Source organism: Manis javanica, chromosome X (genome assembly GCF_040802235.1).
Source record: "Manis javanica isolate MJ-LG chromosome X, MJ_LKY, whole genome shotgun sequence".
In the NCBI taxonomy this organism is placed as follows: Eukaryota; Metazoa; Chordata; class Mammalia; order Pholidota; family Manidae; genus Manis; species Manis javanica.
This window is the reverse complement of record NC_133174.1, coordinates 126,391,457-126,535,635: the sequence shown is the minus strand read 5'-3', so window position 1 is coordinate 126,535,635 and position 144,179 is coordinate 126,391,457. Positions and strand designations below refer to the sequence as shown.

General features: G+C 40.5%; 2 protein-coding genes, 1 long non-coding RNA gene, 1 other non-coding gene and 1 pseudogene across 4 annotated transcripts; 3 read left to right on the top strand and 2 right to left on the bottom strand.

Annotated features, from left to right (window-relative positions):
• Window positions 1–26,812: 26,812 nt before the first annotated feature.
• GPR101 (G protein-coupled receptor 101) lies at window positions 26,813–35,887 on the top strand. The gene is made up of 2 exons (XM_017677412.3): window positions 26,813–27,063; window positions 28,958–35,887. The coding sequence occupies exon 2, from the start codon at window positions 29,045–29,047 to the stop codon at window positions 30,596–30,598; it is 1,554 nt and encodes a 517-aa protein (XP_017532901.3). The 5' UTR covers window positions 26,813–27,063; window positions 28,958–29,044; the 3' UTR covers window positions 30,599–35,887.
• LOC108407809 (transmembrane 9 superfamily member 2-like) lies at window positions 35,112–110,270 on the bottom strand (annotated as a pseudogene).
• Window positions 110,271–120,119: 9,849 nt separating this feature from the next.
• Window positions 120,120–126,543, bottom strand: LOC118972134 (uncharacterized). Its single transcript, XR_005060964.2, has 3 exons — window positions 126,373–126,543; window positions 125,879–125,968; window positions 120,120–121,748 (listed from the first exon to the last, which is right to left on the bottom strand). It is a non-coding gene; the product is annotated as an uncharacterized lncRNA (long non-coding RNA).
• Window positions 126,544–127,391: 848 nt separating this feature from the next.
• On the top strand, window positions 127,392–135,802 carry RBMX (RNA binding motif protein X-linked). Its single transcript, XM_017642825.3, has 11 exons — window positions 127,392–127,569; window positions 128,657–128,785; window positions 128,981–129,087; window positions 129,625–129,796; window positions 130,289–130,441; window positions 130,713–130,827; window positions 130,922–131,047; window positions 131,145–131,227; window positions 131,872–133,072; window positions 133,957–134,036; window positions 134,575–135,802. Exons 2-9 carry the CDS (start codon window positions 128,677–128,679, stop codon window positions 132,180–132,182), a joined length of 1,176 nt encoding a protein of 391 aa, XP_017498314.1. The 5' UTR covers window positions 127,392–127,569; window positions 128,657–128,676; the 3' UTR covers window positions 132,183–133,072; window positions 133,957–134,036; window positions 134,575–135,802.
• Window positions 128,834–128,906, top strand: LOC118972164 (small nucleolar RNA SNORD61). The gene has a single exon (XR_005060994.1). It is a non-coding gene; the product is annotated as a small nucleolar RNA SNORD61 (small nucleolar RNA).
• Window positions 135,803–144,179: the final 8,377 nt, after the last annotated feature.

The following is a 144,179-nucleotide window of genomic DNA, read 5'->3' as shown; positions in this document are numbered from 1 at the left end:
TGGATGGAACTAGAGGATATTATACTCAGTGAAATAAGCCACGTGGAGAAAGACAAGTACCGAACGATTTCACTCATCTGTGGAGTATAAGAACAAAGCAAAAACTGAAGGAACAAAACAGCAGCAGACTCACAGAACCCAAGAATGGACTGACAGTTACCATAAGGGAAAGGGACTGGGGAGGATGGGTGGGAAGGGAAGGATAAGGGGGAAAAAGGGGCATTACGATTAGCAGACATAATGTAGTGGGGGGGGCATGGGGAAGGCAGTATAACACAGAGAACACATGTAGTGATTCTATAGCATCTTACTACGCTGATGGACAGTGACTGTAATTGGTATGTGGTGGGGACTTGATAATAGGGGGAGTCTAGTAATCATAATGTTGCTCATGTAATTGTACATTAATGATACCAAAAAAACAAACTGAAGGAACAAAATAGCAGCAGACTCACAGACTCCAAAAAGGGACTAGTGGTTATCAAAGGGGAGTGGTGGGGGAGTATGGGTGGGGAGGGAGGGAGAAGGGGATTGTGGGGTATCATGATTGGTGCACATGGTGTGTGTGGGGTCATAGGGAAGACAGTGTAGCACAGAGAAGACAAGTAGTGACTCTGTGGCATCTTACTACACTGATGGACAGTGACTGCAGGGGGGACTCAATAATACAGGTGAATGTAGTAACCACATTGTTTTTCTTGTGAAAACTTCATAAGAGTGTACATCAATGATACCTTAATAAAAAAAGAAAAAAAGAAAAGTCACTAACCCTTATGATACTGACTTGGATCTCTCTGGAGGAAGAAATTTAGAAACATGACCAGGGTAGAGAGGGTACCCCTGACATGAGGTATATCCGGTAACCACCAAAACAAAAAAGGAAACAAACAAAAAACTGAATAAAGGGGGAGCAAAGAGAAACTGAAACAGAGGTCTGCAATTAGACCAAACTGTATATCCAAATTTTACAGAAATAATTTATGCATCAGAAAGATAAAAGGGTGCTGTTTGGCTCTTATACTTTGAAAACATAGGTTGTAAATTCACTTTAACATGTGCCAAAATGCACCTATTGGCAAGTTTTCACAGCCTGAATTGATACTAGGGCTCAAATTACCATTATACCTGACCAGGGGTTGGAGGTGGTGGTAGTCTCACTAAATTTAAACAAGATATCCTCTATACTTCTGGGGGACTTACCAAGCATAAAATAGAGGACAAACAGGTATATCTCCCCTTAACCATTAGAACTACTTTGTCAGCTAAATTTTCCATGGTCACAGGGCCTATGGTCATCCATGTCCTAAGATGTCCCACAGTGGGCACAGATGCTTTGACCCAGTGAGTAAGAAACTGAAATAGGGAAGAAATGCATGGGGCATGCTGGGCAAATTGCAAATGTGGAGCTTCCAGTTGTCCTGTCTCCATGGAATCACGGAAAGCATTACTTTCTTGGCATTGATATGTGACAATACACATGGAGTACTGCCAACCAAGGAAAGCTCACCTGAGCCTTGAGTCAGACTCTTTATATCTTAACCAGACATAAACCTTGTTGGCCATGCATGTGGCTGATCTCAGTCTCCACCCCCTCCAAATGTGATCTACCCTGTAACACAAAGCCCCCACCCTAAATCACATTGTTCATGTGGCCCAAGGCCCCAAGACAAAAACATTCCTATCAGGCATGACATTTCAAGGGCTGAGGTATTACCTCCAAGAAGCGAAGGACAAAGGTTAGACTTGTCTTTGGGCAAGGTTAAATTCTTTCCTATGCAGCTCCCATACCCAATATTATTGAAATAACTGACTCCAAAGAATCCAATCAACAACTGGAAAATGTTTTGCTATTTTAGATTTGATGAATATGCTCTATTCAGTGCCAATTTCAATAGTCTCTCAGCTGAAATTTGCCCTCATCTTCAAAGACATAATCCACCTTTACCCAGCTGCACATGGAGTATCTCAACAGCCCTGCCATTGCACAAAATCTTCACAGGCAAGATCTCAACTGCATGCAACTTTCCCTAAAAGTACAGGTATGATATCACACTGATGACATCTTCCTCCGAGGGGGTGCATTGGACGCACTCAGTCAGGACATACAAACACTCACAAATGGGCTCACAAAAGTGGATGAGCTATATAATATGTCAACTACAGTTCAGTAAAAAATAAAATATAAAGCAGAAGGGGATGAGCCATTGCCCCACATGGAGTTCCACCTCTTTGTTAAATTCCTGGGAATCATTTGGTCCGTCAAGGGCCATTCCATCCTTGATACTGTCAAAAAACAACTATTGATCCTCTCAGCACCCACATAATTAAAACAAGCCAAACATATTTTAGACATTTTTGAGTTCTGGAGGCAACATATTCCTTGTTTACAAATTTTACTCAAGTGTACTTATGCTGTTACTTGCAAATCAGCCCAACTTGAATGCGGCTCTCTCCAAGAAAAGGCTCTGGAAACTATCCAAACTACAGGTCAACAGGCATTCCCAGTAGTGTCCTCTGGAGATTCCTTCACTGCAGAGGCTTTAGCAGCTTCCTTTCTAGAGCCTCTGGACCACCTATGATGGCCAGAGTTGTCTATTAAAAAGAACTGTTTTTTTCCTGGTGCAAAAAAACTATTCTCCTCAGCTGCACACTACATGCCATTAGAGCAACAATTGCTGGCTGCATAATGGGCCCTTCTGAAGATGGAGATTCATACTCGTGACTGTATGCAGTTGCCCACTATTCTTTTGATCATAGAGGCAGCACCCCCCCCCTTTATTGAAATGAAAATGATATGTACATAATGGAGCCAAAACTGAGCCCTCTGGCATATCCCACCTCCAGGAAGGGAGGCCTCCCTTGCCCTCAGCCTCTTGACAGATCCAGTAGTGCTGAAGGAGCTTACCCCTATCCAGACTCAATGACCACCTGCGGGACCCCTTGGGATTGGAAAAGGTAGCCTGTCTACTTTACAGACAGCAGCATTGTCTAACCTGGATGTCTGCAATCAAGGACAGGACCCAAGTGACAGCAAAATTGGCCAAACTTCAGGTAATCATCTTAGAGGATACCTTGGCCAAGAATCAGTCCCACATGCATATTTTTACAGACTCTTGAGCCATTGCAAATGGTCTGGCTGTCTGGCCCAACCTATGACAACAATTCCTTATCCAAGGTTGCCCCCTTTAGGGTAAAGAACTTCAGGAATGTATTGCCTCACAGATGCCCAAAATATAAATCAAGGTCACACATGTCTCTGCATGTATTTAATGTTAAAATACAAGGTCTCAGCAAGACACTCCTTATCCTCTTCAGAGTTCCAGAAATCACTGATAGTAAACAAGGCCTTTATTTCACTTCTCAGAATATGTAATGCTGGGTTCTTGAACAAGGTCTGCAATGGAATGTTCGCTTCCCTTACTGTTCTTGGACTGTAGACCTCATTAGAGCACCGTAATAGCTTACTTAAACAAGTTCAAATTCAATTAAATGAAACATGGAACAGTTCAGTCATCAGTGAAACATCAGAAGTGAATTGTGATAAAGAGTCTGACTATTTTTTTATGTTTGATTGCTAACAGCTTTCAAGCCCCACTCCCCCTTGCCCTTTTACCCCACATTTGAGCAAGCCTGTAAGAAAGCCCAGGTGATCCCTCCTTGGTGCCAGTGGGTTAAGTTCAAACCATCAAAATCTCAGCCTGTGCATGGGGATGCTCACTCCTACCCTGCACCCTAACCACAATAAAACCAAAGCCACTAGCCCCTTCCTTCATTCAGGATAAATGGACCTGCTTGGGAACCTGTCCTGTTCTCCCCAGAAAGCCTCATGATGTTAACACAGCTTTTTCATACCGTTTTGGTGCATGTATGGCATCATCAACCTCGACTTCAAAACCAATATGGGACAAAGAGTTGATCCCACCTTCCGCAGAGCAGCCATGAAATTCTATCAATTAATAACTAATATAAAATGCACCATCACATTTCTAATGACAGCTACCAACCTCCAGAAGAACTGATTTTTAGTCACAAAGGGGGATTTTTGCAATTGTATCCATGAGGGAAGAAGACATTTTAGAAGCTTACATAACGTGTCACATACCTCCCCCACTTCCAGTCAGCTACAGATTAATTTCCCCTTAAATATATTTGCAAAAGCTTACTTTTTTAGCCAGGTAAAAAAAGATGCATTCAAAGCCGTCATCTGTGCAGAAATTCTGATAAAGAGTTTTAAAAAACTGCAATGTCACAACTACCCTGGTATTGTTAATTTTTGAAAAGGGGAGTTGGTGCTGCCCAAGAAAGCTTTGTTAATACTATAACCATCACACATTTGACCACCACCAACAACAAAAATAGCAACCGTAGGATTGAAATCCTGAGTAGGTTTTTTAGAAATGAAGGTTCTGGAAGAGGTTATACACTGAAATTATATTGACAAATGCCATAGCAACCAAAACTGCTGGTCGTCTTGTGAAAATTAAAATCTTCTGGATGATCAGGCATTTGGTGTGTGGCTGTTAAATGAGTGTTTGAATAAAAAGCTCTCCTCAGAACAAAATGCATTCCAGGGCTGCTAATACTGTTCAGGAAAAGAGGAACTTTGATTCTGGAAATCTCTTCTTTTTAAGTCTAAATCTATACAGAAGATAACCAATTTTGGTTTCCAGTGAAAACAGAAAGGAGAGGTCTGTATTTATGTGAGAATGTGAAGCAGAAAGGCACCTCCAAAGGCACCCACTTCACCACCTGCCCATCAACAGGGCTGTGCCGCCAGGCAGGCCTCTGCAGAAACACTGTATTTCCACAGCATGAGATTTGCGTTTCTCCCTTTGCCAAACACTTGCTCACAGCCCTCGCTCTCGGAGTTCTTTCTGGGTCAAGCTTCCATTCTTCTTGCCCTGGTTGCAGCGCTCCTAGGAGTCACTGTGCTTTGCTATTCCATGTGAAAGGGATTCTAATGGAAGGCTTCTTTCTCCCTCCACCCTCTCCCCTTCCAGACACACATGCTCATGTGCGTGCACACACACACACAACTTGTCAGGGTTCCCAATCTCAATAAAACAGAAAGAACAAGAACTTCAACTCCTCCTATGAGCTGCCCATTTGATGAACGCTTCTGATCCCCACTCAGCTCTACAGATTGCAGTTCTCCTTTTCCACGTGTGGAAACTGAGGCTCAGAATTCAAGGGGAAACACTCACAGTACCAGCACTTGGCAGAACTGAGATTCCAAGCTTTAACTCCTATATGCCTGCAGTGCCCCAGTGGCTCAGGCTGGCCCAGATTCCTACCATCAGGCCTAGAGATCAAGAGCCAGGAGATCAAGGGCCAGGACACAAGGAGGCCAGGACACTCCCTTTATTCCTCCCACTCTGAAAATTGCTAGTAACACCATGAAAATACCCAATGGCCCTTTCTGGGAGTCCAGCCTGAGGTCCACCAACTAACCCTCTCTTCCAAGAAGACCAAGTCTACTAAACAAACCAACCAACAAAGCAGAGTTCTGCCCCTTGGGCAATCCGCCTACTTGTCTCAGGGGTCCTGCCCACTTCCCTCTAAGCCAAAGGTAGAAGGGCCCCTGCCAAGTCCTGAGCAGTGGGAATTGGCTTTGGAAATTAGCCTGGTATCCCCTCCCAGTTTTCCCCTTGCGAGGAAGTTGCACAGTTACAGAGGAAAAACAAGCATTTGAACAGAAGAAATCAAGTTTGAATTTTGAACTTTGCACACGTGCATCGGTAAAATTAAAAGTGTAAAGAATATGTAAGAAAAAATAAAAAATGCATTTAAGAAGACCCACACAATGGGAGTGCCTCTATAAGCTTTGGATTTTCTTCAAGGTGACATGCAATTGTTTCTTGCAATTGTATTCTCTTATTTTCTCTCTCCAACCTCTTACAGATCTGCCTTTCACAGGAAACACATTTGGTGATGGGTACTGAATTGGAACAGTCCACTTGGGCTAAACCTGTCCTGCAGAGTTTATATAAAAGGAGAAGGGCGGGGGGGGGGGGGGCGGTCTCAAGTAAGGGAAGATAATCCCATAACTGAGACAATAATATTCTTCTTCTTACTTTTGCAGTTAAAAACACTGTAACATCCCAAGGGATAAATACATATCCTCCTAGTCTCTGCTGTTCAATAATACAACTCATTAGGAAGGAACAGAGAGAAATCTTGGTGGCATTAAGAACACCGAGCAAGGGGAAAATGAAGGCCACTGTTACAAGCCCCACGGCCAAATTCAGAAACGAATAATAATTAGATTGCCATTCAAAATGCACAGACTATCTAGACACGTATTTTGAATCCCATCCACATTTACAGAAGGAAGAGGTAGACGACTCCTGGTATGATGCCTCTCAAAAGTATCCATGATGCTCTATAAATTTCGTCCAAGTATTAACAATAATTCAGTCCTCATTAAGGGCCGGTACTGATAGCAACCCACATTTCGACACAGCAGGCCCTCGCGAATTTATTTTCCCTTTGTTGAATCCAGTTTACTTTAATAGTTTGCCGAACAATAGACAGAAGCTGAGCGGCGGTGGAAATCAATTTCTTCTGCTGATCAAATACCGGGTTTTCTAAACCGCAGCGGCCACGCTGCACCAACACGCATCTTCCGGCTTCTGAAGCGACCAGGCGATACCCGGGGCTGCAGATTACATTTAGTCACGAATGGGCTGCCAGAGAAATAAGCCCCCCTTTCTCCTTCAAGTGCTTCCCTAAACGACCCCGGTGGCGAGGGTGGTAGGTGGCGCCCGCTAGGGAGCTGCGAGAGGGGCGCTGCCAGTGGCCCTGTGTAACACGACCGTCACCCGAGTGTCCGCTGGGCGTGGACCTGTACTGCAGGCGCTGCTACCCCGAGGGGATGGCGCCCTCGGGGATAAAGCACGGCAAAGCCCAGCGCCCGGGGAGCACCCCTTTTTAGGCACAGTTCTGCTAAAGAAATCAAGAACACGAAGCGCCCCCCGGGTCTACGTCCTGAGGGCCCAGGGAGACCTAGGACACCCAGGAGTAGAGGTGGAGGCGCGGGGCATTGCCCGAGGTCATCGCAGTCACCCTTGGGGGGTCGCAGCCGGCTGGGGGCGCGGGCAACTGCGCAGTGACAGCTCTGGGGCACCAGAGGGCGCCGTGCGCACAGCTTGTTTGCTGCGAGTCGGGCGAGGGAGTGGAGTTGGGGGCCTCCCGGAAGGTGGGGACAGCAGCCAGTCAACTAGCCCGCCCAGACCCTGCTCGCCGCCCGCACCGCCCCCGGGCCTCCCGTGCAGCCCACAGGGAGGGGCCTGAGCTTCTCGGGAACATCCGATCAGACAGTATCTGATGACAACCCAGCAAAACGCAAATGAAGGAGGGGGAAGCATCCATAACGCCTACAGGAGCTCAACCAAATGTCATTTTTAAACTGCTGAGGATGAGCAATTGCCATCAGACCCTATCCTGCGGCGCCTCATAATCTATGTCCTGAGGTACACCCCGCCTCAGAGATGCAAAAACGCCACTCACCAAGGGGGGGCTTCCTGTACAGGCCGGCACAGAACTGCACCATAATCTTCAAAATAGCACCTACTACCTGCCGTCCCTGCTCTGAGTACTTTCACATCAATCACGATTAATCACCAAAACAATTCCAGGAGGTATTCCTGGCCCCCCTTTACAGCTGGGAAAACTTCAGTTCATAGGGGTTACAGAAACTGTCCAAGTCCACACAGAAGCCATGTTCTTGTCACTGTCCCTACTGCCTCCTGGAAGGGGATCACAGCTGTCCAAATGGCTGCTAACACACTTCAAGCCAGCAGGAAATATTGGAGCTAAAAGTATGCAAATGAGTTCATAAAAACATCTTGGGCTTTAATCCCTTTTCACTTTGGGAATAACCTCAAAACCTTCCCCTGGTGCCCTTTGAATGATGAACCCTAGACCGGTTGAAGAAAACCTTCCCCACTTGAGTTAGGAAGTGATCGCACAAAACAGGAGCCACAGTGGCCCCGGACACCCAGGGCCTTTTCTTTCAGACTCTCAAGCATGATTTCTTGCCAGAATTTGTAAGATCTGCTTTCTGTGCACACAGGAATGGAAAAGTGTCCAGTTGCCCAGAGACATCACCCAGCACACTGGTGTGAGCTGCTGATGCCAGGGTCTTACCTCCTTCCGGAAGCCTGTGCCAGCTCATGCAGGCCGCATTAGCTTCTCCTGCCTCTGACCTCCCCCCCAGCACTTAATGTAAGAGCCATCCTGTAGCAACTTGCTTGTTTCCATCTCCCCTCCTCTGATTCTCTCCTGTGCATCTATCTACCCAGTGAGCTGGTAAGAACTGTGAGAGCACAAGCCATGTCAGCACTGGGCATGCCGCCGCTCTCAGGGACTTGTGAAATTGAATTATGGCTGCATCCCTGCTTACAACATCTATCAATTTCCACCAATTACACAAGGTGGCCCTATTTGCTTTTTCTTCTGGTTTTCAGGTTTGTTTATTTGAAACAGTAAGGCCTGCTGACATGAATATTTTAATGAAAAGATCACGGTAATTGTAAACATGTGAATAATTTCCTTTGCACAAAGCAATGTTCACTGCATTCTCTCTTCCCATTTGGATCCCGGTTTCATCTCTCTTTCGCACCTGTATTTTGAAAACAGGTACTCATCTGTGCTATAAAAAGCCAAATACGGATTAATACTCATAGGAAACACTGCCGTCCAGCAAATCTCCAACATCCCCGTTGCTAGAGTGCTTAGAGTGTTGTGTAGCAATCAGATATGCTAGGCTGGATGTCTCTCCCACTCCACTATAATGCAGTACCCAAACTGGCTATTGCTGGCAAGAAACACAAAGATGGACAGCGAGAGGGAGGAAACAAGGATTGATGAGGACGCATCATGGAAAAGGCAGAATGGGGGGATGTTAGAAATCAGGAAAGCAACAAGGCACTATGGATGCTACAGAACCCAATAACTTGAGAGATGGAATGCCATGGACGGAAAGTTTGTGTTCCCTCAGAATTTATATGTTAAAATCCTAACCCCCAATGTGATGGCATTTGGAGGTGGGGCCTTTGGGAGATGATTAGGTCATGAAGCTGGAGCCCTCATGGGGTTCATGCCCTTATAAAAGAGACCCCAGAGAGCTCTCTCACCCCTTCTGCCATGTGAGGACACAGTGAGAAGACAGCAGTCTATGAGCCAGGAAGTGGGCCCTCACCAGACCCAGAATCTGGTAGTGCCCTGATCTTGGACTTCCCAGCCTCCAGAACTGTGAGAAATAAATCTCTGTTGCCAAATTTCTGTTTTTTTTATAGCAGTCCAAACTAAGACACAGAGGAAGGCCTAAAGAGTTGGAACTTTTTGCTAGACCATGTACGCCGCCCAAATGACTCCATCCAAAACACACAAGCAGATGCCTCACAGTGTCCAGATCCACCCCATCGTGCTGAGCTTCTGCCTCAGCTTCCACATGAGTTCCTTAGGCTAACTAGGTGCTTTGGGTTGAAAAGGAGAGAGGAAGTCTCATTCAGGCTCTGAGAAAAGAGGCCACCTCATACTGAATTTAGCTGATGCTCCCCAGTGGCTGCTAACATCACAAAGAGAAAGACAACCAGACGTTATGCATCTCCTGATGGAATCACATAGCACCATCTATGAAGGAGTCTTGCGAAAAGGCAAACATGGATTTAATCAAGCATCAATCCAATTACCAATTTATAGGAAATACAAAGGAAAGAGGAATATGTTAAAAGACACACAGAGATGTAATTGGCAAGATCCAAAATCTGGGAAGCTCCAAAGAACAAATTATCTCATTTAACATATAAATTGGAGAGAGAGGATATGGTGGAATCTGTAGATCAAAAAGGCTTAACACATAACAAGCAATCACAATTAATGACCTTATTTACACCCTGATTCTAACAAACTATAACTAAAAAAATTCCTACGGCATACAACAGATAACTGGAAATTTTAATACTCACTGGGTAGCATATACTAAAGAATTATTGTTATTTATCTTACATATGAGAATGATGTGTTTATGGGGTTTTTCTTAGAGGCTCCTGTACTTAATTTCTTAGAGGCTTATGTACTTAATACATACTGAAGAATTTACAGATGAAATGATGATACAGAGGTTTGCTTCAAAATGTTCTAGGGGTGATTATTTACAGCATTATTCATAGTAGCCAAAAAGTGGAAACAACCCAAATGTCCATCAACTGGTGAATGCATAAACAAAAATGGTATATCCATACAATGGAATACTATTTAGCAGTAAAAAAGATGTATGAACTACTGATACATACTACAGCCTCAAAAACATCATGTTAAGTGTAAGAAACTGGTTGTAAAATCTGCATATTGTATGATTCCATTGATATAAAATGTTCAGAAAAAGCAAATCTATAAGACAGACAGCAGTGGTTGCAGGGGGCTCAGGGTGGAAAGGAAAGTCCAGAGAAATGAGCATAAGGAATCTCTTTGGAGTGATAAAAAAAAAAGTCTAACATTGAATGTGGTGATATTTGTACAAGTTGTAAATTTACTAAAAGCCATTGAGTTTTAAATAAGACATACAGATGGCCAACAGACACATGAAAAGATGTTCCACATCACTAATCATCAGGGAAATAAAATCAAAACCACAATGAGGTATCACCTCACACCTGTTAGAATGGGCACTATCCAAAAGACAAGAAATAACAAGTGTTTGCAAAGATGAGGAGAAAAGGGAACCCTCTTATACTTATGGTGGGAATGCCAACTGGTACAGCCACTGTGGAAAGCAGTATGGTGGTTCCTGAAAAAAATAAAAGTAGACGTACCATGCAACCCAGTAATTCCACTTCAAGGAATTTACCCAAAGAAAACAAAATCCTGATTCCAAAAGATATATGCACCCCTATGTTTATTGCCACATTAGTTACACAATAGCTGAGATATGGAAGCAACCTAAGTGTCCATCAGTAGATGAATGGATAAAGAAGATGTGGTACATATGCACAATGGAATATTATTCGGCCATAAGAAAGAAAGCAATTCTGCCATTTGTGACAAAATGGATGGACTTAGAAGGTAGTATGCTAAGTGAAATAAACCAGGTAGAGAAAGACAAATGCCATATGATTTCACTTACATATGGAATCTAAAAACAAAACGAAATGAACAAAGCAGTGGTAGACTCATAGACACTGAGAAGTGACTAGTGGTTACCATGGGACAGGAGTTGGCATGGGTGGGTGAAAAGGTGAGGGGGATAAAGAGGCACAAAATCTCAATCACAATATAAATTAGTCATGGGGATAAAAAGTACAGCATAGAGAATATAGTCAATAGTTCTGTAACATCTTTCTATGTTAACGGATAGTAACTACACTAGTTGGGGTGAACATCTAGTAAATGTAGGTAACTGTTGAATCACTATATTGTATACTTAAAACCAATATAAAACTGTATATCAACTATACTTCAACTTAAAAAATCAAATAAATAAATAAAAGCCACTGAATTTAACACTTAAAATGGGTAAATGTTATGGTTCATAAATTATGCCTAAATAAAGTTGTTTTGCTTTTAGTGTTCCAGGGGATGGGAGGAAGGATCAGGTGGGAATTAAATGAAACAACATTGGCCAGGATAATTGCTTAAGCTGAGTGATAGGAGTATGGGTTTATTAAGTGATTGTCTTTAATTTTGCTTCTATTTGGGAACTTTCACAATAAAAAATAATTAAAAAGTGAAAGGAGGAGCTTGGAAGTTGAAAGCCATCAGGAACTAGGGCTTCTCTGGGGGCCTGTCCCTCTCACCATTTCTGTCTCTCATGTGTCACATTCTTTCTCATGGTGTCTCTACTCTCTTGCCCGTGCCTCTCTATTAACCAGCTGACCAAGTCTCTTGACGTTCTGTAGTCCATATACCAGACGGTATTGTCTGCATGGCCTGGCTAATTGCCAAGGCAGCCCTCAGGAAAAGCCTTTGGTATCAGCCTACATAGGGACCACTTTTGGGTCAGGTGTCCATTTCTAGTCCAAATAGCCCACATCAAAAAAAGAAGAAACAAACAAAAACAAACACACGCACACCCTATGATATGAGCCTAGTTCCCTGAGAAATAGCCATGGAATAATCTAGAAATGAATGCTGAGTACAGCAAACACTGGCATATCTCATAGAGCCCCTATTATTACTGCCCACAGAACTTAACACAAGCTATTGCATTTCTGGAAAGGCCTCTGTTGGATGTCGCTCCAGCAGTTGAGTCTGAGACCCAGGGGTATGGCCTGCCAAACAAGAATCACAGAAGTGATGGAGTATACCCCACGGGACAGCAAACATTAAAGAACAAGTCAAACTCTTCTGAAGGCCCCATGGCCCTAAGTGTGGACTAAAGAAACTCAAGGAGCTCCCAGAAACCTAGAAAGTTCACTAATTCATCAGGCCTGGCACCCCTCCTCAGCACCTTTATGCTGGTGACCCACTCTTAAAGTGTTCTCTCTAAAGTCCTTGGCCATAAATAATTAGAGGGGTATGGGCAACACAGCAGAGACACCTCAAAAGAGAATGTTACACAGTAAGAGGGGTCTAAGAAGAAAGACGGAAAAAAAAACTTCTGGACAGCCAAACGTGCCTCTGCCCATTTACAGTGCGGCAAGTAAGTGATGGCGAGTGCTTCCTCAGCAGTAGTTCACCCCTGCCGCCTCTGAAGTGGTTGGTTATAAACATTTCCCTGGTTATTACCCCATGAAAGCACTTACAACCACCCACAGAAATGGTATGTTGCCTTAGGCAGGAATAGTGCTACATTTGAGCAAAGAAAGCTATTCAGCCTCCAAGCTCCACTGGCTTGTCCCACTCGAATACACCACAGGAAAAGTAAGACTGCCTCAACTACCCTCCAGCTGCCACTCCAGCTCTCTGGCTGGATCCATGCCAAGGGTAAATTCAGATGCCAAAGGCTGACACAATTAATCCCAATTATCTGTCCCCTTTTTCCTCTGCCTGTTTGGTCCAAAAGAGCTTTTCTCTGACAGTGCCAATCTAGCCAAAGCTCTTGCACAGCTCTGTGTTTTAGAGAGTTGCTCTCCATAATTGTTCACCATGGCAGGTGTGTAGAGCCAGCAACAACCCAGCTCAGCCTCCAAAAAGAATATTCTGCTCCAAAATGGACCAAACCCCCTAAGGACAGAGCTGCATACAACAGGCAGCACCTTCAGTGCCCTTTGCCCATCTCCTTCTAATCTCCACTCTGGATGCCAACATCCCCCTCACACTTCCCCACAGCTCCATGGCACAGGTGAGCAAGCCCTCCCAAATGAAATCATGACACCTCCATCAAGTAATAAAATATCAGGGTGAGAGAGGTTCTCTCAAAGACCATTCCCCCTCGTCCACCATTTACTTTTCCTTAGGCTCCTTTTTTTTTTTTAGGCCACTGGCTTTCATGTCTATTCATTTAACCCATTAGTCCTTCACCCTCATTCAAACCACGGCTTTGTACCCAAGCATGTTCCCTGTCAATTGAGCCTTTACCTTAGCCTTCACTTGCTGTTTTTTCGTACATTTTGGCTGGTATAACAGAAACCATGGATTTTTCTCCCCACATCCCAACCACAGAAGCACTTCCCAGCCATTCCACATCCTCCAGCAAGCCTCCCACCAGAGAAAGCTCCTTACGCTGAGATGCTGTGAGAATCTGCCTCACTGGCCCTCATTTGCTCTCCTTTTTATTGTTGCCAGGGTTTAGCACAACTTCTCAGCTATAGAATTACTTCCAAGGGGAAATGGCTCCTTCCAGATAAAATCAAGGCTCTGGATCCATTCTGGTGCTTTGTTCATCACCCATAACAGTCCTGGTCCATGAAGTGAGAGGATAACCAAGATGCAAGGGTGGACACTGAGTTCAGTGCAGATCAGGAGCCATCTTGAGAACAGGGCTTATTAACCAGGGATCACTACACTCCAGACTTTATGGATTGCCTTCATAGGTCATTAACCCCTTACAATTGCATTCAGATTGGTGGGGAGAAGGATACATGCAATTTTTTCATGGACAGGCTCTCCAGCTTTCATCAGCTTCTCAAAGGAGCCCCTGATCCAAAAAGAAAAAGAAAAAGAAAAATAAGTTAAGAATCACTGTTCTCCAAAAAGGAATCCAATAAAGGAAAATATATTCATAAATGACTTATCCAATAAGGGGTTAACATGCAAAATATATAAAGAACTCATATGCTCTACTCTCAAAAAACAAATAACCCAACTAAAAAATGGGCAGAGGATCTGAACAGACAGTTGTCCAAAGAAGAAATTCAGATGGCCAACAGGCACATGAAAAGATGCTCCACATCACTAATCATCAGGGAAATGCAAATTAAAACCACAATGAGATATCACCTCACACCAGTTAGGATGGCCAAGATCCAATAGACAAGAAACAACAAATGTTGGTGAGGATGTGGAGAAAGGAGAACCCTCCTACACTGCTGGTGGGAATATAAATTCATTCAACCATTGTGGAAAGCAGTATGGAGGTTCTTCAAAAAACTAAAAATAGAAATACCATTTGACCCAGGAATTCCACTCCTAGGAATTTACCCAAAGGAAGCAAGATCCCAGATTCAAAAAGACATATGCACCCCTATGTTTATCGCAGCACTACTTATAATAGCCAAGAAATGGAAGCAACCTACTAAGTGTCCATCAGTAGATGAACTGATAAAGAAGATGTGATACATATACACAATGGAATATTATTCAGCCATAAGAAGAAAACAAATCCTACCATTTGCAACAACATGGATGGAACTAAAGGGTATTATGCTCAGTTAAATAAGCTAAGCGGAGAAAAACAAGTACCAAATGATTTCACTCAACCATGGAATATAAGAACAAAGCAAAAACTGAAGGAACAAAACAGTAGCAGACTCACAGAACCCAAAAATGGACTAACAGTTACCAAAGGGAAAGGGACTGGGGAGGATGGGTGGGAAGGGATGGATAAGGGGGAAAAGGGGCATTATGATTAGCACACATAATGTAGGGGGGGACACGGGAAAGGCAGTATAGCACAGAGAAGACAAGTAGTGACTCTATAGCATCTTATTATGCTGATGGACAGTGACTGTAATGGGGTATGTGGTGGGGACTTGATAATGGGGGGAATCTAGTAACTACAATGTTACTCATGTGATTGTATATTAATGATACCATAAAAAAAATAGAAATACCGTTTGACCCAGGAATTCCAGTCCTAGGAATTTACCCTAAGAAAACAGGATTACAGATTCAAAAAGACATATGCACCCCTATGTTTACTGCAGCACTATTTACAATAGCCAAGAAATGGAAGCAACCTAAGTGTCCATCAGTACATGAATGGATAAAGAAGAGGTGGTACATATACACAATGGAATATTTTGCAGCCATAAGAAAAAAACAGATCCTACCATTTGCAACAACATGGATGGAGCTAGAGGATATGGTATGCTCAGTGAAATAAGCCAGGTGGAGAAAGACAAGTATCAAATGATTTCCCTCTTTTGTGGAGTGTAACAACGAAGCAAAACTGAAGGAACGAAATAGCAGCAGACTCACAAGACTCCAAGACAGGACTAGCAGTTACCAAAGGGGAGGGTTGGGGGAGGAGGGAGGGAGAAGGGGATTGAAGGGAAATATGATTGGCACACATGGTGTGGGGGGGGGTCACAGGGAAGACAGTGTAGCACAGAGAAGACAAGTAGTGACTCTGTGGCATCTTACTATGCTGATGGACAGTGAGTGCAGTGGGGAGATGGTAAGGACTTGATAATATGGGTGAATGTTGAAACCACAATGTTGTTCATGTGAAACCTTCCTAAGATTGTATATCAATGAGACTTTAATTTACAAAATAAGCAGAATCACTGTTCTCAAAGAAACAGTAGGCTTGGTAACTAGTGCTACCCAAACCATTGTGGAAAAGATTAGAGAGCCGGAGTAGAGGGCAGGGCCTGATGGAACTGAGAATGGTATTTCAGGACCCTTTTCTCCAGAGCCAGAGATCCCAGTCTTAGCCACCAATCCAGATCTAAATCCTGGCCCCAGAGTTCAGATAGTGGAATGATACAGAAATGTTGCCTAAGGCTCAATCTGAATCTGACACTTTATGCATGGACAAGGGTGCACGCCAAAAAGGGGGTGATGCAAACTAAGTCACCAGGACCATGTCTATATATCCTTGTCCTTCTGTGGGTCAATCCCCTCATTAAAAGGAAGAAACAGCGCCAAGAAGGGAAATGGCCTACCAACTATCATACAGGGAATTTGTGACTGGGACAGGCTACAAGCCAATTCTCTGTCACCACAGATTACCATACAGCACCCATTGCTTTGATCCATCCTCTCCATGCACCCTAACCCCCTATGGAAGATGGAGGCCTATTATATAATAGATACTGATCAGGTCATTGTGAGTGAAGCCCTCTAAAATGTAGATCCCAAAATAATCAGGGCCAGCACCCCAGTGGGAGAGCGAAAGCCAAAGAAACCCACCATTCACTTATTTACCTCATTCTAGCAAAGGGAACCCTAACCACATATGAGCATCAGTTAGGAAAGAATTTGAAAAAATTAAATAATTCAATAACCACAAGAGGCCTGTAGAACATTTGGAAAATATCTGATTTAAAATCCATGGTGGTATGTGCCAAGAATCCAAAATATCATAAACTTGGAAAGAACTGTCTTTGATCAACTAAGTAGCCAAGTAAGAGAGAGATGAGCAGTGTGAAAAAGCTCTCCTCCAAATGGAAAGGTAGCTCAAACAAAGGGAAAAAAGACACTCCCCAAAATGGACAGGGCAGAGGCAAACTAAAAATCAGGGGGGACCAAGGGAACTGGAGAGGAACCAGGCAAAATACCTAAAAGCCAAAGCCAAGAGCCAAGAGCCTCTTGAGCTATAGTCTGGGAAGAATGCTAGCAAGATGATTGGTGGAGACAATTGACAGATGGGATAACAGCCATGCCTGAGAGACTGAGCAGCGAATAGATACAAAACAGGATATCACTGGGATGTCGTTCCTCAGCTCTCACTGGAAGTGTCCAAGTCGCTAGACCAGACAGTGGCAAATGCTGTGAATGTCCAAGGCTTACGGAATAGCCAAAACATGCAGCCTTTGCTAGACTCAGGGGTAAGGTGTTCCCATGAAACTAAGCCAGATGGTGCAGCCTGTCCCTTCCAAGGGCCCCCATCACAAAGGCTGGCACATTACAGATATGAGTTCCAGTCATAAGGCATGGTCTAAAGAGACCAAGGGGCACAGGCTGGGAAACACATAATTTTTATGACAAAGGATGAGCTAAATGACTATTTAGACAACAGTGTATACAAGAGGAAGTCTTGCCTGACCAAACTATTGGCAACCTTTAAGTAGTTAAAAACACACACGGATAAAAAAGCAACGTGGAAACATAGTGCCAAATCACTATGGGATTGGGAATATGGTTGTATGATGGCTAAGCATTGGGTATAGGGACAGGAAACAGGCATAGCCTGTCTTTCTCTGAGAGAAGTACAGGCACTATGGCCTCCCCCTAAAGACTGGTGGAGACGTCTATCTTATTTAATCTACTCAAAATTATGTGGAAGAAAGTCAGCCTAGTAAAAACTTCAGGTTTCCAGGCAACACCCAACCCTTCTGGGTAGTAATGTCTTAAGCTTTTAGATTAAACTGCAGAAAGATGCTGAGAGGCTGTGAGTGGGCTGAAAAGTAGCAGGTGAGCATCAGTGTAGGCAAGTGCAACCTAATGCACTGAGAAGAAGAATCCCATTAACCACTCAAAATAACATGCCGAGCAATCAAGCCTCCTTTGTAGAAACCTTCAGGACATCTGCATCCAAAATGAAAGGGCCAATCCTGCTATTAGACCAAGGGAGTGACTCAGAGGTCATTCAGTTCAAACTTCTCCTTGGAGAGATGAGGATATGGAGGCCTGGGACAGAGCCAGGACTAGAACCCAGGCCAGAGTGCTTCACCAGGACCACCTCCACTGGACAAGAGTATTAGCTTATAAGCATCAGCTGACAGATCAAGAGTCTTGTCAACAGTGTGGTTTAATGGAGGGACATGGGTTTTCAAGCGAGATACATTCAAATCCCAGCTCCATTTTTAGCTGTACACAAATTAAGCAAGTTGCTCAAACTTTTCGAGTCTTGGTTACCTCAGCTGTAAGATGGGAATCATGACATAAACTTTGCAAGGTTGTTATGAGGATTTGAGATATTTTAAAAGTACTCTACAGAAGGAGCTGAATAGACTTTTCCCCAAGGAAGCTATACAAATGGCATTATACACATGAATAGATGCTCAACATCATTAGCCACTAGGAAAAAGCAAGTCAAACCACAGTGAGATGCCATTTCACCTCCACTAGGATGGCTATAATACAAAAATGGAAAACAGCGAGTATTGAAGATATGCAGAAACTGGAACCCCAATGCACTGCAAGTGGGCATATAAAATCGTGCAGCTGTCATGGGAAATGATTTAGCAGATCCCCCACAAGTTAAACAGAACCACCATATGACCTAGTGATTCCAGTCCTAGGCCTGTACCCAAAAGAACTGGAATCAGGTGTTGAAACAAAACCTTGTACAACAATGTTCACAGCAGCACTATTCACAATAGTCAAAAGGCAGAAACAGCTCAAATGTTTATCAACTGAGGAATTGATAAGCGAAAGGTGGTATATCCATACAATGAAATACTTGGTCATAGAAAGGAATGAAGTACTGATACATAGCACAACATGGATGAGCTTTAAAAATGCTATGCTCAGTGAAAGGAAGCCAGTCACAAAAGACCACATATTATATGACTCCATTCATATGAAAGAAGAAGTAAATATGCAGACACAAAACAGATTAGGCAAAGGGTGTAAGGCAGGGAAATAAAGAGCTGCTTAGCTGAAGGGTTCGAGGTTTCTTTGGAGGTCGTGAAATGTTCTAAAATTGATTGTGGTGATGGTTGCACCCATCTGTGAATGTACTAAAATTAGTTGTACATTTTAAATGGGTGTATGACATGTGGATTATATCTCAATAAAGCTGTATGAAAAATAAAAATGAGATACTCTATAGACAATTAAATGTTAGCAATTGTTTAACATCTGGCTCTCAGAGAAAAAAAGTCCTGCCTCATAGTGTTTGATGATTTCCGAGGTGAAAAATACTCAGCTGGCCAATTTCAAGTGACCAGTATGATGTTGGTGAATGCAGAGCTGGGAAAAGATGTATGACAGCACACCATTATAAAGTATTTGCACCATGCAGAAACAATGGCCACAAATAACCACAAGATCACAGATAATAGTAAAAAGTGATAAAATAATTAGGAAGTGATGTGTTTTGAGTGTTTGTTATCTGTGTTTTGAATGTAATTCATTTAACTATAGTTTTTATGTTAACTTTTCATGAGCACTTGCAAAACTCCTGAAAACTTAAAAATTAGCTCTCAGAAACTGGTACAGACTGTCTCCAGGTACTATAGTGTAAACACAGAGTACTCTTTTTGAAGAAATTTACATATGCATCTTCTAGAAAAGTGCCACTCTTTAACTTCCTCTGGGCAAAACATTAAAAACTTAAATGGCCATTAGAGTTTGGCTTGAAGAGATTGATTTTACCTCCTCTAATATCTGAGCATGACAGAAATATTTTCCTAAAGGTGGAAACATAACCCTATTTTTTGTTTACTTCATTTTGAGGCATTTTGCCAACATCTCTACAGCCAACAAGCAACACTAATTGTTCAAGGCAGGCACGTGAGCACACTTGACTCGCCTTTCTCTGGCCAACCCCACTGGCTTCAGGGCTCTCCTCTGATTCTTAACTGTCATCAAGCTCAGTGTTTGCACTGTTTTATGAAATCAAATCCCAAACATCTTAATTCCATGACAAACAACATATAAATGAGCCCTTGAAAATTCTGCAGGCCCTGATATTGAACACAGTGCCGTGAGAGGTTTGAAGTGTCTGGTACTTTGAATAGTCAATACTAATTAACGATACATTGGTTCTAACCACTCAAGCCCTCCACTCAAAGAATCTGTGTTGTAGAAAGGGGGAGGCTGTCCCAGTGGTCCTGGCTCCTGGTACCACACCAGAATCACACTGTGAAACTCGTGCACCTATGGACAAGCTGATTCTCTCATCTTTGGAAGAAGAATAAGCAGGGTTCCAAAGATGAGAGACTTCAGGTCTTTCCTCCCCGGGGGATGACACTGAGCAAAGCAGTTACGGAAAGCAGGCTCTGAAGTTCTCCACATGCTACTGAGCCTGTTTTCTCATCTATAAAATCAGGAATTTAACTATACTCACCTCACAAGATTGCTGGAGAATTAGGTGAGACAAGGTGTATAAAGTTCCTCACACATCAGTGATATGTTAAAAAAAATTTACTTAGGGCAGGGAAGCAAAATAGCATAGCCGCTAAGCATTCTGGCTGTAAAGTCAGAGTCAGACCTAAATTCAAATTCTAGCTCTGCCTGTCCCTGAGTAACTCTGAGTAAGTCATGGCTCCTTTCTAAACCTTAGTTTCCCATCTGTAAAATGAGGTTGCTGATGGCACCTAGCTTACGGAATTCATTAAATGAGCTAGGAAAGGTCAAGTACGAGGTACACCATAAGTCCTCAGTAAATGGAAGCTGTTAGCCTGCCGCGAGGAGATGGACACCATTCTGCAAGCATTTGGGAAGAGCTCACATTTTGTTCCCATCACAGGGGAAAGGCGGGGCAAGGACGTTGATTGCTAGAACACAAGGGTCGACTGATGAGAGCCAAGCCAGGGGGGCTAGGAGGCTTGATGTTTGCCTCCGAGGAAGACCAGCGTTTTGATGCTGGAGGTGGGATCCTGGACACGCAAACCGTTGGCTTGAGGTTTTTTTTTCTGGGGCGTTCATTTTTTTTGTAGTGTTATTTGGGTACAATGCATGCAGATTAAACTGCATGAATCTGAAGTGCAAACACTGTGTAAACAATTTGATGAGTTTTGACATAGGTATATACCCACAAAGCCATCACCACCGTCAAGGTAATGAACATTTGCATCACCTCCAAAAGATTCTTCATAGCCCTTTTTAACTCATTCCCCATCCCTCTCTTCCCCCCATCCCAAGGCAACCACCGATTTGCTTTAAGTCACTTTAGTTTGCATTTCTGAAATGTTATGTAAATGGAATCATACATACGTACTCGTATTTTTTCATTTTTTATTATTGAGGCACATACAATAAGATGCACAAATCTTAGTATGTACTCTTTTTGTGTGGTTTCTTTCATTCAGCATTAGTCTGAGATTCATCCATGTTGTCATGCATATCAACAATTTGTTTTTTTTAGCTGAGCAGTATTCCAGCATGTAAATATACCACTTACCTGTTGAGAGACATTAGAGTTGTTTCCAGTTTTTATCTTTTACAAGTAAAGGTGTTCAAAACACTCATGTACAACTTTGCATGGACAAATGTTTTCATTTCTTTAAGGAGTGGAAAAGCTGGGTCGTATGGTAGGTGTATATTTAACATCTTTTAAACCAGCCAAACTGTTTTCCAATGTGGTTGCCCTATTTTACATTCCAAGAGCAGTGTATGAGAATTACAGTGGCTCCGAATCTTTGCCAACTATATGGCAAGGATTTATGGAGAAGCAATAAGCATTATGATGTGGCATGGTATGGTTTCCTTCATGTTTCTTGTGCTTGAGTTTTGTTGAGGTCCTTAGATCTGTGGGCTTCTAGTTTTTATTATATTTGGAAAAGTTTCAGCCATTATTTCTTCAAATAATATTTCTGTCTCCCTCACTCCTTTTGGGACTCTAATTTACACCTATATTAGGCCACTTGAAGTTGTCCCACAGCTCACTGTTGCTCTGCTCATTTTTTTCTCCTTTTTCTATTTCATTCTGGATGGTTTCTATTGCTACATCTTCAAGTTCACCAAATTTTTCTTCTGCAGGGTCTAACACGCTAATAACATCACCCATTATATTTTTATCTCAGACATTATATTCTTTATGTCTTGAAGATTTGACTCTGTTTTCTACCTTCTGTCTCCCCACAACATGCCCATGCTTCCCTTCACCTTGAACATATGAAGTGTACTTTTAAAAATGCCGTTTCTATGTCTTTGTCTACCAATTCTATCATCTCCATCTGTTCCTATTTAAGGATTTTTCTTCTTCTCATTATGGGTCATATTTTCCTGTTTTGCATTCCTCGTAACATTTTACTGGATTTCAGACTTTGCAAATTTTACCTCATTGGGTGCTAGATATTTTTGTACTCCCTTAAATATTTTTGAGCCTTCCTCTGAGTTGCAGTAAAGATACTTGGGAACAGTTTGATCCTTTCAAAACTTGTGCTTGCTTTGTTATGGTGGGACCAGAACAAACTTTGGACTAAGGTTTATGGCTCTGCTACTAAGGCAATCTTCTGAGCACTCACACTGATGATATATCCCACAATTTATAGGGGTATATTATAAAGTTTCTTCTCTCTGGATATTGGGAAACTGAACTATTCCCAACGCTGTGTGAGCTCTAGAAATCACCCCACCTACTCTTTTTGATTCATTCTTTCCCCAGCCATGGTTAGTTTCCTCACATGCACATGCTGATCAGAATTCAGTCAAAGATTTGAGGGGTACCTTTTACAAAACTCTGGAACACTCTCTGGGAAGCTCCTCTCTGGGACATTACCTTAAAAATTCTAGACACCCTCACCTTCCCCTGAATTCTGAACTCTGTATCTCAATTTACATAGGCTTTAAGGCTCTGCCTGGGTTCCCATCCTGAAAACTCTCCCTAGGCAGTACACTGGGGTAATTGCAGGGCTCACTCCATTTGTTTCTCTTTTTTTGAGGATAACTGTCCTGTACTTCCTGTTTTCCAATGTGCAACAACCATTATTTCATACATTTTGTCCACTGTTTTAGTTGTTTAAGGTGGAAGAGTAAATCCAATCCCTGTTACTCTTTCATGGCGAGAAGCAGAAGTCCAGCTCTCAGTTTTTAAATATTTGGGTTGGATTCATTTGGAGGATTTTTAATAACACCCAGATAGAAAATAGATGGACTAAAAAATCATAAACTGATGGTATTCTTACAGATTACCTAACACTCCCCCACCTCACTTGGAGGATTAATAGAACCAAGATCAGAGAGGGGTGTGGCTCTTCCCAAACTCAAACAGCAAGTTAGCCACAGAATTAGGCCTAGAAACCAGGTCTCCTACTCCTCGTTTTTAATCCAGCCACTTATTTTCTGCTGATTTTTTTCTCCCAAACCATTTTATTTGGGTAGACATAGCTTTGAAATCCAGACCTTCTGTCCTGTCCATACCCACAGAGTGGGCAATATTAGCTCACACCCAAATGGTACTTACTTTCATTTGAACTTTGCTAACACAACCCTTAGGATTGGCCAAAAGTGAATATTAGAGCAGCTCGTAACACCGAAAAACTTAAAATACCCCCATGGGTAGGCACTCCAACACAAAACCGTATATTTTTCCTTATTGACTTATTACAAACTTGCTAAGCAGGAAGGAGTGTGACTTAGAATTCAGATTGACTAATTTAGTCATCTCACCACCAATGGGAACCATGTATCCTACAAAAAGAAGCCATTTGTCTTCCCACAATCCTAGCAATTCACCTGGATTCAAAAATTTTTTCTGGACTGGGTTTCCAGGAACCCTTCTGTTTTGCCTCTTGACCCTTCCAGGAAGCAGGCTAAGAAATGCCCCTGAGTTGAAGTTAAACAGAAGAGATTTTACCTCTCAGCTCCAACACTTAACTTGTTGTATGACCTTGAATGAGTAAATTAACCTCTCTGTAAGGTCACGGACGGTACTATCATATATTGATTCTAAAGCACATGTTTTGGAGTTTTTTTTCTCCACATTTTAGTATCTTTGAAATCAAGATGCATTTTGCTACCAGTGGTATGATAGTTAAACTTGCAGGTTTCCTTCTTCCTTAATGGTATATGATGTCTTGGATTCTAAAAATACTGTATTAGTCTCTAACTTTCAGAGTTTCGTCAAGGATTAAATAGGATAAAGGAAGCATAGGGCTTGGCACATGGTAAACCCTAAACGACTCTTGCACCACCATTTGTTACTAGAATTAACACCTGGCTGGCTCATGGCCTCTGACTTCCCTCACCTGGCAGTTGGTAAATCCATGACAAGTTGGTACAGTCTAACAAGGTGAAAAAGTCTGGGAAGACCAAGCTGGCATGCTGTGACCAGTGTTGCAGCTTACTATTCTCATCAGGACCTAGAGCCCTTTCTAGTAACTTCTTGCCCTCCAGCCCTGCCCTATTAGTATCATGAGCCCAATCTTACCTCCACTGCTACAGAATTACAAAGGTCAGGAAATGGACTGGATGACTTCTTGTGCCATCACCCTGAACTCTCTCTGTTTCATCCCAGAGGACCTCTCCAGAATCTAATGAGGCTTCTCAGTTGAAGGGCTCTTGCAAGGCCATCAGAATCAGAGTCCGCAGGGCCCGAAGCCAAATCCACATTCCCCAGGCCCCACACATACCTCCAGTTGGGATGCTGATACTTGCGTGCCTTTGAAATCCAAGGACACCGACTCTGCTCATGCCTGGAGGGGAAAAGAGGAAACAGACACCTGAGGATTAACAGCCCTCAAACATATCCCTGTGAGGGAAGTTTCTTTCCCAGGGCTTGCTTGATTTCTTGCTGTCTCCTGCAGGCAGATCAGCCTCAGATGCAGAGGTCACATCCCACTCAGCCTCGTCCACATCTCCTTATCCCACTTACTGCCCAGGGTGCAGACTTCATGAGCCTGCCTCTCTGAAGCACCCACCATGTACCTAGGGGTTTTTGTCTCTGTCCCCTGCTGGATTCCAGCAGCCCAGGGAACTCTCAGACCCACAATGAAAAGGAGGGAAGGGCAGGACGGACTGAACTGGCCTTTGTCCTCGGCCACTGCTCGCAACTTGACTGCCTCCCAAGTAATTCTAAAATACCGGGTCTGAATGAACTTCCACTTTGGAGTGCATGCCACCCAGGATTCTGCACCATGGCCAGGGTGAAGCTAGTAATTAATAACTGTGGGCGATTATCATGGAAACTGTCTCCAGAAAAAATGGCCAGGTTTATACCATTCAACCTTGGGAAGATAAAATCAGGCCTACCAGAAAAAAGACAAATGATCTACAGCAAATGTAGGACTTGAATTCCAAAGAGCATCCCTGGGCCTGATTACACACCTGCCTTGTCTCCCTCCCTGTCCAGAAGGCATGGGGTACAGTGGAAAGTGGGTACATCTCAGTACAGCCCATCAACCAACTCAGAGACTTATTCTCCTTCTAGATGCTCCCAACACCTCCTTGCCCTTCTTCTTCTCCACTGTCAATGTTGCTTCTCTGTGGGTCTCTGCTCAGCCCCCTCTGTGTGACCGGTTGAGACCCTTTTCATCCCCTGCCACAGTCTCCTTTCTGCCCTCTCTCCATTCAACACCTCACCCACACCACCTCAGCCCTGCTTCTAGGAAACCCTGGAGAAACAGAAATCATCACATAACCCTGCATAAAAACCATCAATGAACAATAATGGCATGGTATTTATCACTGTTATGGTTGGATGGTGGGAACCTGGATGTTTATTTTATTATTCTCATCACACTTAATATGTGTGAAATTGTTCATAATAAAACAAATTCTCAACAGTCCTCCAAGGATGTCAGGATAAAGTCCTAAGTTCCTCAGACTGGAATTCAAGACCCATCAGGATCAGCCTCTACCCCATTTTTCCAGCTCACCTCCTGGCACTCACCTCACACTGCTGCAGCCTCTCTTGTTACCCAGCTCTCTTCTGCAGCCTTATCTTAGCAATGAATCTTCTTGCAGAACATGCTGCAAAAAAAAATCTTCAGTCCTGCCTGGGAAACACTTGCCCATCTCTTGGAAACCTGATGCAAATGACTCCTGGTCTGGGACAGCTCCTCAAAACCCCACCCTCCCCTTTGGAGGGGAGCACCTTATGCCCTGGTGTCTGCCCAGGCGTGATACAGAGCAAACACCCGCTATATGGGAGAGACCAGAAAATCTTTGTTGTTAGAACAGGTGCAACATTTACTTCAACTTGGGCAAGTAGGGCAATCTCTATTGGCCCCTGCTTCTGTCTCTATAAAATGAAGATAATAGCAGTACTTATTTCACAAGGCTAGAGTAAGGATTAGGCCGTATTCTTCATGTAAACAGCTTAACACTGTACCTGGTCAGGGGTGGGGGTGGGCTGATTTACAGACAGACAGACTTCAATCAAATAATACAGTGGATAGTTAAGCGGCTTGTCTTAAATGAAATGCTCCCAAAAATTATGGGAAAGGAACTGCAGTTTAGCTCTTGCTGGGAGCTAGAGAAAATTGTAGAACACCGGTGACACAAAGTCACAATTCCTCTCTAGGGCCCGGGGCGGGTCATACTTTAGGGGGTTGTGGGTGGCGGTGGGGGGCCCTCAAAGGTCGAGGCTGGGGCCCATGTTGCTGCTTCTGTTTGGAAGAACTGAGCAGCTCTGTGGTCTGGACCTGGCCTGAAATCCAGAGGCTAGGAAGGCACAGAGTTTGCGGGAAAATCAGCCCTGGTGACAACCCCCAGCGGGTGAGGTCTCAGCGAGCTTGGACCTCCTGGGGTGCGGACACGGAGTGAGCAAATCTGAGTGGGGTCCGCTGCAGCGGCCCCCTCCCGCCAGCCCCGCTCCCCCAGGCGCCCGCGGCCTCCTGCGTCACCAGCGCGGGCGGGGGCTGAGGGGAGGGGGGCGCCGCAAGGTGAGGGCACCGCGCTGCCTTAAGACGCCACGCGCCCCCGCCGCCGCTTAGAGCTCGCTGCAAGGCGCGCCGGCCGGACGTGTGCGGGCACCGCCGCCCAGCTCCCGCCGCGTGCCGCGCCCGCCACCTGGGCTGAGCCCGCAGCATCCGGCGCCTCGAGAAGCAACCCGGACCAGCGCGGCGAGCCCCGAGGGACAGGCACGCAGCTCCCGCGGCGCGACGCCTCTGGCAGCAACAGGTAAGCAGCCCGGCGCTGCTCCGGGCTCTCGACTGGACGCCGCGCTCGGGCCGCCCCGTCAGCCGCGGCCCGACGGCAGCCGCGCTGCGCGCGCAGAGCCCCTACTAGCATCCCCGTCAGCCCCAGGCCGCGCGTCCCCCTCGCACTTTCGCGCGCCCTCCCTCCCCGCCCAAGTCCCGCATTCTTTCCTCCTGGCTCTCCTCTGCTTCTCATCCGCTCTTATCCCAGTTTTTTCCGATTGTTGTGGCTCCATCACTCCATCTGTCTCTGTCATTCTCCCACTCTCCCTCTCTCATTTGCTCTTTCAGTGTCTCTATATCTCTTACTCTATCATTTTCTCTCTGTCTCTGGGTGGCTCGCGTTCTGTCTCTGTCTCATTCTCTTCCTTTCTCTGCCTCTCCGTCTCCCTCGCTCGGTCTCCCTCTGGCTCTCCGCGGCCCGCTGCCTGCCCTGGCGCCCTCCCCGAGCTCATGCAGCCCCGGCCCCGCCGCCCATCCCGGGGTCCGCAGCTGGCATCCTCCCTGCCTCCGGCCGTGGCTGCGCTGCTGGGAAACGATGAGGTTTACCCGCCAGAGCCGCGGTGGCCAAAGCGGCAGCTGGTTTCTATGGCGAAATAAAGACGACAGGTAGAGATCAAAGACAGAAATACCCAGCTAGAGAAAAACCGAGGTGAGGGCTGATCGGAGACACAGAAGGACAGAGGTGCACACACACTGAAACATACAAAGAAAGTGTTTGGCGAGAGTCCCAGGGAGAGAGGGACAGAGAAACCGGCAGAGAGGGAGAGGAGCCGACTTTCTGAAGGGGACGCGCTAGGCGAGAGAGCCTGGGAACGGTGAACTAGAGACAATCAGGGGGACAAGCGGTAGGTGTTCAGGGACGGCAGACAGCGACAAGGAGACAGAACCCGCAGAGGGAGACAGGAGAGGCGCCGATATGAGAGGATCCGAGAAAGAGCGAGCGCAGCGAGACAGAAGGAGAAGCGTCGAGAGACAACCCGAGGGAGACAGGGAGACAAGGGTGGGAGAGACACGGAAACTGCCAGAGACACATCGGGCGAGCGACACTGGACAGCTGCCCTAGGGCCCACAGAGATTGTCAGGGAAATAGACTGGGAGACCTGGAGAGGCGAGACAGCCGAGGGGAAGACGGAGAAGAGCATGTTGTCGTGAGCGCCATAGACAGTGTCCCGCAGAGACGCGGCGAGACAGGAGCGCGTCGGATAGAGACGGGAAGGGAGAGGCGGGGACAGGACCGGGAGAAAGACCGAGAGCAGAGAACGCGCACACAGCTAGAGAAAGCACACTAGCGAGAGACTGAGACAGAAGAACGCACGGAGAGTGGGAGGGAGAGGCGCGAGTAACGGAAAGGGAAGAGAACGACAGACGGACGGAGACCCACAGACAGCGCGCACGTGGTAGCGCGAAGCTGAGAAATAGGCGACCGAGAGGGATGAGAGACGTGGAAAACGGTGAGACTCATACACCCCAAGAGATACACAAAAAGTGCGCTAGCGAGAGACACTGGAGAGGAAGAGACAAATGACAAACGTCAGGAGGCCGGGCGGAGCGCGCGCGCGCATGCGCTAGCGAGAGAGCGCGCTGGAGAGAGCGCTGCAGAGACCGCAACTCGGGGACCCAGAGGCAGGGTGACCCACACGCGGCGAGAGCGCGTGCGCCGGCTGGAGAGACAGATGCGCGGGACCCAGAGGCCTGGAGAGCGAGAAGCAGGGAGCTCCAGGAGTTAGGGAGGGATTCAGAGGAACTCCCCGGACGCGCGCTGGGGCCGCGCGGGGCTTGGGGAGGGTGCCTGCAGCGCCACTGCCCCGCGCGGAGGCGGCCCCCCTCGGCCAGTGGCTAACCGCGCCCGTGTGTTTCTTTCCTCCCCATCACAGGCAGTGAGTGCGGTCCGTGCACCCTGTCGCCGTCCGCCAGTGCCCACTCCGAGCCTGCACCTGGTCTTGCGCCTGCCCGCTTTCGCTATGACGTCCACCTGCACCAACAACACGCGCGAAAGCAACAGCAGCCACACGTGCATGCCGCTCTCCAAAATGCCCATCAGTCTGGCTCACGGCATCATCCGCTCGAGCGTGCTGCTCATCTTCCTCACCGCCTCATTCGTCGGCAACATAGTGCTGGCACTCGTGTTGCAGCGCAAGCCGCAGCTGCTGCAGGTGACCAACCGCTTCATCTTTAACCTCCTCGTCACTGACCTACTGCAGATTTCTCTTGTGGCCCCCTGGGTGGTGGCCACCTCTATGCCTCTCTTCTGGCCTCTCAACAGCCACTTCTGTACCGCCCTGGTTAGCCTCACTCACCTGTTCGCCTTTGCCAGTGTCAACACCATCGTTGTGGTGTCTGTGGATCGCTACCTGTCCATCATCCATCCTCTCTCCTACCCCTCTAAGATGACCCCACGCCGGGGTTACATGCTTCTCTATGGCACCTGGATTGTGGCCATCCTGCAGAGCACACCCCCACTCTATGGCTGGGGCCAGGCTGCCTTTGACGAGCGCAATGCTCTCTGCTCCATGATCTGGGGGGCCAGCCCCAGCTACACCATTCTCAGCGTGGTGTCCTTCATCATCATTCCACTGGTTGTCATGATTGCCTGCTACTCCGTGGTGTTCAGTGCAGCCCGGCGGCAGCATGCTCTGCTGTACAACATCAGGAGCCACAGCTTAAAGGTTCGAGCCAAGGACCGTGTGGAGAATGAGAACGAAGAGGGAGAAGAGAAGAAGGATGAGCTCCAGGGTGAGAGTTCATTCCACAGCCAGGATGAAGGTGAGGTCAAAGCCAAGGAAGACAACATGGAGGCCAAAGAGGGCAGCATGGAAGCCAAGGATAGCGGCACGAAGGGCAAGGCAGGGAGAGTGGAGATCAGCAAGGGGAGCACAGAGGCCAAGGGCAGCAAGGTCAGAAAAAGCAGCGCGGCAGCCAGTGAAGGCAGCATGAAGGCTAAGGAAGGGGGCACAGGAATTGAGAGCAGCATGAAGGCAGAGAAGGGCCGCATGGAAGTCAACCAGTGCAGCATTGACTTGGGTGATGAGGATATTGACTTTGGTGAGGATGACATCAATTTCAGTGAGGATGACATTGAGGCAGTGAACATCCCTGAGAGTCTCCCACCCAGTCATCGAAACAGCAACAGCGACCCTCCTCTGCCCAGATGCTACCAGTGCAAAGCTGCTAAAGTGATCTTCATCATCATTTTCTCCTACGTGCTATCCCTGGGGCCCTACTGCTTTCTAGCGGTCCTGGCTGTGTGGGTGGATGTCCAAACCAAGGTACCACAGTGGGTGATCACCATAATAATCTGGCTTTTCTTCCTGCAGTGCTGCATCCACCCCTACATCTATGGCTACATGCACAAGACCATCAAGAAGGAAATCCAGGATATGCTGAAGAAGTTCTTTTGCAAGGAAAAGCCCCCAAAAGAAGACAGCCACCCAGACCTGCCTGGAACCGAAGCCGGCACAGAGGGTGGAACTGAAGGCAAGATCGTCCCTTCTCATGATTCTGCCACTTCGCCTTGAAGTTAGTTCTAAGGCAAACCTTGAACTGTCCACAATGCAGTAAACAAGAGCAGCTTTCTTTTAAACGGACCACCCACAGTCCCATTAATGCTAACCCATACCATATCATTCTAGGCAAAGGTGTTGCACACATGCTTCTCACCACAAGGCAGATAGGTACGTGGAAGAGGTAGGAACTAGAGCTTTCCTTTAAAAGTGTGTCCCTCAAAGCACAGACTGGAGGATTCTGACTGAAATTTCCACCTCCCCCGACCACCACCAAAATGTATTAGGCTCTAACTTTCTTAAAGCAACAAGGGCTATCCATTTTGGACCTGTACGTGGTATTCTGTCTCCCTGAGCTACAACATGTCAGCTTTCCCTTTGAGAGAAAAGGAAGATGATGCCTGTGAACTTAAGGACTTTTAAGTACCCAGGTCAAGAGCTCAGGGGCAAAGGCCACAGCCTGTTTTCACCTGAAAGAAAAGCAATGGACCAAATCATTCATGGAGCCCAAAGAAGCAGAGCCTGACTGACTGATGAACACATGAGCCAAATTCTAAAGTGATGAGCCCCACAATCTGGTGCAAAGACTATTATGGAAACTAACACAAAAGGCATCGTGCAGTTAAATACAGATTTTAAGTACAGGGATCGAGAAAAGTGGAAGAGGATAATAGGGCATGTTTGAAATGGGAAGCTAGTCCAAGGGAGACAATAGAAAAAATAATACATCTGTGGAGCTAAGCAGTTAATGTTTTTCCATAAAGCCCTGGGTTGGTGAATGGGTTGGGACCAAGGTCATTCCATGTAAATGGAAAATTGTCAATCGACAGGAAACTGTTTTTTGGTCTCCTATCTAAATAATAGTGGGACAGAAACCATGCCACTATTTTACAATTTTCCCTTTGTGATTGAATTGGGGTACAAGAATCCTTCAAATCTCCTCTGCCAGTCACTTGCGTGTGTGTGTGCGTGTGCGTGTTCCAAATAGAGCTTTTTAGTCAAACAGCATTTCCAGACAAAAGAATTCAACTGCAAGTGGCCAAAGTCCTATGACAACTCAGATTGCCAATCAAGAATAATGTGCCCATTAGAAATCTCTTTTGCACCCATGAGATCATCAACAAGAAATGTGATCTCCACAGGAGAAACAAGTAAGGCAGGATAAATATTTTCCTTCCACAGGCGCACCCATGTGTCGTTTTCACCTGTGGCTCTCAATAAAGCCTTTAAGCTCTCTACAGATGTGGGAGAGAAATATGAGAGTCAGAAATAACAGACAGGATGGTTTCTCAATATCTGGCAAGCATCTGACCTATTCCAAACAATTCTAAAATCAAAGCCTTCAGGTCAGACATATCCTAATTACTGTGATTGAACTATATCACTTTGGGAAAACTTTACAATACCTAAATTATTCCCAGAGTCAATACCGAGAAAGAGTTTTCAAATCCCAAACCCTGAAATCATTTTAGGTAGGGATAAACCTGTGTGTTTCTGAGGGCACAGTCATATCCACACAGCCAAGTAATATGGAACCAAGAACTGGTCAAGACAATGTTTTTAATACTCCTGAAAATCACATTAAAGCAGCACTAGGGCCAGTCAACTGTTCATGCGGAAATCCAATGTATATGGGTGGAGGGACTATTTGTTTGAAAAATGGTTAATCAGGTGGTTGTATATAAGCATGGCCATATTCAAAGTTTAGCTTCATTCTTGTATGATTACCATGTCTATATTAGAACTCAAATTTCATTCACATAAATGCTCAGCTCAATGATATTTTCTTTATCTCTTCCTCCTCACAGATTGTAACATGAAATTCTCCAGGGGGAGAGGTAAACAGCAGTGTATTTGGGCTATGAATAAGTCTGCATGGGAATTTAGGATGGCCATGTTCAGAATTTCAGAAGGGAGTGGGGATAGACCCAAATAATACTGAGCTGACCTGTCAACTCAAAACACACATGAAAATCTTATTGATTGCAACCCCATTAATTTGAAACTTATGATAATTCAGATAAGACATGGGGGCTGAAGCTTATTTGCAACATCATTTATTTTTCTACCAAAATGTGTAAAGTGAATTAATAGTCATAAATTTATTACACAAATGTATTGCCAAACTCTTGAATTGACCTGTCCTCAAAGGATGCCTAGGTGAAGAAATGGCCTATCTATTTTCTTGGGGTGGGGAGGGTATTATCTTGAAGATCTGTCATGGTGGAAGGAGGTCAAAGTAGCTGTAGCCTACCTACCCTTTGGGTAGAAATGCTTACCTGGCTAGGAAACAGGATTTCAAACATTAAGTATCTCCAAGTATTTTGTTGAAAATGAACTTTTTGTTTTATTTTTAAAGCTCAACCCCTTCAGAGTGTATCAGAGAAAATTGTTTGCCAAAATCCCAAATCAAAATGGAAGCAGAACCTGTATGATTGTGGTAAGTTTATTTAACAACCCACACACATTCTCCAGTACACCAAGACTCACCAATTCCCTCTTTATTTAAAGTTCTTCTTTTTCCTATTTTAGTAATGACTCAAATCAGATTTTTCAAAGGTGAAAACCTTTTGAAAATAGGAGACTGGAGAAGAGGACCTTTGAATTAAGAGCATTCTGCTTTGCTGACATTTTCTTAATGAACCGTAGGGCCTCTAGTGAGCTTGGAGATAGCGACTGCTTCAAATTTCGTGCTATTTTGAATAAAACACTACCAATTTAATGAGGTTTTTACTGCACAAACTGTTTTGTCATTTGAAAATCTAAAAGCACACAAAAAAGTCATTAGCCTCACAGATCCTCATTGCAATAGCTATCCCTCAATGTTTTTAAAGTATGTACTCTTTTGCCGAGGCTACTTCATATGTGCAGTAAAAATCCCATTAGAGTACAGGGGCCAGACAACCCAGACTTTGAAATGAGGTGATTTCCAATTTAATGATTTCCTTATTTAAAATAATAGAGTATCTAGTTTGCCAAGGAGTGGCAGGTGCTTTGACTAACACACCAATTTCAACAAGCTTGGGAAGGCAGTAATAAGGAGCAAGCCCGAGGCTTCCATGACTTCTATGATGCCAGGGTGCATCATCTCTAAGGCACCATGCACGCCAGCTGCTGGGAAGTCCTCTGCACTTCTGGGTGGCTCCCTACCTCTTGCCCTCATGCCCACTGCCTTCTCCTGCCTCACTCCCCCTCCTCCTGCTGGGCTGACCCTTGCGCTTGAAGTTCTGTGTGCTGGCTCACCCCCACTCATCCCCTCCAAACCCAGAGCTGACAGAGTCACAGGGACCCAGGGGCCCATGGAAGCAGGGAAGGAGAGGACTGAAGAATGGGAGTGACCAGCAATGAAAGGCATTTTTCTGTCTCCTTCCCAACTCCAATCCAATTTAGAGATGATGGGATACCTACTTCAAATTCAACAGGTAAGGAAAGTGCCATTTTTAATTTAGGAGGAGGTAGGCACCTCATTTCTTACCAAAGCACCCAATACCACACATCTTTAGGGCACACTCAATCCTTTAGATACCATCCAATTATTTCAGAAAAAAAATCACTAAAAAAATCTTCTACCTATAAAATTATAAGGTGCCTGACATTGCCTTATTTTATACATAATTAGCCAATTAAGCTAGGTAAAGTTATTTCAAATGATTTTTTCATACTACCTGAAGAATCATTTACAAGGCTAAACTAGGCTTTCTTTATTAGACTTTGCCAAAATGGTCTTAAAAATGTCTGAAATACACCATTTGGAAGAGAAAAATTATGCATCATCTGGTAATTGGAGCTCTCCAAGAGAAAACCCTCAGAGGTGGTTGGGATAAAACAGAGAGCAACAATTTAAATTACTGGACTGGTTTTTTTTTCTCTCATAACTGCCCTCCCCCACAGTTTAAGAAAAAAAATCAAAATAAGTGTTTTCCCCTCAAATGTCTTCTTTGTTGCATTCCTCTTTAAGACAGACCCCATGTTGCCAAGAGAGGCTTCTCTAAACTGAGTCTTTTCCTTCTAGAGCAGACAAAAGATTTCAGAATGATTGGCTTTAAGCCAGTCACCAAGATAAGGAGAGAAAATCTGGTCAGTCCTGGCTTTTAACCCTTTCCTTCCTAATCTTTGTCTGTCTCATTTTCTATGGGCCGGCCAGGTGCTCTTGGCCCCCTCAAAGCCCATCCAGGAGGAGACAGAAGCAAGGAGCTACAAAGAGCGGACAATAGCCGAAAACTCAGCAAGAAAAAGAAACCCTTGTCATCAATTCTTTCCAGTTACTTACAATTGATCCCTTCCTCTATGGCAAATGCCCAGCTTGCCTACAGCAGTCTTCTGCTAAAAGCAACAAGACTGGCTGAAGGAAGGAAAGAGGAGAGCTAAAATCCACAGAACTTGGCCACTGATTGCCAGGTCACTGGCAAGTTCACTAGTAAGTAGAACAAGAATCCTTAAGGTAAATGAAGGTTGCCAGTAGGAGTCAAACATTCCCATCATTGCCTCCCAAAGCTCTCATATCTCAAAGTACACACACCAAAGGGAGACTGCAGTTAACTCATACACACACGAGAAGTTTGCTGTGTCTGAGGATTCAGGACTGGACCTCTCTTGTTCTAAAATATAGACAAAAACAGGATTGGCTTTAGTTTGGTGCTTCAAAATTGAGTGGATTCCACCACAACCCCACCTTGCCACTCCCCACCCCTGCTACATCTGTGTTACAACTTTAATGTTAAAAGTTCGGTATTTTTGTCAGTATCAGTGGTGTATTTCTTTCTGTAATAATTCTAAATGTAAGCTGTAACTATATAAAATGTAACTGTTCTTGGAGATAAGGTGCTAGATAGTAGATTGTATGTGTTTATAGATAATGTCAACCTCAAAAATGGGTAGTACGTACATGTATAGTAATAAAATGCATGCAGAATTCTATGTGTGACCCACACCTTGTTTAGTTTCTGAAGTAGAACACAGTACATTTGTTTTTAAATTTTTATTTCAAAGTGTATACTACAAGATGTATAAGCTGGCTCCAAGGTGGGATGGCGGGAAGTGGTGCCTTTCATTCCTTAAATCCCTGGTACAATATATGACAGGTGAGAATAATGACTTATTCTGGTACAGTTGATCATTAATGTGAACTAATCATTTTGGCTGAAGTCCTCACTGGCAGTTCTCCACACATTGGGCACTGGTACGCCCGTTTTCCATTAACTGAATGCATAGCATACAAAATCAAAAAGACAGTCCTTCCCCCCTCAAATAGCAAAGAGCCCAAGATACTCTCTTGGAGTCCCATTAGCAGGGTGAAAAACATACGGTACTCTCAAGACCCAACTAGTATCGGACTGTGAAGTGACAGGATTTGCGCTTAGCAGATCTATATTGTGCCCATCCCTGCCCTCCTCTAGCAGTACCAAACCCAGAAAAACGCTGCTCTGCTTTTTCTCTTTGACTGGTTGCCCAAAAGATAAGATAGAGCACGGATGGATAAATAGATAAAGGGATAGTGGGACCCCTCTGGGGGTCACAGCTAAGGTGTTTGACAATTACAATCCTATATCAAGGGCATTTGCATCAGACAAGAAAAAAAGAGAACTATAAGATAAGTGCATTGTATTTCAAGAATAAAAATATTGAATCTATAGATGTTATATATAAACCCTTATGAATAATTTCTAAAATTGCCTTTAATACCAAATTTATGTGCTGCCTTGAGACTGAAAATAGAAAAATGCATTCAGTCAATAAACGGTTTAATATTTTAAATTTCAAATTTCAAATTTTCCTTTTCCTTTTAAGAATGCATTTGTAATTTAAAAGTGCCTTTTGAAAGGATTGCCAAACGACAATCCTGGGGCCAAGTTCCCATTGGCACAACTTACCTTCAGGTGCACAAGAGGGGTGGGGCTTTATCCTCCTCCCCCAGCAAGAACAGAAAGTCATTCACACCCCAATCAAATTCATAAACCAAAATTGTCACAAGGGCCAGAAGTCTTGGAGACTCTGCCCAAGACAAGGTTTTGTGTATTGATTGGCTTTAATTGGATCCTTTCTAAAATAATTCTGCCTTTTTTTTTTTTTTGCTGGACAGAAATAACGGACTCCTGCTTGGGGAATGCAGAGAGATTGATGTTTGTGGTTTAACTAAATATTATTAAGTAATGTTTGTGTTTCTTAAATAGGTGCTGTTAATCTGTCCTTGGTATATTCTTCTTAAATGTGCTAAATAAAGTCTAATTTTAATGTGTGTATCTGGTTATTATGCCAAACTCTGTGGGAAAACAGTGAGGGAGACACAAAACTAGGTCTCCATCCCTTGTCTTTGGCTTGAACGGAGGAGACGGGATCAACTAACTGTATTACACAGTAGGATGAAATAAATGGGCTTCACTATTTCGCATTGCATAATTCCAGTGGGATGGGGAGTCATCCTGATGGGCTTGCTGGAAGAGGGGTATTTGCCTAGTCATTTATGAATGAAAGGATTTCAAGAGTTGGCAAAGTGTAAAAACAAGGCCAATGCCAGTCTTTTTCTCAAGACAACGAGGTTTGAGCAGGGGGAGGGGAGCAGGCAGCCTTTGTTTAGGAAACAGTACTGCCCAGCACAGGGTCATCCCCACTGGGCTCCTGGCCCTGCTGAACTGGGACAGCTCCCTCAGCACGATTCAGCCATGCTTACACCCACCCCAGTTGGGCCCCAACTCCCCAGGGTTTAGAGGCCAGGAGGGCAGAAGCATGCTCCCTTAAGCCCCAGTTTCAGAAAATAGTTATACCCCTCCCACCAACCATGACATACGAAAACACAGGACACAGATGAGCTAGGTAAATATGTCTAAAACTTAGGAGCCCACCAGTTCCTTCGGAGCTGACATGCTTGACCCGCAAGCAGCCCTTGCCGTAATCTCAGCAGTGCTTTAAGGAACTGCACGCCTCGTCCTTGCAAGTGGCATTCCTGGTCCCGTACTCAGAGGCTCAGGGAACTATTCATCTCCGTTTCAAAATTAAGTGCTCCTCTCCATTTTTCACTCAACATTAATCTAGATACTGACTTATACACTGCATTTCAACATGTTCAACGATGGCTGCCAAGAGCACAGGGTGCGGCTGCCTTCACCTTAATCTATGAATGCCATCCAGGCTGGGACTTTCTCCTACTGCAGAAATCAGTTTGCCTTTCCAGCAAACCACTACCATCAATGCAAGTAAGAGGGCTTGTGAGCTCAGATAAAACTACCAGGCAGCAAACCTGGTGGGAAAAGAGTCCCCTGAAGCCCTTTATGACACTGCTTAGTCCGGAGTATTGAGAGGAGAATGTAATTAGTTCCACTGAATCTCCTAACAGCAGTTCCTCTTCACTGGCAGGGTTTAGGGCTCAGCCTTGGATTATGAGACTGAATAGGAGAGGGTTGGGAGGATCTGAAAATTCCACTGTCAATAGACACCCTGACCCTCTGTAGCCACTCCCTCTCCCAGCAGCCTGATCCAGGCCCCAGGCCTACTTGCCACCAGTCCGAGCCCCGGTGCTTCCAATTTAGACAAAGGCATACTACTGACTAGTGAATTATTTTTGTCTTCCATGAGGTAACTAGTCAGCTGCTACTCTTCTTCCCACTCTCTTTCAGAATGCAACTCTAACCCTGTCCCTCCTCATCCCAATCTCCCCTTCAAGGGCACCACAACCTCTTTGATCCCCACCCACATAAACAAGTACTCAGTCAGCTTAAGGACACTGAGTGTTCATGAATTGAAGGGTATGTGTGGATAGTTTTTAAATGTTTTCCTCAATAAGACCAATATTTATCAATAAACAGAAAATGTATGATTTTCATGACTGCTTCCCCAAAACTGCAAGCTCAAAGAATATTTGCAATACAAATTCCCAGTGTTTTGGGAGTTGTGACACGTAACTATTGTTTAGTTGAAGCAAATAAATCCAAGAAAATCAACTCCAAAGATCTGTACAAACTTGAACATTTTCAGCCTCCAAAGGACAGCAAACAAAAAAGAACGAACGAAATGAAATGTGCAGATATAACTGAGGAATAAGACAACAGTATCTAGTATTCATAAACTCCATGTGCTAGACCAATGTACATTTTTAAAAAGTGATCACCCAGAAAGGTGTCAATATACTTTGTACAATGAAAAATTCACATTTTACCTAAGATTTATTTGCCAATAGTCCTGCTGCTCTAAACAAAATGAAGGAAAAGGGAAAAGAAGAAAAAAATATAACATTTCATCTAGACAACCAGTGTACTCAACTTTAATCCTTTAAAGGTATGGGCCTCCCTTGCTCTAATTGCTTTAAATTAAACCCTTTTATGGTGCCTTTTCAGGAAAATATGAAAAATAAACCTGATCCCCAACCTGTTTTTTCCATACAATCAGTATTTTATGTCATATAAACTTAGGCCAGATAATAAGATTTTAAATCGATACATTGTAAAAACATCATTGGAAGTCTGTGTGTGTGTGTGTGTGTGTGTGTGTGTGTGTATATATACATATATATATATATATATATGTATGTGTGTATCTCAATAGATGTTCAGAAGCAAGGGTCATGTGCCTGGAAACCTTTGAGGACATTCCTTAATTGACATTCACCACACTGTGGTTTTTAATAATAAACCAGACACGGAAAAAAATCCAGCTCCCCCTGGAACAAAATGGAAAAGACCTTTGCTAACCAGGCACTATAGTAAATCAAATCAAAATAGCTTTCTCAAAAATGCAAAAAGTGTTAGTTTTGAGGTGGAGTACTGATGCTGAATCTCAAGACTTCAATCTTATCAAAGTAAAATCACTAGGTTCTCTTGCTGAGCAGAGGATGCACAGCAGGGCTGGAGAGAGTCACCTGCAAAAGGGTGTGAGAAGCTGTTTCCGGGAACACTGCAGGTCTCTAACCAAAGCAAAAGAAATAAAAAGTAACTTAAGTTCTCTGTTTCAAAAAGGAAACATACAAAGAGGTCCAAGGCCAGTTTCTAATAAAATAAACTTCATATAACTTGCTTCAATTTGGCAAATATAAATAACCATTATCATTTTACATAACAAAAGCAGGAATAATCTATTATTTTCTCGCATACTCAGAGCATATATTAGTTTTCTACATCAAAGTCTCGTATTATTAAACTTGAGAAGCATTCCATTTCTGGGGATTTATCCTAAAGAAGTGACCCTAGAGAAGTAAAAATAACTACATGCAAAAAGGTGTTTATAATACTATCACTTATAATATTGAAAAATTACAAACAAACCAAATGCCCCCAAATAGGTGGCCAGCTAAACGATGGACCAAGTGCTGAATGAAATAATATAGTCATAAAAAACGAGGACTGTAAAGACTGCATATAGCTGCATAGGGCAATCTTTATAATACAGTGTTAGGTGAGAAAAGCCAGACCTTAAACAACTCCCAGGCATCACACCAACATCACTGCATAAGCTTAAACCCATAGACTAGATACATCAGAGCACGAACAAAAGAAGATACCTTTATTTTGGGGGGGGGGGTAATTATGGGTAAATTTTCTTTAACATAGGACTTCATTGGTGTTTATATTATAAAAACAATTTTCAGGTAATACTACAGCCCAACTACTTAATCAAAGAAAATTCTAATAGGATTTCCAGATCCTATAGTCTAATGGGCCACCCCAAGTTAATTCAATCACCTAGGAAAACACCTTAATAACAAGGTCTCACAGAAAGCTTTAGACAGGGTTTGGTATCTTTTTCTTTGCCAGTTTTCAAACCTGGAATAATTTCCCATCCAGTATACCATCAAACCACTTTCCTCCCACCCTTCAAAGCTCCTTGTTAGGAGTCATTATGGTATAGTGATTAAGACCATGGACTCCAATGAAACAAATCTACTCTGTTGGTTACTCAACTCTCTCATCTTGGGCAAAAGACAATCTTGCCAAGCCTGTTTTGTTACCTGAAAAATACGGATACTATTCCTACTTTAGGCTTCCTTTTCTGAACCCAACAACTTCAAAGGTTCAGATGACAGGCATGTAGCTAACACACTATCTCTGAATCTAAAACATTCGTGATTTCAATTTGCTGCATATTACCCCCATAAACTATTGAAGTGTCTATGAATTGTCAGCTTTCTAATGGCCTACACCTAGAATACCCAAGTTGTCTCCTGTCCCAAACATGAAAATCCATCAACCTTCCTATTATTCTGATAATCAGCTGAACTCAGGAATCTGGACTTTGGAGTCAGGCAGACACTTAGCTATATGATGTAGAGTAAGCTACCTATCTCCTCTGTTCCTCATAAGTGAAAAAGAATTATACCTACACCCAAATAACAGGCTTGACCTGAGAGAAAAAGAGTAAGATGCATTAGAGTGCCTGTCAGAGGAGGCACTCAAGAAATAATAGCTGTCATGGACATTCTGATTTGGGGCTTGAAAAATATGGTCAAGTGGGGTTTATTTGACTAGTGTAGTAGTCCTCAACACTGCCTGTCCATCTGAATCTCCTGGGGAGATTTAATGACTGCTACTGCCTGGATCATACCCAGATATTCTTACCTAATTGAGCTGGGATGCATTCTGAGCATCAAGATTTTTCAAATCTCCCCAGGTGATACTAGCATGTGACCAGGGTTCAGAACTTCTAGCTTATCCTTTTCTTCTTTCTTTCCTTCTTCCTTCCTTCCTTCTTTTCTTTCTTTCTCTCTCCCTTTTTTATATGTAAACAAATGTAAGTATGAATAGAAGGGGGGAAATTTCTCTTCTAAGGGCCATTGAACCACACAAGTTAAAAGCAACTTAAAGGATCTGGAGAAATTAAAATATTTTTTTCTACAAGCTCAATTGCTTGTACTACAACCTGAGGATAGAAAATGGGGTCTGGATGACAAGGGAGAGAATTACCACTTTGGTTTCTTTGCCTGCTTTTGCCTCAGATCAGAGTAAGTACTAAACCAATAGTAGAAATGTCCTGGTTTCTTTCTAGGCTTCATTATCATTAGGTCAGCTGATGCACAGTACAAAGACAATCCAAGCACAGGATCTTGAAGGAGGCAGTCCAAGGCAAGCAGAGAAGCCCATTTTTCCCCTTTCTGCTGAGTGCAATTCTATAATCAAAAGAATTCACAGCCTGTTTCTAGGGCTGGTAATCAATACATATTTCTCCTAATGCTTTCCCAAAGTAGTCACTATATATACACACTTGAAAAAGAAGAAATAACTAGCTGAATAAAACATTTTGACAGTCTACCAATCACTTCTTGGGATTTTAGCTAAAATCAAGTGTAGAAAAAAAAAGGAAGAAAGAAAGTCTACCATATTCTACTCAACATAAACGAATCTTAAAGAGTCTTTCCACAGCCACTGTGGGGGCTGAATTCCAATACACACTAATTTCAGAGTTTGCAGCAGCAAAGACCCACAGAAGAGATATTTTCCTAAAGTTGGAAATAAGGTCACTGCACAAAGGAATAAAGAGAAAGCTTGTTTGGAAAAAAGGGTCTTTGGAACCTTAACTGTCCTCAGCGACATTTGGTTGAGAATTCATTAGGCACCTTCTCTGGGTCTGGTACTTACCAGGTAAGGTAAAGGATCAAAAGGGGATCATCCAGGGAGCAATCTCAGTTGGTGGCTATCCTACATACCACTGTCTATGGAGATGTCACAGTCAGGGAGCTGGACAGGACCTTGAGTTCCTCCCTCTTTTGTATCCACAGCTTCTCAGTCACGAAGCCCTGCAAATTCCAACTACTTGAGAGCTTTTGCATCCATCCCTTCCATCTATTTGTCCATCTCCACAGCCACTGGGTCTTAAGTCACATGCTCTTCACCTCTCATCTAGAAAACTGTCTCTTAGCTTCTCTCTACCTCCGTTCTCCCTCTCAGATCCATTCTCCTCTCTGTGAGAGTGACCCTGGTATTTCCCAAACAAAAAGCTGGTTGTCATGCCCCTCCTTACAAACCTTCAATAGCTCCCATAGCAAAAGGACTCAGACTCTGGGCAGCAGCAGAAACCTCTCAAGCTGTTAAAAATACAGATCAGCAAGGATTCTCATTCAATCAGATGGGCCCTGAGATTCCAGTTCTTTGGTTTTAGTTGGTTTTAAGTAATTTCCACAGGTTAATGTGATGCACACCCAAGTTTGAAAATAACTACTATATATGATAAATATTCCAATTCCTTAGTGTTGCCATACAAGGCCCTCCAGGATGGGGCCCTGTCCTACTTCTCTAGGCCTTGTTCCTGCCACTCTGTACCTTAAATTTCAAACCTAGCACCTTCAAATTACCTACAGACCTCTAGATCCCATGCCTTGCGCAGCTAGTCAATTCTGCCTTCTAATTTTAAGATTCAGTCTTCCCTCAAGATTTAGTTCTATCACTTTCTCCAGAAAAACTTTCCCTGACTTCTTTCCCCCTGCCAATGACTGGGCTAGGTGCCGCTCTTCAATGCTTTCACAAAACCCTGGGCTTCGCCCTATTAGGTTCCTTACCACAATGCATGGATATGATCTGTTTAGAGGTCTTCTCCCTCTAGACTACAATCTCGAGGCTAGCGGTTAAGTCTCACTTAATTTTGTACCCCCAGTGCTCACCTCAGTGTTGAGCACATTGTAGATGGACAACAAATGCTTGTTAAATTGAGCTGTTTAAATTAACTGCTTAGCATTGTAAGCTCCATGAGGATAAGAATTTTTATCCCTTTACATAAAGTTTTGTTCCCTGCTAAAGCCCCAGCCTCCGGAGCAGTGCCTGACACACAGAAGGTATTCAATATAACAATTTGAATGAATGAATGACAGGAATGTGGAGACAGTATCATAGAGAAGGTGCGCTAAAGCTGGATGCAGAGGCATCTGTGGATGAGAGACAGCTATTCCAGACAGAAGGGAAAGTACCCATAAAGGCCTGACAATTCAAACCCTGGCAGTTTTAAGGATCAGTGAGAACCATGGCAGCCGGGTTGGAACATCAGGGGTGTGTGATCAGAAAATTAAGGAAGCATTAAAGAGACCATATAGGAGAAAAGACTGCAGAAGCAGGTAGGAGCCAGGTAAAGGGTGCCACATTAAGAAGCTTGGGTTTGACCAAAAAAAGATACTACAGAAAAAGAAAATTGTAGACCAATATCCCTCATGAACACAGATGCAAAAATCCTCAACAAAATATTAGCAAACTGAATTTAAAAAAAGGATCATCCATCACGACCAAGTGGCATTTATTCCAGGGATGCAAAGATGGTACAATATTTATAAATCAATGTGATACACCACATTAACAAAAGGAAGGATAAAAACCATATGATCATCCATTCATGATAAAAACTCTCAACAAAATGGGCATAGAGGGCAAGTACCTCAACATAATAATGGTCATATATGACAAACCCAGAGCCAACATTGTACTCAATAGTGAAAAGCTGACAGCTTTTTCTCTAAGATCAGGAACAAGACAAGGATATCCACTCTCACCACTTTTATTCAACACAGTACTGGAGGTCCTAGCCACAGCAATCAGAAAACACAAAGAAATAAAAGGCATCCAGATTGGTAAAGAAGAAGTTAAACTGTCACTGTTTGCAGATGACATGATATTGTACATAAAAAACCCCAAAGAATCCACCACAAAACTACCAGAACTGATAACTGAATTCAGCAAAGTTGCAGGATACAAAGTTAATACACAGAAATCTGTTGCATTCCTATATATTAATGATGAACCAGCAGAAAGAGAAATCAGGAAAACAAATCAATTTACAATTGCATCAAAAAGAATAAAATACCTAGGAATAAACCTAACCAAGGAGGTGAAAAACCTTTACTCTAAAAACTATAAGACACTCCAGAGAAATTGATGAACACACCAATAAATGGAAATCTATCCTGTGCTCATGGATAGGAAGAATTAATATTGTCAAAATGGCCATCCTGCCCAAAGCAATTTACAGATTCAATGCAATCCCTATCAGAACACTGACAGCATTTTTCAATGAACTAGAGCAAATGATCTTAAAATTCATATGAGACCACAAAAGACCCCAAATAGTCAAAACAATCCTGAGAAAGAAGAACAAAAATGGGGCTATCATGATTCCTGACTTCAAGCTATACTACAAAGCTACAGTAATCAAAACAGTATGGTACAGTCAATTAATATAGGATAAAGGAGCCATGAATATACAGTGGAGAAAAGACATTCTCTTCAATAACTGGTGTTGGGAAAACTGGACAACTACATGCAAGAGAATGAAACTGGATTACTGTCTAACTGCATACATAAAAGTAAACTTGAAATGGCTCAAAGGCCTGAATGTTAAGACATAAAACTATAATACTCTTAGAAGAAAATATAGGCAAAAATATCTTGAACCTAAGTATGAGAAATTGTTCCTGGACACATCTCCTTGGGCAATGGAAACAAAATAAAAAATGAACAAGTATGACTACATCAAACTAAAAATCATCTGTATAGCAAAGGACACAAGCAACAAACCAAAAAGGCAACTGATAGTATGGGAGAATATATTGATAATTAATTAATCCAATAAGGGGCTAACATGCAAAATATATAAAGAACTCATATACCTCAACACCAAAAAACCAAATAACCCAATTAAAAAATGGGCAGAGGATCTGAGCAGATATTTCTCCAAAGAAGAAATACAGATGGCCAACAGGCACATGAAAAGATGTTCCACATCACTAATCATCAGGGAAATGCAAATCAAAAACGCAATGAGATATCACCTCACACCAGTTAGAATGGCCACTATCCAAAACACAAGAAATAACAAATGTTGGCAAGGATGTGGAGGAAACGGAACCCTCCTACACTGTTGGTGAGAACATAAATTGGAACAGGCACTGTGGAAAGCAGTATGGAGGTTCCTCAAAAAACAAAAATAGAAATACCATATGACCCAGTAATTCCACTTCTAGGAATTTACCTGAAGAAAACAAAACCTCCGATTTGAAAAGATAAGTGCATCCGTATGTTTATTTTTGCATTAGTTACAATAGCCAAGACACTTAGGAAGCAACCTAAGCCACCAAAGAAGATGTACTACATACATACACAATGGAATATTATTCAGACATAAAAAAGAAACAAATCCCACCTTGTGCATCAACACAGATGGGCCTAGAAGGTACTGTACTATGTGAAATAAGCCAGGTGGAGAGAGACAAATACCATATGATTTCACTTATTTGTGGAATCTAAAAACAAAACAGAATGAACAAAGCATCAGTAGACTCATAGACACTGAGAAGTGACTGGTGGTTACCATAGGGGAGGGGTTGGGGTGCATAGGTGGGTGGGAGGCAGGGGTGGATAAAGGGGCCTAAAACTTCTCAATCCTAATATAAGTTGGTCACAGGGATGGCGGTACATCACAGAGAAGACAAGTAAGGAGTCTATAACATCTTCCTATGTGGACAGATAGTAACTGCAATAGTTGGGGTGAGGATTTAATAATGTGCATAACTGTTGAATCCCTGTGTTTTATACTTGAAACCAATATAATATTGTGTACAAACTATACTTCAATTAAAAAAAATTAGTTTGGGTTATATCATGTAGGCAACTAGGAGCCAGAAAAGATACATAAGCTAAAGAATGAGTTGACCAAATTTGCATTTCCTGACCATGCAATGATGATGATGATGATAGCTGTTTACTAAGCATTTACTATATGCTCTGGGTTGAGTGCGTCACAAGTGTGATCACATCATGTTGAATTCTCTGAGGGACATACTATGATTTTCCCCATTCTAGAAGGAAACAGAGGCTTGGAGAGTTAAAAAGCTTTATGTTACAACACACAACCAATATATACAACACACAACTCAAAGCCAAGTCCGCTCCAATTGTTCTAGGATGAAGGTATCAGTAGGGGCTGAGGTGACCAGAAACTGCTTTGTGCAGAAAGACCTGAAAAAACAAGCAGCGGTTAGACAGGAAAAGCTTGGTGAAGGGCAGAAATAAACCCAGATATGAGATGCCAGAGAATGCCATAGACTGCAGCTTCTGCTTATCTCTGGGGAAAAGGAATGCTTCCTTCCTTTGAATTTTCTTTTAGTATGACACAGAACTAAAGGAATACTGGCTTCCACCTAGAACTTTGGTCAATAAATAGAAATCGAAATCAAAACAAGCTGGAATTGAAGAGATAATGGAATTATTCCAGAGCTTACACTAGCCTTAACTCCCTCTATCCCAGAATAATGTGGAAAAACTGGAAGGATGTGCTTGTATTTTTTTTTTAAAGAAGGGTTGAAAGGGCATGGAAAAGATGAGATATTGTTTTCATTTATATTCCTGAGAGTGGTATTTCATTGTCTTACACACATCAATTTTAGTTCTCCCAGTTAAGAGCAGTCCACCCAACCAAACAGGATATTGAGCAGATTCCACAGGCATCCTTTGGTTGTTGGTTTGGCCCCAGCTCAAGGGAAGTACCTCTTTCTTGAAGAGGACAGAGAGAGTTTTAAGAGAGTGAACTATGGAGTCAGTTCCATAACCAAGCTGGGTTTGAATGTATCATACTTTAAACGCTTACCAGCTGGATGACCTTGAGCAAATCAACCTCTCTGGGCCTCAGTTTTCTCATCCATGCAATGGGAGTAATATGAAACACACCTCATAATGGTGAGAATGAAATTAGATAAATGTATGCAAATAGTATGCAGCCAACTCAATAAAAAACAAATAGTTTTACATCTTATGTTTCCATATTCCCTATTAGCACATTGTCAAGCCCACAGAAGGAGCTTAATAAAGTGGTTGGTTAGCAATTAGCATTAATACATCTTTATCCCTTTTTGATCTTTTGGCCTTTAGAATTGAAAATTTTAATAAGGCAAAGACAACTCAGTATAATAAAATACAAAAGGCCCACTACAGTTAACATTTGTGTGTTAAGATAATTGGACTTTTCCTTCAGTATATTATATTTCATCTTGAACTGTGTGAGAACATTCTTTAATTTAGTGATAAAATATTATACAGTAGATACTCTCAAAATATACTGAGCTTCATTAGCTTCTTTTAATGAATAAAAATATATTCAAAGCACAGCCTCTCAGTGAGAAAGCCAACAGCAAAGCACTCTGCACTTGGCTAATACTTTTTCTGGGTTTTGAAACCTCTTTGTATCACACTGGCTTCAATCACTGCACAGTGACTGGTGGTGCAGTCTCAGATTCTAAACATGATCTCTTGAGACTTTCAAAACTGTATTTTGAAAATAACATTAACTCCCACGCAAAAGTGAGGTTCAAAAATAGTTCACTCTAGACCAGGGTTTCTCTCTTTTTATTAAGGTATCATTGACATACAATCTTATGAAGGTTTCACATGAGCAACATTGTGGTTTCAACATTCACCCATATTATCAAGTCCCCCACACAGTGATTGCAGTCACTGTCCATCAGCATAGTAAGATACTATAGAGTCACTACCAGTAGACGGGATTTCTTAAAAGTCCCACTATTGCCATCTGGGGCAGATAATTGTTGTGGAGGGCTGTTCTTTACATTGGATGATGTTTACCCACTAGACATATTTAGCACCCTCCCAGTCATGATAATCAAAACTGTCTCTAGATATTACTAACTGTTCTTTAGAAGGCAAATTCACCCCTGGCTGAGAACCACTGCTGTAGAATAATAGACTGTGGCTAAATGCAAACACGTCTCATTGCTTGCCTAAAACATACATCATCATATGAAATATTTAATACCCAATAGCAATGACAGCCAAGTTTATATTAGGCTATAAACACCATTATTATAATACAACACAGCATTTTAGACTTTAGGAGAAGGAATCCTAGGGGTTAGATCTTAATTGGTTATGGTGGTTTTACATCCATTCTATCAAAATAGAAATACATTATTTCAATTAATTTTAAGACTTTAACTCATTTGTTGATACATAAGAAAACTTGATGCGAATAAAAAGATCACTAATCCTCCAGTCATGACCAAGTATCTGTAAGCATACCATCCATGCGTGCCCCTTAGAGATCTCAGTAAAGTGATCAGATAAAGAGATCATAGCCTACTTAGTCATGAACAGACTCAGTTTCTTTTTTAATTAGTTTAACCAGCTGTTAAACTAGTTATATTAGTACTAGCTAGGATTGGGGGCAAGTCACCCAACCTTAACTGAAATTTATTTGTCTTTGTCTATACAATATCAAGTTTCCCTCCTGGTGCCCTTCAATGACATTTTGGTACATTGTGGTTGATCCTCCCTCTCTCTGGCCCTTGAGTCCTATTTTGACATGCCATTTTACACGTCTGTAAGAGTGCTACCAACTGAAAATTGGGTAGAGGAACACCAGCCCTTTGGCTTAAAAAATGAGAGAAAAGTAACAGTGGGGTACCATTTTAGACATACTGTGTTAGAAAAAATAAAATCACTTTTTGCTGTTTTGTTTTGTTTTTCAAATAATATTCAATCCCAGCTAAGGCTAGAGGGAAGCTGATATACTCTGCTGATGGCAGAAAAGCATGCAGAGCCCCCCAAAATTCATGATTTTTGACCCTGCCATCCCATTCCACAGACTACCTTAAGAAAATAATCCAAAGTAGGGAAAAAATTAGTTCAATAGTAAAGAAATAGCTAAGTAAAGTAATCTGCTCAATGGATTCAGCAACTATAAAAATGATAAATATAAGGGATATGTAGCAACATGGAAATATTCTTCATATATACACAGTGTCTTCCTACAGTCATAATACTCAGTATTAAAAGATGACAGCTGAGAAGTCCTGTATTTCCGCTGCTGAGCCATGGTTGAATGCAAGTACCAAAGAGGAATGTGGTGACTACAAGGAAGAGCTCTGGATGAATGCATGATTTTTCTAAGTATGAAACTCCTCAAAATTTCTTGACATTAGGGGACATTGCTAATTTTGAAGTTGTCATTTTAAAAAATCACTCAGAGAAGAGAGAACAAAGCTGGGGGTATTACACTCCTTAACTTCAAGCTCTACTACAAAGTCACAGTAATCAAGACAATTTGGTACTGGCACAAGAACAGACCCATAGACCAATGGAACAGAATAGAGAGTCCAGATATTAGCCCAAGCATACATGGTCAATTAATATATGATAAAGGAGTCATGGATATACAACGGGGAAATGACAGCCTCTTCAACAGCTGGTGTTTGGAAAACTGGACAGCTTACATGTAAGAGAATGAAACTGGATTACTGCCTAACTTCACAAACAAAAGTAAACTCAAAATGGATCAAAGACCTGAATGTAAATCATGAAACCATTAAACTCCTAGAAGAAAACATAGGCAAAACTCTCTTGAATATAAACATGAGCAACTTTTTCCTGAATGCATCTCCTCAGGCAAGGGAAACAAAATAAGAAATGAACAAGTGGGACTACATCAAACTAAAAAGCTTCTGTACAGCAAAGGACACCACCAGCAGAACAAAAAGGCAATCTACAGTATGGGAGAATATATTCATAAATGACATGTCTGATAAGGGGCTGACATCCAAAATACATACAGAGTTCACAGACCTCAACAAACAAAAAGCAAATAACCCGATTAAAAAATGGGCAGAGGATCTGAACAGACACTTCTCCAAAGAAGAAATTCAGATTTCCAACAGGCACATGAAAAGATGCTCCACATCGCTAATTATCAGGGAAATGCAAATTAAAACCACAATGAGATATCGCCTCACACCAGTTAGGATGGCCACCATCCAAAAGACAAACAACAACAAATGCTGGCGAGGATGTGGAGAAGGGGAACCCTCCTACACTGTTGGTGGGAATGTAAATTAGTTCAACCATTGTGGAAAGCAGTATGGAGGTTCCTCAAAAAACTAAAAGTAGAAATACCATTTGACCCAGGAATTCCACTCCTAGGAATTTACTCAAAGAAAACAAAATCCCTGATTTGAAAAGATGTATGCACCCCTATGTTTATTGCCACACTCTTTACAATAGCCAAGATATGGAAGTAACCTAAGTGTCCATCAGTAGATGAATGGATAAAGAAGAGGTGGTACATATACACAATGGAATATTATTCAGCCATAAGAAATAAACAAATCCTACCATTTGCAACAACATGGATGGAGCTGGAGGGTATTATGCTCAGTAAAATAAGCGAGGCAGAGAAAGACAATTACCAAACAAAATTTCCCTCATTTGTGGAGTATAACAACAAAGCAAAACTGAAGGAACAAAATAGCAGCAGACTCACAGACTCCAAGAACCGACTAGCAGTTATCAAAGGGGAGGGTTGGGATAGGGGATTGAGGGGTATTATGATTAGTACCCATGGTGTGGGGGGATCATGGGGAAGACAGTGTAGCACAGAGAAGACAAGTAGTGACTCTGTGGCATCTTACCACACTGATGGACAGTGACTGCAGTGGGGTTGGGGGGGACTTGATAATATGGGTGAATGTAGTAACCACAATGGTTTTCATGTGAAACCTTCATAAGAGTGTATATCAATGAAAACCTTAATAAAAATAAAAATATAGAATTCCTGAAAAATAAGCTAAGGAGACCAGAAACCAGAGATGATAGTCAAAAAGAGGAAGAAATGAAGATGAGTCCGTTTTGGGGAAAGGAAGTGCTAAATTCATTTTCGGGGGCATGCTGAGCTGGCAGTAGGAATGGAACATTGAAACATTCAGAACATAACTGGATAGACATTGCGGCTAGAGAAGAGATTTGAGAGTTGTTGGCATTGAGTTGATAAGTGAAGCCATAAGCTTGAAAAGGGAGAATGTGGAAAGAAAGGGCTGGAATGCTGAAGACTGAACCTTGGATAAAGACTACAGTTAGGTGGCAGGAAGAGGAAGGGAAACAAAGAAGGCACCGCATGGACAAGGACAATAACGCAAATCGTCTGGAGAGATTTTCACAGAATAGGTGTTGAGTAGTGTTAAATAAAGAAGCCAAGGAGCATGAAGACTAGGGAAAGGCCATTCAATTTGGCAAGAGATGGCTGTGAACCTCTGCGAGTCAGTGCCCAGAATAGTGTGCTGACAGAAGCAACCCAAGTGGTGGAACCACCAATGGGAAAAGGTGACCATTCAGGGTTACAACTAACTTTTGAAAGAGGCTGTTACGAGGTAAGACTCCCAGAAGAAAGCAACCTGAGTCAAAATGTTAGGTGATGAAGAAAAAACAGCCTGAAATTACTGTGCTCAGACTGCACATTACACAAGTGTAAAAGCCAGTAACTAACTCGCTGTGGGGAAAACCCGGACTGAACGCCATGAGGGGCCCAGACCGCCTACACACGGTGGTGTGGGTGATGCTTGCAAACAGTACTGAGGGAATGAAACCAGCCACAAAAGAAACCAGACATAAAAGAGGGCATCCTGTGGGAATCCAGTTATACACATTTCCAAAAAAAAGTCAAAATAGTGGTGGTCTCTGAGGAAGGTGAGTGGAAAGAGACCCAACGGTGGCTTCAAGGGGATGACCTTGTACTGCTTATGGACAGGTGCTAATCACCACATGTGCTCACTTTGTGGTAACGCATCCAGCTGTACACTCATGATGAGTATTTCAACAAACAGTTAAAAAAAAACTAAAAAACCAACATGGGGAGCCCGGTTAGACTAGGATGGTATGATGCTTCCACACCTTCAGTTTTCAATGAACTTCTGGTGGCTGAGAGGTAAGAGGTGGTCTGCACGGTCTTCCCTCTATTGAGGGGTTGAGACCGGCAGTACACAGGTAATACTGCATCACAAAGCAGCCACCGCCAAGAAGCCTGGTTTCTCAGAGAACGTTTACATTTGTCTTAAGGCTTTGGTTTCTGACCAATTTCCAATGTGAATTTTTACTTATCTGTTGAACCTGAGAGTTACACTCAAAGAAAATACCTGAAATGTTCCAAATGGACATGTCCTAAATGACTGATGTGACCTGAGCCAAAGCCAGAACTTAAACGTGAGGCAGGTAGAGGTGGAACGCTGCCTCACTTGTGTTGCAAAGGGCTTCAAGCTCTCCAACTTCATTATTTCCCCAACTGGGCCATTTTATGTCATCTGCTCTTTCACCTGCTTCAAGCTTTAATCTAAACAAAAATTCGCTTCACATCTAGACCCAAATAACCACTCCAAATGAGTAATCCTGAGAAGTATACATCTTATCTATCACATGTAATTGCTTGTATGACCATATATTTAAGTAATCTAATTTGACTAATTTAAAAGCTATTCCAGTCAGTATTTTTATGCTTGGAGGCTATCCAAAACTGATTGCACATAACCCTTTCTGTGCTTTGGAACACATCCTTACTGTTTAAAAACATTTGCAAGGGATACTTTGTACTTAGTATAGAAGGTCCCTCCAGTTCCCTAGGCTCTGCATTCTTTTATCCTCAAAGCATAAAAATGAACATGATGACTTTGTTCCTATTCCTTCCAATAATTGTTAATTGATGTTTATTACATTATGGCTCTATCCACATCTCTTTACAGCATCTGAAATACACAAAGTAATTCTGTGGTTACCTGTGAAAAGGAAGAAAATCAAGACTATGATCATCGTGTACCCAAAGTACAAAATGGTGCTTGCAATGTCCATGATGTGAAGTTTGGTAAAGAAGCAATGAACTGCACACATAAAAAAGGTAAACAGCTAAGAAACTTCTGGTGAAAAAGCCTCCACCACCAATGACAGTCCTGCAAAAAGAAGCAGAGAAATATGACTTTTTAGATGAAATTCTAACTATAAATGGGTTAGCAATTATTGTAACAACAAACATAAAATAGGCTCGGTAAGATTAAAGATTAAAAGAAATAAAAGAGGAACTTTTATAAGAAATGTAATGTAATATATAGTGTCTGACTAATGTATGTTCTGCTTGGGGTGCCCCAACAATTATAAGCTCTGTTTCCAGGGGTCCCATATGAGTCTTTGGGGATTGTACGTCTAACGTGGTGTGCATCCTTTCCATTACGACGCTGCCTCAGCCCTGGGAGACTTTCAGGTCAGCTTCAATTTACTGGCCTGAGTTGTGCTGGGCCTGATTGATGCTTCAGACCAGGTAAAAAAGTTCAGCATAGAAACTGAAGCTAGGCTTTTGTAGTTAATGGGATTTGCTTTAATGAGCTAAATTCGGGATCCATGGAGGCATGACTAAGGTTGATCTGCTGGTTAGTCTCACCCTGCCCCAGGGGCTCCTACTGATCATAATTTTACTGTAAAGGCACTGTGGTCAAAGGCCAAGGGGATAGACAGTGCAGGAAAGAGTTTAGTGTAGCAGGTCTGAGGTTGCTGTCCTTAGAAGGGCCTACTTGCAAGGTTGGCCCTTGGCTTACATCCGGGAATTTGACATTTAATCATTCCCTGACTGGTAAGACTGGCTTGCTATATACCTAGACTATACAAACAATGTGACATGATCAACACTTGCTTTCGTTTTGGGAGTCTGGAATCTTTGCACTTGCTAGGCAGAAGGTGCCTGTGTGACTAGCTCCCGATAAAACTCCTTGGATGCTGAGTCTCTAATGGGCTTCCCAGGGCAGAAACATTGCACATATGCTGCTGTACCTTTCACTGCTAGAGAAAGGAGCACACTTGCTGTGTCCCATCATGGGAGAGAGAAAGCACAGGAAGACTCTACATGGATTTCTCCAGGCTCCACCTACGTTTTTTTCCCTTGCTGATCCTGGTATATATCCTTTAGCTGTAAGAACCCCTAGCCATAAATATATCTCTACGCTGAGTCCCATGAGTCCTTCTAGTGAATCACCAAACATGTGGATGATCTTGGGGGACCCCAAAACATTTTCTAAGAAATAAAAGTACACACATCATATATCTATTCCTGTATATTTCATTAATGTTTATTGCTGATTTTCTATGAAAAATGTACCATATAATTAATGAATGGCTAAGTATAATATACATATACAATTGCATTTTTTTACTTTTATACCTATAGCTCAATTAAAAAATGCTTTTAGACATTATGTATATAATAATCGTTCCTTTATGCCACCTTTAGAGATTCACATTTAATTACCAAAATAAGAGGGATTTAAGAAAGCAATGCTCACTACCACTTCATCCAGAATGTCAGGAAAAAAATGGAGGTAGAATGGAGTAAAAAGAATTGTTTATGTCCATGGTAACCAAAAGGCAATGAAAGGCACAAAATACAATCCTGGCCTAAGCTGCAAGAAAATTTTAATTGTTAAAAAACAAAACCCCATACCAGATTTACATGTCTAAATATCAGATCAGTTCCCCATATTTTTCTATGTTAACTGAATATTATGCAGCAATTATAGTAACTAGCCTGAGAGAAATTGCTTTCTGGTGAAATTTTCCATCACAGTAGCATTAACTTGATAGCTGCATTAAAATCAAAATGTGTCATTAGGAAAACACAATATAAAACTGATCCCAAGTTGTAGAAACCATGCAGTTACCATTTATTTCAGTTCCTTTCTCAATACAGACTTCTAATTCCGATAATTCAAATTTAGAAAGCTTCAGATGCCTTAGTTTCTTGTATCTTTACCTCAGCACATAAATGAAGATAATACAGCAAAACCATAGCTTCTGAACAGGTAATCAGGAGAATTGTAAAGACTAAGAATAGGAAACCAGAAATGAAGTACATCTGATGAGACCAGAAAATAAAAATGACTGCTTTAAAATAAACTTTAACAATACACACAGAAAGATCAGCCCTTATCTACACAAAAGACTGTCACACACACTTCTCTCGCTTCTAACTCTTCATTCCAAACCTTCATCTATCCATCTAGTATCAAAAAATATATATTCCCTTACCTATACAGCTTCAGAATTTGGCTGTATGTTCTCTAGTCAGAATCTGTTGCTACTTACCCATATCTCTCTGCTCATATAATTTAGTTTTCACTACAGACCCATGAATATGTCTATAATTTTCTGTATACACACTTAAAAACATGCTTTCTCTTTAGAAATGGAAGGTTGTAAATGGATAAATACTAGCAGTTACATTATACAACAGAAACCCATAAAATCAAACACCACTTTGCCTGTGAAGGTCTACTGACAGACAGCCTCTCCAAAGAGGGCTTTAAAGCAGGGCACCATAATTCTATTAAATATACTTTCAAACATGCATCTTTTAAAAGATCTGTCTATGGATTACATTTAGGTCAAACTTTAAAGGAATGAAGTCATTTCTTGCATTATGATAGAGCTGAGCTGACTAAATTGGGGTAAAGCAACATACATTTTTGAAAGCCTTCTGCAGATACCAAACTGATGAACCGATCGATACCCCATTTTAAAATGTCATGTAAAATATATACCCGGGTGCAAGGATGAAGGATGGGGGTGGGGAGAGTCATCTCTGCAAATAGTACATATATACAAATTTGTATGCAACAAGCACAGTCTTTTTCATTGAAACAAAAATTAATTTGTCTGAAGAGTATTTCAGCTCTCACTTTAAAATTACTTTCCCATCAAAAAAATATGGTCTCCCATCTGAAAAATGTGGTTACTACCATCTATTTTGCAGCATGTCAAATATTTAGTTGCTGACAAGGTAACAGATTTTATTGCTTATTTGTCAAACAAATTTTGCACAATACTGTTTAAAAAGTAAGCAATTAATGTACATGATTAAGCCTAATTTTTGAGGACTTAAAAGTTTTCCCTGAAAGACACTGCCTTGGGACAAAGGTGTTACAAACACACAGAGTGGGCTCCTGCATTTTATTTTATGGGGACTTGCCCTATTTTCAAAAATCCTTTCCCAGCAACACCCAACTTGGTCAGCTCCCAACACCAGAATGCAGTTCCAGAATCAGGAAGTTCAGAAAAAAAAGACTCAGAGCAACTGATATCGCTGTCACGAAGCTAGGGCACCAAAGCTGCTGTACTTTAATCAGAGAGCATGGGTTCTTCCTTACATGCATTTCTAACCATCTTGGTTATTAGAATCCTTAAAGCACAACACAATAAAGGTAGCAAATTGAAAAGAGGAAAGGAACAGGCATCGTGACACCAGAACTAACAGTTGACAGGAAAGCAGAAAAACATTACTTACAGCTCAGTACGAATGAAGACTCCAAGCCGGTGGTCTTCAAATTACTCCTCGCAGAGGAACGCTAACGGAACTCTTGCAGTGTGGAAAGCCAGTATGGAAAACAGATGCAAATCAGAGCTGCCCCCTCCCATCTTTAGACCCCTCCCTCCAAGGGACACCCCTTCCCCACCCCCTGCAAGGGCTCAGAGTAGAGTTTGAGACCAACTTTTGTAAGTCATCTAGAAGGTCTTAAACATATGTTATTACTTTTAAAAATCTGCATAGAAATTTCCATCCAAAAGTGGCTTTAAAAATTTGTGACTTAAGTCTTTGTATCCTAGGGCACCCCCACCACCCACCCACCCCGCCGCTGCCACCAGGGTCAGATGGTCATTTCCTGTATAAAGCAGGAACAAATGAAGTCTCACCATATTAGAATTTAACTTCCTTGAAATATAGGGAAATTAATTTATTAACAAGATGTCTGAGATTATCAAGACAGAGTACTCACCAAATATTGTTTAGAATGAAAAAGAGATGAGTAAAAATACAGCCAAAAGGTAAAATGCCACTGATAATGATGCCAAGAAGTGGTTTCATGGAAGAAGTCTGTTGAGGAATCTGATGGGGAATCTGGTTTGTGTGAAACTGGACACCTAAACTCCTTGAAAATAAATCAGGTGAAAATCAGAATGACAGGAAATTAAAGTAAATGTATACAAATATAATCTCAGTGCAAAACCTTGAATCTGAAAAGGACATAGACCCTTTCCAAGAACAGTCATGTGTACAGAGAGGCTAGACCAATGCTGTGCATTAGAAATATAAGGCAAGCCACATACCCCATTTAAATTTTTTAGAAGCGGGATTTAAGAAAGGAAAAGGAAACAGGTGAAATTAATTTATTAATATATTTTATTTGATGTAACATGCCCAAATGTTATCATTTAAATTTGTGATCAATATAAGAAGTATTAACCAGCTATTTTAAATACTTTCTTGCTGGTGGTGGTGGTCTAAATGTTTGAAATCCACTTACAGCATATCTCAATTCAGACTAGCCACGTTTCAAGCACTCAAAAGCTGTGGCCGGCGGCCTCCATACTAAGTAGCACAGAGTTAGACAATAAGGATGTTTACTCTTATAAATTTCAAGGGAGAGATTGGACAAGACTCACCAGTGACTATTACAATATGAAGTATGTCAAAAAGTTCTCTCTTACAATTTGCCTAACTTTGTCTCTTAAAAATTTGTTAGTAGTTTACAGAAAGTTTTCTTTTTTTCTGCTCTCTCTGGGACTCCACCTCCTGTTTTGTCTTGTTTGATTTCTACCCCCTCTGCCCTCCACAAACTCATGCTATGTCTTTATACAATCCATTTGCAGTGTGGCCTCATTTAGGCTTTTCAGTGTCCTGCTCCTTTTCCCTATACATGGAATACGCTAACTTCAAATCTGTAAACTGAACAGCCCCATTTCTTGAACTATGTCTTGCCTTTCTTCCCCCACTGTCTAATCTTATTACTTTTCTGACTTTTTTCAGGTCAGCCTTCCTACCCTCTTGGATTGCTCTCGGAAATGTTCTATGCCCTGTTCGGAGACAAGCCTTCCTTTTAATTTTGCCCATCAGAGATAGAAGAAAATATAAACAACTTAAAAAGTGGAAAGTACATTAAGTAATGTCTTTTAAAGTGTTACCATCTTTCCTTTAAACTGTTTAAAAATCCTTTATTCCAAAATGATTATCCTTTGTAGTTTTCTCCAATGCTACATTTTGCATTCCAAGCATAGTATGTACACATTGAGGTATTACTTCATACCTCACTCAATGAGCAAAAGCAGTATTTTAAAAGTTTACCTTTTTCAAGCTTCCAAAGTTATGCACCCAAAAATGTTAGTGGTACTGAAATTCCAAACCACACTGCAAGGATACCAGTCAAAAGTACCAAAGGAAATGGCAGCTGATGATCCTTCCAGCCAAAGAATTAGATTCATAATGAAGAGATCCACAAAGATGACACTAGGGAGGGACAGTCATCAGAAAACAATATGCTTTCAGGAAAATGTTATAAACATATTTGATGCAAATGTCAGAATATTCTTTCAGTTAGAAGGATATAATAAATTACAAGGTCACACCCTAGGAGAATATTAAAACACAACATGCAGACTCAGTTACTGACCTGGGACTTAAACCATGTAATACCATATAAGAAGGTAGCAGTTTATTATAGGACATAATTTCCATATCCTACTCACCTTTGCACCTCCAGAGTCTAGCAGAAAATAAGTCATGGAGAAATATACTATGGAAAAACCCAGTAGGCAATATAGTGAACACAAGCAAGAAAATGCATATATTAAAAACAGAGTTTAGAATCTTATACTGAAATGGGCTGCAAGAAGGCTCAATCAGACAAGTACTCATTTAAAACAAAGAGTTTTAAATTAGTCACTCAACTAGAGGGTATTATGTTCAGTGAAATAAGCCAGGCAGAGAAAGACAAGTACCAAATGATTTCACTCATTTGTACAGTATAACAACAAAGCAAAACTGAAAGAACAAAACAGCAGCAGACTCACAGACTCCGAGAAGAGCCTAGCGGTTACCAAAGGGGTGGGGCTGGGGAGGGTGAGTGAGGAGGGAGGGAGAAGGGGATTAAGCGGGACTATAATTAACACACACAGTATAGTTAGGTCATGGGGAAGGCAGTACAGCACAGAGAAGACAACTAATGAGTTTATAACATCTTACCATGCTGATAGACAGGGACCACAATAGAGGGGGTGCAGACCTGATAATATGGGTGAATGTGGAAACCACAATGTTGCTCATGTGAAACCTTCATAAGATTGTGTGTCAATGGTACCTTAACTTAAAAATAAATAAATAAATAATTTAAAAAGTTTCTAGTGCTGCCTTTGTAACTGCCATCTCCTTCCTTATTTAGGGTCATTGTTCGCAATGCTTCCGCAGCTCTCACTGTGCATGCTTTGGTCTTTTCTATACTAACATCAGTCATTTGTTCTTTCATTTTACTATTTCTACTTCCCCCTTCCCCCTTGTGTTTATGACCTCCTCTTCTGTCTAATAAAACTTATGTCATCCATTCTGCTTTGTAAAGGCTCACACTTTACTCCTGTTGGAAATGGAGTTTTGAGTTCTTCCCAAAAAACAACAAATACAACAACAAAATCCTCACCTTACGTCTCAAAAGTCTCTGGCATCTTAATAAGGGCGTCTGGTTTCCCATGATTTGACCATACCTCTTAAAATGCTTTTGAATACCTTTCTGCTCTAATGAATTTGTTTAGCCACAATATTCCTCTACAAAATTTCCTAGCTTTTGGGAGATTCATTTCAGCTGTTACCATTCCATGGCCAGAAAAATTACATACTTCTCACTCGACAAACCATACCCTCCCCCTTCTTATACATAAACTCAGTTAAGCCGGCTCAACAATTTCCCTTTTGGAAGGGGACTCCAGAATTTTAATATGTGCTTAACAGTTCTATAACTGTCCTTCAGTTTCATCTTTTTATATTCTAAATATTTCTTCCCTTCTCGATCTCTAATTATTTCTAGACTTCTTTGTGGAATCTTAAAGAGGAAAACTGAAAGGAAATTTAAGAAGTCACATGAGTCCTTCTCCAACCTGAAATATTTATTCACACATTCATCAGCAGTTATTGAGTACCTATGTGTTAGGCCTGGCACTCAAATATAAATAAAAATCTTTACTCTGAAAAAGCTCAGTCTATTGGGGAACAGAGATAAACGAATAAATTACAGTATAACCTGGGAAATGCTATAGCAGACAATAAACACAGAGCAGTAAGAACCCAGAAGGAAAGAGTGGCAAAAAATGCTTTATAGCTCACAAAATAATTTCATGATCCATTAGTTCATTTACTTCTCTAAATGACTCTGTGAAACAGGCATTATTGGCAAGGAAATGCACAACCTGAAAGGTTATAGGACTTACCCAAAATTACTCATCTAATACTGAGTGCTGGAAGTCAAACTCTCCTCTTCTAATTTTAAAGTTTGGGTACATGCACATCAAACTGTACTGACTCTTCCCTTCCTACCTACCACTTTAAAGGTTTCATGAAGGAAAAGTACATCATTTAATAATTTCAATTTCTTTTAGGGAGTACAGATGTTCATTAGTCTAACAGCTGCACCATTTAAGTCCATTTTCACACTGCCCATTTACATACAGTGAGGCACTGAAATTCTCTTTCAACATACCACATTCTAAGAAATAAGAATCCCAGTACTTAACGATTCCCTCTCCCATCTACTGAAGAGAGCCCATAAATGAACTGAGGGAAATGTCTTACTCCATATAAGGCACTAGGTTACATAATGTGAAAGATATAAAAATTAGTAAGACACTATATACTAATGATGAACTAGCAGAAAGAGAAATCAGGAGAATAATTCCATTAACAATTGCATCAGAAAGAATAAAATACCTAGGAATAATCCTAACCAAGGAACTGAAGACCTATACACTGAAAACTACATGACACTCATGAGAGAAATTAAAGAAAATACCAATAAATGGAAATACATCTCATGCTCATGGATAGGAAGAATTAATATTGTCAAAATGGCATCCTGCCTAAAGCAACCTACAGATCCAATGCAATCCCTATCAAAATACCAACATCTTTCTTCAATGATCTGGAACAAATAGTTCTAAAATTCATATGGAACCACAAAAGATACTGAATAGCCAAAACAATCCTGAGAAGGAAGAATAAAGCAGGGGGGATTACGCTCCCCAACTTCAAGCTCTACTACAAAGCCACAGTAATCAAGACAATCTGGTACTGGCAAAAGAACAGACCCATAGACCAATGGAACAGACTAGAGAGCCCTGATATAAATCCAACCTTATATGGTCAATTAATATATGATAAAGGAGCCATGGATATACAATGGGGAAATGACAGCCTCCTAAACAGCTGGTGTTGGCAAAACTGGACAGCTACATGTAAGAGAATGAAACTGGATCACTGTCTAACCCCATACACAAAAGTAAATTCAAAATGGATCAAAGACCTGAATGTAAGTCATGAAACCATAAAACTCTTAGAAAAAAACATAGGCAAAAATCTCTCAGATATAAACATGAGCAACTTCTTCATGAACATATCTCCCTGGGCAAGGGAAACAAAAGCAAAAATGAACACGTGGGACTATATCAAGCTGAAAAGCTTCTGTACAGCAAAGGACTTCATCAATAGAACAAAAAGACATCCTATAGTATGGGAGAATATATTCATAAATGACATATCCAATAAGGGGTTGACATCCAAAACATATAAAGAGTTCATGCACCTCAACAAACAAAAAGCAAATAGTCCAATTAAAAAATGGACAGAGGAGAGGATTAAAGATGGCAGCGTGAGAGGTGAGACAGAGGCCTGAGGATAGACATATAGACGAATGGACTAGAATTAAGAGTCCAGAAATAAATCCATATATTTATATCCACTTGATTTTCAACAAGGGAGTCAAGACAATTTAATTTGGGAAGAACAGTCTTTTGAACAATAATGCCAAGACAAATGGATATCCACAAACAAAAGAATGAAGTTGGTCTCCTACCTCACACCATACACAAAAATTAACTCAAAATGTATCAAAGACCTAAATTTAAGCTGTTAAACTATAAAACTCTTACAAGAAAACATAGGAATAAATTCTAATGACCTTGGATTAGGCTTCTTAAATATGACACTAAAACACAAGCAACCAAAGAAAAGATAGATAAGCTGAATGTCATCAAAATTAAAAAGCTTTGAACTTCAAAGAACTCAAGAAACTGAGACGACAATTCACAGAATGGAAGAAAAGGTTTACACGTCATGTATATGATAACAATGTAGTAACCAGAATATATAAAAAGCTTTCACAATTCAACAATAAAAAGAAAAATTACCCAATTTAGAAATGGGCAAAGGATTTAAATTGACATATATCCAGAGAATAAGTAAATAGCCAATAAGCATATGAAAAGATGCTCAGTATCATTAGTCATCAGGAAAATGCAAATGAAAACCACAATTAAGTGTCACTTCATATTCAGTAGGATGGCCATAACCAAAAAAACAAGTATTGGTGAAGGTGTGGAGAAACTGGAACCTCATACATTGCTGGTGGGAACAGAAAATGGTGGAATCACTTTTGAAAACAGGCTGGCAGTTTCTCAAAATGGTAGAGAGTCACCATATGACCCAGAATTCCACCTCTAGATATATATCCAGTAGAATTGAAAGCATATGTTCACTCAAAACATTGTATGCAAAAGCTCATAGCAGCACTATTTATAATATCCAAAAGGTGAAAACAGCCCAAATGTCCATCAGCTGATAAATGGATAAGCAAAGTGCCATATCAATACAGTGGAAGATTGTTCACTCATAAAAGGAATAAAGTACTGATACACACTACAGCATGCATGAACTCTGAAAACATTATGCTAAGTGAAAGAAGTCAGACATAAGAGATAAAATTTTTGTGATTCCATTTATATGAAATGTCCAGAATAGGGAAGTCCATAGAGTTAGAAAGTAGATATGTGTGTGTGTGTGTGCCTAAAGCCTGTCCTCTTTGTCTCTAATGTTACCTCTCCACCTTAATATATGTTTTGGAGTTGCTGTTATTGTTGTTTATAATGAAATTATTTAAAAACAGGTAATACATGCATATGGTACACAATGCAAAAGGTAAAAAAAAAATGTGAAAAATTTTAAGTACTGTGCTGCGAGAAATGGGAACCCCCCCACACTGTTGGGAATGTAAATTGGTGCCACTGTGGAAAATAGTATGGGGGTTCCTCATAAACTAAAAAATGGAAATATCATACAACCCAGAAATTCCACTCCTGGGAATTTACCCCAAGAAAACAAAATCCCTAATTTGAAAAGATATATGCACCCCCATGTTTATCACAGCATTATTTACAATAGCCAAGATATGGAAGCAACGTAAGTGTCCATCAATGGAAGAATGGCTAAGGAAGTCATAATACCTATATACAAAGGAATATTACTCAGCCATAAAAAAGAAAGAAGTCTTTCCAGTTGGGGGTAATGGAATATTACTCAGCCATAAAAAAAGAATGAAATCCTGCCATTTGCAACAACATGGATGGGTCTAGGGGTATTTTGCTAAGTGAAATAAGTCAGACAGAAAGATGAATGCCATATGATTTCACTTATATGTAGAAATCTAAAAAATAAAACAAATGAACAAATAAAACAAATAGACTCATAAACATACAAAACAAAATGGTGGTTGCCATCTGTGAGGGGGTGAGCAGACAGGTGAAACAGGCAAAGGGGATAAAGAGGGACAAACTTTAAATTATAAAACAAGTCACAGAGATGAAAAGTACAGCATAGGGAATATATTCAATAATACAGTAGTATCTTCATATAGTGACAGTTGGCAACTACACATATTGTGGTGAGCATTTCACAATGTATGTAAATGTTGAATCACTGCCATACATCTGAAAGCAATATAATATTGTATATCAACTATACTTCAATTAAATAAATAAATAAAAATAAAAGAGTCTCCTTCACACTTGTCCCCTGACACCCAGTAGTAACCCACCCAGGAGACAGCCACTGTTAACAGTTGCTTTTCAAATTAAAAAAATTTTTTTAACTGTAGTTTGATACTGCATCATTTCATACTCCATGTAAACCTGAGCCATGTTATTACAGATTTCTACTCTAATTTTTCAATTTTTCTGTGTAAAACATTCTTCAAAAAAAACTGCTTCTGCAGAAAACATAAAAATTAACTAACAGTGCATTGCAAATGCTAGTGCTTTTCAGACATTAATTGTTCGATTTGGTTTATTAAGTTTATTGATATTGTATATTCTAATTCTTTGACATTTTCTATTTCAATGATATAAATTCTTTTTACAGTAATATGGAACATCTGTCTGATGAAAAATGGGCATTATCCATCTTAAGCCACAAAGGTAGAAGTTCAGGGTGATATATATTTATTTCTTCTACAGTGCCTAGCATAATGTTATATAGGAGAAACAGAAACAAAACAAAAACCCCACAGCATGTGGAATGGGTAACTAAATAATGCAGAAAATAGTATATGGTTTATTGACTGGTTCTTAGATGCAATAGCCCTTGTATTACAATCCGGTATAATGACTTTTGCACAATGGTGCTTTGTTGCCAAATGTATTCCATTGTGGATCCATCTGAGTCTTGAACTTGAACTACTGTCAAGGATATCACTTTCTTACATGAAAGTATTAAATCATTCACTTCAGGAAAACCACCCTTGAAAAGAATTATAGAAAAAGCAGATGGCTCTATTCAAGGTGGTGAGGGGGAGGGGAGGGCAAGGTCCTTATTTTAAATAAGTCAAAAATTCTGAGATACATGTATTTGATGTTCAGTCCTTGCAATAATCTTACCTTTATCCCTGGAGTTTAGGGGCCAATAGGCCATGTGTAGACCAAAGATTGTTTACAGCACTATACTCAGTCCCAGGGTATTACTGAAGCCTTTGTTCTTACTTGGTCCCTCATCAATAGCATGTAACTGAATTTACTATAGTTGATTTTCATTACAGGACCTCGTCCACTATTGTGACCCACTTCTAGCAACAAGGACATGGGAATTTTGTAACAAGTAAGAATTAAAGTACCACAGAACATTAAGATATAATCCACTAACATTTTCCTTAAAAAAAAAAAAAAGAACCTGCCCTTCAGACCATATCAGAGCATATCACTTTTTTTTGGTATCATTAATCTACAATTACATGAGGAACATTATGTTTACTACACTCCCCCCATTACCAAGTCCCTCCCCACATACTCCATCACAGTCACTGTCCATCAGCATAGTAAGATGTTGTAGAATCACTACTTGTCTTCTCTGTGTTGCACAGCCCTCCCCATGCCCCCCCTACATTATACATGCTAATCGTAATGCCCCCTTTCTTCCCCCCAATCTCTCCCTTCCCACCCATCCTCCCCAGTCCCTTTCCCTTTGGTAACTGTTAGTCCATTCGTGGATTCTGTGATTCTGCTGCTGTTTTGTTCCCTCAGTTTTTTCTTTGTTCTTATACTTCACAAATGAGTGAAATCATTTGGTATTTGTCTTTCTCCGCCTGGCTTATTTCACTGAGCATAATACCCTCTAGCTCCATCCATGTGGTTGCAAATGGTAGGATTTGCTTTCTTCTTATGGCTGAATAATATTCCACTGTGTATATGTACCACATCTTCTTTATCCATTCATCTACTGATGAACACTTAGGTTGCTTCCATTTCTTGGCTATTGTAAATAGTGCTGCGATAAACATAGGGGTGCATCTGTCTTTTTCAAACTGGGCTGCTGCATTCTTAGGGTAAATTCCTAGGAGTGGAATTCCTGGGTCAAATGGTATTTCTATTTTTAGTTTTTTGAGGAACCTCCATCCTGCTTTCCACAATGGTTGAACTAATTTACATTCCCACCAGCAGTGTAGGAGGGTTCCCCTTTCTCCACATCCTCGCCAACATTTGTTGTTGTTTGTCTTTTGGATGGTGACGATCCTTACTGGTGTGAGGGGTTATCTCATTGTGGTTTTAATTTGCATTTCTCTGATGACTAGCAACATGGAGCATCTTTTCATGTGTCTGTTGGCCATCTGAATTTCTTCTTTGGAGAACTGTCTGTTCAGCTCCTCTGCCCATTTTTTAATTGGGTTATTTGCTTTTTGTTTGTTGAGGTGCATGAGCTCTTTATATATTTTGGATGTCAACAGAGCATATCATTTTTTAAAAGGAGACATGCTATCAACGATACTTCGATTAAAAGAAGAGATGCTATGAACGGAACTGCTTACTCCCCAATTCCTGTGTTGAAGCCTGAATCCCCAGTGTGATGGCACTTGGAAATGGGGCCTTTGGGAGGTGATTAGGTTTAGATGAGGACAGGAGGGTAGGACCCTCATGATGGGACTAGTGTCCTTACAAAAAGAGGCACCAGAGAGTTCACTCTCTCTCTCCCCGCCGCCGTGTGAGGACACAGCAAGAGAGCAGCCACAAGCAAGCCGGGAGAAGAGCTCTCACCAGGACCCAACCCTTTTGGTGCCCTGATCTGGAACTTCTCAGCCTCCAGAACTATGAGAAAATACATTTCTGTTGTTTGTGCCCCCCACTCTACAGTACTTTGTTATGGTGGCCCAAGTTAAGATAACACAAATCAAAGAAGTTGGGAGATAAAATCCTACACAAGTCAGCACTTCATCAGCGAGGTACTGTGGGCAGAGCACTGGACGGGATGCAGAGGGAACGTTCAGTTATGCATAGCCAGGCCTCCATTACTGACTTCACACATGCCCTTGAACACATGGCTCCCTGGCTTGGCTGCCAATTCCACACCTCTATAATTAGGGGACTGAACGAGCTTCTTGCACAGCCACTGTGCAGCACCACCCCACTCCCACTTGGACTATGACTCTCCTCTGGAACCCCCACCCCCAGTGACACTGCAGTAACTGGGTGAGACAGGAAGAAAAGTCACTGAAGGGAGGGGAGAGGAGAGTAACACAAACAGTGCATACATTTGCACTCTAAGATGATACATAACGCAAGATGTATAACTGAGATGAGCACTTACAAAATCTGATGCAAAAACAGAGATCCAAGTTGAGTACAGCAACACCCTTGCCATCTCTTTGTACTGATAAGATGTACACACAGGTTAGAAGAATGCAGATGCAAGAGAAAGACAATGCTGCAGCTACAGAAAACGCAGTGGCCGTTCGTCCCCTCTCTACTCTCCCTTATCACGTTCAGTGGTTTTTCCAAGATGAACTATATGAGAGAGTATAATGGCATAGAGAAAAGAGAACAGGAGATCCTAACCTAGGACATTAAAATGCTATCAGCAAAAAAAAAAAAAAACCTGTCTTCCACTTAACACCTTTAAATGCTAAGGAAATAAAAGAATGGTTACTGTGGTAACTTGATTTAGTCCACTTTACAAATACTTTATACTAGCCAGGACAACTGCATTTTGAGAGGTCAGCTGAAATTACCCCACGCAATTTTTAAGTTTTTGATTTTACAGCCTTTTAATTTCTACATTTAACACCCCAGCTTAGTGGAAGAATAACAGTTGTACTGCTTGCTCTTACACATTTCAGCAGACATACCCAGCAGGGGCTTGCAGAAGGACCCACAACACAACAGCACAGGTCACTAAAGCACCTCGACAAAGCAGGCCCAAACTAAAAGCACAAAAAAGAAATATCAAACCAGTGATAGTAGCCTCAAAAGGACATAGGACTTTATGATAAATTAAAAATAACCTTGTTAAAACATATTATATGAAACCACACACAAGGAAATTCTCTGATGTGAGTACTTAAGTGACATTGCAAATGGTTGTTATTCACTTAGATAATTCTCTGGCAATTTTTTAATGAAAAGGTCTGATTTTTGATACAAAGCAGGTAAGGAAGTTTTCAAATTGGATTTAGTCTTTAATCTCACTGCTTGAGTCAAAATTACACAGAGTCTCTCCCCCATCCCTACTCCAGCAGTCACTCCATAAATAGCAAATCATTTCCCCCACAAAAATTTCCTTCTGTCTCCTTTTTTTCAAGGTGAGAGATAAAAAAAATCAAAATGAGACTTGGTCTCAGGAAAATACAACCTTAAGGGCTGAATTCTGAAATCACCATTGACATTTGAAATACGTAACAAGGCTTTTTTTTTTAACAGCACTTTGTTTATGAAAATCACTACTCCGGCTATCAAAAACTGACAAGCTCCATTTTTAGTTTATAAATGCAGGCAACCAGGGTTCATCAGCCACTGTAAGCCTACTAAAGATGTCATTCCACTTAGACGTTTAAAGGCCAGCACTTAGGCTCACCATAGCATTTCAAAATGCTAGATTTTGAATTACGAACTTCCTCAATCCACTTAAAATATGATTCTACCCACATGCTGATTTTCAAGAAAGCATCTATTTTGCAAAGCAAGGAATATGTGTATTGGATGTTACAATAAATTATTCAGAACTGAAGGAGCTATAAAAAGTCCTTGGTATAGGAACATATTCAGGCTCATATCGTTAATTTGAGAAGACTGAAATGTAAGTACCATCAAACATACACTTCCCTAAACTTTCGAGTATAATGTTCAAAGTCCTCTTCTACACATGAATCAAAGTTTAACATATGTAGGCTCAGTTTACTAAGAATATTTAAGATGGCACATGTCGATCTGAGCCTACTTACACAAAGTAATGAATTGACCCAACATTCCATTCCTTGGATGTTTGAATACATCCCCATGGAACAGCTTCTAACCAACTCCTCCTGGGCACCTTCCTGCATATAACAAAGCCTTTAATAAACACATGAGTTACCAGACAGAAACTTGCAAGAGCTCTGAATGTTAGATAAACCAATGGCTCACTCTGGCTACAGCAGGTCTCTGGAAAGTACGTAATTCTGCCATACAAATGAGTCAGTTCGTTATTCTAAGTTTTGCACTGGAGGGAGTGTGTTAATTATATAAAGCACACAACTGGCTTGATTTACATGAAGAAACTGAAATGATTTAACATACATAAGGAATTCGAACAATTTTATAGAAATTAAAAATTTGCCAATACACAAATGATTAGAGCCTAAACAGTATAAATTGGATAAAACTAAATGTAAGCTGAATTATAATATTTTGCATTTTATCTCATGCCCCAAATTAACAGAAATCTTAACTAATTTTGGAAGTTCAGAAATACATAAGAAAGAATATAACCATGATAACAAACAATGACTCTCTAATAAAGTTACCTGTACTTTTTAAGAATCTACACAACTTTCTGATTCAGCAAAAAATGCAAAAATACAGACATATGCAAATATTCGGTATACTATACAAAATAGACATAGAAAATATGTTGCACTCAGGAATTAAAGATGGCAGTGGGAGAGGTGAGATAGAGGCTTCCTCCTAAAACCGCATATAATACGAAAATATAATTAATACAACTAATCCTGAAAGAGAAAAAGGAAAGAGGACTGCGCCAGACTGCATAGACCTGGAAAAAAGAGCAAACCTCACGGAACAGGGTAACGTACCAAAGCTGTGGCCTGGCGGAACCCAAGCCCTTCTCCCACCTCAGCTCTCCGGCTGGAGGAGGAGAAACAGAGCGGGGAGGGAGTGGAGGCCTGGGACTGCTGAATACCTAACTCTGGAGATCTGCTCTGGGAGCACAAACCTACATTTCATGGTGCTTTCATGACACTAGCATGATTATGGGGTTGGAAAGCTAAGACAGGAAGAATTCCTAGAGAGACTGTGATTCCGGCCACTTGTGGAAAGCAGGGATCCATATCTGGCTGCTCTGGGACAAAAGAAAGGCGGGCAGTCTGAGAGACTTCCTAACAAGGAAGCCCTTAGCAAGAGGGTTGCTAAAGGGGCAGGGATTGCACAGAGCTTACTGTTCAGGAGAAAGGACAGGTAGACAAAATTGCCCAGGTGCACTCTGCCCAGCAGGTTGGGAGCTTTCACAATCTTCAGCCCCACCTGGCTCGCAAACCAGCAAACCCTACCCTGGCGTTAGGCCAGCCAGAGGGAAGACCTGTCTACAGCAACTACAAACACAAAGCATAGAACCCATATCCTCGAGTAAGGGAAAGAAAAGCAAAAATGAACTCATGGGACTACATCAAACTACAAAGTTTCTGTACGGCAAAGGACACCATCAACAGAACAAAAAGGCATCCTACAGTGTGGGAGACTATATTTGTAAATGACATATCCGACAAGGGGTTAACATCCAAAATATATAAAGAACTTACATGCCTCAACAAACAAAAAGCAAATAACCCAATTAAAAAATGGGCAGAGGATATGAAGAGACAGTTCTCCAAAGAAGAAATTCAAATGGCCAAAAGACACATGAAAAGATGCTCCACATCACTTGTCATCAGGGAAATGCAAATAAAAACCACAATGAGATATCACCTCACACCAGTAAGGATGGCCACCATCCAAAAGGCAAACAACAACAAATGTTGGCGAGGATGTGGAGAAAGGGGAACCCTCCTACACTGCTGGTGGGAATGTAAGCTAGTTCAACCATTGTGGAAAGCAATATGGAGGTTTCTCAAAAAACTAAAAATAGGAATACCATTTGACCTGGGAATCCCACTCCTTGGAATTTACCCAAAGAATACAACTTCTCAAATTCAAAGAGACATATGCACCTCTATGTTTATGGCAGCACTTTTTACAATAGCCAAGATATGGAAGCAACCTAAGTATCCATCAGTAGATGAATGGATAAAGAAGAGGTGGTACATATACACAATGGAATACTATTCGGCCATAAGAAAGAAACAAATCCTACCATTTGCAACAACATGGATGGAGCTAGAGGGTATTATGCTCAGTGAAATAAGCCAGGTGGAGAAAGACAAGTGCCAAATAAATGATTTCTCTCATTTGTGGAGTATAACAACAAAGCAAAACTGAAGGAACAAAATAGCAGGAGACTCAGAGACTCCAAGAAGCGACTAGTGGTCACCAAAGGGGAGGGGTGTGGGAGGGCAGGTGGGGGGGGGAGTGAGAAGGGTATGGAGGAGTATTATGTTTAGTACACATGGTGTGGGGGATCACAGGGAAAACAGTGTAGCACAGAGTAGGCAAATAGTGAATCTGTAGCATCTTACTACACTGATGGACAGTGACTGCACTGGGGTATGGATGGGGACTTGATAATATGGGTAAATGTAGTAACCACATTGTTTTTCCTTTTTTGTTGTTGTTGTTTTTAATTTTTTATTAAGGTATTAGTGATATACACCCTTATGAAGAGTGTATATCAACAATGAACCACATTGTTTTTTCATGTGACACCTTCATAAGAGTTTATATCACTAATACCTTAATAAAAAATTTTAAAAAAAAGAAAATATGTTGCACTCAAGGTATTATACTCTAAGTAAAAATATAACATTGAGAACTGGGCAGAGTAGGCACTCAAATATTTGCTGAATCAAATATGTGCATTTTATTACAGAACAATTCATCTGATAATTTCTGATAATATCTCTATGGAAAGTCCTTAACATGATCATAGCCACCATTCCAGATAAGGAGAGAATGATAACAAAGGAATTCATAATACTAGACAATTTAAAGAAGAGAAAAGAGATACAAGTTCACTCTCAAGTTCCTTTTTTGAACAGTAAAAAGAGTATGTGTGTACATATAAAAGAAAGACATTCAAATTATCCTTGGGTTGACCAGTTTTTTAAGGTCAAATAGATTAAGCCTGAATACATCAATATATTAAATGAACTTGAAGCTCTATCACAAAAGTGTATCACAAATAACACAATGGAAGCAATGCTATTCTTAAGGTTATTTTAGAATTCTTTAAGAGTACATTCCAAAAAAGGAACAAGGAGAAATGAATAAGATCTGTAACACGAACTTAGTTCCAAAGCATAGAACTGAGAATGAAAAGGTCAGGAATCAAGACTGAACCAATGGCTGACTGAATTCTTAGCTGATGAACCAAGCAAGGCTTTATAGTCTTTTTATCCCTCTATGAGCTTCAAGGTAAAGATCCCATGGACCACTTATCTACTAGCTCTTAGTTACTGTTTCTAAAACTAAAACTTAAAAACTATCCCCAAATCAAAACTAGTGCCTCTCCCATCCCACCCCCGCAGCCAAATCCAGACGCAGCAAAAAAGTTTCACCAGAATCTATGAAAAGGTAGCCACTTTTTCAGAAAGATGCCAATAAGATGACTGATGTCTAAAATGTCTGTTAAATGTTAAGTAAATTAGCTCATGAGGGAAACTAAAGTACATTCATTGTTACATTAGAAATATTAATAATGCTAAAGATTAGCCCCCACAATCTATCTGGGGGCCCTTTGCTTCCACAAGCTCTTTGGAGAAACCATTTAAATAAATTTTATCTTAAGAGACTTATGGGTGACAAAACAGGACCTGGGCTGCTGCCCAAACAGAAGGCTCTCTGGAAAGGCCACCATGCGATAATAATAATGAGGAGGAGAAGGAGGCATCAGGATAGAAAAATTAGAAAGAGCAGGCCATGCTATTCCCCTGCTGTTCTCCTGCTCAAGGCAATGGCAGTGTGAAGAAACTCACCTCGGGAGACCGTACTCACAGCATCACGCCTTTCCTCACCTTCATTATTACTTTTATAACCCTCTTCCACCCAAAATTGCTTTGTTACAAGACATGAGAATAACAAGGAATAAAGCGCTATAGACACACATTCATCTCTTCTTCATCAGCCTCTGACCAGTCTCCTAAATTACTAAACTAACATCCTCCTTCCGCTCTCAGCACCTTATCCCACCCTCCAGGATTACGTTCTCAGCTCGCCCAATTTCATGTTGAAACGACTCCTTCCACAGTCACAGAGGACTTCTGACTCTGGTTCGATCCTGTTGACGATTCCTGAGGATTCAAGGACTTTGTGAATCTGCTAGAATGTCAGCTTCACGCAAGCAGAAGCCTGTCTGTCTGGCTCCCCACTGTGCCTCAGAGCCTGTCAAATGAGTGGCCCTTCACTCACAGACACAGTCTCTCCACAACCTCTCCTTTCTACGACCTGCTTGACTGAATGACCACTAGAAAGGATTTGGTTTCTCATACGTAATCCTTTTACCATTGTCCTGGCTCTCGTCCCAGTCTTTGGGGACATCTCAACCTTGCTCCGCACCAGCCGGGTACTGTCTTTCCTACTCTAGTTTGCTCCGACTTCCTGACCCAGAAACAACAGTTTCTAGGCTGTTTTCATCTCTTGCATGGCGTCCACTCCCATGGTCATGCCCTGCCTCCTTCCCAGCCCAATGCTCTTCCCAAGTACACGTGGTGTATCTCTGTGCCATCCCGGGCTGCTCCTTCCCTTCAGCATCAACATTAGTATATTTGAAGCACATTTTCCATTTTCTTTGTGTATGGGGAGAGGTGGGCAAGAGAAAGGAGAGCAGAAACTAGCCCTAGGGAAGAAAAAAAGGCATTCAGGATCTTCCCTGGTGGCAAAATAATTCTAAATATATATACATCTATGTACATGTATATATTTGTGTTTATATGTCTACCTTTTTTTACATCTTGCACCCGGAAGCTACTTGCTCTTTATTTCCTGAAGTACTTACCGAAGCCACTGAATGTTGGTGTGAGGCATGGACTTCAAAATGTAATCCCATCTGGACGCCCACTGGATCTTTTCATTTTCCTAAAACAAAAATATAAAGTCGTATGACCAAACTTTAACTGACCTGTGGCTGGTTATAATTCTAAACCAGACAGAGTTGTTCTGCATGGACTTTCCATTTCTTTTCTGCTAACTTCATGGAATCATGGGATTTACCCTGATGTTTTTATCTTATTTTTATTTACTGATATTCTTAGTTATTTCAGAAAAGGACTAGGAAGAAAATAACTTCAGCTTACTGCTGTTCACCAGAAATAGCACCTTATTGCTACTATTTTTCTGTGACCCTAAATCCACCCCATAATTTGTTTCCTTTTGTCCAGAGGACATTTTCACCTTAATTGCAAATTCATATCATACTTGCAAAGGTACACAAAGATACATATGACAGTAACTACAGTTTTGTTTGTAATAAAAACCTAGAAACAACTAAAATTACCCGTCAGAATGGGAACCAACTATGGCAATCAATGCTAAGAAACACTATGTAAGCATGAAAAAGTATGACAGACACCTATAGAAGATGATGATATGAAATGTCTATGAAGCAGCATTAAGTGGAAAAGGTGGAAAGTATGTATAGAAAGAGTCCATTCCCCACCCCCACCCCCAAATAATATGCATATCTTGTAGATGCAAACATTTTTCTGGATGAATAAATAAGAAAAAATAATAGCTATACTTTTGGAGGGAAAGACTAGGGATTGTTAAGGGAAGGGACAATTAGACTTTTTCTATGTGGTTTGAAGTCTTCACCATATACAAGTATTATCATTATTATTAAGTTAAATTGAACTAAAAGACAACTTGCTTCACTTCAACCCACTACCTCCACCTCCTGCAGATAGGTTTATTAGGGTATTTTGTTTAATTATAAAACACTGTTCAACTTAAGTCATCATTTCTTATTGAATACTCTCATTTTTACATTTTTGTATGTTAAGTATTTTGAGAGGTTGTAGCAACAAGTTTATAAAAGATATTGCTTTTAAATATTATAGTTTCCATACTGAATAAAACACAAAATACAATTACCAATCAAGCCATTTCTGCTGATGTGTGATGGGACTCAAACTGTCAGTACCTTTCTTGCAAAATATCCCCAATAGATGGAGATCTTAACTGATAATTCCCAATAAACACGTACACCATAAATGCAGGGTTATTACCCTCAAATCAATGACATGCTCTTAGCAAAAGAAAAATGCTGGTATAGATTGACCATGTTTGAAATGACTTTTTATTTTTTTACTATTATATTTTATTGAAAGATAGTTGATATACAATATTACGTTGGTTTCAAGTATACAACATAGTGATTCAGCAGTTATCTACACTATTAAATGCTCACCCCAGCTAGTGTAGTTATGATCTGTCAACATAGAAAGATGTTGCAGAACCACTGACTATATTCTCTTTGCTGTACCTTCATCCTTGTGACTAATATATATATAAGTGGGTATCTTTAGGTGTTTTTTCTGAGGTTTGGGGGTGGTGAGATATGAAGAAAGCCAATGTACACTGTTTAAAAAAAAATCCAAATGATAGATTTTAATTTAAATTGGTTTGGATTTTAGTTAAAACCTCATGACCAGGTGGTCATGGTTAACATTACCAGTGACAGGGTCAGCTGACATCATGGACCTCCTGATGTGAGGTACCATTTCTGCAGTATTCCTGCCAAGGATGTATGGCTGAGCCTGCTCATGAAGAACCATCAGACAGACCCAGCTTGATGGTCATCCTACAGAATGTCAGGTGTGTACTCGAAAAAAGTCAACGGTATGAAAGACAGGGAAACACTAAAGAACTGGTCCAAATTAGAGGAGACCGAAAACCAACCACAACACAGAATCCTGGAAAGGGTCATGAAACAGAAAGGGAGACAGTACAGTTGTGGGCCAGCTGGTGACATCTGAGTGGATGTATGTGGATCAGATGGTAATGTGATACCAGTATTGATTTCTGAGTTGCAGAGTTGTATGCTAGTTACATAGGAAAGTGACCTTCTTTGGGGGAAAGACCCTCTGGAAGTTTAAAGGTGATGGGACATGTAGCTCTCAAAACATTCAGAGAAAGACTAACGATAACAGACACACACAGACAAGAGTGAATGACAGAGCCAATGAGGGAAAATGTTAGTCGGGGCATCTGTTCCTAAGGGACTACAGGAGTTCTTTGCATTACTCTGGCAATTTTTATGTAGTCTGAAATTGTTTCAAAATAAATTAATTTTAAAACCTATAAGGAAATCATAATTTATAGAACTGATAAATCAAGGGATAAATATTCACTGTATGAAAGCATTTATCTTAGCCATTCTATTAAAATATTGTTCCTATAGGAAAAAGTGACTTAATTTGTCAAAATTTGAATTCCACGCATCAGCCTACCTGTTACCTTAAGCAAGTTAATTCATACCAAGTCTTTAAAAAAGGAGAGACACTTTCAAATATGCACTATGTTGGGTTTTAAATACAAAGAACTTAGATCTGCAGTCGTTAAACCAAGTAGTTTTTCACCAAACAGTGCCATCTGCTGGAAATAACAGACAATAACACATATTACTCTTCCCTAAGAAAATTAATTATTATAAAATCCTAAGGCACATTGGAGAAAAAAATGACAAATGCAGAAAGATAACTAGAAGTGGAGGAAACTTTCTTTTATCAAAGGTCATCTTTATTATTGGTTAAGTTGGACGGACTTAAGAACGTGACTTCATCTGTGGCTTCTTACTATATGCTGTGAAGTACTATCTACTTTTCATCTTCCGTACCTACCTTGTTGATTATACTCCACACTTCTGGAAAGCAGAGATTATGCCTCACGTCTCTTCGCCCCAGAATTTTCCAAGGAGCCGTGCATGTAGCAGGTGCTCTGTCTGATAAGGAATAGTGATTAACCACACTTGTACTGTAGTTGTGTGTGTGAAGCCTCTCTCCTTGCTAGCCTGAGTTTTTGGAGGGAAGGGCTCATGTCTTTTCATTCCCTGAACCTAGCATAATGTCTGGCACATAGTAGGTTCTTCACAGGAAACTGCTTTTTAATCCACTTAAAATTAATAAATTAATCTGCATCTTTACATGCCCATTTTCAAAATATTTTACAACACATAGCAATCCTCATAAAAACCACGAGGTAAACAGGTCTTTCATGTTGTTTACTGTGGAGACACAGCGGCAAAGGTAGAGACAAAGATAGGATTTACTGATTCTTGACACAGTACTCACCATGGGTCTCACCCAGTAACAATTCATCCAAGGACTCTCAAAGAATCAAGCTGGCAGGGGACTAGAGCGTCTAGTCCAAGGGTTTTCAACAGGGGGAGGAGCACCCCCTAGAGGGCATGGTAAAAATGTACAGGGATACGGCTGGCATTAAGCAGCACATTAGGATGCCAGGAGGCCTGCATCGCGCTGGGAGACCCACGCCATGAAGAACTGAGAACTTCCAAATGCCCCATCCAACGTTGTGTGAGTGAAAAACTGCATATGATTATCTGCACCTAGACTCTAACTCCATTTTGCAGATAAAGAATATATTTTTAAAAGAGTGTTGGTTTTTTTCTGGGAATACAACTACCATGTAAACTGAGGGAAAATGGCACTATGTTTGGTCTGAGGCTTTGCCAACATTGATCAACATTTCCGAAAATCATGGTGTCATTTAGAGATGTGGTATTTGAGTTCCCAGTGTACAATATTCTTAGAGTCATCTGCATTCACAGTTGTCACGTTTACAAGGATTATATATATATAGGTGAATGCACCTGAGAGTGACTAAAATGTACACTGAAATACATATTATTGTATGAAAGTTATTTTCTTTTTATTTCTCCTTTACAATATAGTTAGGATGCTGTATTGATGTTTATGGAAACTGTGTATAGACAGGTTTATCTAGTATCTATTAATATAACTTTATAACAGTAAAGGGAGAATTATAAAACATTTGTTATTAAAAGAGAACATCACTTTGATAGGGTTAACAGCTACTGATCCAGCTCAACTTCCTCATTTTATTATGGAGATACTGAGATCCACAAAGGAAAAATGAACTTGCTCGAGGTCACAGTTTGAGTCAGAGCCAAGCCAGCACTAAAACTTTCTGATTCTTAATACAGGGACTGGCCTGTGCTGCTGCCTGAAAATCAGAAATACATTTTGGAGAAAAACATAATGCCATAAATGTGGCTAGGGTCCCAGACTAGCCCACAGACAAAACTTACATAACTCACATACAGAGCTAAACGTAATGTGAAACCAAAAAACCTTTGGTTGGTGGTATAAAAACAGCAAATTTCTAAAGTAAAAGTATTGTGAATAGAAATACCTCAACCTGGCATTCAAGGCCATTCAAAATCTGGCCCAAATCTACATTTCCAACCTTTCTACCAATACTATCTAAGTGATTAAAGTGTGCAGTGTTAGACTGAATCTTTTTGGCCTTTATATACAGCCCAGCACCTAATACCTGGCACATAGAGTGTATCTATTATCTGTTGATGAATGAATAAACAAATGAAAATGTTTTGCTTCAATTGGATAATTTGTTTATTCACTGTTCCCCACATACACCTGCATATTCTTATCTGGAAAACCCTACCGCTAGCTCCTCTACAGATTCCTAAAATTCAAGTCTCTTAACTCAGCCCATTGCCTCACATATCTGTCCTTTCTATGCAAATCATACTCAGCATTCTTCAAGGCCCAGGTCACAGCCCCTCTCTTAAAAGGCTTTCTTGGCTAATTCGCCCACTGTGATTCCTTCCTACTAACTGCACCATGTATTAATGAAGCTGCATTAAAAGTCTGGACTCCCTAGTCAATTCCATCTGGGTTTATAATCCTTTACATCTGTGACCTTGGGCAGATGACTTTACCTCTATGAGTCTCAGTTATATTTTGTATAAGATGGACTTTTAAAATAGGACCCTCCTTCAGAGGACTTATTGTAAGAACTAAAGTTAAACTAGGTACTTTATAAAAATTCCCATGCTAGGCACATAATAGGCCCTCAATATTTGTCACATAAATGCATGAACAAAATGTCTTCATTTAGATGTTAATCTTGATGACCCATCCTTCAATAACTTCTGAATAAATATAAACTCCAAACTTTATACTCTCTTGGGAACATGTATTATTTTTTCTTAAAACCTAAAGAACAAAAGATGCTTAATTAAAAAGCAAAAAGACAAAAACTTTTTAAACCAAGAATCATTATACTGCCTCTGAACTTCCCTGTGGCTAGTCACTGCCTGGCCAGGGCCCAAGCCCACAAGCTCAGCCAGTGACCATGGACTCTGTTTCCAAACAGCAGAGCAAGTGGCAGCACTATGACAGCAGAGGAGACCGAGGAGGGTAGAGGCCGCAACCCAGGTGGCTGAGGAGCCACAGCTGCTACATGGGAATGACGTCTGTACGTGGTCTGACACAGGCATGGAGTTCTTCCTCTCCACGGCCCCTAGTCAGGATCGGGCCTAGCCCTCCCCCCGACTTCAATGACGTTGTTGTGCCAGAAGGTACAGGGAAGGCTTCCATAGTCTGCAGGAGGGTGAGACAGCGTAGTTTCACCCAGCCAAGGGCCTGGAATCAATGTAACAGGACCTGGTGAGATTTTCTGTCCTGGGAATGAGAAGCAGCAAAAGGGAGAAAACATCTAGAAGCACAGAAAACCAAAGGGGACACTCCCAGCAAATGTGGACATCTGGATCCTTGCCAAGACAGCAGCCTGTAGTCACATGTGGCTATTCAGCACTTGAAATGTGGCTGGTCCTAAGGGAGATGAGCTGTAAGTGTAAAATACATACTGGATTTCAAAGACTTGGTATGAAAAAAAAAAAGGTATTTCTTTACCCAAAAAAGTGCTGTACAAACCTCGTATTCTTGTTAATAACGTTGTTTCTCACCAGGGCATGGGTTATCAGCTCTGATGCTACACGTGGGCTGGGGTTGAACAAATAAGTCAAGATGGTAGATGATGGCATTTCTCACAATTACAAATAAGCAAGGGGAGAGGGCCAGCCTGAACACTGCAGTGCCGGACTGCAGAGACATCAGTACCAACTCACCATGTTTACTGCCTTAGCCACTTACATATTTGTATATTTTCCCACTTGCAATTAGCAAGTAATCTGTAGGCTGATATTTTGCTACTGTGAAAATAACCAGTCTCCCCAACACTCAGGCACCTAAAATATTAACATCCCTTGATAATACTGATCTGAATCAATTATTTAATTGGAGGGTGAAAAAAGAGTGATTTTCAAATTCTGTCATTTCCACTGAGGCAACTCAATAAATGATGATTAGGTACCCAGCTAGCTGACAAAATCCTTCATAAGCCACAGCATAGTTTAAGTTATTTTACAGTTACAGTCACCAACGTGTGAAGCTTTGCTTATTTGTCCATGAAAAGTTAGAGCTACGTTATGGGTTCAACAGGATTTCATGAACTACCCTAAGATGCAAGAGCCATGCACATCTGGGATAACCAAAGTGGGCTCCGCAGTGCAATATAACTGTTACTCCAGAATAGTACTCGAGAGCCAAGTACAGTTGCAAAATGCTGAGTTGGACTCAGTCAAAAGGTTTCATTATTAGGAGACTTTTAAACATTTGACTACTACACTTTGGGAAGCTAAGAAAGGAGACTGTAGAAAGTAGCATTTTCCAAATGTATTTGACTAGTGTTCTAGGGAATGCCCATTGGGAAAGACTAATGCATACCATTATCACTGGGCTAAAACAGCATTTTGCAACCAAGATAGAAAATAAAGAATCAGAACCATGGAGATATGCATGACTACTCTGCTTACATCCTCCCCCCTACAACTACAACAGCAACTTTCTGGTGTTCAGATAAAGAACACTGTGGCTTGGCATGTTCTCACTGCATACTCTCAATCCATACAGGCTGCTTTTATATAAGACACTTAAAATCAAATGCTCCTGTATGAGAGAAGAAATAGGAAACACTGTGTGTCTACTATGGGCTAGGTACTGTGCTAACTATTTTATATGTTAGCTCGCTTATCTCTGATAGCAATCACATGAGGTGACTACTTTATCCCCATTTTACAGTTCAGGAAATACAGGCTCAGCATAACTTGCCAAGTTCACACAGCTAGTAAATGTCAGAGGCAGGATTCAAACTCAGCTATGGCTGGTTCTCTTTACGGTACCACTTCTGAAAGCCACAGCCCTTTGGAGCACCCCAAATGAGCTTCAGTGGGAAAGGGGAATTTCCTCTTCTAGAAGAGCTTTCAGGGTTTAGATCTGACTATGAAGGAACAAGGGGTGGAGAACCAACTCCAAGTAAGGTGATTCCCCAAATTCCATTTGTGCTACAGCTCTTTTGGTCGCCACTGTCCCAATAGGCAAACTGACCACTGACGCCAAACTGTGTAGGCCCCTGGTATGACTCTGAACTTCAATTTAGATGTGCTGTCTCTTGGCTTTCACTGTAAAGTAAGAGTTCCTACATTAAAATTTTTAATAGCCAACTGATAAGTGATGAAAATATAGAAGGGTTTCAGCATTTTGATCAACTTCGGGTAATAGCTCAGACTTTGAATAGTATTCTCAATCATTAGGGAAAGGTTATTTTAATTTCTTCAGGGTGTATTTCATTCCTTTCCCCAGATTACACTTCTGTATTTCATCCAGAGATTAGAAACCTGGACTACACTTACTGGACTAGTAAATTGCCTGTTTGCACCAATTGTACTTCGGGTAAACTGCAGGATATAGGATCAAGTAATCCTGACCTCTAACTAAATGACTCAAAAGTATACACACACATTTCAAACATAAACGGTTCTCATCTTCTTTATAGTAACTCTGTAGGCAGAAAATATAATAGACCTTTAACATAGAAAGCCAAAATGATATAGTGGGAAAACGACGAGTTTGGGGGCCAGACAGACCTGAGTTTGAATATCACTTGCACCTCCTGCTAGCTATGATCCTGAGAAAATTACTTCAGCCCCTGGACTTCAGTATCCTCACTTATAAAATGGAGATAGCCACTGTAGGTGATATACAGGGACAAAGGCAGGACATCCCCAATCTGGAATTGCTTTCAGAATGAAATTAGGAAGAAGCACTTTATAATGTCAGGCCACTGATAGAAGTGACACAAACCAACTACAATTTGTAAATGTTTGAAGAGATCTGAGACCTTATTCCAAATAATGTGATTAGGGTTTGGTCTCAGGAAAGCACATCTAAAGCTGTAAGAAATAAGCCTTATACAAAAGCAAGTATAATCAAACCTTTTTTTAAAAAAGCTAAAAAGGGAAATACATCAATCTACATAGCCAGAAAAGGTTTTCCCTATAAAAAGAAAGCCCCAAAGTTAATGTTTTGGTGAAACACCTCTAACACTGCTCAGGACTAAGAATATAACTCATGAATATAACATCTGGTCCATGGGCAAGCATAGCACTAGGATGCCATGAATATTGTCTTTTAATATCTCACTTGCCTTTGCTCTGGGGTCCTGGGCCCACCAAGCAACTTTCTACTTATTCAATTTATATTTGCTTTCTCATATGTGTTAATTACAGGCACATGTGCTAACCAGCTAACATTACTGGTGTGGTCTGCTAGGCATTTATATTTCTCCATATAAATTAACAAATTAGTATTCTGGTTTATACATTGGACCCTTAGGAGTTCACTTAATACAAATCTACCTCCTATTGATACCCTCACAGAATTAAGATTCTGAAGCAAGATTGTAAAAAATTAACAAAAACGTAGTATGACCAAGGGTGTGAGGAAACAGCAGATCCTCAGGCCTAGCAACTTTTCTGGAAAAGAATTCGGCAATGTGTTATCAAAATGTGTATATCCTATTACCTAAACAATCCTACTTCTAGTAATTCAACTCTAGGAAATAATCACAAGTAAAAAAGCAAGACTGTTCATTAAAACATTGCTTATAATAACTAAAAATTACACATTTGGGTTGTAGAATCTAAAAACAAAACAAAATGAACAAAACAGTAGTAGACTCATAGACACTGAGAAGTGGTAGGTGCTTACTATGGGATAGGGGTTGCAGTGGGTGAGTGGTGAGGATGAAGGGGATAAAGGGGCACAAAAATTCTCAATCATAATATAAATTGGTCACAGGGCTCGTAATGTAGCATGGAGAATATAGCCAATGATTTTGTAACATCTTCCTGTGTTGATGGACAGTAACCACACCAGTGGGAGTGAGGATTTAATAATGTGGGTAACTGCTGAAACACTGTGTTGTATACTTGAAACCAATATAAGATGGTATATTGGTATAATGTTACCCACATTATTAAATCCTCACCCTGGTAGTGTGGTTACTGTCCATCAACATAGGAAGATATTACAGAACCATTGGCTATATTCTGCATGCTGCACTGCCATCCCTGAGTCTGTATATTTTACATAAGGCCTGTATATTAAATGGACTATGAAATCAATAAAAAGAAGAATGTGACTATTTATTGACACTAAAAAATGTCCTCAACATACACATTAAGTGAAAATAGCATTTGTGATATCCCATTTGTCTGAAGTTGTATACATCTTTGCACGTGCAGTATTTCCCTTGTATTTTGTACACATTATATGCCCATGAGTTCTGCCATGGTTTATGAAACACTGCATATTATAATCACCTTTTAAAAATTCACAATGCCTTTTAATATAGTGAATACTCTTGAAATCATTGTCTTAACATTGTTTAACCTTGCATTACCCAAAGTAACCTCATCATTGAATCCTTATTTTTACATAACACCTTCTAAAATCCCAAGTAAAAATTTAAAAAAATATGAAACTAACTAGTTTCTAGAAAACTCTTTGGGAAACACAGGCATCATAGAACTGATAGATTATTCACCAGGATGTTATTAGTTCATCAGTCTTTCTAGCTACCAAAAATACATGCCATCTTTATTAAAGTAGCTATCTGCAAAAGAAAAAAACTCCAGACGTACAAACTATAATGAATGCCATTTGTTGAGAACCTACTCTGTCATGCTAAGGGCTTTGCATACTCTGAAACTGAGGATGAAATGACATGAGGAGAAATCAAGCCTCAGAGATTACATGACTTACCGAAACTTCATGCAGCTAGTAAGTGGCCATGCCTCAATTTGAACCATAGGTCAGCCTGAGTCCAATATGTGTGTTCTTTTCACCACACTACACTGTGTCTATTCCACAGGATCTTCTTCCTTTAAGGCCCCACTTGCAGCCAGCCAGCCTGCCAACCCCGGTGACACCCCTCTGGTTTCCCACATGCCTCTTTCAAACCTCAAGAAGAGGTAAGAGAAAGTAAAGTGCCTGGCACGGCGCCTGAAATGTAGTAGATTTAACACAGCAATTCCTTTAATGATCGTCCTTTGAATGGCTATAACATTAAGAACTTACCTACTTTCTTGAACTCTTAGATGTGTTATACAACTTTAAATTGATGAAAATTAAGGCTTTAATATTTATTAAGTATATGATATTCACATACCTGATTTGGAAAAAAGTAAGATGGTGGCATCAAGTACTTACTTCAAATTTCACAAAGTGTAGATTATATTCAACTTGTCTCCATATTCTTCAGGAATTTCCATAGGGGGTACATTACAAATTTGGTGGTTTTCATCTGAATGCATATAGCTAATAAAAGAGCAAAAAAGTGAAGGGGAAGGAATTTTTATACCAAACTGACATTGTGGATTTCCAGTTCACGGCAATTCAGGCACATAACAATAGTAGGTTGAAAAAACAGGCCCTTCATTATATTCTGCATTTAAAACTCTTTTTATTTCAAATATTTTTGTTTCTAAATGTCTCTAAGACTCAAATGGGACTCAATATACTGCCCAAAACACTTAAGAACCTTTTTGCCTGTGGATAGATTTTTTTTTAATCCTTCCATTAGCAAATGGCTTTATTTTTCATCTTTCACTTAATCCCCCTTCAATATACTAAATAACCTATCTTGCAACCTCAGCTGTAGAGTTAGAAAACTAAATAGATGAAGAAGAACTCATATTTCTAAGCACCCAGAGATTTGAGGGCCTACTGTGTGTAAAATGCCATGATTACCAATGAAAGGTCCGGAGGATATAATCTGTGTGAAACTTTTGTGTTTGAAAAAGAGAATGATCATTAAAAACAGGACATGGAAAACAAAAACAGAGAGGTTTCAAACTAGAAAGGACTGATGAAGAGGTAGCGAATGTCTGGTCAGAAATAAAGAGACTGTTTTATCACTCAAAAGTAAAAGTAGGAGTAAAAGAGAGATAAAAAAACAAAAGGAGAAACAGTAATGCTTTCCTTTTGAATTACTTATTCAATATACAACTTATGTCTTGGCTTCTGTCTAATAAATTACGTGCAATCCTTACAGGATGCTACCTCTATGTGTATATGCACAATAAAACTGTTCACTCACAGTTGCAAAGGTTATTGATGTCCACCTCTTTCTATTCATTTTTGTAACCCTAGTGTCTGGTACATAATATGCCCTTATTAAATGTTTGTAGGATGAATGGATCCTACTTAAAGCCAAAATACATTTTAAAACAGCTATGAATTAAATAACTAATTATTGTTAAGTCTACAAACCAAATGTTAGTGCTAAAGAGAAAGATTAAATTACTCCATGATAATGCATATCAAGGTTTACTGTGTAAGAACCAGCTTTGAGCCTAGGGCAGGAAATATCTGCATTTAATAGGAGACAGATTAGCAGCAAAAACTGTGTTAAAATCTCTAATCGAGATAGAAGCCCTATTTTAAACCACTGGCCTTATGTATGGGGTGTGTAAGGCTTTGTAGGCCATTTTCAGAACTTTGGCTTTTACGCTAAGTGAGATGGGAAGTCACTGGAAGATTCTGAGCAGATGATTGACACACGTCGACATTTAAAAAGGAGTGCTCTGAATGCTGTAATGAGAAAAGACTGCCAGAAGACAAGGGTGGCAGCAGGGAGCCCAGCTAGGTTTCTGCAACCATTCAGGTGAAATAGCATAGTATCTTGGACCAGGTGATCATGATGAAAGTGACGAGAAGTGATGGACTCTGAATATATTTTGAAAATAGATTCACATGATCTGCTAAAGGACTGGAATGGATATGATGTATGAGTGAAGAATGATAAAGCAGAATCGAGGATGATGCCATCCATGTGGGGCCAGAACAACTGGAAGGATGGAGTTCCCATTTACTGAGACAGAGAAGACGACAAGAGAAACAGGTTTGGAGGGAAGATTAGAAGTTCATTTTTGGCCATGGTAGGTGTGAAATGCCTATTAGACATCCAAGTGGACATGTCAAACAGACAGCTAAATAGACAAGTCTAGAAAGCTAAGTGTCATTGTGGTATTTAATACTATGAGACAGGATAACATCACCAAGGTGAGAGTATAAATAGAGAAAAAGTTCAAAGACTATGAGTCCTGGGACCCTCCAACATTAAGACGTGGGAGAAATGAGAAGATAGACAAGCAACCAGTGAGGCAGGAGAAAACCAGGAATGAATGGTAACCGAAGAGCCAAATGAAGCAAGTACTGTAAGGAAAAAACAATGACCAGCTATGGTAACCATCGGGGAAATCAGCAGGCACAGCACCTCAAGGAGAACCCAGGACTATGGGACTCCCAAACCATTCGGCCTAACTCACTTCTATGACCTTGAACAGATTGCCTAGTTCTGAAAAAGCGCTATTACAACAGAGTCCTCCTTCTCAGGGGGCCCAAATAAACGACCTTTGCCCTGATTAGATTGAAGTTTTATTGCATGCATGCATAATCTATTATTATGAGCAATGTAGAAAAATACAACCTTAAAAACTAATTTTCTTGACTTTTTTATTCTGAGTCTGAGAATATGAGATGTGACTGTAAAGCATTAAGTTCAGTTTTCATATAGCTGATGAGAATAGCTTCCTGTATGATCATACTTTTCATGTTTACTACCTTTCTAACCAAATGACTTTCAACATGAGCAGCCATCCTGACTCAGACATCACAGTCCGTCGTCCTAAAATTCTGCTGCCAGATATTAGAAGTGACACGCACAAAAAAAGCATAGGTGATCACCTTTGGCAGTGGTTAGTATTTCCTGGCCTCTCTTGGTAGCTATGTTCACTGCTGCTACTCATAAATATGCCCTGTTCCTTTCAATTCTTCATTTCCTATCTACAACACCTTATAAAGATAATCTTCAAAAATTTTAATATAGTTACTAATTTAAAAAGAATATCTTTTTACTGAGATAAATCAGAGTTGGAAAGTACCACCATTTGGGGCCTGTTTCTTGAATGAAGTTCAATAGACCCTTTTGCCTAGAAAAATACACATCAATAAAAATTCCCCGGTGTTTGATACAGTCCATATTAAAAACTCCTAATTCACCTCTCTCATTTTACAGGTGAGGAAATTAAGCTTATGAGAGATCAAGTTAACCTACCCATGGTCAAAAGTTTAGCATAATACATTCTCTAACTATTCTTTTCCTTTGGAACACCTGGGCTAAAGTAAAATAAGATAGTATCCTTAAAAAAACACAATGAAGTCTGGTTCATTTCTATGAACTTAGGATTGACTTCCAAAATGGAACCAGCAGAGATGAAGAGTTTAAAATCCAAATTTCCTAATTCCAGAAAACTATACTACACTTGCCTCCTTTAATATACTTCACATAAGTTTCAAGGGATAACTTCCTTCGTCCTAATATTTCAAGTCTTATATTTTGCCCATAATGAATCATGATTTTATACATTATGTGATATATTCCCCTCTCTGCCTATCTCAACTGAAGAGTACAAATCTTATCCAACAGTTTCAAAAAACCTTAGAGTTGGAACATTAAATATCACCTGTCCATTTTCTTACCCAAAGCAGAATTGCCCTTTATAATTCATTGAGCACTTACTTACTAGGGACCAGATACTATGCTGGATGTCTATGAATCCCTATCAGCTGGGTCATCCAGGCTCTTCCTACAGACAGCCAGGGATAAAGCACTCACCAATTCTTGAGATTGCTTATTCAACCGTTAGCTCTAATTGTCAGCAAATTCTTTCTGATACTCAGCTGATACTTGCTACTAGACTCCATTGATACCAGACCTGTCCTCTGAAGAAGCACAAATCTAAATCTAATCTGTCATATGGCAGCAACTAAAGAAGAGAGTTAGGATCCTTTCCATAAGTCTGTTCTCCTCCAGATCTGTCAATTCTTCCTCAAATCACAGTATTCGATGCTTACTACAGGAAGGGGATAAAGTTGCTATGCAATTTTTCAAACTGTAAGTCTAAAGTTATATCACACATACATCCTAAAAATGAAGATTCTATTTGAGAACTCCTACATCTTGAATTAATTTTTAAATTAATGGAGGTAACTAAAAAGACACTGTAATCACGTTTTGAGTTCAATCAACTCTAGCAGTAACCAATCTTGCAATGCCCAATTTGCTTCACTTTCCCTATGATATATAATTGTAATATCAACATGGTTGAAGAGGTAGAAAGTATTACTTTTGCTGAAGTCAGACTGCAAAAGGATAAAGAATTTTTAAAGAAGTCTAAACTTCTAAAAACTAAAAAACACAGAATTTGATCATGGAATAAAAACGAAATACACTAGCTCTAAAAAAATCGAGCTACAAATTAAGAACATAGTAACTGTTGAACCACTGTGTTGCATACTTGAAACCCATATAAGATTGAATAACAACTCTACTTCAATAAAAAAAATTAAGCATACCACGAAGTAAACGTGTTTCTGTAAGATTAAAACTGTAGCCATGTGCATCTGGCCTAAAATTAAGATGTTAGATCTGATTATGTCGATGGACAGTGACCACACTGGATGGGGTGAGGACTTGATAATATGCGTGACTGTTGAACCACTGTGTTCTGTATTTGGAACCAACATAAGATTGTATAGCAATGATACTTTAATAAAAATAATAATAATAATAAAAATTAAGATGTTAGTTAATTCTATAGTCTCAAAGTTGTTACAAAGGAATATTGCAAAATGGTAAAATTCATAAATGCAGGTCTTTCTGGATTTTTAACCACACAAAACTATGAATACAAATAAAGTAATAAAATGTTATCAGCATATAAAGCTTAAGCATATCAAGAGTTTGGACATTATTCATGGCAAAAGTGACGAGGCAAGAAAAAGTAGAAGGATATGTTCAGAATGTTAATAGCAGTGTCTCTAGGTGGTGAGATTACAGGCAATAGTTTTCTACTGCTTCTTTATATTTTGCTGTACTTTCCAAATTTTCTATAAGGAGGGCGTTATTACATTTATAATCAGAAGCATCAAACAGACAAAAAGCGCATTCAACTCTCCCAACCAGCCACGTATTCAGTAGTTCACTCCCTAGTAGCCACAACTATATCTGAAGATAATTATCCAAACTTCCTAGATCAGTGCCTCTTAAACTTGAGAATTCATACGAGTCACCCAGGGGTCTTATTAAAATGCAGATTCTGAGTCACTAGGTCTAGGCGGAGGCCTGAGATTCTGTACATCTAACAAGTTCCCTATGCCAACACTCCTGGTCCTGGAACACACTTTGAGAACCAGTGCTCTCCTCCAGAAGAAAGAAAAATTTTGACTGCTCTTTTCTGGTAGAAACAGTTAAGGGAGAGTGAATGACTCTTTTTCCCTGGGAATTTAGGGCAGCATTTGTATCAAAGTTTTTATAGGTTGGATTGTGTCCTCCAAGAAGGTATGTTGAAGCCCTAACCTCTAGTCCCTGTGAATGTAACCTTTATTTGGAAAGAGGGTCTCTGCAAACAAAATCAAGTTAAAATGAGGCCGAGTGGGCTTTAATCCTACTCCAATAGGGCTGGTGTCTTCCTAAGAGGAAAAGGCTATGTGAAGACAGGGACACACAGGGAGAAGGCCTTGTGAGGACAGAGGCAGAGATTGGAGGCAGCCACAAGCCAAGCAACCCCAAAGACTGCCAGCCGCCATGCGAAGCTAGGAGAGGCACGGGGCAGTCTCCCTCAGAGCCCTCAGAAGGAACCGACCCTGCTGACACTTAGATCTCAGACTTCTGGCCTCTAGAACTATGAGACAAGAAAATTCTTTGTTATTTTAAGTTTCCCATTTTGTGGTACTTTTTAACAGCAGGCCTAGCAAACTAAAACAAGGGTTAACAATGTGGGCTTTGCAGACAGCCCTTTCCTAGCTACAGGACCATAACCAAGTCATTTAACCTCTTTGAGCCTCAGTTTCCTCTCTTCAGAAGTGGGGACAGTAAGAAGGCTGCTCACAGGGTTGCTGAGAGGATTAAATAGAATGATATATGTAAAGTACTCAACACAGTGCTTGGCATAGGAAGCCTTCAATAAATAGCAGCTATTTTGTTGCCCAGGCCTTCAATCTTCAGAAAATGAGTACAGATGAGCTTTGTCAATTACCATATTGAACAATCTACAACACGTAGGACTCCTAGATTAAGAATTATGGCTCTGAAAATCTCAGAATTGAGGGTGATGGCCCTGAAGGAATTTTAGCGATCATTAAACAGTGATAATAAAGAAAAGGGTAAGAGTGGCCATGTGGGGGTGCATCAGCATCAGCTTGGAGTGGAGAGTAAGTACTGCTCACTGCAGTGCTGTCCCTAATTGCAAAAAAACTAGAAACCACCAAACATATCTATCAGTAGTACAGTTAAATGAAATATGCTATAAGTATATAGAGAAATAAAATGCAGCTAGTAGATCTGCATGTATTGGTTCAGAAGTATGTCCACGATATATACTAATAGAAGCTGCAAAGCAGAGTGGTTAAGGATGTGGACTCCTTGATCAAACTGCCTAGGATGAAAGGTCAGGTATGGCATGCCCTAGTCACACAGGCTCAGCCAAATAGCTTAACCTCCCAGTGTATTTATTGGCTTCCATACCTATAAATAATGTAGAGGTCATAACAGTACTTACCTTAAAAGGGTCTGTGAGGATTAAACCAACCCATGAAAAGCACTTTAACCATTGTTGGACACAAAGAAAGTACCTAATATGATAGGTAAAGTGGGAACAAGGTCCTTCAGAATCTGAATACTGTTTATCTCTCCAGACTTATTGGCCACCACAGCCTCTACTTATGACCTGCTAAATTACTAAAAAGAATCTTTATTCTGTGCTCCCATAGCAACCATCTTATATCTCTGTCACTTACCACATCAAACTGTAATCAGTGTATTTACGTGTTTACACCCCTGGTAAATTTCGTCCCCCAGGACATCACAAGGCTAGGATCTTGGTCTGGCTCATTCATTCATACATTCAGCAAGTATTTTTTAACATCTACTATGTGCCAGGTATTTTTTAACTATGTCCTCAGAGCTAATATCCTGTAGGTGCTCAAATAATACAAAAGGCAGTTTGGTATGGTGCAAAGAGAACAGAATTTGGACGGAAAAACATTGGGACGGAATTCAGATTTTGTCACATACAGTCTTTTGCTATGTCAATCTATCTGGGCCTTAGTTTCCTAAGCTGTAAAATGAGGCTACTACTGCCTCATAAAATTGTTAACTGGTTTTAGTGAGAAATACAGAGAGATCCAGCATAGCACTGGGAATGGAATAAGGTCATTAAATGTTAGTTTCCTTCCTTCTAGATGTTAAAATCATGCTTTAAAACTATAATTAAATTTCCAATTCCAATCTTATTTGGGCAAAATCTCCTGCTGAAAACTACAAATAGTAAATACAGCATAACAAATATCTCCTTAAAACCAACATGAGCATAGTATGTACAACACCAAGAGGGAATCCTAATGTAAACTATGGACTTGCACGATTACGATGTGTCAATGGAGGTTTACCAGTTGTATCAAATGTACCACTCTGGGGAAGATGTTGATAATGGGGGAGGCTGTGCATGTGTGGGGCAGAAGGTACATGGAAATCTCTGTACTTTTCTCCTAATTTTGCTGTGAACCTAAACCTGCTCTAAAAAATATTTTTTTTTAATTAAAAACTTTTTAAAGCAACATAAGCTAACAAGAAAGTAAGAAACCACCATGCCAAATACTAAGGGAAAGGAGAAAGCTGAGAGGTAATCTGGGTAAGGGAGCACTGAAGCTGCTATTGCCCTAAGCGCACCTGCTGATCTAAACAAACTTGAGCTTCGGTTTGGAGAGCCTGATGGGATGAAGAGAAGAGAGCTCAGGGAGGGCCCTTCCGGGTGAGAAGCCTAATATGAGACCTTCTGCACATTAATCTGAGACCACCAACTCCTCCCAAAAGCAATACCCTCAGGGTAGAGACAGAAAGAAACCTGCTCCACACCCCAACAGATTATAGATTAGATGGCCTTGATGCTAAACAGAACAAGGAATAGTGGGTAGCAAAAGAAAATTGTCCTTGAAAAGTTGTGAACATAGGTCAGCCTAACGTAGATTTGCAGGCTGGATTCATGTCAGCTAAGTGGCCCCAGACAGTTCAAGTTGTGAATTTGCTTTAAGGTGATCCCAGACTAGTATTTTCCAAAGATGCCTGGCAGAAGTAAATGAAAGTCCTCTCTGGGGGAAATTACTTTGACCTTAGGACTCAAAGAAACTACACAAACAGGTGTTGAGGACAATGAGTATATAGTCAAAAGAATGAAGCATACAAGGAAAAGGGGCAGCATGATCAAGAACGAGCAGAAATAAACCTGCAAAGATTTCAGATTCAGGAATGATCAGAGGCAGACTTGAAATCAACTAAATGTAATACATTGAAAAGAAATCAAGTATGAGCTAAAAAGCATGCTCACGAAATAGAAAAGTATATAAAATATTGACTAGGAGATTTGAAAAACAACAAAATAAAACTTGTACAATGAGAAAGATGATTACTGAAATTAATATTCAATGCCTATGTTTAAGAAACAAGTGAAGAGAAAATGTATAGGGACTGGGGGCCAGGCCAGAAGAACACAGTATGGAAAAGAAACAGAAAGTACACAAGGGAGGTGAAGAGACATGGAGGAGAAAATAAGAACATTGAATATATCTTAATTTTGAGCCTGAAAAGGAAAGAAAATAACTGACAATGGCTGAGAATTCCAGAACTGGTAAAAGATACCAATCCAGGAACCTCAAGGTATTACAAACAGGATTAAAAACAAAGCAAAACAAAAATCTATAACTAGACACATAATCATGAAACTGCACAATACCCTCTAAAGAAAGAGGTTGACTGGGAAGTATAAATGAAAAGAATATAACAAAAATACAAACCATCTTAAATTTTAGAAGAATTACAACAATAAAAATGCAGACCATATTTACTTTTCCAAAAAATATTAAATTTCATGGAATCTGAAATGCCACCAATTGTAAAATATCATTTTATGTGCTGTTAAGAAAACACTGCCAATTAAACTTCGACATGCCAACAACTGGAAGACACATACTGATTTCATAAATGTTAAAATATGGAGAAACATGAATCTTAGAATCAGTAAAATGTGAAATATAAAAATAGGAAACAAAACATACAACAACAGAACTGAGACCAAATGTCATATATATAAATGTAAATGGCCTTAATGCCTACCTACTAAGAGGAAATGATTTTTCAGAAAATACAAGGCAAAACTCCAAAATACGTTGTCCACAAGAGGTACATCTAAAACAAACAGAATCTGAAAAGTCAAAAATAAAAGGATATGTGAAGTTATGCCAAGCAAATATATGCAAAAAGAAAGCAAGGGGGTTAGATTTTCTCCTCCAGACATGACAGAATAACATGAGACCAGATTTGCTCCTTCACCTTAAACACAACTAAAAAAAAAAATGAGTAAAATAAATAAAACAAATTTTCAGACCTTGGATAACAAAGAACATTAAAAGAATGATCAACAAGAGAAGGGAAACAAATAAGGTGAGTTCTACAATTGCCTCAAGCTTATTTGCCAGAATTTTCAGGTTGTGGTGCAAAGAAAGGGTACCCAAGCAGAGCACCAGTCTCCCCGAGCTGAGAAAACAAAGATCAAAGTCTGGAGAGCCCACGGGCGCTAGATTTTTGGGGCCAAAGTATCTGAAGACATGCAGAGGGCTCTCTTTGATCAGAGCATTGATCAGTACGTGCATGTAAGGTACGCCAGTTTTTTATTTACTGCCCTTCATCTCCAAACTCTGCTTGCTGACCTCTATTATGAAAATATTTCCTTTGCAAGGTGGCTGAATGAAGCTGTCAGTAGAGGGCGCTGGACAGACACTGCAAGGGAAAAAGGGTTTCGTCTCCGGGTCGGGAAGCGCTCACTCCACCTGCTCCTGTTTCTCGAGAATAAATTCATGTTACCTGCTGCTCAGATTTCCTTTGAACTTAAAACTGCTCTAAATAAAAAATTCATTTTGAAAAAAGATACACCAAGTGCCTTCTGATGAAAGAACACACCACCTGGACAATTACATGTAAGAGAATGAAACTAAATGATTGTCTAACTCAATACACAAAAGTGAACTCGAAATGGGTCAAAGACCTGAATGTAAGTCATGAAACCATAAAACTTTTAGGAGAAAGCATAGGCAAAAATCTCTTGAAATAAACATGAGCAACTTTTTCCTGAACACATCTCCTCGGGCAAGGGAAACAAAAGCAAAAATGAACAAATGGGACTACATCAAACTAGAAAGCTCTGTACAGCAAAGGACACCATCAGTAGAACAAAAAGGCATCCTACAGTATGGGAGAATATATTTGTAAACAACTTATCCAATAAGTGGTTAACATCCAAAATATATAAAGAGCTCACACACCTCAACACACAAAAAACAAATAACCTGATTAAAAAATGGGCAGAGGATCTGAACAGACACTTCATAGAAGAAATACAGATGGCCAACAGGCTCGTGAAAAGATGCCCCACATCACTAATCATCAGGGAAATTAAAATTAAAACCACAATGAGATATCACCTCATACCAGTTAGAATGCCCAATATCCAAAAGACAAGAAACAACATATGTTCGTGAGAATGCAGAGAAAGGGGAACCCTCCTACACTATTGGTGGGAATGTCAATTGGTTCAACCACTGTGGAAAGCAATATGGAGGTTCTTTAAAAACTAAAAGTAGAAATACCATTTGACCCAGTAACTCCCTCCTAGGAATTTACCTGAAGAAAATAAGATCCCTGATTCAAAAAGGCATATGCACCCATATGTTTATCACTGCACTACTTACAATAGCCAAATATGGAAAGAACCTAAGTGTCCATCAATAGATGAATGGATAAAGAAGATGTGGTCCATATACACAATGGAGTATTATTCAGCCATAAAAAAGAAAATTCTCCCATTTGCAACAACATGGATGGATCTAGAGGGTATTATGCTCAGTGAAATAAGCTAAGCAGAGAAAGACAAATACCAAATGGTCTCACTCATTTGTGGAATATCAAAACAAAGCAAAACTGAAGGAACAAAATAACAGTAGACCCACAGACACTGAGAACAGACTAGTGGTTACCAAAGGGAAGGGGCTGGGAGGGTGGGTAGGGTAGGTTAAGGGGAGTAGGGGCACCATAATTCTCAATCACAATATAGGTAGGTCACGTGGAAGGCAGTACAGCATGGAGACTAGTCATGACTCTATAGCATCTTACTGCATTGATAGACAGTGACTGCAATGGAGGGGGTCAGGACTTGACAATATGGGTGAATGTTGAAACCACTGTGTTGTTTATGAGAAGCCATCATAAGATTGTATATCAATGATATCTTAACAAGAAAGAAAGAACACACCACTACCTCATCTCACTAAAAAGATTGAACCTAAATGTGATCAAGCTGCTGGGTCCATCTGCCAATTTGCAGGAAATAAAGGATAGAAGAACACAGATCATTGATTGGATGAATAACACCGGGACGACAAATGGATAAACATATGATAAATCAAGCACAGAAAAATGCTGGTTGTAGAATCTATGTGCTGGGTATATAATTCACTCAATTTTCTGTGTTGGAAAATGCTTATAATAAAATATTGAAAAGAGATACATAAAATGGTCAAATCTAAACTATAGTTTTTAGGGACATCAACTTGGATGATAAAACTATAAAAGAGACCCAAGGAAGTGATAAGGATAAAAGTTTGGATAGTGGTTACCTTAGGGGAATGAAAGCTGTTAAAAATGGGTAGAGATGCATGGATTCCTTCTGGGGTGGCTGACCAATTTCTATTTCTTGACCTAGTTGGGTTTTACAAAGGTGGTTCATCAAACTCTGTATCTGTTCTGTGTGGTTTTCTATATCTGTATTTTACAACAAAAAGGGATTTTTTTAAATTCCATATCCTTTGACTCAGCAATTACACTTACATGAATTTATCCTAAAGTAATACTTAAATAAGAGTACACAGATATTTGTACAGAAATAATGACCACTTATTGAGTGTCTACTAAGTACTAGACAGTGTTTCAAGCACTTCACATGTATTATCCTACTTATCCTCACAACAACCCTATGTGGATACACTATTCTTACTCCCATTTTACAGATAAGACTCAAGAGAGGTTGAAGAATTTCTCAGTGTAGCATTATTAGTAACACAAATTGAAAATATGTAATCATGGTAAAATGGATAAAAAATTATGATCCATCTGTACAATGGAATACTAGGAAATTATCAGAAAGTAAAAAATCTTTCCTCCTCTTGTGTTCTCTCTCTGAGAGTTTATATATCTAGCATATATACATATTAGATATATATACATCTGTAGGTATGTATGAGAAGAAGTCCATTATAAACTTCTAAGTGAAGAAAAAGATGCACATTACAGAATTACATGTAATAATCACACTTTGATTAAGAAATTATATATACATAAAAAGAATCTATGAAAGTTGAGGAGGTTTATAGGGAGACTCTCACCTTGTGCTCTTTATGCCTCTGGGTTATATGAGGTTTTTTCAAACATATTTCTTTTGTAATCATGGTGGTGGTTGTACAACATGAATGTACTTCATGAGTTTAAAACAAAAAAAGCCTTTTTATTGATCAGACAACCACATTTGCCACTTTGACTCTAAACATCTAATTCAGCAGTTGTCAAACTTTTTAGACTCCTACTTTTAGAAATTATTAAGGACCCTAAAGAGCTTTTGTTCATGTGGGTTGTTATCTACCCATACTGACCACATTAGAACTTCAAATGAGAAAAATTTAAAACACGAGAATACAGAAGCACACATTCTGTTAGTCTTCAGAGTGATGGCATCATCATACTTCACACGGCCTCTGGAAAATTCCACTGTACAAACATGAAAGAACAAGAGTAATGAAGGCAAATAACAACTTAATATTATGAAAATAGTTTTGACCTTGCAGACTCCTGAAAAATTATCAGAAACACTCAGACCTCACTTTGAGAGAAGCTGATATAATTATTCCCACAAAATTGATCAATTGCAATACAACTTTTTGAAACTTGTCTACATAGCTTTAATTTTGTGATGAAAGGGAGCTTATGTATAAAGCAGGGAGGAGGAAGAAGACATCGACATCTATACCAAATAAATATCCTTAAAATAAAAATAATTGAGAAACTACACAAGAAAGAGTTCCTCTATATAGAAAAGGGATAAAGAAAGGCAACTGTTGGTTTTACTTACCCTTGGTAATTTTAGGGTGGCACCCCACAAATGTAGATAAGTTACTGCTGCTCTGGCCAACTGGGACTCTTTCATCCTATTGCTCCCTTTATTCTTCCAGGACTTGATCTTCAAAAACGTGGTCCTTAAATGGTCCCAAAGAACCCACTTTCAAATATAATATCAAACACAGCCTATATTAACCAAAATTTCTCCTGTTCATTAGTGCCGCTTCTGCCACTTTTCCCTTACTTGAAAGGAATTGTCAATCAAGCAGTTGCCTGCTTCATCTCCTCCCACATTCCCTGTCTCAATGTTTCCCATTGTGAAGAACACATATCACTGGGGATGTATGAGATGACTTATGGTAAAAAATGAAAAACCAATTTGCACTCTACTTTTTTATCTCTTTCCTTGAAATTAGATGAATAAAAAATATAACTAGTACACTAAACCCGTAATTTCTAGGATATTATAGCTTCCTTTCTAAAGAAATTGAAGTTAAATTACAATTTTTAAAAATAGATAAATAATAATATAGGTGCCTTGGATGTGGTAAAAATCACCAAGGTGGTGCATACATGACTGAAACTTAAAAGCACTGCCCTCCTGACAGGAAAGCTAGACAACCAAACCTGAAACCTGGCAGTCAATCCTATACGTCCTCCCTTGCCCTTCCGTTCCGTCCCCATCACTGTTCCACATATAAAAACAATCAAAGGCAGTGCTGCCCAAGTTGAGCTCTTCCATGCCCATTCCACCTCTTCGTTAGCCTCCACCACAGCCCTAGGATACTTCAGTTACCCTAGGGCCCAGTAGAAGACAGTTTGAGAACCTCAAGACAGATTTCAAACATTGTGATTGAGACTTCCAAGCTAAAAAGGTCTCAGTTAGAATTCTACCTCCACCACTTATCAGCTGTATGCCCCTAGTTATGTCACTTACCCTCTGTGAGACTGAGTTTCATCATCTGTAAAATAGCAGCAAGATTCTAGAAGCAGGGCTTTTCTAAGGATTACATTAGTTATTATATAGGGAGGAATATAACACTGCTCCTGGCACATAACAGACATTCAATGCTCTTTACTTACCATTACATAGAGGACCTCTCTCCATGATCTCGCTTCTGCCTACCTGCTTTTCAGCTTCTTCTCTAGCTGTACCCACCCTCCAAACCTGAAACCTGACACCACAGACATGCTCAATTACTCACAGTCCCCAAATCTCAGCATGCTGTTTCAGACTTACAAGTTTTTAATCACACTTATTTCCCTACTAGAAATGCTTACTCACTCATTTACCTGACAAATACTTTTTTATTCTAATATCTCCTCCTTGCCCCTTAGTCTCTTATATCATATAACATTTTACTGCACTGATTTGTTTAGATGTCTATCACCCTACTTAGGACTGGACTTCTAGAGAACAGGGACCATATCTGCTTGTCAGAGTATCCCTAACACCTACCACAAAAACTAGAGGAAAGTAGGTATCCCATTAATATTTTTTAAGTGACTAGAATAAAAAGCAAATGGCAATGCAGCAAATTCTTATATTTTTATAGTAAATTCTTAACACTTACACTGATATTGCAAGCATTTTTCAATATGCCACTTTGGGGAATAAAATATCCTATCAGAAATCCTGTTGTGAAGGAAAAAAACCCTTTTTCCATTTTCCATATCACGACACCATATTACTGGCATATTATCAATTATTCTAAATAGAAACAGTATTTTTAAAATAAAAGATTTAACAGGCATTTCACATCAAACAATGCTATCACCTTACATGTATTAAAGTTCAAATTTTTAGTCTAAGTTGAGTTACAAAAAAATAGTAGATAATTTCAAGTACTCATTAAAACTACTTCTGAAAGGAATTGAAAAGTGAGTCATGTTACCTGCGATGCCAAACCCACCAGTGATGATGATAATTCAGTTGGGTCCCTTTCTTCAAAAACGCCAGCTTTTTCTTTTGATCTTCATTTGCTATCTTGTAAGATTTTACACCAACTTTTATATAGATTTCTGTCTCGTTAAAAGAAAACTGTTAAGAAACAATTAAAAAGATTAAGAGATTTGACTCAATTTACTAATTCAAATGGTACCAAATAAGCACTTTATCTTACAGATAAAACTTTCCTTCAGAGACTATGCCATAATCCTCAACACTATCTCTTCTAAGTTTCAATTCATACCAGAAATGATTACACTTGAAACACACACACACACACACACTCTGCTCTCACCACTGACCAGAAGGATTTGCTTTCTTCAGTAATATATAAGGTGGGATATAAAATCCACTGCAGTTTCCTAAAAACTACTCTGATATAGGACTCTTCACTTAAAAGTGGCAATAAAATTGATTGCAGTGACAGTTCCACAACTCTGTGAATATACTAAAAACCACTGAATTGGACACCTTAAGTGGTTGAATGTATTTGGTATGTGAATTATCTGTCAATAAAGCTACTACCAAAAAAATGATTATTTGGTACTTTTAATATGAAATCTCTCATTTATAAGGTTTAGCTAGGGGGTATTATTAAGGTAAAGGGCCCTGTTATTAATCAGGAGATAATAAGCAAGAATAACCTATGGAAAAAAAAGAGTCACATTTAGTACCTCATATCCTCAAATCACACAAGTATTAAACAAAAAATTCCTTACTGGCAGCTGAGTTGAACAACACTGTCACGTTTCCTCAATCCAAAGGAAGCATTTCTTGAAAAGGTACACTTTTCTGCTAGGACAATGGTACGCCTAAGAGGTATTGTGTAACTTTAATCACTGAAAAGCTAATGCCTGACACACAGACCAATGGAACAGATCAATAGAGAACAGAGAACCCAAAAATAGACCTCTACAACTATGCCCAACTGATTTTTTGACAAAGGCAGAAAACTAATTCAGTGGAAGATGGGCAGTCTTTTCAACAAATGGGGCTACAGCAATTGGGCATCTATAGGCAGAAAAAAAAAAAAGAAAAGAAAAAGAATTTCAACCAAGACCTCACATCTTATACAAGAAGTAATTCAAAATGGATCACAGACTTAAATACATAAAGTAAAATTATTAAAATTTCAGAAGCATAGAAAAAAGCCTTTAAGACCTAAGGCTGTGCAAAGTCTTCTTAGACTAGACACATAAAGCATAATCCATAAAAATGAAACTTGATTATTGGACCTCATAAGAATTAAAAACATTTGCTTTATGAAAGACCCTGTTAAGAGGATGAAAACACAAGCTACAGAGTGGGAGAAATTATTTGTCAACTACTCTTGCAACAAAGGAATCACATGAGAATATATAAAGAATTCTGAAAACTCAACAGTAAAAGAACAAATAATCCAAATAGAAAATGGGCAGAAGGGGAGACATTTCACTGAAGAGGATATACAGATGACAAATAAGCACATGAAAAGATGTTCAACATCATTAGCCATTAGGAAAATGCAAATTAAAACCACAATGAGACACACTTACCAGAGTGGCTAAAATAAAAAACGACAACACCAAATGCTGGCAAGGATCCAGAGAAACTGGATCACTTATACTACTGGTGGGAATGTAAAAGTGGTACAGCCATTCTGGAAAACTGGAAGTCTCTTACAAAAATAAGCATGCAACTATCATATCACCCAGCAATTACACTTTGGGTATTTGTCCCAGAAAAATGAAAACTTACCTGCACAAAAAATGTTCAAGCAGTTTTATTCATAACAGTCAAAAGCTGGAAATGATCCAAATGTCAATAGTTAAACAAACTGGTACATCCAAACTGTGGAATACTACTCAGCAATAAAAAAAAGGATCAACTATTAACACACACAACCTAGAATTTCAACCCAAATGGGTCTCAATCCATCAACAATAAAAGAACAAACTTTAATGGATCTCAAGGGAATTATGGTGACTGAAAAAGCTAATCTCACAAAGGTTACATAGTATATGATTCCATTTGTATAACATTACTGAAATAACATTATAGAAATAGAGATTAGTCTTAGTCAGGGATAAGGAATGTGGAGGAGGGTAGGGGATGGCCACAAATTGGCAGCATGAGAGAACCTTGTGGTAATGGAATGGTGTATTGATTGTGGTGGTGGGTACATGAATCTGCACAGGTGATTAACTGCAAAAAGCCTCTCTCTCTTTCTCTCTGAATTGGCACAGGTGATAAAATTGCAAAGAATCTCTCTCTCTCTCACATACATATACACATACACGAGTACATGTAAAATTAGCAAATCTGAATAAGCTCTGTGTACTGGACCAATGTCACTTCCCTAGTTTTGATATCATATTATAGTCATACAGGATGTTAGCATGAACAAACCTAGGTAAAGGGTACCTGAGACCTACCTGTTCATTTTTGTTTCATAGCTTCCACTGTATCTATAACTATTTCAAAAAAAAAAGCTTTAAAAGAAGCTAATGTCTGATAGTTTCACAAGTATATACATACATTGACATAAATCATATTAAACACTTTCAATACATGCAGCTTATTGTACCTGAATTATACTTCAACAAAGCTGGGAAAAAAAGAAGAAAAAAGTTAATACCTTCGTCATCATCACTGCTTATGAAAACATCCTTACTCTAGCCCTTACTCTAGCCTTACATCCAATTACACCTGCTTATACTACCCTACCCAAAATATGCAAGAATAAATTAAATTTTTTTCTTTATAAAAGGAAAATAAAATTTGAAAGAGAAAACCTTTATGTGGAAACACTAACTACTGCAGATAGCTTAAAGAGCACTTATTAATGCATTCTTCTGGCAACACCAGATTCTACCTTCTTTCCTTTTTCTTTACTTCCCTATAAAACAAGGACTTTTAGTTATAATTGTAAGTAGGCAGCTTTAAGAAGAATTATTTGAAAATAATATTCAATAATAATAGCAGCTGAATAACCTTATAAGCAGAGGATGTTATTCATTCTCCAAATAATACTTGTCCAAGATTTTCAGAAGGGCTTTTCTTTCCAGAGTCTTGCAGAAGTCAAAGCTAAAAGGAAAGGTTCAAGTAAGATGAAAAACATCAGCAAAAAAGTCAGTCTTTGTGATCTATCTAGCCTCTCCACTGGTAATGGTAGATGCTTCTAAAATATGGCCCAGAATGTGTCTAATTATGATTTATAGACCTCATTGTATTTCTTTTTAAATTGTCTAACCTCTGATAATTATGAATCCATTATTCAAAATGCTCATAGTAGTGCTCTTGACTTTGGTAATGTAGGTAATCACAATCATTTTTAAAAAACAGCATTTTCAGGGTTAAACTTCAAATTACATAAAATTAAGCAAACAGTAGTTTAAAGCCTTGCACTAATTCTAACCTCAGACATTTAGAAACTGTAATTTTCAATTCTGATCAAAGGAAAATATAAAAAATGAAATCTCAAAGACACATCAAATGATTAGTTACTAGGTGAAAAGTGGGTAAAATAGAAGATATAATAAATGACAGACCTGTGTAATATTTTACCTAACATCCTACCTATATTTGCATCTGGTATTTTAACCAAAATCAGACCTCATTTTATTTCTACTTAATCAATGGAAATAAAGTAGTACCAAAGGGAGCTACAATCTTTTTTTTCTAAAAAGTACATCATTTGTTGTTATTCTCAAATAATTGATCATACTTAACCTTGATCATGTAATAACTGCTCACTACTAAACTAAACACCTTCATTAAAAACTTCCATATAAACCTACTTACTCTGCATTTTAGAAATAAGGTACAATTCTGCAAAGATTTTTTTAAGTTCTAAATGTAGTAAATTTATAAGTTGTCTTCTTATGAAAGAAAAATCAAATATGGCAACTTCCTAATTTTTTTAAGTATTTGTCTCACCATGAAAGCTCTCTATTATAATCATTTTCTCTTATCTTTATTACAAAATTACCACCACATTTTGTAATATATACAGGGCTTTCATTCACTATATTTAATAACCTGAGGCACCTTTCAACACAATATCAGGTATAATTATAATACTTGTAACTTACGTATTATATTCGTAAGGTAGAACAGATTGCACTGAGCCCAATCTATTTACAAATAATGCTACTGATGATTACAAGAAGGAAAAAACATTCATTAAAAATACAAAGTAAAATAAGGTAGCACTTGCAAAATGCATAATGAAACAACTGAAAGGTAACTGCATCTACTGCTCCCACCAATTTGAGCTGCATAGTTAAAAATTTATAACTTAGTACAGTGTTACAAATTTATAACATAGTACAGTTATAAAATTTTAACACAGTATAGCTATGTTCATAACATTTCATTTACCTGGCACCATTAGGTTCCCTGAATACATAAATTTTTCAGATACTTCAGCCATTCTTAACCTTTTTTAATTACAGAATCCTTTGAAAATATGATGAAAGCTATGGGCCCCCTCTCCCCAGAAAAGCACACATACTCACCACATCCTCTGTTCAGTTTTAAGAGGCTTCATGTGGCCCCTGGAGTCCATGAAACTCAGGTTAAGAAGTTGAGATCATTGAAGCTACCTGCACAAGTGTTATTCTTGTATTATTGTAACCATTTTTATAAGAATCATTCCAAAATACATTCACTCTTTCCTATCTTAAACAGAACATATTGATCACAATTTAACCTTCTTTGATGATTTTGGGTCATTTTGAACATCAATCATTGCCCCTGCTTTGACTCCATGACATCCTCAGTATCAAATGAAGTGAGAAGAACTATTTGCCCCAAAACTAAATGGCAATAGATGACTACCCACAGCCCTGTTACCCACACCCCGTCACCCCTACCAAAGAACTTAAACTTGTTTGTAAATATTTTATATCTCTTTCTTTTTGGCTGTTAGCTGTCATTATGCCTGCTCTCCCTTCTTCCCTTCCACCATCTCTGCTAAAAATCAAACCTGCAATCTGTGGTATAAATAACCAGATTTGTTAAAACTATGTAGAAAAGACTGAGGGCATGAGTTAGTGCACGAACATTATGGCATCTCTCCTGGCTCTTCACAGGACATTGTTGCTTATTTCCCTGGATCTCAGCTGTGTTCTTGATAATTTACCAGACAGAATTTTTAAAATTACTAAAACAGCAGAATATGGGTAATCACTTTATTCTTTTTTAAAATTCCATACACTGCTTTAAAAAAAATTGAATATCTGCTATCATCTTTACCATATTGTTAGATTTTCTTAAAGAAGAAGCTGTAGAAAATGTATCAAGTTTGGGAACAAATATACTTACCATATATATATATATATCTTTTCCCATACTATAACTCTGTAAAATAAGAGAATTGTATCGGAACTTAATGAAATCTAATCACAAATTTAGCAACAGCAACATATATGTTATAGTTTTATAAAGGTAAATATGCAAAAGTTTCCAAAATGACAGAAGATAATTAAGGATAACAATCCTCATCTAGAGTCCCAAACTAACAAAGTACATGAAGTTTGTATGTTTAAAATACATATTTGGAGCTTACTATATTTAAAATAACCTTGATTGTTTCCCAAAACAAGTTGGGAAAAAAACTGATTATTCAAAAAATGGTGTTAAAACAACTGGTCAGCGATCTAGAAACAAAAGTTAAGCTGCATCCGAGGCAAGGGGGAAGGCAGTATAACACAGAGAAGACAAGTAATGACTCTATAGCATCTTACTACGCTGATGGACATGGACTGTAATGGGGTATGTGGTAGGGACTTGATAATGGGGGGAGTCTAGTAACCATAATGTTGCTCATGTAACTGAAGATTAATGATACCAAAATGACAATAAATAAATAAGTTAAGTTGGATCCTTATATATTACACCAGGAAATATTAATCTTTTTTAAACATTAAAATGCAAATCATAAAAGTAATGGAAGAAATCATGGGAGAATTATTTTATAATCCTGGCTGGCATGGGAAAGACCTTTCAAAACAGGGCACAAAACTTGGAAAAAGGATGTCACAAACAAGGGACTCGATTCCTGATTTAAGAGTTCCTGTGAATCAATTTTTAAAATGTTCAACCTACAGGGGGTAGGAGGATGGATGAAATAGGTGAAGGGTAAAAAAATTAGTGAGAATGTTTGATATCTTGATGTGGGTAATGGTTACATGAGAGTATATACATGTGAAAATTCATCAAGCCATACACTAAGATTTGTGTATTTTATTGCACGTACCTCAATTTAAAAAACATTCAACCTTATAGAAAAATGAGCAAAGGACATACAGGTAGTTCAGAGAAAACAGGAATGGCTTTTAATCATATGAAAAAAATTCTCAATAATAAAGATTCCTAGTAAAAGCAATGCAAATTAAAATGATACCACAATTTTTCACCTATCAGACTGTCAAAGATCTAAATGTTTCTAACACATTGTTATCAAGCTGTGGAAAAACAGGCACTCTCGCACACTTGGTGAGAGTGTAAATTAATACAACCTCCATGGAGAGCAATTTGGCAATATCAAAATTGTTAAGTGAATATATTCTTTGAGCCAGAAATTCTATTCCCAGGAATTTATTCTACAGATATATTCCTACGTGCAGAAATGTTTGGTAAAATCAAGAAAATGGAAACAAAATGAAATGCATAAACAAGGGACAATGTAAATCAATTATAGCACACCCTTATAATGTAGTGCTATGCAACCATTAAAAAAGAACAAGGATGTTCCTTATGCAATGATACAAAACAATCTCCAAGGTATGTTTTTAAATGAATAAGGTACATGAAGATGAAAACAGTATGTTATTATTTGTGTTAAAAAAGGTGGGGGGAGGAAAAAAGAATATAAACATATATTTGTTTGTCTATTAATAAAATCCCTAGAGGGACGCATAAGAAACTGATAATACTGGTGCCCTCCAGGGAGGGATACTATGTGACTAACGACCCAGGTAGATGAGACGTTCACAGAGAAAACCTCTCATCTGCCTGTGTCCTTGCATATTATCCTAAGAAGTAAGATCATTACAATCAAGGGGAATGAACATTTTTGTAGACTTTGATACACATTTCAAAATACTTTCCAAAGGGTTCAGGTTTAACCAAACTAAATGCCATCACAAGGCAGGAAGCAGACAAATCCAGGAAGAGGGACATTTCACAGGAAAAACAGACTGGTCCCTTTTATAAGTCAGTGTTATGAGAAAAAAAAAAAAGGAGGGGAGAAGACCGTGTTTGATCAAGAGAGTCACAAGAATCTAACAAACATGCAATTTGTGGTCCTAGACTGGACTCTGGTTTGGGTATTTCAGGGATAACTGGGAAATATGACTATGAACTGACTAATAGATAAGGTTAAAATGTATTAATGTGGAAAGACAGAGTTGTTAACAGAAAATTACAGGTTACAAAATGACATGTGTATCATGATCTTATTTTAGAAAAGATGCATGTGGATTTTTATTCACTGCTGGTGGGAATGCAAAATGGTACAACCACTCTGGAAGACAGTTTGACAGTTTCTTCCAGAACTAAGCACTCTTACCATACAATCCAGCAATCACACTCCTTGGTACTTACCCAGAGGAGTTGAAAACTGACGTCCAGACAAAAGCCAGCACACAATGTTTATAAAAAGCTTTGTTCATAGGTGCCAAAACTTGGAACCAAGATATCTTTCAGAAGGTGACAAGATAAATGAACTGTGGTACATCAAGACAATGGAGTATTATTCAGCACTAAACAGAAATGAGCTAGCAAGCCATGAAAGATATGGAGGAGCCTTCAAGGCATATTACTAAGTGAAAGAAGTGAATCTGAAAGGGCTATATACTCTGATTCCAACTATATGACATTCTGGAATGGTATATTGGTGAGCACATCATTATACATTGTCCAACTCATAGGATGTACACCACCAACAGGGAACCCTAAAGTAAACTAGAGACTGTGAATGATAATGATGTGTCAATGGAGGTCCATCAACTTTAACAGCAGATGTACCACTCTAGGAGTGGGTACTGATAATGAGGGAAGCTATGCATGAGTGGGGGCAGGAGTGTTTGGAAATTTTATCTGCTCAATTTTGCTGTGACACTAAAACCACTCCAAAAAATAAAGTTTATTAAAAATACACATGTGGGTATGAATATGTATAGAAACAAATGTAGAATATATGCTAAGGTATCAACCGTGGTTTTTCTCTTGTTGATAGAAATGTTTTTCTTTTCTCATTGTTGCATACCCACATTTCCTAACCATCTATCATGCATATTTCTGCTTTTGTAATAGTAACACTCTTAAAACTAAAAATAATCAAGGGACTGGACACTACCAAATTAGGGAAGTTTGGAATGTTGAACATAAAAATGACAGACCCTTCAAGGGCAGAAGGTGCATTCTCAGAATATAAAGTAGAACACAATTAAGGATGTAACAGCCAGAAAATAAGTTTTATTCATTAATACATTTTGAATTGATTATTTGAAAAAAAATGAGTCGGCGTAGTTATAAAAACCAGGCTTCCAAGGAAGGGAGTCAAGAAATTATTGGCGGTTGGGGGACACAAGGAAAGGACTTGGGCCAGAAATCTCTGGCTAAAGAAAACTAATAATGATAGTAGTTAATTTTATAGCATTTATTGAAAGCATACCATGTGCTAGGTGCTGTTCTCAAGTGCTTTTCATAAGCTGTCTCATTTTATTCTCACAAGTCTGAAGGGTACAGTAAATATTACTACCTTGGTGTTTGAGAGAGAGGGCCCTAGGGAGACCAAAGTAGATTAACAGGAACTAAGGAGGTAAAAGTGTGAGACCACAGGAGTGGGGAGTGACAGAAACATGGTAGGGCTGTAGCTAAAATCACAGTGACTGTGTGTCTTGAAATGAAGATGACTTACACAGGAAAAGAGGGGAAGCAGAGACTAAAAAATGAAAAAAGCCAAGGGGCAGGAGGAAGGCGAGGAGCTGTGAAAGAAGAGCAAGAGCTGAGAGGAGGAGGAGCAGCCAATAGGGAGGGGGAGAGGGAGGAGCTGAGAGGGAGAAGGAGCTGAGGAATGGGCAAGCAGCTGAGAGAAGCAGCCAACCTGGAAGAGGGAAGGGGAGAGACACAGAGGAGCAGAGAGGGAGTTGGCAGAACAGAGGAAGCTGAAGGAAGGGATCCAAGATAAGAGGAGAGGGTGGGGCTGAGAGGCAGGGGCGGAGCCTAGGGGGAAGAGGGGAAGGAGGGGGGGGGCGCAGGGAAATGAGGAATAGAGGGGCGGAGCAGAGAGGGAGAGGCAGAACCTAGAAGAAAAAGGGGAAAGGAGGGCCTGAGTCCAGAGAGAAGAGCTGAATTTGGGGACTGTTGGAGAGGATAGGGAGATGCCTGGAAGAGGTGGGGAAGGGAGGTGCAGGGGCCTAGAGGGAACTGGGGATGGTAGGGGCAGGGTCAAGAGGGAGGGGTGGTGCCTGCAGTGGAGAGAAAGGAAGGGAGGGGCCTAGGTGGATGGGCGGAGCCAGGGTAAGGGGCGGAGCCTGGAAAGAAGGGGGGAAGAGAGGGGCAGAACTTAGAATAGGGATAGGAGGGGTGAGGTTGAGAAGGGCAGGGCCTGGAATGAAACTTGAAGAGGGGCAGAACCTTTGGAGAAGAAGGGAAGGGCGGAGCTGACAGGGGCGGGGCCTAGGGGGGAAAGGCGGGGCAGAATCTGCTGAAAAGAGGAAGGAGGAAGCTAAGGACCGGAGCTGAAAGGGAGATGCGGAACCTAGAGGGAAGAGGGGGAGAGGGGTGCGGAGCCACGACGGAGAGGCAGAGCCTAGAATGAAAGAGGGATGGTAGGAGGGGGTTCGAGAAGGAAGGGCGGGAGGGAAGGGAGGGGCAGAACCTGGAGGTAAGAAGGGAGAGATAGAACCTAAGGAGAAAGGAGAAAGGGTAGTGGCGGAGGAGGGGTGGAGCCTAGAGGGTAACGTAGGGGTGGGGGCGAGTAGGAAGAGGGAAGGGGATACCCTGGAAAGAAGTGGAGAAGGTAAGCGTGGGGCTGAGGGAGGAGAGGAGCCTAGAGGGAAGCGGAGAAGGGAGGGGCTGAACCTGCAGAGAGGTGGGGGGAGGGGCGAGGCCTAGATTTCGGGGCGTAGCCTAGACGGAGGTGGAGGAGAGCAGCAGTGGTGGTGGCGGGGGAACCAAGAGAAATGGGGAAGAGGAGCTGAGTGGGAGTTAGAGGAAGGGGGAGGAGCCTAAAGGGAGGGAAAACGAATCAGGGAAAAAGATTCAGATCCGCCAAAATACTCAGATTAAGAGCCTGAGACACACCCACACAGAGGGCTTTGAGACTCAGGTTCAGTCACAGAACTCCCGACCCGGTGTGCGCCATACCCCTACCCGAAGCCTTCCCTTCACATCTCACTCCCTCCCCCTGGTCCTCACCTTGCTGACTGCAGTCTGTCTGCCTCGCAGAAGTTAACTGGAGCCAACCCGGGGAGGTAGAAAGCCGCGCTGCGGGCGGTCTGAACTCCCAGGAAAAGCTCCAGCCCCCGGGAGTGCGGGCCAGAGGCTCCAGTGGTTGGCTCCCACGCGGAAACCACGAGTACTCATTTTTAGGAGCCGGCTCAGCGTTCGGAGACACACACCGTAGGCGAGGTACTAACCAGTGGAGGGGAGAAGCGGAAATGAAAAGGAAGAACTGTGGACTGTGAAAAGCCAAAACCGGCTATTGGCGTCAGAACTCCCGGAAAGGCTACTTAGTCTGGCGAGACACTGGCTTGGGACCCGGTTGCTAGGGCGCCTGGCCGGGTTTGTGAGTGCACGCCGTACGCATGCGTGCGGATCGCCACCGCCTCCCCCCGCACTCCCCCTGCACCGCCCCAGCCCCGCCCTTTGTCGTGTCTCCCAAGGAGCCTAGCGCGCAGCCTACTGGCACCTTCGCACAGTCTAGCAAGGGGTGCAGGGGAGGGACAGGTCTGAACATCTTGACATCACAGGGTGTCGCGTCCTTCCCAAGTTGGCCTCTCAGTCCCAAAGTAGTAGTGTTAGCGCCCCCGCCATCTTCGTTTCTTGCCGCTGAGGGCGGGGCGACTAGAAGGGGAAGAGGGGGGATTCCAAGGCCTTTGCTGCCCAGTATGGTGGCTTTTTTAGACGCTTGAAATGCACCCAGTCTGAAGTTGCTGTGTAAAATGCACACCGGATTTCAAAGCCTTTGCATGGTAAAAAGGAATGCAAAACTCCATTTTTAAATTGAGTACGTGTTGAAATATCTGGGGTCTATTGCATTAAACATTAAAATTAACTCACCTTTTAAAGTGTAGCTACATGAACATTTAAAATTGCGTATGTGGCTCGCATTACATTTCTATTGGATAGATGAGGTCTGGGGGAAGGAAGGGTAAAAGACTAAAGGGAGGCGGAGGAGGGGAGTGGCTCTTAGACTGAAAGAAAGTTTTCTTTCCTACAGGCAGGGATCTTATTTAGCGATCTTTGTAAGAATCTTGTCGCCCTGACCTTTACCTTGTGCTGTCTTGTAATGCAAAGTGCTTGTATTTGTACCGAGAGGGCATTGTAGGTATCACAGAACAAAGACAATAGAAAAGCTATTCTTATTCCAACTCGCCTCTGAGGAGCTTTGGAGAACAAGACGTCATTTGTTTATGCTGACACATGTGTGCCTCGCTATTCTGTCGAAGTACCCTCGCTCCAAGACAGCTGCGTCTTCTGCTGAGTGGAAGGCGACGCTCAAGACAGAACAAAGGCAGCCAGCTGGCCATCAGTAGAGAGAGGCATGTAGAATTTAGAGTTAACACTTGGACAAGAGAGGTCGGAAACCTTGTAGAAGAAATAAAAGGAGAAAATATATGAATGATCAGAAGTAGGGGAGATGCGAGAATGGAAAGATTGAACTTGGCCGAGAGGATCGGTGAAGCCCACGTAAAGATTTGGAGTACAGGGTAGCACGATCAGAAGGGGCCACCACCTTTGTTCAGGGGAAGGGGAAAAGGGAGCTAGGAAGCGTGGGAGTGGTCACGGTTGGAAGTAATCAGAGCTTGAATAAAAGTCTTGTGTTTCGCTACTGCTCTTTAGTTGGCCTTTGGATGAAAAAGTTGTGTATGTTAAAATACACAGGATCCTCCAGCCAGGTCCGGGGCGTCTAGCGGCTGCGCTATGGCCCCCGGGACTGGGAGGTCTGTGGAAAGCAGGCGCCTGTCGCCAGGTGAGGGGACCTCAGGGTGCTGGCACCTCAGGGCGTGCCACCCAGGCCATCCACAGGACCCTGGCCCCGCCCTCCGCAGACGCCAGGGAGAGATGAGAAGCTGGAAAGAGCAGCGGGTTAGCATGCTCCTGATCCCTTTTGCCCTCCACCAATTTTCATCCTCTGCAACTCCTACGGCGCCATTGAGGTATTCCATTAAAGCTCCCTGTGGGGCCCTATCTGTTACCCTCAAGAAGTGAAGCAGCACCGAAGGCCATGTCCCCATTCTCAGTGACAAGACACAGCGCTCCCGGTGTCACCAGTGTTTATTACCAGCCACATGCTGAGCCCGAGATCGACATGACTCATTCCAACGTATTTTCTATGCTGGTAAGACTCTTCTTGCCTCCCGACCCCTCCCCGCAACAGGCAAAAGCCCCAGGGCGGCCTTGCACGCTCATCCACCAGGCAGGCCTGCCTTTGCCCAACTGGAAGGCCTCTCCTATCCCTGAGCCGATTTAAAGACCTCTTCCGGAGAGAGGCCTCCCTGCCCCCTCTGGCCAGCCCTCTACACCTTCTCATATATGCAAATAGAGACAGTTTTGTTTCTTTCTTTCCAATTTGCCTTTTGTTTCTTACTCTTGCCTTGTTGCACTGACTAGGATTTCCAGTAGGATGTGGTGAGAGCAGACATCCCCTCCTTCTCCATCTGAGGGGGAAAGCATTCAGTGTTTCACCATAAAGTATGACATTAGCTATAGGCTTTTCTAGCTGCCCTTTCTCAGGTTAAGGACGCTTCCTTCTCTTCCTAGTTTGCTGAGAGTTTTTATCATGCCTGTGATGCTGGGGTTCTTGTTCACGGAGCCCTAGAATGAGCTTCACAAACAGTAAAGGTAGGAGAGCAAGGTACAGGCTTTTATTTAGAGATACTGTGAAAGGATAGAGCTCCCGGCTCACGCCAGGAGGGGACAAGAGAGTCCGTAGTTGTCTAGGGGTTTTATAGGCAGCTGAGGATTTTTCGAGAACATGAAAAAAACTTAGTGGTGTGGACTTGCATCACCTGCCCTGTCAAGGTGGGCTGGGTCAAAGTCTGATTGCTAGAGCTGACAGCGGAGTCAACAGGTTATGCTGATACCCTTGCAGAACGCTCAAATATTCCAGGCCAATTTACTCCTGGCCTTTTGACCTTTAACTGAAGATGTCTATATTGTTAGGTATCTTCTCCTAGAGAATTAGTGTGATCTTGACTTTGCATAATGCTTAACAGAGTTTCAATGGGGACTTCTTTGCCCATTGTTACATTGCTCTGACTGTAAATATTCCACCCTGCTTTTCCCAGTAGGCCCTCACCCCACTCTGACTACATCCAGGGTCCCTGTCTCACCTGGATATTGAATTTTTTTATATTTTTTATTAAGGTGTGATTGATATACACTCGTATGAAGGTTTCACATGAAAAAACAATGTGGTTACTACATTTGCCCATATTATCAAGTCCCCACCCATACCCCATTGTAGTCACTGTCCATCAGTGCAGCAAGTTGTCAGAGATCCACTATGTCCCTTCTCTGTGATACACTGTTCTCCCCGCAATGCCCCACACCATGTGTACTAAACATAATACCCCTCATTTCATTCCCCTTCTCCCTCCCTCCCCACCCACCCTCCCACACCCCTCCCCTTTGGTAACCATTAGTTCATTCTTGGAGTCTATGAGTCTGCTGCCATTTCGTTCCTTCTGTTTTGCTTCATTGTTATACTCCACAAATGAGGGAAATCATTTGGCATTTGTCTTTCTCTGCCTGGCTTATTTCACTGAGCATAATGTCCTCCAGCTCCATCCATGTTGTTGCAAATGGTATGTTTCTTTCTTATGGCTGAATAGTATTCCATTGTATATATGTACCACATCTTCTTCATTCATTCATCTGCAGATGGACATTTAGGTTGCTTCCATATCTTGGGTATTGCAAAAAGTGCTGCGATAAACATAGGGGTGCATATGTCTTTTTGAGTCTGAAAAATTGTATTCTTTGAGTATATTCCAAGAAGTGGGATTCCAGGGTCAAATGGTATTTCTATTTTTAGTTTTTTGAGGAACCTCCATATTACTTTCCACAATGGTTGAACTAGCTTACATTCCCACCAGCAGTGTACGAGGGTTCCCCGTTCTCCACATCCTCGCCAACATTTGTTGTTCTTAGTCTTTTTGATGCTGGCCATCCTTACTGGTGTGAAGTGATATCTCATTGTGGTTTTAATTTGCATTTCCCTGATGATTAGTAATGTGGAGCATCTTTTCATGTGCCTCTTGGCCATCTGAATTTCTTATTTGGAGAACTGTCTCTTCATATCCTCTGCCCATTTGTTAATCGAGTTATTTGCTTTTTGGGTGTCGAGGTATGTAAGTTCTTTATATATTTTGGATGTTAACCCTTTGTCAGATATATCATTTACAAATATATATTCCCCTACTGTAGGATGCCTTTTTGCTTTGTTGATGATGTCCTTTGCCGTACAAAACTTTTTAGCTTGATTTAGTCCCATGTGTTCATTTTTGCTTTTGTTTCCCTTTCTAGAGGAGATGGGTACAGGAAGAAGTTGCTCATGCTTATATTCAGGAGATGTTTCCCTATGCTGTCTTCTAAGAGTTTTATGTTTTCAGACTTACATGTAAGTCTTTAATCCATTTCGAGTTTACTTTTGTGTATGGGGTTAAGCAATAATCCAGTTTCATTCTCTTGCATGTAGCTGTCCAGTTTTGCCAACATCAGCTGTTGAAGAGGCTATCATTTCCCCATTGTATGTCCATGGCTCCTTTATCATATATTAATTGACCATATATGGTTGGGTTTATGTCAGGGCTCTCTAGTCTGTTCCATTGGTCTATGGGTCTGTTCTTGTGCCAGTACCAAATTGTCTTGATTACTGTGGCTTTGTAGTAGAGCTTGAAGTTGGGGAGAGTAATACCCCTTGCTTTATTCTTCCTTCTCAGGATTGCTTTGGCTATTTGAAGTCTTTTGTGGTTCCATATGAATTTCAGGATGATTTTCTCTAGTTCATTGAAGAATGCTGTTGGTATTTTGATGGGAGTTGCATTGAATCTATAGATTGCTTTAGGCAGGATGGATTCAATATTTTGACAATATTAATTCTACCTATCCATAAGCACCATTTATTGGTGTGTCACCATTTATTGGTATCTTCTTTAATTTCTCTCATGAGTGTCTTCTAGTTTTCAGAGTATACATCTTTCAGTTTGTTGGCTAGGTTTATTCTTAGGTATTTTATACTTTTCATGCAACTGTGAATAGAATTGTTTTCCTGATTTCTCTTTCTGTGAGTTCATCATTAGTGTATAGGAATGCTACAAATTTCTGTGTATTAATTTTGTATCCTGCAACTTTGCTGAATTCAGATATTAGGTCTTGTAGTTTTGCAGTGGATTCTTTAGGGTTTTTTATGTACAATATCATGTCATCTGCAAACAGAGACAGTTTAACTTCTTCCTTGCCAATCTGGATGCCTTTTATTTCTTTGTGTTGTCAGATTGCTGTGGCTAGGACCTCTAGTACTATGTTGAATAGAAGTGGGGAGAGTGGGCATCCCTGTCTTGTTCCCAATCTTAAAGGAAAAGCGTTCAGCTTCTCGCTGTTAAGTATAATGTTGGCTGTGGGTTTGTCATATATGGCCTTTAGTATGTTGAGGTACTTCCCTCTATACCCACTTTATTTTTATCATGAATGGATGTTGAATTTTGTCGAATGCTTTTTCAGCATCTATAGAGATGATCATGTGGTTTTTGTCCTTTTTGTTGATGTGGTGGATGATGTTGATGGATTTTCGAATGTTGGACCATCCTTGCATCCCTGGAATAAATCCTACTTGATCATGATGGATTATCTTTTTATGTATTTTTGAATTTGGTTTGCCAGTATTTTGTTGAGTATTTTTGCATCTGTGTTCATCAGGTATATTGATCTGTAATTTTCTTTTCTTGTGGTGTCTTTGCCTGGTTTTGGTATTAGAGTGATGCTGGTCTCATAGAATGAGTTTGTAAGTATTCTCTCTTCTTCTACTCTTTGGAAAACTTTAAGAAGGACGGGTATGAGGTCTTCACTAAATGTTTGATAAAATTCAGCAGTGAAGCCATCTGGGACAGGGATTTTGTTAGGTAGGTTTTTGATTACCAGTTCAATTTCGTTGGTGGTAATTGGTCTGTTCAAATTTTATGTTTCTTTCTGGGTCAGCCTTAGAGGATTGTATTTTTCCAGAAAGTTGTCCATTTCTTCTAGGTTATCCAGTTTGTTGGCAAATAATTTTTCATAGTATTCTCTAATAATTCTTTATATTTATGTGGTGTCTGTAGTGATTTTTCCTTTCTCATTTCTGATTCTGTTTATGTATGTAGACTCTCTTTTTTTCTTGATAAGTCTGGCTAGGGGTTTATCTATTTTGTTTATTTTCTGAAAGAACCAGCTCCTGCTTTCATTAATTCTTTCTATTGTTTTATTCTTCTCAATTTTATTTATTTCTGCTCTAATCTTTATTCTGTCCCCTGTTCTACTGACTTTGGGCCTCATTTGTTCTTCTTTTTCTAGTTTTGTTAGTTGTGGTTTTATACTGCTCATATGGGATTGTTCTTCTTTCCTGAGGTGGGCTTGTATTGCAATATACTTTCCTCTTAGCCGGCCTTCGCTGTGTCCCACAGATTTTGCAATGTGGAATTACTGTTGTCATTTGTCTCCATATATTGCTTGATCTCTGTTTTTATTTGGTCATTGATCCATTGGTTATTTAGGAGCATGTTGTGAAGCCTCCATGTGTTTGTGGGATTTTTCATTTTCTTTGTGTAATTTATTTCTAGTTTCATACCTTTGTGGTCTTAGAAACTGGTTGGTACAATTTCAATCTTTTTGAATTTACTGAGGCTCTTTTTGTGGCCTAGTGTATAATCTATTCTTGAAAATGTTCCATGTGCACTGAAGAAGAATATGTATTCTGCTGCTTTTGGGTGAAGAGTTCTGTAGATATCTGTTAGTTCCATCTGTTCTAATGTGTTGTTCAGTGCATCTGTCTCCTAATTTATTTTCTGTCTGGTTGATTTGTCCTTCAGAGTGAGTGAAGTGTTGAAGTCTCCTAGAATGAATGCATTGCATTGTATTTCCCCTTTTAATTCTGTTAGTATTTGTTTCACATATGTAGGTGCTCCTGTGTTGGGCACATAGACATTTAAAATGGTTATATCTTCCTGTTGGATTGACCCCTTAATTATTTTGTGATGTCCTTCTTTGCTTCTTGTGACTTTCTTTGTTTTGAAGTCTATTTTGTCTGATACAAGTACTGCAACTCCTGGTTTTTTCTCCCTATTAGTTGCATGAAATAGCTTTTTCCATCCCTTCACTTTTAGTCTGTGTATGTCTTTGGGTTTAAAGTGAGTCTCTTGTAGGCAGCATATAGATGGGTCTTGTTTTTTTATCCATTTGGTGACTGTGTATCTTTTGATTGGTGCATTCAGTCCATTTACATTTAGGGTGATTATCAATAGGTATGTACTTGCCATTGCAGTCTTTAGATTCATGGTTACCAAACATTCAAGGTTAAGTTCCTTACTATCTAAGAGTCTAACTAAACTCACTTAATATGCTATTACAAACACAATGTAAAGGTTCTTTTTTTCTCCTTTTTCTTCCTCCTCCATTCTTTATATATTAGGTATCATATTCTGTATTCTTTGTCTATGCCTCGATTGACTTTGGGGATAGTTGATTTAATTTTGAATTTGCTTAGTAATTATGTGTTCTGCTTTCTTTACTGTGGTTTTATTACCTCTGGTGACAGCTATTCAACCTTAGGAACAGTTCCATCGATAGCAGTCCCTCCAAAATACACTGTAGAGATGGTTTGGGGGAGGTAAATTCTCTCAGCTTTTGCTTATCTGGAAATCGTTTAATCCCTTCTTCAAATTTAAATGATAATCTTGCTGGATAAAATATTCTTGGCTAGAGGCCCTTCTGCTCCATTGAATTAAATACATCATGCCACTCCCTTCTGGCCTGTAAGGTTTCTGCTGAGAAGTCTGATGTTAGCCTGATGGGCTTTCCTTTGTATGTGATCTTATTTCTCTCTCTGGCTGCTTTTAATAGTCTGTCCTTATCCTTGATCTTTGCCATTTTAATTACCATATGTCTTGGTGTTGTCTTCCTTGGGTCCCTTGTGTTGGGAGATCTGTTCCCCTCCATGGCCTGGGAGACTATCTCCTTTCCCAGATTGGGGAAGTTTTCAGCAATTACCTCCTCAAAGACACTTTCTATTCATTTCTTTCTCTTCTTCTTCTGGTATCCCTATAATGTGAATATTGTTCCATTTGGATTGGTCACACACTTATCTCAATATTCTTTCCTTCTTTGAGATCCTTTTTTCTCTCTGTGCCTGAGCTTCTTTATATTCCTCTTCTCTAATTTCTGTTTCATTTATCATCTGCACTGTATTGAATCTGCTTTTAATATCCTCTGTTGTGCTCTTCAATGATAGGATCTCCAACTGGAATTCATTCCTGAGTTCTTGAATATTTTTCTGTACCTCCATGAGCATGTTAATGATTTTTATTTTGAAATCCCTTTCAGAAAGATTCATGAGGTCGATGTCATTTAAATCTTTCTCAGTAGTTGTATTCATAATTTTACTTTGAACCAGGTTCCTTTGGCATTTCATATTTGTATATGGCACCCTCTTGTGCCCAGAAGCTCTATTCTCTGGAGCTGCTCAGTCCATGAAGCAATGTTGGGGGTCACTGGGGAGCGGTATTGGTGCCTTGGGGTAGGAAAGAGCTGTTTCCTGCTTCCCGGCTGCTATGCCTGGCTCCACTGCCAGAACCAGTGGACTGAGCACACAGGTATAAGCCTCTATGCTTTGCATCTGTAGCTACTGTAGACAGGACTTCTGTCTGGCTGGCCTAATGCCTGGGTAGCGTTTGCCGTTTTGCGAGCCAGGTGGGGCAGGCTGGGAGAAAGGCTCACTGGGCTGTGTATCACAGAAGAAGTCCTTCGAGTTGTGTAACTAGCCAGGGAGCTAGAGGGCCTGAAGATTGAGAAAGTTCCCACCCTGCTGGACAGAGTGCACCTGGACAATTTTGTCTGCCTGCCTTTCTCCTTAGCAGTAAGCTTTGTGCAATCCTTGCCCCTTTAGCAGCCCTCATGCTGTTAGGAAGTCTCTCAGACTGCCTGCCTGTCTTTTGTCCCAGAGCACCCAGATATGGATCCCTGCTTTCCACAAGTGGCTGGAATCTCAGTATCTCCAGGTATTCTGCCTGTCTTAGCTTTCCAGTCCCCTAATCATGAGAGTACCATGAAAGCACTATGAAATGTAGGCTTGTGCTCCCAGAGCATATCTCCGGTGTTACGTATTCAGCACCCCAGGCATCCCCTCCCTCCCCGCTTCGTTTCTCTTCCTCACCCCCATGAGCTGGGGTGGGGGAAGGGCTCAGGTCCTGCCGGGCCACAGCTTTGGTACATTACCCTGTTCCATGAGGTCTGCTCCTTTTTCCAGGTGTATGCAGTCTGGCGCAGCCCTCTTTCCTGTTGCTCTCTCGGGATTCATTGCACCAACTATATTTTCGAATTGTATGCGGTTTTAGGAGGAAGCCTCTGTCTCACCTCTCATGCCACCATTTTTAATCTCTCATGAGATGTCTTTTTGAGACACTCAGGTGGCAAAACCTCAGTCTTGGGTGAAATCAATAATTTACTTTCTCCATGGCTACTGGAAAAAGTTACACAGTGGGGCAGATTGAGTCTATTATAAAATTCATGATCTCAGAGGACCTCAAATAAGACTTCAGTATTGCTCAATGATTTCACTGCATGGCTTTGGTCAATTCATTCTCCTATCCTCTGCAATTATTTTTTATTTTTTATTGAAGTTTGTTGCTATACAATAGTAAATTGGTTTCAGGAATACAACATTGTGATTTCACAATTATATACATTAGGAAATGTTGACCATGGTGACATCGTTTTTTAAAACCTTCTCCACTCTTCTTTAACCTCCTACCTCAGCACCACCCTCTCCCACTCTACACTTTCAATATTTGACCCCAATTCCTATTTCATAGAGAAAATAGAAGCCAATAAATAGGAATTTCTGCATCTTCTGGTTACCAAACATATACCTACCCATTCTGTACCCATCCTATCTTCCTTTCCTCCTGCTGCATAAGATAGTGGTTCCTAAAGTGTAGTTAGCTCACCGGAACAGCAACAGAACCTGGAAAATTGCTAAAAATGTAAATCTGCAGACCCTGCCTCCAGGCCTACAGAATCACAAACTGGTGGAGGAAGGAGCAGTCATCTGTGACTTAGCGAGCTTTCCATGGAATTCTGCTGCACAGTCACATTAGAGAACAAATGCATTAGAAGAATAATGTAAGGCCAATCATACCTGTGCCATGGATGATGTCCTCCCCTGCTTTCTGGAGAATTTTATGTCATTTGTTATCCTTTCTTTCTCACATATATTCAACCATTCCTTAACTGGAACTTTCTCGGGCACATTCAAACATGCTTAAGCCCTTTCTCAAATACCTGCCTTTCTCAGTCTTTCATTCTCTTCTAGCTACCACATTGCCAGAGGCCAGCTCCAATGAGTCCAAGAGTCCCTAAAGGATGAACAGCGTCAGCGACTGAATGAATGAGGACACAGACACTAGCAAAAGCTGAGCCTGGCCTTTAATGAAAAGTAGCAGCTTGATTATATACTCTTTGATTACATAAAGTAAAGTACAGATATTAATCATATAATTGACACATAGCACAGTTACATGAGTTTAGAGAATGAGATTACATCATTTGGCAGGTCTTAGCAGTTAACTTGTTTCTAAGTAAGCTTGGTTTTTAGTTATTGTGGCCAGAAAATCTTACAAAGGCTAGGTAGGTGCCAGACTCTTGGTTTCTTTACAGATGACTATCTAAAGTTCACTATTCTATTATTTTTATGTAGGGCCCTCATTCTTTCATAGCTATTGTTCGTCTTATTCATTGTCTTTTATTACCATTTCTAAAGTAACAACTTAGCCCAGATCTCTGCTCTGAGCATCAGATTTCTTCACAACCCTCCTCCCCCATCCTAAACTCACTCCTCTGCACCATTTTGGTAAATGGCTATCACCTACTAACACCAGATACTTACGAGGCATCCATAATGGTCTCCCCTGTTCCAATTCCTCTCCAGTCCTTTCCCATCTGATTCATCAGCAAATCCTGTCCATGCTACCTACCATACACACCTAGCTACTGTTCCTTCCTCCCCATGGCCACTGCCACAATCCAAATTCAAGTCACTGTCCTCTCTATCCTGGTGTGTTAGTGATGCCGGGGTTCTTGTTCATGAAGCCGAAGAATGAGCTTCACAAACACTGGAGGTAGGAGAGGGGGCAGAGGCTTTTGTTCAGAAATAAAGTGAGAGAATAGAGCTCCTGTCTCACGCCAGGAGGGGACAAGAGAGCCCCTAGTGGTGCATTGTCGGGGGTTTTATAGGCAGTTGAGGATTTTTCGAGAACATCAAAAAGAAAGGCTGAGGGGTGTGGACTTGTACCACCTGCCCTGTCCTCAAGGTGGGCTGGGTCATAGTCTGATTGCTAGGGCTGACAGCGGAGTCACGGGTTATGCTGATACCTTTGCAGAACACTCAAACATTCCAGGCCAAGTTGCTCCTGGCTTTTTGACCTTTAACTGATCTCACTGAAGATGTCTATATCTTTACCCTGGAGAATTAGTGTGACCTTGACTTTGCATAATGCTTAGCACAGAGTTTCAGTAGGGACTTCTTTGCCCATTGTTACATTGCTGACTAAATATTCCACCCTGCTTTTCCCCGAGGCCCTCACCCTACTCTGACTTCACCCACGGTCCCTGTCTCATTCCCCCCTTTACAGATGGAGACCCTGGCTGCTACTAGGGAAAAGGGGGTGACGATCGCTCTGGCTGCTTCATGCTGACAAGGGGTGCAGTAAAGGGTGCAGTTAGGTCTCCATCAGCGGTCATTCGAGAGGGCCTTGGAAGATGGGCACTTCTATTCCTGGTTCCATTTCTATTACTATTTGCAGTTTTGTGGCTTCTAGGCAAGATAGAACAAATTGTGTTATTAGGTTAAGTAGCAACATCTGGAGTTGGATTTTCCATTCTCGAAGGACAAACTTAATGAGATTAAGAATACATGGTTGAATATGAGAACTACAAATAGTAAAACTTTAATTGAAATGATAGGAGAAAACTAAAACATCTGGAAAATCATAGCTAGATATTTTAAAGAAGCTAGAATTCTGGATCTAGTTTATGTCCCAATGACTAGTATTAGGATTTAGTATGGATAAGGCTGCATTATTGAAACAATACTTTTCTCTAAAATTACCCTCATTTTTATTAGAAGTAACCAGGTTAAGAAAATAGTTACCACTTGGCTTTATTATTTGCATAAGTGCAGCAAGAAGAGCAATTGATTACATAGGCTCTTTTAAATATGCTTTGCTGGAGCTTTTTACAAGGAATTTCAGATTGAACTTTTAAAGGCCTCTTGAGGCCAGACAGCCAAGCCAGAGTTGCCATCAGGATTTGCCTGCAGTACCTGTAACTTTGATGAATTCCTCTTTTCTTGAGGTCTCCAAAACATCCTGAGGTTCCTGCCCCTGCCAGGAAGTGACCTTCCTTACTCACCTGGTAAGGCTGCTGGGAACCCTCTACGCAAGGTACCAGGCCAGTTCTTCCAAGGGGCTTTGTTGGCTTTATATAGTCAACCTTAGTTCCTTAAAGCTGTCTGTTCATATCTGAGTTTACACACGTGTCTCTCAGGTATGACATTCCAGTCAAAGCCTTGGTAGTATAACCTGTGTTTTTAATTGCTCCTCTTACAAGGAAAGCAGGTTCTTATTGAACTTATGCAAATAAACATACTGCCATGAAATATAAAAATAGTCACTGAGAGTTTTTAAATTCTGGAGAGATCAGGTAGAGAGAAAGATAAAGGTTTCAATTCTGCTTATAAAGATAGTCATTTACTAAACTGTTGTCAGCTTAACAGAAAAAGCTTAAAACACTTTATCAGCAACATTTGAAACAAAAAGCCACAAAATCATCTTCCTTAGTTTACTTAATCCTATGTAACCAATACCTATTCTGCTGAAATCTAGTTCTTTACTAGTTTAGGAGTAATAAAACAGTGACTGTAGATGACAAAAGACTTACAAATGACAATGGTTAAAGATCTGATGAGAGCTTATTGTAAGACAGCTGACATAAGGAAATTCTGATATTTCTGTAACCAAAAACATTTGGTAACAAAGTTTAGCATCATTTCCTTTGACAGTGCTTTCCAGGTAATTTAGCAAGTAATTATACATATCAGATAAATAAGCCAAATTAGCCAAATACTTGCCCTAATGAGAAAAAATTCCTCTGACATGTTCCAGGGCCCTCTGGAACATATCAGAGTGAACTAGAGGTAAAAGCACCATTTTGAATTTGATTTTGGGAAGTTATCAGAAGAAAGTTTCTTTGGCACTTGCTTAAATAGGATTACAGGTTGCCATGAAGCAATACTTATCCATTTAACCAGAATGACGACAAAATCCCTCAAAGGCAAATACAGAGGTTACAGTTGTTAGCAAAGTTTAGCTTTTAGTCCTTTTAATATTAAGATCTCATTTTCTTAAATACTCCGACAACTCATTGAGACTTTAAGAATGAGAAACCGCTTTGATAAAACAATTAGAGAAACTTTTGCAATCTTTCAACATTAAAAGCCGACTAACAGTTAAGAAAACTTTGTCTTTTTAACTGAAAACAAAATTCTAATTTTGCTGTGTACTTGAGATGGAGACTCATTTGCTTTAATTTTATGACATGACCATATTAAATTCTTCCACAAACTTTCTACAACCTTCTTTTTTACATTTAGAGTTCTCCCTCTAAATAAACAGCTGTACTTTAGAACAAAGTTACTTTCTTTTATCAAAAGACACATTCTTTAGCATGCAGAAATGTTTTCCTTATTACTTTAAGTAGTTTTAATTAGAACTTAAAACCATTAGGTACCTTAATTTTTAGTAAACACTGAGAAGCAGGCTATTATAAACTGTTACACTAGCATTCTTTGGATTGACAGATCTATGAACATTTTATAATTTCTGTAACCATGAGCTTTACAACACAATTTCTCACTAAACACAAAGGGTATCTTCTTAACTTAGCAAAACTTTAAGGTTTTCGGTTACCACAAAGATTCTCAGGCTGTAGGTCGGTATACACACTGTAACACTTACAATTATTATTAAGAAGTTCACTTGCTACATTTAGTTTACTCATTCTTAACAACTATGCTAGACTACTTACAAAACCGTTACTGAATATTATACAAAGTCAAGCCTCTAAGCATTTTATTCTTGAAATATTTAGCAGATAACATCAACTTAAATGACTTTAGGTAAACTTAGGTAGCTGATAATCATAAGAACATGTCCATTTCAGTCCAACTTAAATTAGCATTAATGCTTAATATCTTTTATTAGGATTTTCTGGAAGTTTTAGAGTGCCCAATTTTCACAAGCACTTGTCTTTAAATCAATTTTATTAATACCATCCAAAGGTAGAAAAAACTTTCATTTACACGCTCTTAGACACACAAACGTACAGATTGAAACATAATAACTACAGTTAGCAATACTTTTCATAAAAGAACATATACATAGATAAACTGATACAGAGATTTGAGTTACTGATATACAATTGCCTTTCCTTTTAGCTTATTTGACTAAAAGTATCTCAGTTTTCAAGAATACACTCTATGGGCGAGCAGTTTATATAACTGGGTTAAGGTTTAGATGGCCCCAGACTAGCAGGGCCGATGAAGGCTCTGAACTGATAGGGACTGTGTGTGTTGAGGGGGCTGGAAATGAAATGCAAGTACAATTCTAGCTCCAGTCATTTAAAGCCAGGCTGTATTTCAGAAGATACATTTCTTCTGTTTCAGGGAGTCTAGTTTAAAAACCTCCCAGTTTTTGAAGATAATGAACCCAATAAGTAGAATAGATTTTCACCAAAAGAATTTAGAAAACTAGTCTCACAGTAGTCCTCTGGACTTTTGACTATTTCCCTTCTTTGCATTAAAATAAATTTAGGTGTATAACCTTATTATGTTGTATACTTCTCTCAGGGACCAAGCCTCTCCATTAGAGAGTTTCTATTGAGTCTAGGCTTTTGTGCAGAAGATAAGACACTTCTTATTCAGGGTCTGGGGATCAAAATTGCTCCCACTTCTTTAGAATACAAGCCACAGGTGTGTATGGCTTTAGACTTGAAGACAATGCTCCCATCTGAAAGAGAGAGAGGGAAAGATGGGTGTTCAGCACCTGATCAGCCTCTCTGTGAGGGCGTCCCTTCGCCTTGGAGCCTGGGTGACAGTGGTCAATCACCTCCTCTGCCAGGCCTACTGGAATTAACCACTCCTTACCAGTATGGCCTGTACCTTGCCTGGATTTCCCTCTTGCCTTCCCACACTAAGCAAGAGTTGCTTCAGAGCTCTGGATCTAGTGGGGACCTCACCAGTATGCTCTTACTTTACGCCTTCTGGGAGTCCTGATCCAGACCCTAGTTTCTTTGCACAGGCTTTAGCATAGTCCACTTGGGCTGCAGATAAGGAAATGCCATAGCCCCAGGAAGACTGCCTCCAAGGAAGAGAGATCAATAGAATAGAGCCATGGCTAGAATTTAAACAGGGCCATTTACATGTACAGTTATGGAGGGGGGTGCATATACTCAAACACCAGTTTCTGCCACTGTCTGGGATTTAGCCAGTCACCCACTATAACAAATCTGATCTGTGAAACAAGAGGTCAGGGGGCTATCTGAGACTCTCGCAGAGGCAGCAGCCTAGCCGGAGGTTCACTCAGCGCCATGGATCAATTGGCTGGAGCTGAGATCCAGGACCATGGTCTACTAGTCTGGTCTGCCCTTGGAGTCCGCAGATTAGGATAGGAAAGTAGGAAATCGGCTCAGCCTCTCCCCGACATTCCCATCCGTCCAGAGGTGGGGGATCCAGGAGCGGCAGACACCGGGAAACCTTTCACCCAAGACTTAAGACTGGTAGCCGACGCTAATCGTCTTTTAAGTGGCTAACGGGTGCCCAGACACATTTTTATGAGATAAAACGTACAACATGCAGTTAGGAATAAGAGCAAAGCATAGGTCTCCTACCTTGCGGTGGTCAGCATCAGGTTCCGTGAAATTGGTGAACTTAGGAGAGAGTTAGGAACGGCCCCTAACAGGGTGGCCTGAAGAAGCAGGCTGGAAGTCAGAGACAGAGAGACAGGAGTCAGAGACACTCCTCACGGATACCCAGTTGGGCTGTCGCGGTCTGATTCCAGACACGCGGACCTGTGAGAAGCCGCTGAAGTGTAGCCTCAGCCTAGACTCTCGCAGGTGCCCATGGACTTCCTCAGTCCCTTCCATCCAAGGAGATGCCTCGGAAAGGGAATCCTGGCCTCCATTCAGCTGACTTTCCCAGCTCCCAAGGGAGATGGGGGATCCACTGAGGGAGACACAGGGGAACCTGGCGCTTGAGACTTTGAGATTGACAGCCAGGCTAGTCCCATTTAAGTGGCTGACGAGCACCCCATGTTGTGAGCCATAGACGGCTTCCTTCTATAAGGGCAGTGAAAGAAAAGGCAGGCTTGGATGCTGATACTCACCTCCGAAGTTATCCCAGGCGAGCCCCCAAAGATGATGCCGGGGTTCTTGTTCACGAAGCCGAAGAATGAGTTTCACAAACACTCAAGGTAGGAAGGCAAGGTACAGGCTTTTACTTAGAGATAAAGTGAAAGGACAGAGCTCCCAGCTCATGCCTCCAGGGGACAAGAGTCCAGGGCGGTGCGTTGTCTAGGGGGTTTTATAGGCAGAGGCGGAGAACATGAAAAAAAGCTTAGGGATGTGGACTTATTAATTGGTCCTAGGATGTTTACAATTAACTTTTTACAAGTAACCTCCTGCTCTTTTGATTTCTCCCTGAGATACCAGCATCTTGGTCTGGGGGCATATGAAACAAGGCCACCTGCTCAGCCCCCAAGGTGGGCTGAGGCATTGTTTGCTAAAGAGTAAGTTAAGTGCAATCTTATCTTTAAGGTAGAATCCTTCTTGCCTTTTACTGTGTTATGGCTGGGCCTGCAGGCTAAATTAGTTTGCCCAGTTTGCAAAATCACTTCATCAGGAAAGACAGCACATAGGCCTGGGCCTTTTAGCATGTTAAAGTGAATCGTACACATGATTATAAATAATTAGCATAAAGTAAACATGTGCTACTCTTCTTTTTCTGGGATACACCAACTGATCTCACTGAAGAATGGCTCTAGAGCTGAATGTTTCACACAGAGTTTTAATAGGGGGTTTCGTTGCATGTAGTTAACATTGCTCTGACTGCGAATATCCTTGCCTTGTTTCATCAGGAGGCCCTCACCCTGTGACTACACCCACGGTCCCTGTCGCACATGCATAGATTTGAGTTCTGTATTAAACGTGTGAACCATTTTAGCGAAAATCAAAAACGCGGGTTTGTGGAGCACGGGTAAGGGGGCTGGGCAAACTGTTAAAAACGGGCCCAGGAAAAGAGGTGGGGCGAAGAGTGAAGGACAGAGGAGTCAGCCAATGGGGAGACTGGGAACCGCTCCCCCTCCCTTTGTGTTTCAAATTGTAAGCTCCGTTTCCATCCGGGCCTTCAGCCTCGTTCCCGGGCAGTATAAAGTTTGCTGTCTCCTTTGTTCGCCCTCGTTGCGCAGTAGTGCTAGCGGCTTTCGTCTTCTCTCGTCTGTTCCGGCAGGTCTGTCTTGTGCTGAGCTGCTAGGAAAGCCCTGTTGGCGAGCTCGCAGGAGCTTGAACCCGCCGTCACTCCTCCGGTACGTGTGTTCTTTTCTTCGTCCGCATTTCATGGCAAGCTGGAACTTGGGATTAATTTCCCTGGAGGTGGGGGTGACGGGCGCCATTTTAAGAACTCAAAGGTGTCAACCTATTTAGACAAAGCTGAGGCTGTCGTAGGAAAACAGACGTAGGAGGTTCGTATCGTTGTGTACCTCTTGAGGAAGTTTGGTTGCCACCTAGGGCGGTGGCGGAGGCCTGGGCTGGACTGGGACGAGGAGAGACCGAGCCCCCGCGGTGCCTGCATTGGCATGGCGCTGGCGCTGCCGACGGACACGTGCACCTTTACGCGGGGTCCTTGTTCATTGGCGGCCTTGGAGGGGAAGCTTTCTGAGTTTACCCGGTTACTGCTGGTGGTAAAAGTTATTCCCTTGACCGTTGGTAGTGGTGCTGGGCTGATTCCAAGTGTCGCCATTTTGTGTTTAACACGCGGTTTTTAATGACGGCTTATAATTGGTTTCTCCTGCAATCAAGGAATGTTGAGCTTTAAGTGCGCGCTTTCACCTTCTGTTACTTAATAGGAAGTGTTAGTGGCACTGTGTTAAAATGTAAAATTTACGGCGGGGAACGGGATGTCTGGTGGTGAGGGGGAGGGTTTAACTTGGTGCAAAGTTTAAGGCTTCTGCTTGGATATTCTAGGGAATCATGGTAAGTAAGTAAGGGCACAGGTTTTGGAAGAGGGCCGGGTGTTAAGGACCTGCGCCTGGTCTGTGACCTTGACTGAGTCCATAGTCTTAAAAAATTGAGGTAATTGTATCTTTAAAGGACATCATATGTAGAATTAAAACTAAGTCATTTAAAATGTTGAGTACGTGCAACATGATTAAAACTGCCAAGGTGTAGTTAAGGGTAAAGTCATGTTATCTTGGTCTTTTTAACCAGTTTAATGTGAAATATCCTGTCGCCGAACTACTTAAATTGGTTTTCTGCTGAGGCCTAGAAAAGATCGTTCTGGGTGTCTGTAGTCACGCAGGAATAATGGGTTTAGTAAAACAAGAAAAATGTGCCCCCCAAAATATCTGATAAACTTGAACTTTTTTCCGTCGAGGTAATACTATTTTTCAACAGACTCTCACCAGGGAAAAAAAATGGTTGAAGCCGACCGCCCAGGAAAGCTCTTTATTGGTGGCCTCAATACAGAAACAAATGAGAAAGCCCTTGAAGCAGTATTTGGCAAATATGGACGAATAGTGGAAGGTGAGTTATCTAAAAGTGTGTGCAGGGCTATAACAATTAAAAAGATAAGCTATGATGAATTTAATTGCATTGATCATCTGAGGTGATAAATGTTATTTGTCCTCTAAGAAGTTCTGAGCTTTCTTTACACAGATGCACTAATGTTACTTCATTCGAACCAGAGTAACACTTTTCCTCCTGAAAACTATTTTTTAGTACTCTTGATGAAAGATCGTGAAACCAACAAATCCAGAGGATTTGCTTTTGTCACCTTTGAAAGCCCAGCAGATGCTAAGGATGCAGCCAGAGACATGAATGGGAAGGTGAGATTGTCTGCACAATAATACCGTGTTTCATAGTGCATAAAATAGCACATGTTAGCCAAGTCTGGCTAGGGCAGCCCTTGAAATTTGTATTTTGAAGGTATACCATTCCAGGATCCTCTGATGGTAGTAGGCCTTTGTAATTTCAGAGCAAAATTTTGTACTCAAAATAATGGACCATACTCCCAAGAGTCTTTAGATAGAATAAGGTGTTTCATCTGGAATCCATAAACTGATCATTTTTTTCTCCTGGTTAATTTTTGATGCTGAGAAGTATCTGGCCTTGTTTTGAATTTTACCTGCCAGCGGTGCAGTGGGGATCCACTTTGTTGTGGTTCACATCCTTATCATTCTCAAGGCCTGAGTAAGCATTAAGTATATGTAATAAAAGCAACTACTTGTAGTTATTTCTTGCATGAATGGGAGAGAAAATTCTACCTACAAATGCACTTTTTACAACATTGCATGTCATAGTGCATGGTGCATCTGTTGTATTCCTGAATGTTGACGTAATTAACCATTTTGATGTTTATTTAGTCTTTAGATGGAAAAGCCATCAAGGTAGAACAGGCCACTAAACCATCTTTTGAAAGTGGTAGACGAGGACCACCTCCACCTCCAAGAAGCAGAGGCCCACCAAGAGGTCTTAGAGGCGGAAGAGGAGGAAGTGGAGGAACCAGGGGACCTCCCTCACGAGGAGGGCACATGGGTAATGACTTGAGTTGTTTACCTCAGGCTGCTATTGTAGTTGAGGAACTGCAGACCTACAGCAATGTGTCCTTTGGTGAAGCCCTAGTTTAGAGGCTCCAGCTTAGGAAATTGAGAACACTTGCTCATTTACCAAAGTGATCGTGATTCAGAAGGAAAACAGGGCATCCTACGTTAAATTAGTGTTTTTAAACAATACTGCTATACTATGCCTTTCCCAAGTAGTTCGTTCTCTAGGAAAAAACACTTGGAGGAAAATTTTAATATGTATAGGCATTGGGTCTATGAAAATAAAACAGTCAGTCTTTGAAGGAGCTTTAAGGTTATACTTCAGTTTTTTTATCCCAGTCTGTATAGACGGTTCCATATTCAGCTTTGTGTAAGAGGAAACTAAAGCTAGATTCCCCAACTAAACAAATTAGCCTTGAATAAGCAGTGAGAACAGATTTTCCTTAATTTTCTATTAATGTTTTTCTTTTCTATTCTAATGTAGATGATGGTGGCTATTCCATGAATTTTAATATGAGTTCTTCCAGGGGACCACTTCCAGTAAAAAGAGGACCACCACCACGAAGTGGGGGTCCTCCTCCGAAAAGATCTGCCCCTTCAGGACCAGTTCGAAGCAGCAGTGGAATGGGAGGAAGAGGTAAGTGTTCCATTTATAAATAAATCCTACCACCATAATTCAAGAAAGTTCTTGATAGGTGAATGGAAAAAGTGATGCTTAAACTGATTTGATGGACTCTACATCATCTAGGTACATGAAATTAATGACCTGAATTGAGTTGTGAATGAGAAATTTTAGTAAAACTGCTTAATTTTCTTCCCCATTGTCATTTGATTGAATCCCTACTTTTTCATTGAATACAAACTCATTTTACCTTTTCTTTTGGGTATATTTTTTAAATTGTCTTCAGCTCCTGTATCACGTGGAAGAGACAGTTACGGAGGCCCACCTCGAAGGGAACCCTTGCCCTCTCGTAGAGATGTTTATTTGTCCCCAAGAGATGATGGATATTCTACTAAAGACAGGTAACAGAAAAGTAGAGTTTGCTCCCTTAATCATTTTTAAGTTAAAGGGAGAGCTCATCAAAAGGTTGAACTGAGTTAACTTTTGTTTCTGTAGCTATTCAAGCAGAGATTACCCAAGTTCTCGTGATACGAGAGATTATGCACCACCACCAAGAGATTATACTTACCGTGATTATGGTCATTCCAGTTCACGTGATGACTACCCATCAAGAGGCTATAGGTAAAACTGACTTTGGTGCCACACTTTGCTGCAAACAAAAAAAAAATTTTGCTGTAGAAATTGACGCCGGGGCTTACAAATTTTTATCTTTAATTAGTGATAGAGATGGCTATGGTCGTGATCGTGACTATTCAGATCATCCAAGTGGAGGTTCCTACAGAGATTCATATGAGAGTTATGGTAAGATATGGGTTGAGGGTCTTTGAATATCACCAGCTTGAGTATTTAGGTTCATGAGCCACTTATTAGGCTGTGTGATGCTTGCTTTTTAAGGGATGTTTGCTTGCTTTTAAGGGGGTAACTATCAGCTGGGCTTTCCTAGTTTTGTTGAAGGGCTTTTGTTATTTCTAAGTGTTTTTTTTTATTTTGTTTTGTTTTTGAGGCTGTTTGCTTGCTTTGGAGGGGATTTTGCTTGCTTAAATTGGCAGCCTTATGTGTTTTCCCCCAACAGTGAAAATACAGTTTAAAAATTTTATTAACAAGATCAAATGTTTACCATTGCAATATGAAGGAAAGTCTACAGTTCAAAATTGCAACTTATCACTGGAAAGTGGCTGAGTGTCTACTATAAAATTACAAGCTGTCTGGAATATCCTCTTGAAATACACACCGTCTTCAGTCTTTTCAAACAAACATTAAAACCCCATCCATTTCCGTATCTCAGCAGATGAGCAAATCCCTGTTAATGGCCAGCAATGGCAGAGTTTAAAACCTCCCAGTTAAGAAAGTAAAAGTTTAATACAAGAATTCTGTAAATTCAGATTTAAATGTTGTATATATACAATTTATAGTGTTGCCATATTACCTGACCATTGACCCTGCAGGTAACTCACGTAGTGCTCCACCTACACGAGGGCCCCCGCCATCTTATGGTGGAAGCAGTCGCTATGATGATTACAGCAGCTCACGTGACGGATATGGTGGAAGTCGAGACAGTTACTCAAGCAGCCGAAGTGATCTCTACTCAAGTGGTCGTGATCGGGTTGGCAGACAAGAAAGAGGGCTTCCCCCTTCTATGGAAAGGGGGTACCCTCCTCCTCGTGATTCCTACAGCAGTTCAAGCCGCGGAGCACCAAGAGGTGGTGGCCGTGGAGGAAGCCGATCTGATAGAGGGGGAGGCAGAAGCAGATATTAAAAACAAACAACTTTGGACCAAAATCCCTGTTCAAAGAAACAAAAAGTGGAACTTATTCTGTCATAACTACCCAAGGACTACTAAAAGGAAAAATGTATTACTTTTTTTAAATTTCCTGTTAAGTTCCCTCTCCATAATTTTTATGTTCTTGTGAGGAAAAAAGTTAAAACATGTTTAATTTTACTTGGTTTTTATGACATTGCTTTTCAACAAGCAAATGTTAAATGTGTTAAGACATAAGTTGTGTACTAGTGTTGTAATTTTCCAAGTGTCCCTGAAGGCCACCTCCTGATTTTCCCCAGTAAATAAGGCAAACAATTTTAACATCTTCCACAAACATCTAGCCATCTAAAATGGAGAGATGAATCCTTCCTATACAGACAAGCTAGCTATTATTAGAGGGTGGTTGGGGTATGCTACTCTTAGGATTTCAGAGTATCTTACAACTGAAATCTCAATGTTCTCAGTATGAAAGATCTGAGATCAGATGCTTATGTAAGGAAAGTGCTATTCACCCATAAATCCAAAAAAGCAAATGGATAGTGCTGGCTATATTTTGCCTTTGACATTTCCTTGGGAACCTACAAGAACCTCCCCCCTCCCCTCCTCCCCCAATAAGACCATTTAAGTGTGTGTTAAGCAACTACAGAATACTAAATAAAATTTGGCCAAACCAACCATGAAGCTGCAAACGATGCTTGCTCTTACTGTTTCAAATTTTTGCAACTCTGTAGTGTCTCACTTTTAAGGAACAGCTTGATTGCAAAGGAGAAAATAGATAAGCAATGAAGTTATCTCCAACTTCTCAAAGGCTTATGACTTCTAAAAAGTGAATCTATCAGCATTCCACATCAGATTTAAAGCATCCAATGCCTGAAACAGCAAAGATGGTAAGCAAAGCAAACTAGTTTTTCCGTCTAAGTCGAGATTGAACACTTAACCTTCCTCATAGTACAGTGAGACATACTGTACTTCATGGCAGTGGAAATGCCTTCTAGATTAAAAAAAACTTGGAAAAGAAAAGTGTTCGATAGCATATTAGAAGTCTTCCAAATTCAACACTTGGATTTTTTTTTTAAAGCATGTGTGACACTTAAAGGCCTTAATACTGCTGTTCACCAATAGCGATCTGGGTCTCGGGAGGGGGTATCTTTTTTTCTTTTTTTAAGTCTTATTTTTGATGAAGACCTTTAGACATGCTTCATGTATTTTAACATTTTTTAAATTAATCTTTTAGTCAATATAGGAAATGGCTTAAGTTTGGGGTCTCACTCTCTACCCCTGTAAGCCATTGAAAACTTGACATTTAGTTGGATGCCTGACTTGTTTTTTAGTTCTGTGAAACTACACTGTATGGAGAAAATCTATTGCAAGTGGTCTTTTAAAAAGCAAAACCTGAGGCAGCATGACCCAGGTCCAGCCATGAAGTTGAAAAGATGCTCTTGAATATAGTAAACTTGAAGACCTCCAACTAAAATCCTTATACTGCAGTTAATCCTTCAATAAGTTTTGTCCGTTCAACTTATGGATTTAACATGGCAGTGCACCATTGGAACAGAATGAGAATCCATAAGCCATGCAACTTAACCATTTAAGCCATTCCAGTCCATCCCAAGCCAGTGAATCTTCCACCACTTAAGAGAAGTAGTAGAACATGAAATACGTTAAGCTGCAAGTCTGATCTTGCCTTTTCTTTCTGGAAAAGAGGGCAGTTATAGGCAAGTTTTGAAGAACTTTATTAAGAGATAACTAGTGGCCTATTTAATTTTTACAGGTTGAGGATTCTGGGCATATGGTCATGAGTGCTGGTATATTCACACTAGATAAAGCAGCAAGACCAAATGAAATGTTCAGGTAAGTTTTGAAAGCTGCCCCTTTACAGGCTTAAATACTGTAGCATCGCCACTTTGCATGTCATTGGCAAGTTATTTGTAAAAGGGATAAACTAATTTGGGGGTTAGGATGGTACTGTGTAGCAATCTGGCACATTGACTGTTAGCCATTCGAATGTCCGGTTGGGGTTAAACAGGTATGTTTTTATTAGTGGCTCAGTCATGGAATGTTAGCTATATTTGAATGTGAAACTAACTGTCCTCATAAGCAGCTGTTGACTGGAGCTATAGTGTTAGTGATTTGGTATGTGAGCAAGCCTCACTAGTATGCTGTTCAGACTTGTTCCTGTACATTTATTAAAAGGATGATGATTATTACATAGTCTCCATATTACCAAAATGATGCTTGGAGGAATTAGAGGTTCGAATTTTAGGCAAGTGTTTTGTTGCTGTTTGAAGCAACAAGAAAGCGTACATTTAAAAAATTAGGTAGAGGAGTAATAATTTCCAGTATAAAACAATGTATTGTGATCTGATGACATGCTTCTCATTTCTTCCAGAGTTACTGAAGCAGAAGAATGCTGGTTGCAAAGGCACAAGAGTTGCATAAGCAGTACTCATCAGAAGTGGTTCGGTGCAGACAATAGATGGTTGCTTTAAAGGAGTCCTGCGGAAGGGAAGGCATCAGTGTTCCTTGGTTAGCACTCAACCTAGGGGGAGGGGTCCTTACTTAAAACAAGTAATTGACCAGGTGGAGAAAGGGGAACAATTGAGGAAATTGGTAAGTGGAGGTAGTTGAGAAGTTCTTGTGGTTCCTTGTCGACTTTACAGTTTTGGCTTTCATTTTGTTCAGCTAAAGTCACACTGACAGCTCCGCAGTTTAGACCCTCCTAATGATCACTGTCATAAAATTGAATTAGAAAAAATGAAAGGCATTAAGTGGTAGCTCTCACTCAATCCAGCAAAGTGATTTTTTAGCAAATGAAACATTTTTGCATTCATCCAGAAGTGGGATTTAGTTACAAAGTAAAACAGAAGAGTAGTATCTGGAAACTAAAAGTAACTGGAAGCACAGATAATATGCTTGAAAGGACACTTTAAAAATGAGATAAAGTCGGGCCAGTTGGCTTTTTTTGTTGTTGTTACTATTGTAAGCCTACTTTACCCACACTTGGAAACAAAAGATAAAACTTCGTAAGTGTCAGTGGTATAAAAAGCTGATGTTCTCAAAGGAGACAGATTTGAGTTGGGTTAGAAGAACCAGCTCAACTTCTGAGGATTTTTGCATAGTGAAAAGTATGCTCATGTTTTAACATTTGCAATTGTGGAAAGTGATAGAGATTTAACCCTCATTTGACAGGCGTCTGTAATCACAGACCCTGAGGATATTGGCCAAATTGAAATAGCTGCTGTGCTTACGTAGCTGGCTTCCTCAGTCCTTTACTTGGGTTTATCCTTCTGAGGACCGCTTGACCCTGGATTTTTGGATACCATGAAGATATTATAGAACATAGATTAAACCTAGTAAATACGAATGCTAAATTAAAATTTTAAGTATGCTTAAATGACCAGATAGCTGTATGGAAATTAGTTTACTGACCCAGTAGACTTAATTCTGCTCCCATTGGAAAAAGAATCTTATTGATTCTTCTGGCGTTATACTGTTGTAAAAGAAATAATGACAGTGTTTTCCTTGTTGGACTGGTAGTGAATATAGAACTTAGGTGTCAGATAAGTTTCTCTTTTTGGAATGTTTTGTATTTGAAACTTAATAAAACTTAAAATGCTTTTTTTTTGTGGCCTTGGGTTCTTCTATTTTTTTTTTTTTTTTGCAATAAGGAACTTAGGCTTTATAAATACTCATTTTCCCCTCCCACAAACTTCAGTTCCCATGCAAATGTTGGTACTTGAGCTGTGGCTAGGGAAACAGTTACTGAGGTGGCTTGTGCTGTGACTAGGCCTCCTTTATTAGGGGAGTGAGCTTTAGGGTAGGCATCAAGGTAATTTTGAGTAATTTACTTGGCAGTTAATCTCCTGTGGAATAAGTCCTTACATCATGGCTGTTAAACCAGCCGCAGATTCTTGATAAAGCTTCAATATTGAAAACTTCCTGCTTTTATCTACTGTTCTATATATATCTGACACCTGATGTCAGTACTGTGAAATTGTAAAACTGTCTTTTTTTTTTTTTAAGGGAAAGTGGTCCATGTATTGGGGGTGTGCAGTGCCTCACAAGCAATGGAGCACTGTGACCAAGGGATATGGGCAAAGAGGGAGCTTTACAGAGCGTTAAAGAGGCAGTGCAGAAACACCATCATTAGCCACAAGCTCCGGTTTCTAGGGTAAGGTGAGATTACTACAGCTAAGATGGAGGATGGTAAGTGGCATATGTTAGGTTTCCTTAACAGGTGTTTTCTGTAGGTGTAGGCTGATGAGTTTAAGATTTGTGGCTTGGGCCTTGTCTGTGGGACAACCTGCATTTTGTGGGTCCCGGTAAATACACAGTAATAGCAACTGAAACAGTAGTAGATTTGGGTTATATATAGCCAGTTGAACAGAACTCAGAAAGGAAGAGGAATGTTACCATTAGACTGACAGAAAAAAACCTATTGTGTAAATAACCTGTTACTTAACCAATTATTACAGAAAATCTTCATTCTTTTCCATCAGTTTTTAAGCTGCATACATCAATATAGTACCTAGAAACACTTGTGTTCATACCAGAGTTTGGTATTTATAGGTTTTGAAGATAAGTTTTAAAAAAATTTAAATCTGAAATCCTTAAAAAGTTTCATAGTGTCAAGATACATAGAGTACTGGTATCCAACAAGGTACCTTCAGTTCTTGCCCTCATCCTCCAAAGACAGACTAGCCATGCCTGTTGCAGATGATCTAATGCAGCCAAAGTACGGGGCCTTACATGAGGCTGCATTCAGCAAAATGCTTTTGTGATTGAGTCATGTATCAGGTCCTTTTTGTTGGCAAGGATAAGCATAGTACAGTTTATTGATGGAAACCTAGGCTTTTCTCTAGCTCTTGGCTATTACAAGGTTGCTGTGAGTGTTATGCAAGTCTGTATGTACATAAAGGTGAAAACACTCAAGTCAGGAATTGCTGGATTGTAGATAATTTAGGTCATAGCCAGATGTTTTCTCGAAAGTTTTAATACGAACACTAACAGTGTGAGACCTGGTTACTCCACACACACATAAGTATTTGATGTTTTTAAATTTATTCTCATTGGATGCATTGCATCTCGCTTAAATTTGTATATCCCTGGTGAATAATGAGCATTATGTAACTTTTCATAAGTGTAATATTTGTTGACGGTGAAATGCACCGATCTGTTCAGCTTATTTGATCTTAAAATTATTGTGCAGTCCACACATCAAGAAAACATTTCTGCCCTGAAAGTGGGTGCCCCTTACCATTTAATAGCTCAAATTCTAACCCCAGGGAAGAAACATTGACCTGGTTTCTATCATTGCAAATCATCTTCACATGTTTTAATACTTAATATAAATTAAGTCCTACATTAGTGCATTTTTTGCGTTTTGTCTTCGAGCATGTCTTTGATGTTAATGCATGTAGTTGTATCAGTAGCTCCTTTTTTCTGCAGAATAGAACTCCAGTGTATAATCACAGGGTATAGTTTATCCATTCTGTTGATGGGTATCTGGTCTGTTACAGATAAGGTTGCTATGCAAATCCTGGGCATAATTTATAATTTCATTTGGATTACTATCATGGAGTGGAATTACTGGAGTTATAGGCTAGACAATATATATGTTTAATTTTTAAGAAACTGCCAGTTATCCCAGTGGTGATACCAGTTGAGGGGTTCTGCTTGCTTTCCAGCATAGTGCTGATGTTGATCTGTTTCATTATAACCATGTTAGTGGGTGGATGGGGTGGTAGAAAATCATGCTTTTGATTCTCATGTCCATAATGACTAATGATGCCAAGCACTTCCTAAAGTTTTCTGGGATTTTTAATTTATGGAAAAGTTGCAGAAATAGTGTAGAGTTCTTACATACCTTTTACCCAGTTTGCCCTAATTTTAAAATCTCATATAACTGGTATATTTGTCAAACTAAGTTAACATTGGTACATTAGTATTAACTAAAACTCCAGGTTTAAGAAATTTTCCGCTACACTGTGTTCCAGAATCCAGTATCTCACATTGCATTTCATGAATTGGAAAGTTCTGTCTGTCACAAAGTGTCCAAGCCTTTCTTTCCATTTAAAATTTGGATCGTCTTGACGGGGAAGGATTCATTCTGGTAAAGCTCAAGCCAGGCTTTTCTTCTGTTTTGCTGGAGGCTTTATACTGTACATCGCCTGTTTCCTGTTTCCTGGTGGGACGATGGTAACCCAAGGGTGAGGTTGGAGACTAGGATCCAACTGCATGGATCTGACTGAACCACTTATTTTATGGGCCAAGGGGCTGAGAGATTGGGAAATTTTGTGATTTGTGAGTTTCTCTGACTTCCACGTTTCCAAGGCCCCCTAGAATAAGCCAGGTACTCCTGCTGCTTGCTTGTGAGCGCTCTCTTGTATTCTCCCTAGACTCATCTCTGCTCTGTATAACTTAAGCGCCGTACAGTCCAGCTCAAAGACTTGAATCTACACCCTTCAGCTTTGAGCAGCATGTGAGGTCCTGAAGGGCCGATAAAGCCTGCCACTGCTCTGTTCTGGGAGCTTAGAACAATGTCTGTTGACATAGTTCTTGGTAACAACTTTTCTTGGATGAATAAATGAAATAGAATCGCAAAGGAGGTTTCATAGGAAACTAGGGACATTTTTTTTCTTATAAGCGAACTTTATTTTAGAATAATTTTACATAAGTTGCAAAGAATAGACTTCCCATATGCTTTTCACCCAGTTCCCCATAATGTGAATATCTAGAATGGCTTGTTTGATTTCATTTCTTTGACACAGCTTCCTCTGTTAACACTGCTAGATTTCTGCTTTAACCTGTGCTTTATTTGTGGAGAAACCCTGTTTTTTTCATAGATGGATAGAGTATCATAGTATAATTTTATGTGTGAGGTCTTCCCGTTGCAAGAAAGTTATGATTTAAAAATTGGATCATCTGTTTAAGTATTCCAGAATGTGACAGGTATGTGTTGTGAATATTTTCTCCTGTGTCTTGACTGTTCTTGATGAGCAAATAAAATGCATTACATTTAACGGTTGTTTACTGTGACCTATTGGAACTTTTCTTACTTCAAGGTCATGAAGATTCTTCCTGTCTTCTACAAAGTCTGGTGGTTTTAACTTTTTGTTAGGTCTATAATACATTTTTAATATATTTTTTAATGGTAAGGTGTAGGAGTTAAAATTTACTTTTTAAAGTAATGGCTATTCTAGCATTTTTTGAAAAGATGTTTTTCCATTGAATTACCTCAGTGTCTGTGGGGACCATATAGCTGTAGGTCCATTATGTACCTTTTTAAAATATATTTGGTTGTCATTGATAATTACAAGTTTATGGTAAGTTTTTTAAAGTTTTCTTCCTGCCAGGTGTTTTTTCCCCTTGAGTTACTCTTGGTGTATCTTACTATGTTCCTCAAATGAGTGGAAGTTTTTGGTTTTGTGCTTGTGATTACAGAGTTAGGGGATTAACTTATTTGTAAACTCTGAGGGCTTTTTGACTTTGAGCTTCAATGTGGGGGCTGTTGGGGAACCCTTGATGCCAGTGCCTTTAGGTTTTCCATCTTAGGCTAGTCACGTGCTTCACGGAAAATCTTGGCCAACATTCCTGCAGTCCATGAGGTCTAGGTTGTACTTGTAAATAATGGGTTGTATATAGTAGCTCAAAACAAAGGGTTGGAGAGTGTGTGTGTGATGGGAGATGCCTCTGCCTGTGTTCTGCGTACACAGCGTGCTCCCCGCTCCATGGCTCCAGTGCTGTGACTCATCTCCAGCTGGCTTGGTACCACAGCTCTGTCTTGCCATGATGATGAGGTGGACAAGGATCTTCCCAGAGCAGTGTTGGGAGAGGCAAAAAAGGGGCACAGTCAGAAATTTCTACTCTGGCTTTTCCTCTGTCATTGGTGTCTGCCCCTCATCATTTTAGGCCGCTCTCCCCTGACTCCCATCTGCACCCCAGATGAGCCCTCTCTAGTCTCTAGGTGTTTTCTTAGTTTTATCTAGACTGAGCAAATTCCAGCTCCAGCATTACCAGCTGTGTGACCTTAGGCAAGTTACCTAATTAATCGCTATGGGCTTCCTCGTTTGTAAAATGGGGATAATGTAGTATCTCATTGGTTGGGAAGGTGAAGTGAGTTAATGGCACCTGGCACATGGTAAATATCGCATAAGTAGTAGATTCATCATTATCTGTCAATGTTCTCTCCATCATCTCCAGGGCTGGAATTGTGGGAGTCAGTACCTTATGTTAGATCAGCATCTTGTCAAGGACTGAAAGTCCCTACTGTATGTAAGCCAAGGTTCTTTTTCTCTCTCCTGAGTCCTACTTCTCAGATTATCGGTGCATTATTGTAATTATTTCACACAGGGCCCCTCTTGTTTTTTTATTCCTCTTCCCACTCCCATTCGCCTGCCTCCCCTGAAGTGGCAAACCATTCTGATGCCTTCACTGTATCATTTTGTATTGTGTCCTTACTGGAGTGTATATTGATGTTTTATGTGCATGTATTTTTAGTTATTAAATGATAGGGTATTGTGTTCCCTCATTCTGTTAAAACCTCTCATGGCTATATTTCCAAGATTCACTGCGTGTTGCAAGTAATACATGTAATCCATTGCTTCTAAGTGTGGCATGGACATAGTATTTTTTGATGGTGTGCTTCCACCATACGTTGCCTATCTGCTCCCCCAGTTTGGTGTGTAAGCTGTTTATTCCTGTGCTGTAGTGTATACCTGGCTGGCTGGAGCATGCTGAGCTGAGATTTGACCCTAGTTAAGGGTCTAGTGCCAGTTGTGGGTGGTTGTGGTAGATCTTAAGAATAGCATCCTCTTTCAAGGAATCTGCCCAGGTGAGGTTATGATAGGATTTTGAAGCAGAAGGTGGCTTATTTCTATAGGTAAGCAGGGAAGGCTGCTTCAACTACTAAGGGAGGTTCAGAATGACCTTGTGTTCAAGATGGTCAGTTTCATCTGAGTCCAAACAGATGTCCCCGTTCCATATTTCAGGGTCGTTTCTTATCGGTGCCCTCTTCCGTGAGAAATTTCATGAAACTAAATTCAGCTGTCACCATGACTCGACATCCTGTACAGTTAATTTTCAGGAATAGCAGCCCTGCAACTACAAGAACTAAGTTGATTTTAGGGTTGTCAGATAGAAGCTGATTCTTAGACTGTGACTTGAGAGAGAATGCATTTGAGCTTTAATTATTTTCTACATAAGCTGTTCAGGGAACTCTGAGGAATCCACCTGGCATCACAGTCTTGATGGTCATCATTGCTGGCACACAGTTAAGTGCAGCAGCCACTTGGGCTCCCAAAGCCTGAACTCCCATTGGAGTTTCTTGACTCACTCATGTCCCTGCCTGCCATGGATTACTAGCATCCCAGTCTACTATTTGCAAGGAGCACCACACTAAGCTCACAGGCATGAACAAGGCAATCCCCAGATCCTATTTTTGTGGATCTATCTCTCAACTGCCACTCGTCAGGGTCTTTCTTCCAGGTAAATTGAGTATTTGGGTCTTACCAGGAGAGAAGCTACACAGTACATTGAACAGAGAAGGTTTGGTGTAAAGAACTATTTAACATGGATAGGAGTAATGAGGGATTACTTAAGAGAGAACTCCTAAGAATATCAGATATGGAGTAACAATATAACAACATAAAATAAGCACTACTCCTAGGTCCAAGATGGTAGAAGCTACCCTCAGGGCTGAAATCTATAGACATTGCTGGAGGGGCATGGTTGGGGCCTGTGGAGTGGTAGAGAAGTCACTGGTGTCACACCCACCAGGAATCTGTTCTATTCTCCAGTGCTGGAGGAGGCTGCTCACAGGTGCCTCATTAGAGGGACTTAGCTATGTAAAACTGCCCCTGGGGCAGCTGCTGGCATAGCACATGCCACAAAGCCTGCCAAACAAGCATACCAGGACTAGGAAACAAACCCCTTCTAACTGCAGTGTGTTTCTAATGCCCTTTAGTGACAACCAAATGTGATGACTGTGATGAATAATGTATGCAGCCTCTGAAAGGGCTTCAGAGTGGTAAAGGTGGAAAGAATGTCTTGTTCTTCATAGCAAGCCCCTTTGAACCACACCTGAGTATGTTCCAGTTACTTCTGGAAAGTCCCTAAGGATAGTAGGCTTGTTGCCAGAGGAATGACCCCGTGATGAGAGGATTGGGATTTTTCAGCCCCACCCCTTGACCGGGGAAGGGGAAAGGAGTGGAGGTTGGGCTCCTCACAAATGGCAAAGGTGTTAATCTTTACCTGTGTCATGAAGCCTTCATAAAAAACCCTAACCAAAAGGGTTTGAAGAGCTTCCCAGCTGGTGAACACATGGAGTTGCTGGGAGGCTATTGTGCCCAGAGGGGGTGTGGAAGCCCCATGCCACTTCCCCAACTCTTGCCCTATGCATCTCTTAGATGTAACTTCCTGAGTTGTTTTCCTTTATAATAAATGGGTAATTGGGAGTAAAGCACTTCACTGGGTTCTGTGAGCTGTTCTTACAAATTACCAAACCTGAGGAGTGGTGGTGGGAACCCCTGATTTATAGCTGTTTGTAGCTGATAGGTCAGAAGTACAGAAGGCCCAGACATGTGATTGGCATCTTAAGTGGGGGCAGTCTTATGGGACTAAGCCCTTAATCTATAGAGTCTGACACTGACCTGGGTAGACAAGATTGAATTGCATGCCACCCATTTCATAATGGGATAGTGGGGAAAACCCCTGCGTTTTGTGGACAGAAGCACTGAGTAGTAGTACAGAGGAAACAAGTTTCCCTTCTACCAAATATGCCAGCTGCCAAAGGAAAAGTAAAGGGCTTGGATTCATTTTCATAGAGCAAACAGTGAATTTGTTGCTGAGGTGAAGTAAGTCGATAACTGGTGTGAAGGGTAATGCTGGCCTCATAACAGGCAATGGTTCCTCATTTTCTGAAAGCATATTTGGGATTGGTTTTATCTTAAATGTCTGATATGATTAACTAATGAAATCATCTGGGCCTGGAATTTTCCTTGTAGAAGACTTGATTGCAGATACGATTTCTTGATAGGTGCAGGTTTGTTCAGGTTTTTAATATTTTGTGTGTCTGATAGGCAGAATTACAAAATGGCCCCCAAAATTTCCCTCCCTAATTCCCAGGACTGAAAGATAGTCACAGTCATGGTTATCTTAACTGTGGTAAAAGGGATTTTGCAAATATAATTAAGGTTACTAATCAGTTGACTTTGGGTTAATGAAAGGAAGATTATCTGGCTAGGCTCAGTTATAGTCACATGAGTTCTTTAAAAACAGATTTTTCTCTGGCTGGTAAGAAGAGAGGAAGTCAGATTTGAGCATAATAAGGATTTCGTGTGCCATTGCTTGTTCGCAGATGGAGGAGGCTACATGTCAAGGAATAAGGGGTTAGCCTCTAGAAGTTGATAGCAACCCCAGGCTGACAGCCAACAAGGAAAGGGAACTAAATTTTACCATCAACCCAAATGAGCTTGGAAGCAGATTATTCCCCAGAACCTCCAGAGAACAGCCCAGCCCAGCCCATGCCTTGACTGACTGCAGCCTTGTGTAACCCCAGGCACAGAATCCAGTGGTCCAGCTTGGATTTTTATATCCACTCCACCCTCACATACCCAATTGACTAACTCCCTCCTCACCTTCACGTCTTTGCTCCCATTCATCCCCAAGGAGGCCTCACCTGACCTGTTGAATACTACAATCTGCCCATTCCATCTCATCTCACCCCATGCCTAGCATGCCTCTGAACTCTTTCCTTGCTCTAGGTTTTCCCAACTTTTAATACTTTCTTACATGCTACATATTTTACCTAATTAGTATATCCATTATTCTGTCTTCCTCTATTAAAGAAAGTATAACAGAAAAGTAAACAAAAGCAACTTAACATTTCTGATAGAGTAATTGGTGCTGAACTTGTCTACCCACCATAAACAACTATGAAACTGGACTAAATACAATAAGGTACTGTCAAGCATTGCACAATAAGTATTAGAGAAC

Coding starts and splice junctions, on each gene's coding strand:
- RBMX (XM_017642825.3), top strand. CDS start 128,677: ATGGTTGAAGCCGACCGCCCAGGAAAGCTCTTTATTGGTGGCCTCAAT. Junction 128,786..128,980: donor ATATGGACGAATAGTGGAAG/GTGAGTTATCTA, acceptor ACTATTTTTTAG/TACTCTTGATGAAAGATCGT. Junction 129,797..130,288: donor CTCACGAGGAGGGCACATGG/GTAATGACTTGA, acceptor ATTCTAATGTAG/ATGATGGTGGCTATTCCATG.
- GPR101 (XM_017677412.3), top strand. CDS start 29,045: ATGACGTCCACCTGCACCAACAACACGCGCGAAAGCAACAGCAGCCAC.